The sequence below is a fragment of the Papio anubis genome, chromosome 7 (genome assembly GCF_008728515.1).
Source record: "Papio anubis isolate 15944 chromosome 7, Panubis1.0, whole genome shotgun sequence".
Classification (NCBI taxonomy): domain Eukaryota; kingdom Metazoa; phylum Chordata; class Mammalia; order Primates; family Cercopithecidae; genus Papio; species Papio anubis.
Window position 1 is genome coordinate 35,881,353 of NC_044982.1, and position 143,563 is coordinate 36,024,915.

At 45.2% G+C, this 143,563-nt stretch overlaps 2 protein-coding genes across 5 annotated transcripts; one reads left to right on the top strand and one right to left on the bottom strand.

Annotated features, from left to right (window-relative positions):
• Positions 1 to 20,372: 20,372 nt before the first annotated feature.
• LOC103886348 lies at positions 20,373 to 26,897 on the bottom strand. Of its 4 annotated transcripts, none has more exons than XM_031668030.1 (3): positions 26,819 to 26,897; positions 25,811 to 26,024; positions 20,373 to 21,054 (listed from the first exon to the last, which is right to left on the bottom strand). In XM_031668030.1, exons 1-3 carry the CDS (start codon positions 26,866 to 26,868, stop codon positions 21,028 to 21,030), a joined length of 291 nt encoding a protein of 96 aa, XP_031523890.1. In that variant the 5' UTR covers positions 26,869 to 26,897; the 3' UTR covers positions 20,373 to 21,027. The 4 variants fall into 4 exon arrangements, 2 of the variants coding, with proteins under 2 accessions (XP_031523890.1, XP_031523889.1); XR_649892.4 differs by lacking the exon at positions 26,819 to 26,897 and adding an exon at positions 26,390 to 26,465 and having other exon boundaries at positions 20,376 to 21,054; XR_649891.4 differs by lacking the exon at positions 26,819 to 26,897 and adding an exon at positions 26,166 to 26,379 and having other exon boundaries at positions 20,376 to 21,054.
• MAP3K9 (mitogen-activated protein kinase kinase kinase 9) lies at positions 26,612 to 115,596 on the top strand. Its single transcript, XM_003901998.5, has 12 exons — positions 26,612 to 27,333; positions 35,041 to 35,454; positions 76,941 to 77,121; positions 88,013 to 88,161; positions 89,091 to 89,266; positions 95,166 to 95,406; positions 97,579 to 97,701; positions 99,348 to 99,501; positions 101,721 to 101,789; positions 103,255 to 103,367; positions 104,914 to 105,717; positions 107,381 to 115,596. Exons 1-12 carry the CDS (start codon positions 26,934 to 26,936, stop codon positions 107,863 to 107,865), a joined length of 3,309 nt encoding a protein of 1,102 aa, XP_003902047.1. The 5' UTR covers positions 26,612 to 26,933; the 3' UTR covers positions 107,866 to 115,596.
• The last annotated feature ends 27,967 nt before the right edge of the window (positions 115,597 to 143,563 follow it).

The window sequence follows — 143,563 nt, forward strand, 5'->3', positions numbered from 1 at the left end:
TTCAGTGTCCAGGGTTTTTACTGGGATTTCATTAAATAGCCATGATTGATAGAATCACTGGCCCTATGATTAAGCTCGATTTCCCGCCCTTCTCCTTTTCCTTCCATGGAGGTTATGTGATATCACGTGGCTCAAAGCCCCAACCCTGTAATCATATGGTTGGTCTTTCTGGTGTGAACAAACCCTATCCTGTGCCACCTCATTAGCATGAACTCAAGCGTGGTTCAAGGGACCCACCGTGAATAACAAGGCACTCTTATTACTCAGGGAATTCCAAGAATTTAGTCTCTTTCCCAGGAACCAGGAAAAAGACCAGACAAATTCTTTATTACATAACACTATCTAGCAGATTTGTCACAATACTAAAAATTTATACACATAATGCATTTAAAACAGTATGATACAATGATACATAGCAGGTACTTAATAAATGATCATTATTAGCTATTAATATGTGATAGCTCATATTACAAACTATTAAGGAAAGGTTTTTCTTTGTGTAACACCTACAGAGTATTGCATGTAAAAGGACACTTAATAAGGCATTTTGATGATGAAGGAATAACTCTGTTGTATTATAAAATCTCTTTTTACTAAGGATGCCATTTCCATGTGAAATTAGTACCAGGCACTCTTTTCAAAATAAAAACCCATTAGCAGATCTTTTAGTTGTGAGACAGAAGGGATTAAATGGAAAGAGGCCTGTAGTCCCAGCTACTCGGGAGGCTGAGGCAGGAGAATGGCGTAAACCCGGAAGGCGGAGTTTGCAGTGAGCTGAGATCCGGCCACTGCACTCCAGCCTGGGCGACAGAGCGAGACTCTGTCTCATAAATAAATAAATAAAATAGAAAGAGGCCAACATTATTGATTATGTTGATACTGATACATATTAATTTTTTATTTTTAACTCACAGAGTTCAAAGGGGGTTGAAATATATATGTGCATACAAATGGCCTTTTGTGCCATTGGAGATAACTCCAAAAATGTTTGCCCTATTTGCCCTATTATAGGCGTAAGCTCCTACTTTAATATACAGTAATTTCAGTGAACTTAAGAGCTCCCAGTTCTGAATTCTTATTTGAGGAAGCCCATGACCACATTCTTAGTATTTTGAATGCTTAGCTATATCACTAGTGATATTTAATGACATGCAAATTTGTATTAGGGTTCTCCAGAGAAACAGAAGCAATAGGATGGATGTGTGTGTGTGTGCATATGCACGTGTGTGTGGGTGCATGTGTGTGTGTGTATGTGTGTGTGTGTGTGTGTAGAAAGAGATTTATTCTAAAGGAATTGCCTTACCCAATTGTGGAAGCCTGGTAAGTCCAAAATCTGACAGGGGAGGCTAGCTGGCTAGAGACATAGGAAAGGGTTTCAATTCAAGTCCAAAGACAGTCTGCTAGTGAACCAGGAAGAGCTGATGTTTCAGAGGAAGTTTGAAGGCAGTCTGCTGGCAGAGTTCCCTCTTGCTCAGGGGAGGTGAGCCTTTTGTGCTATTCAGGGCTTCAACTGATTCGGCGTGGCCCACCACACCATTTGGAGCAGCCAGCTTTACTCAGAGTCTATTGATTTAAAAAGCAAATCTCATCCAAAACACTCCCACAAAAACATCCCAAATAACTTCTGGCCAAATATCTGGGCACTGTGGTGCAGTCAAGTTGACACAGAAAATAAATCATCACAGAATGATTATCTCTGATCTATGCGCTGAGGTGATATGACATGACTCGAGTGCTTTCAACGGATATAAACAATGATCAGACGAAGCACTCCAAAATACTCTGTGCAACTGTGTTAAGACAGTCAAAGCAGAATCATTTGTTATTTTTTCCTGAGCTCCTGGCTTGAGGAAAGGCCTAGTTCGAAGAGGAATTAGGCATATTAGGATAAACCTCAGCCTAGGACAACTGGGTGTAGCCCGAGGAATACAGATATAACCATGGATGGTGAACCCATGGACAGGACCCAACCAGAAAGATTCCTTGAAAAGGTAAAGAAAGAAGAACGCTCAGAGCCGGAGTTTCATTTTAGGTATTATTTATTCATTTACTTATTTCTTTATTTAGAGACAGAGTCTTGCTCTGGTACCCAGGCTGGAGTGCAGTGCATGATCTCGGCTCACTGCAACCTCCACCTCCCTGATTCAGGCAATTCTTGTGCCTCAGCCTCCCGAGTAGCTGGGACTCCAGGCATGCGCCACCACACCTGGCTAATTTTTATATTTTTAGTAGGGACAGGGTTTCACCATATTGGCCAGGCTGGTCCCAAACTCCTGATAAGTGATCCACCTGCCTCAGCCTCCCAAAGTGCTGGGATTACAGGTGTGAGCCACTGCACCTGGCTTGGAGTTTTACCTATAATTATAACATTCACCAAGCAAAAAAGGAAGAGGGAAGGAATGAGGAGAAATGTGGAAGAGAATGAGAAAATGTCAACAACAGGCTTGTCACGACACAGAGAAACAAGTTTAGATCAAGAACTGGCTTGCTTCATGCAGAAATTATGCTCATTTTACTTAATGGGTTTGCTAGACAAGCTGACTCGTACATTTGCTATTTTCCTCATCTTTTATACGTGCACTTCCATTGTCTTTCAGGTTCAGATGGAAATTTTGCTTCTGTTACATTTTGTTAAATGAACAGGCTTCGGTGAGTTCTATTAAATCAGCTTCATAAATCAGCTTCTCTGTTCCTTAATCATTTATCCTGCTCTTTCCTGGACTCTCTCCCACTTATCTCTTTGCGGCGTGGAGTTATCCATGGCTGAACACAGTGTCCTTGATCAGAGCACGACTGTTCCCTCACATCCTCTCTCCTATCTCTCCTCAGTCCTTTCGCTCCATCCTTCCTTTCCAAAGTCCTCCTGTTAGTGAAACGCATTTGACATCGCTTTCTTCTCAGCTCTGCCCCCAGACAAGACTCTGGGCCAAATCTTATCTAAGCACTTCTAGTGGGTGTCTCTGTATTTGTCGACAAACTTGGCAAACTTCTTCAGGCCAGAGTGACATATGGTGGTGCACTCCTGAACCAGGAAACTCCCACAGAAAGCGTGGTGAAATTGGGGCTCTCAGAGCATCTGGGGGCTGGAATTCAGTGCTAATGGTGAGAAAACTGTTAGGGGGGCCTCAGGCTAAACTTAGACAAACTGTGAAGCTGGCAGAATTTATTTTCAGGCTGACCATTTTTCCTTCTGCCCTTACGAGCCCTCCTGTCCAAGTTTTCAATGTCCACAGAAGCCTCTGGATGTTCTGGTCTCCTTTCCCAGACCTGCCCAATCTGGACAGCCAGTAAGATTCTGTGTCTAGCTCTCTATGTTTACACTTATTCGAATGTACATTTAATTAGTTCTCAGCCAATAACAAAAGGGCAAAATGATTTGAAACAACCCTTCACCAAAGAAGATATAGAGATGGCAAATAAGTACATGAAAAGATGACCAACAACATTAGCCAATAGATGCAGTGGTTCACACCTGTAATCCCAACATTTTGGGAGGCTGAGGTGAGTGGATTGCTTGAGCCCAGGAGTTTGAAACCAGCCTGGGCAACATGTTGAAACCCTGTCTCTACAAAAGATACAAAAAATTAGCTGAGTGTGGTGGCGTGCACCTGCAGTACCAGCTACTCAGGAGGCTGAGGTGGGAGGATCACCTGAGCCCAGGAGGTTGAGTCTGCAGTGAACTGTGATGGCTCCATTTCACTCAAGCCTGGGCAACAGAGCGAGACCTTGTCTCAACAACAACAAAAAATTAGTCATTAGGGCAATGCAAATTAAACCCATAATGAGATACCATTATGTATTCACCAGAGTGGTTAAAATTAAAAACATTGACCAGACCCTGTGATGTAAAGCAACTGGAAGTCACACACAATGCTGATGGGAGTGCAAAATGGTACAGCCACTTTGGAAAACAGTTTTGACAGTTTCTTTAAAAGGGAAACGTACATGTGCTATGTAACCCAGCCATTTCATTTCTAGGTATTTACTCAAGAGAAATGAAAGTATATCTCCACACAAGAGACTTGTATACAAACGTTCATTGCAGTTTCATTGGCAGTAGCCCCAGAACTGTAAACAACCTCTGTTAGTTTGCTCAGGTGCCACAACAAAATGCCACAGAGTCTGTGGCTTAAACAACAGGAACATATATTTTCACAGTTCTGGAGGTCAGAAAGTCCAACATCAAGGTTCTGATCAGGTTCTGGCTCTGGTGAGGGCCCTCTTCCTGGCTTGCAGATGGCCACTTTGTCTTCATGTGGCCTTTCCTCTGAGTGTGCTCCAGGGATAAAAGGAGAGCAGGAGGAAGAAGGAGACGGGGAGTGGAAGGAGAAAGGGAAACTAGGCCTGAGAAACCTTGCAGCTTCCACCAGGGCTCTCATAGCATGCTCCTGCAGCACCAGGCTACTGAATGACATCAGCTGAGAGGAAGCGCTGACAGCTAGCACTGAGGCCCCAGTCCTGTTAGTGACATCATCTTAGATCATCCTGCTCCAGTTAATTCACCAGATGACTTCAAACTTATGAGTAACTCCAGGTGAGACCAGCAGAAGAACTGCCCAGGTAAGCACAGCCCTGACTGCAGGATCATGAACAAATAAATGGTTGTTGTTTTAAGTGGCTGAGTTCTGGAGGGGCTTGTTAGGTAGTCATAGATAACTGCAACACTCACCTAAGTGTGTGAAATCTAAGGCATTTATGAAATCTAAGGCAGTTCCCAGTAAGCACCTAAGAACCCATTTCTGATGTTTTCACCACCTTGCCCTGTAATAATGGGCAAATCACTTACCATCTGCACCGCAATCATTTTGCTCTTCAAACAGGAATGTTACCATGTATTTCAAAGGGGTGTGTTGGAAAAATTATTTTTGTAGGATGTTTCTCTATGCAGTTGAGTGGGAGTCAAGAGTCTGGAAACATATTTAGTAAGTGGGTCTATTTTGATAGCTCTGGCTAATAAGGTTTCTCTGTTGAGACTGTCCTTAAATACACAATGTCAGGCTGTTCTCCAGCAGTCTTCAGACTACCGATTACTGCCTCTTCTCTCTTGTCCATCCCAGTTCGTCTTCTTCTCTCCCAGTGCTCCTGTCATCTTTGGCACAGGACAGCTGGGATTGCTGCTGCAGCCTTGCCTTGGCCTTTATCCTTTTCATTTGGGAAATCCTATGTCTTATTTCTTTTTCTCCTAGTGCAGTGCTCTACAGGTATGATGAATGAGGAAACTATTAAACTGCTGATTCTTTGGTAGAAAGGCCCAAACAAGGTAAAACAAGGTCAAAAAATTAACTTTCATTAGAGAGAGAAACCGCCCTTTGAAAGAGGTTAGAGGTTCTGACACTGCTGAAGGCAGCGTCTAGGATGTGTACAGCAAAAGATCTTGAGGGCAGATTTCGTTTTGCAAGAATTGTCCGAGTTGGCTCTTTAGCTATGCAAAGTTAAAGCAAGTGGTGGCCCATCTTCCTGGACGAATGAAGCAAACAGGGCCAGTTTCATGGCTAAGGTTTGGTCTAATCCCTGGTATGCAACTGACTTAAAAAGAGGTTGGAGAAACATGTTTTGGGGCCCAAGGACCCTACTTAAATGAAAGGGGCCTAATACCCAGGCTACATCTCTCAAGGTTTAACATTATTTGATACTTTCAATGCCTAAGATGATCCCAACCAAGTCCAGCAGGCAGAAAGGGACATCAAGGCTCCCCAAGGGGCAACTTAACTTGTTGACAAGAGTTAACTGGAATGGCAATTCGTCTGAACACCGGCACTAAGGTTATCATATTGGAAAGGCTGGAATGGGCAGAGTGTTAGGCTGGAAACCTTTCCTGGCCTAGTTACCTAGCACTTTTTGAATGAGCTTTGGAAACAATACCTGTGTATGAGTGTGAGACACTGATGAAATTTTTTTTAAATTTTTTGAGACAGGGTCTCACTCTGCCACCCTGCCTGGAGTGCAGTGGTGGGATCTCGGCTCACTGTAGCCTCTGCCTCCCGGGTTCAAGCAATTCTCATGCCTCAGCCTCCCGAATAGCTGGGATAGGTGTGCACCACCATGCCTGGCTACTTTTTGTATTTTTCGTAGAGACAGGGTTTTGCCATGTTAGCCAGACTGGTCTTGAACTCCTGGCCTCAAGTGATCCACGCGCCTCGGCCTCCCAAAAGTGCTGGGATTACAGGCGTGAGCCATGACATTTGGCCTGATGAAACTTTAGAAGCTGAGGCCTGTATAGGTGTGGTAAGACTATTATAATGCCTAGGGGCTAAAACTCTGGCGTAATGTAACAGTGGGGGAGAGACAACCTCATTCTCCATCTCTCATTTCCTGACTCTTTTCTCTCTGATGAATAATATTTAGTTAATATTTGGATGTGCACTAAATTGTGTTATTTGGATTCTCTATCCCTAGTGATATATAATCTGCATAATTTATAGATCTTGACTAGTAGTGGAAACGAATACTGAAAGTTTCTGTATCTAGATTCTTTGTCAAACATTTATTGTTCAAAGAAACACTGATATATGTAGATAAATAAAATTCTTATAATGAAGACATTTTGAAATAATATTTAGGCAAATGCTCTTGTGAAAGGAGGCATGGAATGGTGGAAAGAACTCTGATTTAGTGGTACTAAGACCTGAATTCTGGTCCTAGATCTGCTATTAGTTAGCTGTATTACTGGCCTATTATTTATGATTCTATGAGTATTACTTTGGGGGGCAACTTCTATGATATTAGGAAGATATTTTCACAAGGGACCTGTGTTGACTAGAAATACATAATGCTCATTAAGAAAATTTATAATGTAATCCCAGCTACTCGGGAGGCTGAGGCAGGAGAATTACTTGAACCCAGGAGCCAGAGGTTGCAGTGAGCTGAGATCATGCCACAGGCACTCCAGCCTGGGTGACCGAGTGAGATTCAGCCTAACAAAAAAAAAAAAGAAGAAAGAAGGAAAGAAGGAAAGAAGGAAGGAAGGAAGGAAGGAAGGAAGGAAGGAAGGAAGGAAGGAAGGAAGGAAGGAAGGAAGGAAGGAAAGAAGGAAGGAAGGAAGGAAGGAGAAAATTTATAACAAAAAATACAGGCCTCTTTATTTTTATTTTTTAAAAACAGGGATGGGGTCTTATTATGTTGCCAGGCTGGTCTCAAACGCCTGGCCTCAAGCAATCCTCCTCCCTCGGTCTCCCAAAATGCTGGGACTATAGGCATGACCCACTTGGCTCTAGCCTGTCTCTTTAATCACCACTTTTGTCTTGCTTTGGAATCTGATTCCTGATTTTATTTTATATTTTGCTTTGGAAATGAGCAATAGGTAGCTTGGCAGAAGAGCGAACAGGTGTGGAGGGAGCTAACAGAGGTTTTGTTGAAACCACAGACTTGCTTTCCTGAAATAAGCATCAGCCTTCATCCAAATGCCTTGTGTAGATTTCCATAAATAAAAACCTGATGGTAAATATAGATTCATTAAAGGGTCTTAAAATAGGAGCTAGGCTGGTCTGTAGGCTTGGGCAGGGGACACAACATAACTTTCCTCTTCTACCTTTTTCTTCTTTTTCTTTACTCATTCATGAGCTTTTATCTGAAAAAGCAGAGAGCAGATGTGCCCGAACTCTTTGGTTACAAATACTTGATTAGCTAATTTGGCTCAAAAGATATTTATTTTGTAAGAGATGAAAATCCAGGGTGGCTACAGATTTAAAGGAACAACTGAATAACTGAATCCAGGGGCCAGGCACCGCGATCTCAGCAGGGCTGAAGCTTTTCTATGTGGTGCTGCCGTGGCATGGCCCAGCTCCAGCTACCTTCTGAATTTGTCTCAGCTCAAAGTACAAAGTCCCCAGAAAGCAATTCTGTTGCCCAGTTTAGGACATAAGTCCACCCTGTCTATGCTCAGTAGAGGGGTCATGTGATTAAAGTCTCACCAGAAGAACATGGAAGCGGCTGAGGCAGCTCCCCAAAAGTGTGTGTGAGTGAGGTTTAGTGGCTATTACCAGAGGAGGAGGGCTGATGGGAAAACACCATGGTGTCCAAGGCTCTAGAACTTCTCAGAAAGAGCTGTGAGTGGCAGCTATGTCAGATGCCCCCAAAATGCTCTCAGGGCACAAGTGGGTAATTTTAGGAGCATTGAGAGCCAGTTGGCCAGAAGGCTGACATCCAGTGGCTGGTTTGTATTCTAAAGATTGCAGCCAATGTTTTTTCTGCTTCTTCTTACAAGCTTGTAAACAGCTGGCATTCAATGCTATTCATTGACTGATGGAACGAGTAAATGAATGATGACACAGCTATTACATGGGCCAAGGGAGTCTTCCGCTCTATATTAGCCTAAGCAGAATTAGTTTAGGAACTGTTTAATGGTGATTGAAACCCACCAGAGCTATCTTTAGCAAAAGCTGGCCCTTGGTGGGATACTGTTTACAGCAGGCAGGGACAGATGGGAACCAAGGCCTGAATGACAGGGAACCTCTTGCTTTCATTCCTCTCTGAATGTCTACATGCTTTCTCTGGATACAGTTTGGTTTTTTTTTTGTTTGTTTTTTTTGATGGAGTTTTGCTCTTGTTGCCCAGGGTGGTGTGCAGTGGCATGATCTCAGCTCACTGAAACCTCCACCTCCCAGGGTTCAAGAGCTTCTCCTGCCTCAGCCTCCTGAGTAGCTGGGATCATGCCCAGCTAATTTTTTGTGTTTTTAGTAGAGATGGGGTTTCACCATGTTGGCCAGGCTGGTCTCGAACTCCTGACCTCAGGTAATCCACCCGCCTCGGCCTTCCAAAGTGGTGGGATTACAGGCATGGGCCACCGCACCTGGCCCAATTTGGTATTTTTTAATTTTCAGTCCACCTAGTCAGAAAATAGCTTTCTAAGCCTCCAGTATTTGTATTTCCTCTGCTCAAGAGCCCAGAGTGACTAAGACTGAGCCGCCTTCCCCATTCCCATTCCTGGGGTCTGCACCTGGCTCAATCAACCAAAATGGCACCACTGTTATCATGTGGATTTGGCTATAGGATCAGTTCTTGGGAAAAAAGGGAGATTCAGGCAAACGACCCAATTGGTATCTCTGACAAAGCCAAATAATAACTTACTACTTGCTTACATTTGCATAGTACTTTGAGAATACTTGCTATCCACGATCTCGTTTGATTACTGGCACAACCTTATGAGGTAGGCAAAACAGGTATTAATATTCTTACCTCAGATCTACTTTATTTCACCTTGCTGTGGGTCTGTTTTTAAAACAGGGCTGGGCATGGTGGCTCACGCCTGTAATCCCAGCACTTTGGGAGGCTGAGGTGGGCAAATCACGAGGTCAAGAGATCGAGACCATCCTGGCCAACATGATGAAACCCGTCTCTACTAAATATACAAAAATTAGCTGGGTGTGGTGGCATGTGCCTGTAGTCTCAGCTACTCAGGAGGCTGAGGCAGGAGAATCGCTTGAACCTGGGAGGCAGAGGTTGCAGTGAGTCGAGATTGTGCCACTGTACTCCAGCCTGGTGACAGAGCAACACTCTGTCTCAAAAAAAAAAAAAAGAAGTTATCTCTTCTATTTGCCTTTACATTTATTGAGGGCATAGATTATATCCTTTTCACCTTTGCACTTAGATCTCTAGTATCTAGCTCTGGGCTCTGTACATGATGGGCATTTAATTGATATTTCTTTTTTTTTTTTTTGAGACGGAGTCTCACTCTGTTGCCCAGGCTGGTGTGCAGTGGCGCAATCTTGGCTCACTGCAACCTCCACCTCCCAGGTTCAAGCAATTCTCCCGCCTCAGCCTCCCTTAGTTGATATTTCTTAAATTGAATTTCTGTTTTCCAGATGAGAAAACTGAGGTCTGGGCTGGGCGAGGTGGCTCACGCCTGTAATCCCAACACTTTGGGAGGCCGAGAAGGGAGGATCACTTGAGCCCAGGACTTTGAGACCAGCCTGGGAAACATGTGTGAGACCTTGTGTCTACTAAAAAAGAAAAATAGCTTGGCGTAGTGGTGCATGCCTGTAGTCCCAGCTACTTAGGAGGCTAAGCCAAGAGGATACCTTGAGCCTGGGAGATTGAGGCTGCAGTGATCTGTGATCATGCCACTGTACTCCAGCCTGGATGACAGAGAGAATAGGAAGGAAGGAAGGAAGGAAGGAAGGAAGGAAGGAAGGAAGGAAGGAAGGAAGGAAGGAAAGAAGGAAGGAAGGAAGGAAAGAAACCTCAGGTCCAGAATGCTGAGTGGCTTGCTTTGGGACACACAACTGCAGGGACAAGAACCTAATGATCTGCAGCCAGTTATCATCCCTCTATGTATCCCAGTGGATGATTTATAACAACACAGATAAGCCTGTGGACCCCCAGTTATATGGTGGCTTAGACTAGGTTCCCACCTGAGAGGTCTCCAGCAGCTCAGAAAGCCCATGCTGTAAGACAAAGCGCCCAGGCTCTGAGGTTAGAAGCCTGAAGTCTGGTGGCCTCCAGGAAAACAATCTCAGCCCTCCAAGAAGGGTCCTTGCCGGAGGAGTTGGACAAGCACATAAGGAAGACAGGTTATTAAAACCTGAGTTTTCTTTCTTTCTTTTTTTTTTTTTTTGAGACAGAGTCCCCCTCTGCCGCCCAGGCTGGAGTACAGTGGCATGATCTCAGCTCACTGCAAGCTCCGCCTCCTGGGTTTACGCCATTCTCCTGCCTCAGTCTCCTGAGTAGCTGGGACTACAGGCACCCACCACCGTGTCCGGCTAGTTTTTTTGTATTTTTTAAGTAGAGACGGGGTTTCACCGTGTTAGCCAGGATGGTCTCGATCTCCTGACCTCATGATCCGCCCGTCTCGGCCTCCCAAAGTGCTGGGATTACAGTCTTGAGCCACTGCGCCCGGCCAAAACCTGAGTTTTCTCAGGAGTTGACTCAACTCTCTTAGCTGCCTGACATTTGAGTTTGATGGGAGAGAAAGGAGAAAGCAGCTGAGGTAGATACTGCCTTTGTGAGAAGCTCCCCACCACCTGGCAGAAGGCAGTCAGGGACAGCTGCAAGCTAGAGCTTATGGTCTCTGAAGTGGGCAAGATCGTACAGTTCCACCACTTACAAAGTGACCTGGACAAGCCACTTTGGCTGTGTTCATTCTCCCAGAGTTGTGTGAGGGTTAAATGAGAAAAATCTAAGTCATATGTCATTACGTAAGGATTATCATCTCTTTTCATTCAAGGTAGCAAAATCAAGAATTGTGCCAGGCAACGATGAAGAAGGCAAAGTCCCTTTCCTCAAAGACTAATGGTCAAGGGAGGGGAGCAAATGGCAGAGTAAAGTGGTGAGGGTTCTAAGTGTGCGTCGATCCTGTGGGAGCCCACAGAGGAAGCATCCCCTATATCCTCAGGATAGTCAGGAAAGGCTCCCAAGAGTGTGGAACTTTAGAGCTAGGCTTTTTTTTTTAGGTGGTGTCTCACTGTGTCACCCAGGCTGGAGTGCAGTGGCATGATCTCAGCTCACTGCAGTCTTGACCTCCTAGGCTCAAGCAATCCTCCCACCTCAGCCTCCCAAGTAGTTGGGACCCCAGGTGTGCACCACCATGCCCAGATAATTTTCTCTTTTTTTTTTTTTCTGTAGAGCTGAGGTTTTGCCATGTTACCTATGCTGGTCTCGAACTCGCTGGGCTCAAGTGATTCACTTGCCTTGGCCTCCCAAAGTGCAGGGATTACAGGCATGAGCCACTGTGCCTGGTCCGAGCTAGGTCTTAAAGGATAGATAAGACTTTATCAGGCAGGAGAAGCTGTGTTTGTAGGAAATGGTGGGATTGTGACAGGGTGACTTTAAGGACATGGAATTACAATATGGCCAAGGGTGACAGAACTATTGTCAGATGCCGTCGGACTCCTTGTATTTACGCTGCAGAGGCCACACTTGGCAGGCTGATTTCAGGGGCATCAACCAAGAAGTCTCCAGGAAATCACAGGCTTTCAAGATTTTTCTTCCCTTGCTTGCTGGCAGTGGCTGTTCCTCTGTTCGTCTCCATTTCTTCAGAGCTGGAAGAGATCTGAGAATGATCTGGTGCAATCCTCTGCACCATGGTTGGTATGGATGGGTAGCCCCATGTTATAAACGAGGCAAACGTGGCGGAGAGAAGCTGCAGCCATCCTTGGGGACATGGCCCCTGGGACTGCTTCTCCTGGAATTCAAGATGCTTCTTTTCTTTCCTCCCTTTTAAGTTTCAAATCTCTATTTCAGGCAATACTTGATATATTACGTATTTATAATTCAAGTTTTCAGACTTTTCTTAGCAGCAGGTTATAAAAAGGAGAGAAGCAGAAGCTGAGACAGGGAGGAAGCAAACAGAATGGGGCAGAGGTGGGAGTGGGAGGCTGAAGGCTTCCAGGAAGATAAGCTTCCTCGACTGTTAGTGGATTCCGCATCTGCGGCAATTCTACCCTCATCCAAACCAGAGGCTTTGGGACTGCTGAGAACCAGGACCACCTATTTTCACAGCAAATGACTGGAAGGAACCCAGGTGTCGCATGTTGAGGGTTTATCAGAATAAATGGCTGTTATTTTCTTTTCCTCTTCCCTTTCCTTCTCACCTACCCGTATTAATGATCTAGTGTTACAGCCGCAGTGACAGCAGGGAGACAGGAGTGAGCGGGGAGTATGGGGCAGAGGGGAAGAAAGAGAAACAGGCCATACGCAGACCAGACCCACAGGCAGCTCCTGAGCTACCCAGATCGCTTCTCCTGTACAAGAAGAGCTGCGGGCCCGAGGGAAGGGAAGAGGGGGTCCCTGTTGGAGTAACTGGAGTGGCAGGAGGCGAGTGGGTCGAGGGAGGGTTATTAATAGGCACTAGAACACATATTTACAACTGGTGGCTTAAATCAAGGGCAGCACATTCACAACTAGCTTCCCACAAAGACATCTGAAGTGTGCAAAGCGCGCTCCCTGAGCCCAGTCCACCCAGGGGCGCGGCCCGCCTTCGTAGGGACAAGGTCTCTGGTGCTGGCCTGAGCGGCTGCGGGAGTTCCCTCCTGGGAGAGCGCCGCGAAACCGAGGGCATCCTTCCCTTTGAGAGCAGGGGGCGGAGGAGGGGAGGAGGGGAGGAGAGAAGAAGGGAAGAAGGAAGGGGGTAGGGAAGGAGGCGGGGAGGGAGAGACGGAGGAAGAGAGGGTGGGAAGAAGGAAGGTGAGAGAGAGGGCGAAAAGGGGAGAGGGGGGCGAACCAGAGAGATGTAGGGAGAGAGGGGAGAGGAGAGGGACTGGGCAGGGGAGGGGAGAGCGAGGGGAGAGAGAAAGAGAGAACGCGAGGAGGTCTGGGAGAAGAGAGAGGAGAGCGAGAGAGAGCGGGGGGAGAGGGGGAGGGAGAGAGAGAGACGGGGGAGAGCGAGACAGAGCGAGGGGAGACAGGGGGAGAGGGGAGAGCGAGAGAGTGAGGGGAGAGGGGGAGTGAGCGAGGGGAGAGGGGAAGAGAGAGACAGAGAAAGGGGGGGAAGCAAGAGAGTGGGAGGAAAGCGAGAGAGAGCGAGGGGAGAGACGGGGGAGGGGCAGAGCGAGCGTGAGCGCGGCGAGGGGAGAGAGAGAGGCGCGCGCGCTGGTTGCACCAGCGAACCCCTGAGCTCCGCCAGCGCTATTCCCCCTCCCGCTGCCAGCCCTGCGTCCACGTGGGGAAACTGTCCCTCCTATACCGGGAAGAAACGACTCACCGCCTTCCAGAGGCGCAGAAGCTGAGCGCGGGACGCCACGGCCTGGAATCGGCGAGTGACCGCAGCTCCGACCCCTCGGTGGGAGGCCGGCCCGAGCGTGGGAGCCGAGCCCAGGGCCCTTTCTCCGCACTGGCTGAGGACCTAGCCCGTCCTGGGCCCCTCCTCCCCGGGCGGAGAGAACGTCAGCGCCGGGGATCCTGATGCGGGGGCGCGGGGGCGCCGACCCAGAGCCCGCCCGGTGCCAGTGTTGGGGGGGCAGAAGGGGAGGGGCGGGGCGCAAGGGGCAGAGAGGGCCCGGCGTCCCAGCTGGGATGGAGTTACCAGAAAGGGGTTCGAGGCAGCCTAACCCTCCGCGCTGAGTCCCGGAAGGCAGCCTCTGTGGCTCCGTGCATTTTGCATGAAGATAGGCTGCTCCAGGCGGCGTGAGGGGTCGGGGGAAGGTCCTCCTGTGGGTAAACTGAGCAGAGAGCCGAGAATGGATTCTGGCTCCGACACACGCCACCCCTGCTTGCTTAGTGGCTCTGCACCCCACTTTTTATATAAAGTGGTTATTCAAAGTACCTAGCACATAGGTTTTTGGTGAAGATTGAATGGGAAGGGCAGGTGAAGTCCTTGGCACAGGCCCAGCACACCGACCGATGGACCCAAGAATGTCAATTATTTCTGCTGTTATTCCCTCCAACCCCAGCTGTCCTTTCACAGAAGCAAGGTGGTAGACACCAGAGGAGCCGGTGCGAAAGTTTGGCTTGTTTTAATAGAAAACCCACACTCTCTGAGAAAGTGGATTCTGAGTGGGAAAAGCTTTGGAGTCAGGAGCAGGAACCCCTGTGGTCTTGGGCTTCTGTTGCTTAGTACTGTTCCTTAGTACTTAGCTACATTGAATAACCACCCTGGGCTTCCGTTTCCTTATTAGTGAAATTGGCTACAAAGGTCCCAACCAGGTAGTACCATCCCTTCTGCCTTTATTGAGGGCTCGCTATGTTCTAGGCGCTGCTCTTAGAGCTGCCTCTGGATTATCTCAGTTAATCTCTAAGCTAGTTTAGGAAGTAGTTAGGATTATTTAAAATCTCCGTTTTGCACTTGAAGAAACTGAGACTTAACAGAGAGGCTAAGTAAATTGTCCTAGACCACACAGTGAGTCACAGCAGAACTGGAGAGAACTGAGATTCAACTCAGGCAACCTGGTTCCAGAGTCTGTATATATATATTTTTTAATAGACAAGGTCTTACTCCATCTCCCAGGCTGAAGTGCAGTGGCGCAGTGTTGCCATAGCTCACTGTAACCTTGAATTCTTGGTCGCTGGGACCACAGGTGTGCACCACTATATCTGGCAAAGTTTTTAATTTTTATAGAGACAGGGAGGGACTCACTTTGTGGCCCAGGTTGGTCTTGAACTTCTGTCCTCAAGAGATCCTCCTGCTTTGGCCTACCAAAGCATTGGGATTATAGGCATGAGTCACTGAGCCTGGCCTCAGAGTCTGTATGTACTCTTAGTCAGTATACCGGCACCTGTCTGTAAAAGTGTTTTCTGAACTCTAAAATATTATATAAATGTTGGCTGTGATTACAGTGAGTGGTACAGCTGGTAGGTCGGTGGGTTCGTCTTCGCATACTAATGGAGGGTATATCTATCAGTGCCTAACCTACTACCTAGTACTCAATAAGCTCTCAGTCACTCTGCCATCCCTTGCCCACATCCCAAGAAGGAGTGTATCCATGCAAAAGAATGGCAATTCCATCACGTACAGAGCAGGGGAAGAGGGCAGACTATAAAATACTGAGGAGATAGATCATGAAGCTGCAAGCAATTGCACCTGACATCAACAAAACCCAAGGAAGCAAAGATAGAAAGGCTTCGGATTGGAATGTCCCCTACTTTTCATAAAACACAAAGCACGGGAGAGTTTCCCTGATGTTCCACCGGCCCAACAGGCTGCTCTCTGGGGCTCCCACTGACTTCACAAAGGGTTCCACCCAGTAACCCAGAGAACAGGCAAGTGTCTTAGAGGTCTCATCAGTGTCAGGAGACTCGTGTTTGTGAGCAAAAGATTCACAGCCTTCAACTAGGAAAGGCAGAGCCATTTAAAATGTCTCATTGAGTAGAAATCTGGAAAACCACATGTTAAAGTAGAAAGTATTTTATCATTTGAGTCTTAATGTTTTCTACTCATTATTGCGCCCTTAGTCATTTTATAGAGTTAAGGTTCTCAGGGACTAGACTGTTGTCGTCTAACAGTTCTTGAAATAACTCCAGACGACGTAATCAACTGCCCACTTGACATCTCCACTTGGGTATAGAACAGTGATCTCAAACTTATCATGTCTAACATTAAACTGCTGAGATTTGCCCCAAACCAGCTTTTCCCACATTCTCCATAAATGGCAATGCTAGCTTTCCAGTCGCTCAAACCAAAAACTTTGATGTCATCCTTGACTCCTCTCTTTCTTTTGTTCCCTTTCTGATTCATCAGCAAACCTGGTTGGTCTAGCCTCAAAATGTATTTCTAAATTCTGACTACTTTTCACCATACCCATTGTCACCTCCCTTTTCTAATTTGCTGTTATCCCGTGACAGGCTTATTGAATAGCCCCTTCCTTCTCACAGTCCCCGCACTTGATTTCTGAAGCCTGTTGCAAACCCAGTAGCCAGAGTGATCTTGTTGAAAAGGCAGACCACACCACTCCTCTGCTCATTAAAATCATCAGTGTGGCAGGGCATGGTAGCTCACATGTGTAATCCCAGTACTTTGGGAGGCCACGGCAGGAGAATTGCTTGAGCCCAAGAGTTCGAGACAGTTTGGGCAACATAGTGAGACCTTGTCTCTACGAAAAACAAAACAAAACAACAACAAAAATTAGCTGGGTGTGATGGCACATGCATGTAGTCCCAGCTACTCAGGAGGCCGAGGTGGGAGAATCGCTTGAGCCCAGCAGGTTGAGGCTGTAATGGGCCGAGATCACACCATTGCACTCCAGTCTGGGCAACAAAGTGAGACCCTGTCTCAGAAAAAAACAAAAAACAAAAACAAACCTCTTCAATAGGCTGTCTCATTTAAAGTAAAACCAAAGTCCTCCTTTGACCTGAAGGACCCCATGTGAATAGGACACCCTACCTCTTGTAGCTCTTACCACCCTTGAGTTTGCTATCTTTTCGTGAATACACAGGCATTTTCCTGTCTTAGGGCTTTGCACTACAGTGCAGTTTGCCTGAATGCTCTTCCCCTGTATCTGTATGGCTGGTTTCCTAAATTCTTTCAGGTGTCTTTATTCAAAAGTCACCTTGTTGGCCGGGTGCCATGGCTAACCCCTGTAATCCCAGCACTTTGGGAGGCCGAGGTAGGTGGATCACCTGAGGTTAGGAGTTCGAGACCAGCCTGGCCAACAAGGTGAAACCCCGTCTCTACTAAAAATACAAAAATTAGCTGGGCATGGTTGCACACGCCTGTAGTCTCAGCTACTTGGGAGGTTGAGGAAGGAAAATCACTTGAACTGGGAGGTGGAGGTTGCAGTGAGCTGAGATCGTGCCGCTGCACTCCAGCCTGGGCCACAGAGTGAGACTCCATCTCAAAAAAAAAAAAAAAAAAAGTCACCAGTTACCTTGTCAATGAGTTTTTCTCTGGCCACTCCAAAAAGTAGCCCCTCCTAACGTTTCACATGCCCCCTTCCCTTTCTTTTCTTCTTTGCATTTACCCCTCTCTAATCTGATATTATGTGTTTAATTGCTTGCTTTGTTTCCCCTATTAGAACATGAGCTTTATGAAGGGAAGAGATGAAGGGATTTTTGCAGGAAGGGATTTTTGTTTGCTTTGTTCACTATTTTATCTCTAGTGCCTTGAATGGTGTCTGACACGTGGTAGACACATGTATAAATATTTGCTGAATAAACGAATGAGTAGAATAAAAGACGAAGGACCCCAAATTAGCGCAGACCTTTCAGCAAGTCACTTATCCTCTCTACACTTCAGTTTCTTTGAATGTGAAATTGAGTTTTGCATTAAGACAGCTCCCAGTTTCCCTCCAGCTATGTGCAGACATCTGTGAGTTAACTTGAAAAGCTGGGACCTTGAAAAGGGTCTGAAGATTTGGGTTCAAGGCCCAGTAACATCACTTGCCTGAGTCTTAGTTTCCACACAAACAAATTGAAAGGGCTCCACCCAGCGACCGCGAAGGGTAGTCTAGCTCTTAAACTAGAAAAAGCGTAATTAAAAAAGGTAGGCGCCATACCCCTCAATACCACACGGCGGCGCAATGGTCCACCTTTGTCTCTAAGAGGGCAATGCTGTGCCAAGTCCTGTACGAAACAGCCCCCACTACCGTGCAATGTATTATTCAGACAACTGTGACGGTTGCTCATTCCTCAGCTCTTATTGGTTTGTTCAAATAACAAAAATATTTAAATTGTTACTGTTTTAGATAAGAAGGCACAAATTTGAGCTCAGTCTTGCCAACGTGATTTAAAGACCAAGGTTTGCCGGGCGCAGTGGCTCAGGCCTGTAATCCCAGCACTTTGGGAGGCCAAGGCGGGCAGATCACCTGAGGTCAAGAGTTCGAGACCAGCCTGGCCAACATGGTGAAACCCCATCTCTACTAAAAATAGAAAAATTAGCCGGGTGTGGTGGAGGGCGCCTGTAATCCCAGCTACTTGGGAGGCTGAGGCAGGAGAATCGCTCGAACCTGGGAGGCGGAGGTTGCAGTGAGCCGAGATGGTGCCACTGCACTCCAGCCTGGATGACAGTGTGAGCCTCCGTCTCAATACATACATACCTACATACATACATACCAAAACGTTTGAAAAGCTAAAGAAGTCTAAATCCGTGTCAGGTGAGGGGTGCCACAGCCATGCTCACTTAGTCCACATATCTGTCTGCACATAACCAAGAATTTCTCTCCATGAGGTAGGAGGGGTGGGGAATAAAGAAACTGTTTGGATTCCAAGACCTTTTGTTTGCTTGGAAGAAGCTGTTAAAGCCTCTAGCAAATAGAGGACTGTGAACCTAAGTAAGCCCTTAACAGGAGTCATTGTCATTGTTACTTATTAATAGTGTCATCCTCAGCTTCTGTTTTCCTTCCTCCACCATCTCTCCAACTAACAATAAAGATTTTAGTTTGAATTTTGTATTTAAAAAGATAAAAATGATTTCGTAGTTCTTTATTACAATTACACAAATATCACATGGTTATTTTTGTTGTAGGAAAAATAAAGAAAAGTAAAATGAAGTTTGGAAACGTGTACAGTAATGATGTGGAAATCACAGTTGGGCCATCTGTCCCTGCCCCAATCTCTTGTTGAATTGTAATCCCCAATGCGGGAGGTGGGGCCTGGTGGGAGGCAATTGGATCATGGGGGCGGATTTTTCATGAATGGTTTAGCACCATCCCCTTGGTGCAGTCTTCAGGATAGTGAGTTCTCATGAGATCCGATTGTTTAAAAGTGTGTGGCACCTCCCCTGTCAACTCTCTCTTGTTCCTGCTTTCGCCATGTGACGTGCCTGCTCCTCATTGCTTTCTGCCAGGATTGGAAGCTTCCCGAGGACTCCCCTAAAATCAGATGCTGCTATGCTTCCTGTAAAACCTGTAGAATTGTGAGCCAATTAAACCTCTTTCCTTTATAAATTACCTTTTCTCAGGTATTTCTTTTTTTTTTTTTCTTTTTGAGACAGAATCTTGGTCTGTTACCCAGGCTATTTCGGCTCACTGCAACCTCTGCCTCCCGGGTTCAAACGATTCTCCTGCCTCAGCTTCCCCAGTAGCTGGGACTACAGGCATGCACCACCTCACCTGACTAATTTTTGTATTTTTAGTAGAGATGGGGTTTCACCATGTTGGCCAGGCTGGTCTCGAACTCCTGAACTCATGTTATCCACCCGCCTTGGCCTCCCAAAGTGCCGGGATTATAGGCATGAGCCACCTATTATCTGGCCAGGTATTTCTTCATAGCAATGCAAGAACAGCCTGACACAGAAGGCACTAAAAATGACCCATGCTCCACCACTTAGCTCAGAAATAGCTGTTAAGATTTTTATATTATCCACCCAACACTTTCGCAATTATATTTTATAAGGATTTTTTTACTACTCTTTCATTTATCATTATACTGTACACATTTCCACATCATTAAAATTTTTCATAATTATCAACAATAGCATACTGTTTTTTTAATAACCTGTTTAAAATTGACAAAAAGTGTATATATTTATAGCATACAACATGACGTTTTGACATATGTATACACTGTGGAGTGGTGAAATCAAGCTAATTACCAGATGCTTTGCCTCACATACTTATCGTTTTGTGTGGTGAGAACACTTAAAATCTACTATCTTAGCAATTTCACAGTATAAAATATATTGTTATTAACTATATTCACCACGGTGTATAATAGATCTCTTGAACTTATTCCTTTTTTCTAACTGGTAACCATCATTTCCTCTCTTTTTCTATGGGTTCAACTTTTTTTTTTTTTTTTGAGATAGAGTCTTGCTGTCGCCCAGGCTGGAGTGCAGTGGCGCAGTCTCGGCTCACTGCAAGCTCCGCCTCCTGGGTTCACGCCATTCTCCTGCCTCAGCCTCCCGAGCAACTGGGACTACAGGCACCTACCACCACGCGCAGCTAATTTTTTTGTATTTTTAGTAGAGATGGGGTTTCACCGTGTTAGCCAGGATGGTCTCGATCTCCTGACCTCGTGATCCGCCCGCCCCGGCCTCCCAAAGTGCTAGGATTACAGGCGTGAGCCACTGCGCCTGGCAGAGTTCAACTTTTTTAGATTCCACAAGATCTATTCCATAAGAGAGTGAGAGTTCATGTGATATTTGTCCTTCTCTGTCTAACATACTATTCTAATTGAAAATCAGAATATTTTAATGGTAGAAAATACTAAATAGTACAGGACAAAGAAAAAAAAATCACTCTGGTGATAATTGCTGTTCACCTTTTGATATATTTCTTTCAATAATATTAATGCATATATATTTTTTCATAAGATTAGGAATATATTACATATATAGTTCTCTTAATTTTTCAAATTTATTTAAAAATTATTTGAAAATTACAACAGATTTCTTTTTTTTTCTACTTAACAAGATTATTTTCCCAGTCGTTCCATGTTCTTCAAAAACATCAATGATAGGAATAATTTTCTCTTTCCTGAAATCTCTCTTCTTGTGATTAGAGCTGTTTGAGGTCCTGGACGGAAAGGCTTGGATGAAGTCCTTGCAGACTCAGCATGGTTGTAAGCAGATAATTTCAGAGGGATGTCCCATGGGCTCACTCTGCAACCAGGCTGGATGAAGCAGAAATGATTTGACCTTCACGCCTTAATTAAAGGCTCTGATCATTGTTAAAATGCAACTTGCTCTCCAGAGATGCAACATTCTAAACAGCCCCCCATAGTTTATTGCTTTTCTGAACTGAGGTTTTCCTAAGAGATAGAAGAAAAGAGGAAAGATTTCTTACCTTTTTAGCGGTTCAAGCTGCATTAACTCATAATTCCTCAGAGAAGAATTAAATACTATCAATTGTAATAACATTTACAATGTATTAAGCACTTATTATTATGTATTAGGCACTGCCAGGAGGACCTCTTACTTCATCTAACCCTCACAGCAACCCCATTTTACACAATCTCATGTTACCAACAATGAAACAGAGGCTCAGAGAGGTGAAAGGCCTCCCACACTCGTGACAAGTTGATTAAGAATTCAAACCCGGGTCTGACTCCAAAGGTCTGTTCCATCAGCCCTGCCACACATCTGCCCAAACCATTTGCTTAAAATCATGTTTAATGCAAATAGAGTTTATGAATCAGAAACTAGGGCTTCTTTCCTGAAATGGTATAACACGAGAGGTGAAAGTGGTGGGCTGGCTTTTTTAGAAAAGGTAAAAAGGGCCAGGCACAGTGGCTCAAACCTGTAATCCCAGCATTTGAAGAGATGGAGGCAGGAGGATCCCTTGAGGCGAGGCCAAGAGTTTGAAGCCAGCCTGGGCAACACAGTGAGTCCTTATCTCTACCAAAAATTAACAAAATTAGCCAGGCGTGGTGGCATGCACCCGCAGACCCAGCTACTCAGGATGCTGAGGCAGGAGGACCCACTGAGTCCAGGAGTCTGAGGCTGCCATGTGATCAGCCAGCTACGATCGTGCCACTGCTCTCCAGCCCGGGTGACACAGTGAGACCTTGTTTCTCAAAAAAAAAAAAAAAAAAAAAACACAAAGGTAAAAGTCTGCTTGAGGGATTTTTTTTTTTGCATCAAAGTACTAATTTTAAATATTTCCCAAAAGAATCAAGGAAAGGGTGACATTCATTAACTAAGTCACAGTTTAGGCTCAAATAATAACAGTAACTACATGCTAGATTATGTGTTAAGCACATAACATATATAAGGTAGGTACAATTATTCTTATTTCCAGGTGAGAGATCTGGGGCACAGCAGGGTTAACTTGCCTAATGGTGTGCAGTAAGCATAGATTCAAATTCAGTCAGAAGCCAAGACCCCAAATTCTTCATTAGTCTGTGAAACCTGCCCTCCTTTCCTGCCTTCTTTCTTCCCTTCCCTCCTTTGCTTCCTTCCTTTTCTCCCCTCCCTGCTTCCTTCCTGTTTATCTCTTTTTTGTCCTTTCTTTCGTTCCCCTCCTGTCTTCCCTCCTTCCTTCACGCCTTCCTCTCCTCTCCTATCTGTTCTTTTTTTTTGAGACAGGGTCTCGCTTTGTCACCCAGGCTGGAGTGCAGTGGAGCAATCTCGGCTCACCACAGCCTCAACATCTCTGCTCAAGCGATCCTCCCATCTCAGCCTCCCAAAAGCTAGGACCACAGGCACCACCATGCCTGGCTAATTTTTCTATTTTGTAGAGATGGGGTTTCACCATGTTGCCCAGGCTGATCTTGAACTCCTCAGCTCAAGTGATCCACCCACCTCAGCCTCCCAGAGGCCTCTGTTCCTTTTTCCTTCCTTCCTTCTGTCTCTTTCCTTTAGGGAAAACCCTGGGTTCAATTTCCAATCAAGAGGCCTGGGTGTAATTAAAGAGTGTTTCTGGGGGGTAATAGGCAGGTGAAAGAAGGAAAAAAAAATATGTTGACTATTTGTTGGGTGTGAGCAGCATGCTAAGAGCTTCTGCATGTCCTGTCTCATTTAATCCTATAAACATCCATTATAACCAGAGATTATTACTACACCTACTTAAAAATGAGGAAACTGAGGTTCAAACAGGTGTCTTGCCCAAAGTCACAGCATTTTTAAAGGACAAAGCCAGGAGAAACTATGATCTATTGACTTAAGTCTAATGTCAACTTGCATCACTGATGGCTATTTTCTCCCTTCCTTATGCTATGCTTTTCAGCATGGTAGAGAAAATGTTTCTTTTTGGGGGTGACATCTGTCAACCTCCTCCTCAAAAACTTCCTCGTGGTAAAATCTTGGTAATTCCACCTCATTTTCAAAGTCTTTTACAATCTGCCCTTCTTTTATTTCAGCAATTTTATTTCCCCATCACTCCCTTTTCACATTCTCTCCTCTTCTCTGGCTGAAATTTCTATTATTGCTACCCACTACATTAATTTCTATTTCCACATCTTTTATTCTCTAGTAATCAAATTGTATGTATCTTTCAATGTCCAACTTAAGCATCTCCTTATCCATTCTAGTCCTCAGAGAAGGCAATATTTGATCACCCCAGAGTCCTACTCAAAACCTTTCAGTGATAATCTTTTACACGCTGAACAAAACCAAGGCTTCTTCGCCTCGGATTCAAGTCAGCCATCCAGTTGCAAATAAGTACTGAGACTCAATTATGTGCTAAGTACTCTCTAGGTGCTGGGAGAGCTGTGGAGAACCAGACAGACTGGTTCCTGCCCTTATGGTGAATGCACTAGACATTAAATAATTACAAATAATCAATTACATAATTACTAGTGTGAATCAAGTAATTACAGGGCCCTTTACAATCAGGTCTCAACCTATCTTTTCAGAGTTCTTTCTCATCCTTCTATTCCATCCAAATGGTCCTTCTATTCCATCCAAACGGTCCCCCTCTCCATGCTTTCCTACCTCTGTTGCTGTGCCTATTCCCACCCTTCTTTCCTGAACACACTTTTCCCTGCTCCACCCCAGTCCCCTCCAGGACCAGTTCTGCTTCTGCTTCTTCCATGCAACCCTGCCAGACAAGTTTAGTCTGAAAGATCTACCCTCATTTGAATTCCTAGCACTTATCCATTCAACAAATATTAACTGAATGACTTGTTGAAATGTTTGATGAATTACTCTTTATGAGATTCTAAATATACACTATGGTATTAAAGGTTTAAGTTGTGCAGGGAATTAGAGTTTTCCTATTGAGAAGGATCAATGATTTTTCTCCTCTCTTCCCCTCTTCCCAGGGAGTGGGAAGCAATCCATGAAACTAAATAATAGAACATACAAAATTATGGAGAAGTAAAATGACAACAAAGTTACCCAATTACTCATCATCCGACTACTTAGAGACCCACCACTGACATTTTTCTCTTTTTAGTACTTTTTTTTCCTGTTTCTGTTTTGCTGTGTGTCTACAGTTTGTAAAACTCTTTTTCCCTCCAGTTAAAAAAAAAAAAAAATTTTTTTGAGACAGGGTCTTGCTTTGTCACCTAGATTGGAGTGCGGTATAGCAAACACTACAGCCTTGACCTCCTAGGCTCAAGCAATCTTCTTGCCTCAGCCTCTCAAATAGCTGGGACTACAGGTTCGCACCACCATGCCTGGCAAATTTTAAAATTTTTTGTAGAGATAGGGGTCTCACCATGTTGCTCAGGCTGGTCTCCTTCCTGGGCTCAAGTGACCCTCCTGCCTCAGCCTCCCAAACTGCTGAGATTTCAGGTGCAAGCCACCATACCCAGCCCCAAGTTAAAATTTTATCAAGACAATTATTTTATGGCCTTTAAAAAAACACAAAATACCTCCGCCCCCACTCCCTTGCTCTCTTCCGCTTGAGGGTGGAATGGTTTTGTCTAAAACAAAACTTAGAGAATTTACTCAGACTCATCCATATCTTTTCCAGTTCGTGGATCCTATGTATAAGAACCTGAGCATTGTTTTAGGGTCTTTACTTAAACAGAAATTCTTTCTCAAGACCTACTCTGGATGCTTTTTAGAACAAGCCTCATGTCTCTTCTTCAAGACCTTAAATGTGTGCTATATACAGTGTAGTCATATTGATGAGCAAACCGCAGAATGTCCAAACTATGAGGACATATGGTATCTTCCAGTTCACTCCCCTCACTTTAAGAGTACAGTGTTAGGACACCTGCCCAAAGTCATGTAGCTGCCTAGTTATCTTTCCAAATTGTCCCACTGTCTTTAGTTTGTGTAATAATAAACCCAAACTAAAATGCAACAAAAGCACTCACCCTTGCTAAATAAATAATGTCTATTCCTACCACTGAAGGGGAAAAGGTAACAAAGCTTGGTAGAGATTGGGCTAGATCTGCACTGGCTTATTTAGAAATTTCAGAGGACTAGGTGAGGTGGTTAAGGCCTGTAATCCTAGCACTTCAGGAGGCCGAGGCAGGTGGATGACTTGAGCCCAGAGTTCAAGAAGAGCCTGGGTGACACAGTGAGATCTTCTCTCTACAAAAAAATAAACAAAATTAGCCAAGCGTGGTGGCACATGCCTGTACTCCCAGCTACTCGGGAGGGTGAGGTGGGTGGATTGCTTGATCCTGGGATACTGAGGCTGCACTGAGCCAAGATTGCGCCACTGCACTCCCGCCTGGGCAACAAACTGAGACCCTGTCTAAAAAAAAAAAAAGAAAGAAAGAAAGATCAGAGAACCTTTCTTACTGGAAGTCAACGTTGCCATGATAGGATTAAAGCAAGAAAAAACATTATGGGCCTCCTATCTCGTTCTTAATGTTCAAAATGCAGGGTATAGCAAAAGCATATAGGAAGAGGTCGTCCTGACTCATGAACTCAACATCACTTTCTGCGTTTATTCTGCTTTGGTTCTTCTTAATCTGACCTCTGTAGACTTCACCACAATCCAAGGTGTAATTCCAACAGGCAAAAGAAACCTAAGGATTGTCGAACAGTTGGCTCCCTTCAGACAGACCAAGCCCAATTCATCCCAGCCCCAGGTTGAAGCCCAGTAAGGTGGTCTCTTGCCTTTCTGAATTCTGAAAAAAGAGTGGTATTGGAATCTCTTCTTACCGGAACCCAGGAGAGGGCGAGCTGTGGTGCAGTCTTCCTAAAGGGGAGAACCGTAGTTTTCAGAGTTCTTCTAATGAACATCTCAATGGGCCTAAAAGGCTTCAACAGCAGATGAAAGGTTTCGGGGTGAGAGTGGGCGTGGGCGAAGCTGATCCCTTTAGGTTGGACTAAGGCAGAGCCAGATCCAAGAGGGAGAATCCAACTGTAAAATGATCTGGGGAAGAAAGAACTCTGTTGGGGGTGCAGCCGGATGAAGAACACCGGTGCTGCTCAGTGCAGCCCCTACCCATCCATGGCAAACAAAGGAAGCGGCCTCCTTTCCAGCCTTTTAGTTTGAACGAAGGCTCAGTATTACCTTTTAGGATCCACCCTTCCCTCCTAACGCACCCAATGAGGCCAGCGCCTCTTCCTGCCGGGAGGAGCTGAACGCTCCCAGGAAACGGACAAGTGCCGCGGGCCAATGGTGGGAGCTGCGGCGGGGCAGTGGGCGGGAGGAGTGGGTCCACCTGGGTTTGAGAACCAGAGAGCCCACAAAGGGGGAGGGCACGATGCGACGGCGGCGCAGTGGGTAAGAGGAACCTGCGAGGCTGCCAGCTAGGCTATCCCAACTACGGCGGAGGAACCGGGGACTGGGCGGCCGCAGCCAATGGGAAGGCGGCGGGCGCGGGGCGGGGCGGGCGTGGGGCGGGGCCCCCTTGGGTCCGCAGGGTTGGGGCGGAGCCAGGCCTGCGTCAGGTGGTCCCGGCGAGCGGGCGGTGCGGGGGGCGGGGCACGGCACGGCGCGGAGAGGAGAGCTGCGGCCGGCGGGCGGCGGCGGCGGCACCGGCTGCGCGAGCAGGTACCGGCGGCGGAGGTGACGAGGCCGCCCCCGGGGGGCGAGCGGGCAGGCGGGGATTTGGCCCGCTGCGCCCCTAGGCTGCGCGGAGCGCTCGCGCTCGGCGCTCTTCTAGTACCGCGGCAACAGCGCCGGCGAGCCGGCTCTCCCAGCCCCGCCAGCCCGGGCCCTACCTGCGGCCGCCGTCGTGGGGGGGGGTCCTCCCAGCTCTGCGGAGGCGCATGAACAATAGGCGGCGGCGGCTCCTGCGGGCAGCGGCGGCCCCGCACCCTATGGATCGGCCGCTCCATGGAGCCCTCCAGAGCGCTTCTCGGCTGCCTAGCGAGCGCCGCCGCTGCCGCCCCGCCGGGGGAGGATGGAGCCGGGGCCGGGGCCGAGGAGGAGGAGGAGGAGGAGGAGGAGGCGGCGGCGGGCCCCGGAGAGCTGGGCTGCGACGCGCCGCTGCCCTACTGGACGGCCGTGTTCGAGTACGAGGCGGCGGGCGAGGACGAGCTGACTCTGCGGCTGGGCGACGTGGTGGAGGTGCTGTCCAAGGACTCGCAGGTGTCCGGCGACGAGGGCTGGTGGACCGGGCAGCTGAACCAGCGGGTGGGCATCTTCCCCAGCAACTACGTGACCCCGCGCAGCGCCTTCTCCAGCCGCTGCCAGCCCGGCGGCGAGGACCCCAGCTGCTACCCGCCCATTCAGTGTAAGGCGAAGGCGGGGCCCAGGAGCCGAGCGGGGAAGGGGAATGACAGAGGCCTGGGGGGCGGTCGGGGAACGGGGGAGCCCTGCGCGAGGGCCAGGATGAAGGCGGGGGGATGGGGAGGAAGATTGACCTGGGTGTGGGTGGCGCGCGCTTGGGCTGCCCGGGCTTCGCTTGGTGCGCTGGATAAGCTCGAGACGCCGCAGGCCCTGCCCGCACTTCAGGCGCTTGAGCTTCTTCACCTTCATTTGGCCACCTCAGCAGTGGCTCCCAAATTCCTTATCCTGAAGTCCCAGCCTGAGAATTTGCCCGTTTCCCACTCCCTTCCTCCCTTACCGCGCCCAGCCCCCCGCCCGCATTCCCAATCTGGAAGTGTTTAGGGCAAGCTGGTGGTTAGTGTCCAAACCTTAGTCCCCAAATCAGGGACCTTGCCACCACCTCTTCTAACGCCTGTCCCCACCTCTTAACAACATTTGCTTTCAAAGAGATGGGGGTGTCTCCTCAGGGCTGGGCTGGCTCACAAGTCCCGGAAGCATGTGTGAACTCAAGCATGTGCCTGTAAAATGTCGGGTTGATTTCTTGGATCCTAATCGTTATATCTCAAAAGTTCTACCTTTAGGAGTCTCACTGATTAACGTGCTAAGAGGGATGTGTGTGTTGGGAGTGGGAGTGGGACAAGTGATGATTAGAGAGGAAAAAGTATGTTGTTGCCCCATGGGAGATCAGGATTGCAAGGTACAGTGGCTGAATCCCAGCCCTTTGACAGTGAGGCTGTTTGGGAAATACATTTTCTTCTTTCTTCTCACCCTAGATCCTTGCCTATATTTGGAACTGGTCAAATCTCACGGGGACCATGCTCAGGGGTCCCTCCCAGGGCCTTTCTCCCAGTGTCCTGGTTTCCGTCAATTTTCCAGGAGCCCCATATTTCATACCCTATAATGAAATCTTCTTTGTTTTTTCAAGGGAGTTAAATTGCCATCAGAATCCCTTAATCATATTAGTTTGTTTCAGAAAAAACACTTAAATATCTCTTTAGTGCAGTTTACACTATTTTGTATTTGAGAGTTTCCATAATCTCTTATCTGTTAAAAAGATATTGTTAATATGTATTAATTACTGTTTATTCCTTATTTTGTATACTTTCATCTTAGTTGATTTTTAAAACGTCATTAGCAAGGACCAACTTTAAATATTTAGTTTTGAAATTTCCTTTGTGACAGTTACGTTTCTGGCTCTGTAACTTATTTTTTACCCCCACATTGTGTTACTTTAATCTTGAGGGTTTTTGTTTTTGTTTTTGTTTTTGAGATAGAGTGTCTCTGTCTCCCAGGCTGGAGTGCAGTGGCGCAATCTCAGCTCACTGCAACCTCTGCCTCCCGGGTTCAAGCAATTCTCCTGCCTCAGTCTCCTGAGTAGCTGGGATTACAGGTGCCCGCACCATGCCTGGCTAATTTTTGCATTTTTAGTAGAGATGAGGTTCACCATATTGGCCAAACTGGTCTCGAACTGCTCGAACTGCTGACCTCAAGTGATCCGCATGCCTCGGCCTCCCAAAGTGTTAGATTACAGGCGTGAGCCACCGTGTCTGGTCTATCTTAAGATGTTTTTTAAAAACTAGCACGTAATATCAAAGTCATAGCCTCTTCACTTGTTTTTCTGCTCTTCCTTTTCTGTTGGTGTTTTGACTATCAAATTGATGTTCAAATCTTTAGGTTCCCCCTCTCCCTCTCATTCAGTTTAAAACTTCATTTTTCTTCATTTTAATTTTTAAAATGCTTGGAGGTAGCAAATTACTTTAAATTGTTTCCAGATACTACATCTTTTTGGGACTAGTTTGGTAGGCTTAAGGCTAAGCATCCTGGCATAGTGTTTTGAAAGTGTTGAAAATGAACTTGGGCATATATTGGAAGAAATATGAATAGCCTGGCATGTTAGAAAACATAGTGTCATTTTAAACATAAGTCAGATTTTGATTCTGTGGGTGAAGTTTTGTGATTTTGTTTTCAGGGACAGCTAATGTCAGAGTAGAAGAGCTAGATGAGGTTCATGATCAGGAACTCAGTTTCTTTAATATCTTGTGCTCTGGCTGCTGGAGCAGTCAAGAGTCAGTATGACTTAGGCTGAAAAACTGTCCACAGAGCCAGGCATGACAGCAATGTGCTACTTCTTCATTAGGTGACCAGGACTTATCTTCATTATCATACAATTTACTGTGGATAGAGTAGATTCCTAAATCTGGAACCCAGATGTTGAGACAGTAGGAAGTAATTTGTTCTAATGGAAAGAATTGACTCGAAGAATATGGCATTTGTAAGACCTGGCACATTCTTTTATTTGGCCTCACTGGGAGTTCTGATCTTGACTGGAATTAATTTTTGATAATTCAGAAAATTTAGTTTCAGTCAAAAACTAATCATTGAGTACCTAGTGAATGATAGATACTGTACATTGTGTTAAGTACCAGGACATAAAGAAGTGATAAGATCAGAAAGTGCTTTTAAGTTACATGAGGGAGATTAACGATCTAAATATAAAACTTCAGTGGTGTCTTGGTAAAGATGCAGTGCCTTGGTTCATCAGAGGGTGAACATGGGCTGTTACTGACAGGTGCATCTCTCATCTGTGTGCTCTACCAGATCAGTTCGTGTCACTTGGAAAGTGAAGACAATTGACAAACCTTGTCTCCAAAGACTTGGAATGAAATTGAGCCACTGACACCTCATCACCAGAGTTACCCTTTTGAACTTCCCCTCTAAGGATGTGTTGTGACGTTGCATTCTGGACCATGAATAGAAGATGTTAAGTCAAGCAATAGTGTTTAGTTTTAGTTTCATATTATTGTTTCTTAAGTGAAAATTTAGCTTCAAACTTTATTTAAAAGCTTTTTTTGTTTTTTTAATTTTTAGAGACAGGGTTTTACTCTCTCGCCTAGGCTGAAGTGCAGTGGCGTAATCATAGCTCACTGCAACCTTGAACTCCTGGGCTCGAGGGATCCTCCCACCCCAGCCTCCTAAAGAAGCTGGGACCAGAGGCGCATGCCACCATACCCGGCCAATTATTTTTATTTACGTTTTAATAGAGATGAGCTTTTGCTTTGTTGCCCAGGCTAGTTTCGAACTCTTGGCTTCAATCATTCCTCCCACCTCAGCCTTCCAAAGTGTTAGGATTACAGGTGTAAACCACTGTATCTGGCCTCAAACTTTATTCAAAACAGAAGGGGAAAATTACTAAATATCATGACAAAGAAAACATATAAAAATGTTATTATAAGTCATTTTACATTCTTATAGTGCTTTAATCCTCTCCATTGTAGGTACTTGTTAGCGTTTAGCTGCCTATGGATGACAAATATAAATAACCCACGAGCTCACCCATTTTCTTTATTTTAGTGAAAGATGAAAAGTGTACAGTTCCAAACTCACTATCTTGGGAGGTGCAATCCTCCCAAGAGAAATATGAAAGTTTCTCTTACAAGAGAGTTGTTTCAGTTTTCAAACAGGGCATACATTAAGGTTATTAGTTTATACTTTTTATTATCTACATCCACTAGAAATAGAAGGACATACTTTCAGATGTACCTAAGATTTTTAAGTGAGTGAAGTATATACCATTCACTTACTCAAAACCCACCAAAATGTGCCTAAACATTCAGTTTCCAAGCATATGATTGAGAGGGAATAACATCTTGACTTTAAAAATGGAAGAACTAAGGATTTATTCCTGATATTCTTGGAAATATCCTTCTACAGAAACTGAAAAATGTACTGAATGCAGCTTGACCTGATTCTTACTTAAAACCAGGTCTTGACTGGAGCAGGGAAGGGAAGGAGAGCCCCACATACTCTGCTGCACCTGGAGGTCTAGTTCCTTCGTTCCTATCCAACGGGACTGAGCAGGGAAGGAAAAAGATGGTCCTTCCTCCCCTCGTTCTTCCTGGGTTCTGTCTTTTATCAGTTTGAAAGCTGTGTTCTGTACTTTTCTTGGAGTCAGGTCATAATATTTTTTTAACTAAATAACAAGAACCTGGGATTTTTATGTTCTACCCAAAGAGAGGTTATTGCTTTCCCTTCCCTGCAGAGGTTTTTAGAGGAGCTGTCCTTTCAGCACCCTAGTACTGAATCATATCTTTTAAACCTCCTTGCATTTATTTTTTCAATCCCTCCTGCGTTTAAATAAATATTTAACACCTACTGTGTGTTTACAACTGTGCTTAAGACTGGAGGAAAGAAGGGAGGGTACAAGAGAAAGTACAATAGTTAAAATTCCTTAAGGAGAATTCAGATACTCAGTTGAGGAAATAAGAAAACAGATACAAATTTGTTAAATAATCACACATCTTTTCATATGTGTAAAAGCTGCTAGAAAAACATGAATGTTCCTTCCCTTCATGACCAGGAAGACCAACCTGTATTTCTCCAAGAGGGTTTCTAATCTTTCTTTATAACATAGGCATATTTTCCTCATTCATAGAGATGACATCAGGCACAAATTAGTAATCAGTCAGGATTCATTTTGGGGCACAGAAATGCTCAAGCTATTTTAAGCAAGAAAGAGATTTAGCACAGGAAATTCGGTGCTTGCAGAATTGTTGGAAGGGCTGAGAGAAGAGGCTCTCAGCTGGACCTGTGTGAACAACTCCCAGAACATAGCAGAACTGGCCCACCAGGTCAGCTGCTACCTCTCTAATTGGGAACATACAGAATCAGGAGCTGCCATTGAAGCTGTTGGCTTCAAAAACACCCTGTTGTGTCTGCAGCCCAGAGATTTGGCAACGACTTGGCTACAAAACATTCCTCTCCACATCTACAGACTTAGTGATTGGACACAACATGCTGTTGCAAAAAATCCCCGCAGCAAGATGGTCTTCATCTCACTTCTGTCTTTCAAATCTTGTGCATCTAATTGGCAGAACTTAATTTGCATTCAGAACTTTAGCTGTAAAGGAGTCTGGGAAATGTAGTTTTTAGCTTCCTAGCCTCTGTAGTATTGAAATTTATGCTAGAAGGATTTTGGAATGGATACCGATTGCTAGTCTACAGTATTCTTCCATGACATTCATTCTTCAGGAAGACTGCTGGATAAGGTGATAACCTCTTTAAACAGTTGGAATTTTGGGGTCAGGATGGGCCATACTTTTTGTATATCTAAAGACTATCCACCTAACTTATCCACCTAAGAGTTTCCTTTGTGCAGACTGCCAGTTGCATTACAAAATACAAATGAATATTAGCCCCAGATGGGATAGAGGTGCTATAATTAAGCAAGAACAGATTTTTTAGCACCACCAGCATCTGAGTGGAGAACGGAGGCGTTACAGGGCTGGCTGAGTAAGGAAGGGAGTAGTCAGCAGTGGCAGTTCCTCTTTTGGTCTTGCCAGAAGTTCAGAAATGTATCTTTGTTTTCTTAGGTTTTTTTTTAGTAAAGTATGATTATTTTCTGTATTTGTTTCAGAAGGTCCAGTTCAGTTTTTTTTTTTTTTTAGATCTGAATTTGGTTTATTTCCTATTGAGATAGTGTGTTAGTCCATTCTTGCATTGCTTTGAAGGAATACCTGAGGCTGGGTAATTTATAAAGAAAAAAGGTTTTATTGGCTCATGGTTCTGCAACCTGTATGGGAAGCATGGCACCAGCATCTGCTTGGCTCTGGTGAGGCCTCAGGGAGCTTTTTTTCATGGTGGAAGGTGAAGTGGGAGCAGGCATGTCACATGGTGGGAGCCAGGAGCAAGAGAGAAAAACCGGGGAGGTGCCACACTCTTTTAAACAACCAGATCTTGTGTGAATTCGAGCAAAAACTCACTCATTACTATGCCAAGCCATTCATGGGGGATCAGCCCTCATGACCCAAATATTCCCACCAGGCCCCACCACCAGCACTGGGGATTCCATTTCGACATGAAAATCAGAGGGGGCAAATATCCAAACCATATCAAGTAGATTTTTTTTTTCCATTTTATTTCAAGGATCTGTTGGTCACCTACAAAATGTTTGGCATGGTAAGTGCAGTGGTGAATAGAGCAGGCAGAATCTCTGCCCTCGTGGGTCTCATAATCTGGCCTGGACAATGGGCATTGAACAGGTAATTAAGTAATTATAACTTTGGTGCCTCTTGTGGAATGGAAACTGCCATGGAAGTGTTTGATAGGGGTCTGACTTCATTTGGTCTTGGGGATGGAGAAATTCCACTATGAAACGGATATTTAAGACCTGAGGTATGAGTATGAATCAGCCAGGTAAAGACAAAAGAAAAGAGAAGATACAGAACAGGGTTTCATGCAAAAAACAAAACATACTTTGCTCATATAGCACTTAGCACCATATGTAGCTCGATTTATAATCACTGGCAGCTATTATTATCTACCCATGAAAGCCTTTCCACACACAACGAAATATATAATCAAGTACCTTAGGTTCAAACTCTGGATTTGGGAAGGAGAATGATTGGTTGGGATACTGGGTGGGATACTGGGACCATCAGGGCTTGAACTGAGGCACAGATGACTGCTGGAATAAGATATCTCTTATGAGGCTCCTTTCCCATGTTTCAGTCACCAGGTCCAGGTAGAACCCAAGTTCTGAAAGTCTCTCAAATTGACTGCGTACTCCCCATATTCCCTGCTGCTGAGGTTAGACCTCAGAGCTGCAAGGCCTCCTTAGAGGGTCCTTTTGCTGTTGGGTCTCTGTCTTCCAGGTTAGTTTCCAGCGGCTGCCACAGTTGGTTTCCTTTCTAAATTACAGGTCTAACAACATTCCTTTTCTGAAAGATATATGACTCCTCTTGTTTACAATGTGAAGTTCAAGCCCCTCAGAATGGCTTTAAAGACATTTCCTGGCCTGGTTACCCTCAACAAGGCTTTGAGCCTTGTCTCCAGTCCTGATGCACATGACCCGGGCACAGCAGACTCCTTGGAGATCCTAATATACCGTATACTTCCTACTCCATGTTCTTGGCTCCTGTCCTTCCCTCTGCCTGATTGTCCTTCCCTACCCTGATTTCCTTCATTGCCTGAGATCTCTCTCACTCACTCTTTAGGGCCCATTTCAAATGTTGCCTTCCCTGAGAATCCTTTCCCCACTCACCTTAGTGCTGTGTGCTGCTGTGGGAGCTAGTGATTTTCCTAAGCCTCTAATCATACTTCTGCAGGAGCTCTTCTCATTCTATGGTTTGGTTGTTGGGTGTCTGCCTTGGCACTGATTTGGGTGCTTCTCACCACTGAGCACACAGTAAAGCTGAGTAAGTCTCAAAGAAAGGATCTTGGCCAGGTGCAGTGGTTCATGCCTGTAATCCCAGCAATTTGGGAGGCCGAGGCGGGAGGATTGCATTCGAGACCAGCCTGGGCAATATGGCAAAACCCCATCTCTATATTTAAATGTATTTTAAAAGAAGAAAGAACGGAAAAAAGGACCTCCCCCATATTCCCTTTAGTTACAATAGTTGATTTTGGTACAGGATTCTGCATGATTTTCCAGGTGGGAATTTTTTCATGAATATTTATAGAATGCCTACCGTGTGCTGACTGTCACTAAGGAAAATGCAAAGGAAAATAGATTAATTGCAGCTCCTGCCCTTATGGAATTTGCTTTATAATGGGGAGACAGAAAGGCCCAGTAAACAGACAACTTGCCGTGTTTACCCATCCAGGTAAATGAAAGGTTAAATACGATGTTTTCAAGATGTTTTTGACTTGCTTCTTTTTTTCTTCCCTTTCTCAGTGTTAGAAATTGATTTTGCGGAGCTAACCTTGGAAGAGATTATTGGCATCGGGGGCTTTGGCAAGGTCTATCGTGCTTTCTGGATAGGGGATGAGGTTGCTGTGAAAGCAGCTCGCCATGACCCCGATGAGGACATCAGCCAGACTATAGAGAATGTTCGCCAAGAGGCCAAACTCTTCACCATGCTGAAGCACCCCAACATCATTGCCCTAAGAGGGGTATGTCTGAAGGAGCCCAACCTCTGCTTGGTCATGGAGTTTGCTCGTGGAGGACCTTTGAATAGAGTGTTATCTGGGAAAAGGATTCCCCCAGACATCCTGGTGAACTGGGCTGTGCAGATTGCCAGAGGGATGAACTACTTACATGATGAGGCAATTGTTCCCATCATCCACCGCGACCTTAAGTCCAGCAACAGTGAGTATGAAGAGATGGGGCTGGAGGGGCTCAGAGCAGTTGCAGATGCACTCCATGATGTCAGTAGGAGTGACCTCCTAATGGAACCTTAGAGGACAGTGAAACTCCTTGCTTAAACACATTCCATCCTTGAATGGAGATGTAGGAGGTGAGATGAGTGCCGAGAAAGATTGGTTTAGAAAGAGAGGAAAGAGGCGCCTGAGGAGTTTGGGATAATTTTGAGCTTTTTTTTTTTTTAGCAGTCAAGAGTGGCCTTGCCTACTATTTTTCCACATATCAGAATGTGTAATTCTGACAATGCTGTGCACAAAACTTGTGGGAAGTGTGAATATTATCACTAAAGGCGTTTTCCTTTTTGTGGAACAAGAGGTAGAGCAAGCCTTTATTATCTGTTTGAATGTTTACCTAAACACCTCAACTTGAAGTACCCATCCCAGAAGGGACTATAAGAAGAGAATCCTATTGTTTAAACTGAGCTGATTCAGGTGGCGATGTCCATCTGGAGAGCATGACTTGCTGGTACTATTACCGACCTCCTGGTAGCCCAAGGGTGGTATTAATTAAATGCCATGATAACCTAGTATTTAATAGCAGGGAACTGAGAAGCAACTGTTTATTGAACATCCAGAATCCATAAACTGGATTTAAAGCAAGTGTTAAATATTAAATGGTGAGTTGGTAGAAGCTCCAGTCCTTCACATTGGCTGACTCAGCAGGGTTAGGAATACACTGCTTTTCTGTGGTAGTTTGTGCTCTCTCTCGACTAAACTGGGTGGTAAAGAGGACACAATTGCATAATGGTATGTACTTAAAATCACTTGGAGCATCCTGTCCCAGAGAGGAGGGCATTTGAGTAGAAGGACTTTGGGGGTAGCATGGGCCCACAGGGACTTCACTCTCTGTATCCTTCAGCTTTGAGCCTAGAAATCCTTCAGACTTTGTTTTGTTCCAGGCTGTTCCAGATGTGGTTTATTTTTCTGTTGATGCTGTTGTGAATCTGTGTACTTTAAAAACTACATTTTAAGGCCGGGCGCGGTGGCTCACGCCTGTAATCCCGGCACTTTGGGAGGCCGAGGCGGGCAGATCACGAGGTCAGAGATCGAGACCATCCTGGCTAACATGGTGAAACCCCATCTCCACTAAAAATACAAAAAATTAGCCAGGCGTGGTGGTGGGCACCTGTAGTCCCAGCTACTTGGGAGGCTGAGGAGAATGGCGTGAACCCAGGAGGCGGAGCCTGCAGTGAGCCAAGATTGCACCACTGCATTCCAGCCTGGATGACAGAGTGAGACTGTCTCAAAAAAACAAAACAAAACAAAACAAAAACAAAAACAAAAAAACACTACATTTTGAAATTATGTAAGTAGTGGCGGGGCGCAGTGGCTCACATCTGTAATCCCAGCACTTTGGGAAGCTGAGGCAAGAGGATTGCTTGAGCCCAGGAATTTGAGACCAGCCTGGGCAACATAGTGAGACCTCAGCTCTTAAAAAAAAATTATGTAAGTAGTAAGTGTCTGTTGTAGAAAATTAGAAAGTGCAGCTAAAAAGAAGAGGAAGTTAACCTATAATGTTTCCCTTCTGAGAGAAGAACTATTACATTTGGCATATCCTTCTCGACATTTTTAAAGCGTATCTGGTTTATATATATGCAAATATACATTTATCTTTTCTACCTGTATTCTTTCCCCCCTTAATAATAGAAAAATTCCTTCTTGTAAGGATATGGAACATTAGATATGTGTTTAGATATGATGCATGTGAAGTATTTAAGTTACATAAAAAATCAGGTTTCTCTTTTTCCCTTTGCCATTTTCCTGTCTCTTTATCATATGATGATTTTCATCTCCCCCTGCCCCCCTGACTCAAATTCTCTTCTTTAAATAAATTAAAACTTTTGATGACCTCTTTTCAAAGTAATTTCTACCTAGAGATTGCTTTAAGTGATGGGGTAAAAAGCAGATGTATTGCTGGAAAATGTGAAAATGTGATGGAGAAGCTGAATTTTGTTTATTTTACTTTTTCTAATATTTTTATCATGTTGAGAGAACTAGGCAAAGTACTGTAATGTTACATAATTGCGCCCATTTAGAAAGTTGGGCTAGGATAACAAAGTTGTAAAAGTTAATAGTTTACTTGATGAAATTTTGAATTTGAGTGTAATTTTAAGCTCTGCGTACACGTTTTTACCTCTTAAGAGATTTGTATTTAGGAATGGAGGCTCTTATGCAGGAAAAGTTACCCTGTTAAGGTTCTGCTGTTTGTAGGAGAGGGCAAGAGACCTGAGTGTCATTCTATTATTCAGGAGACAAAACTCTGGTCCTTTCTTTTTCCTTACGTGGGTTTTAGGATTGCCACGGGGGAGCCATCAGGATTGCAGGAGTTGTATAATACTTAAACATTCGGCAGTATTTTAAAGGACCTTCTCAATATAGTTGATGCCCAGTAATGTTTCTGGTCCACTGGACTGCATGGTTGGTGCTGATGTTGATGTCAGTTGTAAATCTTACATGTGTGTTGGGGTAGCACTTTGACATTTGTCTGTGGGTGGATGTTTGCCAAGGATTGTGTACATCTAATATGAGCCTTGATGATACCACCGTTCTTATTCCATTGCAATGTGTGCATGACTTGAAAATGATTGTATTTTATTTTTATTTTATTTATTTATTTATTTTAGAGACAGGGTCTCACTCTGTCGCCCAGGCTGGAGTGCAGTGGTGCGATCTCAGCTTTGCTGCAACCTCCACCTCCCGGGTTCAAGTAATTCCCCTGCCTCAGCCTCCTGAGTAGCTGGGATTACAGGCGCCCACCACCCCAACCAGCTAATTTTTGTATTTTTAGTAGAGACAGGGTTTTGCCATGTTGGTCAGGCTGGTCTGGAACTCCTGACCTCAGGTGATCCGCCTGCCTCAGTCTCCCAAAATTCTGGGATTACAGGCGTGAGCCACTGTGCCCAGCCTTTTTTTTTTTTAATTATTATTTTTAAAATAGAGACAAGGGTCTTGCTCTGTGGCCCAGGCTGAAAATTATCTTAGAAGTGCTATGCCACTTCTTTGCCCATTGCCTCCAGCTCGGGAGCCATAACTTTGTATTTCGTAGACTTGGGAACACTGGCTTGTTTTCCTTGCTTTGTTAAGATTTCTGGAGAATTGGATTTTGGTCATTGTCATGGGAGGGCAAAATACTAGGAATTATATGTGTTAGTTGACTTTGACCATTAGAGAAAAGAGTATGTATACATGGGAGCTGTCTTTGTGGGAAAGAGAAAGCAGTTGATGACAAACGCCTAGCTGTTAGAAAGATTCAGCAAAAAGTGACTTATTAAAATGTTTTATTATCCTGGTCATCTGCTTTAAAAAGTCATTTGCCATTTTTTGGCAGTGAAACACGTATGGCATATAGTATCCTATGTTGATAAAGAATCTGCATTGAGTTTAGATTGACCGTACATAACCTGAAAAGCCAAACAGAATAACAGTGGCTGAACAAGGTCTACATTTACTTGTCTTTGAAAAGAAGTCTGGAGGATTTTAGGGCAGCTCCGTATTGTCGTCTGGGACCCAGGCTCCTATTTTTTACTCCCTCATCCCAGTACTTGGCTTCCATCCTCATTGTCACCCTGTAGTCCAGATGGCTGCTGGAGTGCCAGTTATGAGGTCCAGGTCACAGGCCTGAAGGAGGAGAGGAAGCAGAAGTACAGAAAAGGTGCCCCATGTGGCTGAGTTGGCTCCTATTAATTTCCCAGAAGTCCAGCATGCCGTATGTGCTTGCGTTAATTGGCCTGACTGTGGTAGCCTGGCCATCGCTAACTGCAGAGGAGACCAGGGAGATGGAGTCTTTTATGCTGGGTGTCAGTGAGCCCAGCTGAGAATCAGGGTCCGTTACCAAGGAAGAGCATTGCCACTGAGGAATTGGCAGCTAGCAGTCTTACCATGGAATCTTAATGCAGGACACGTATTGGTATGAACTATTACCTCAGATGGCTAGCATCACACAGCCAAACAAGTTTAGCCAGGCCCTGGGACGTGTGGCTCAGACCCCTGGCTTAACTACTGGTTTGTACTACTTTACCACATTACATCATTAACTTAAGCATCACACCCTAAAACTACTTGTAAAAAGCCTCTGGCTATAAAAATGGATTTATGTGTCTCTGCTCCATCAGACTGGGGAAAAACAGTTATGTGATTGTTAGCAAACACTTGTTGAAAGATGGTCTTAAATGGAAAGGTTGTCCTTTTGGGGGCAGGTAGATGGACTTCAGGATTTTGTATAGTAAATGGCTTGGCATAATGGCATTTGGTGGAAGAGCAGTTTAATAGTGGCCATTAAAAGTTAAAGTTAAAGTGGCCAGGTGTGGTGGCTCATGCCTGTAATCCCAGCACTTTGGGAGGTTGAGGGAGGAGGATCACCCGAGGTCAGGAGTTCAAGACCAGACTGGCCAACATGGTGAAACCCCGTCTCTACTAAAATACAAAAATTAGCCGGGTGTGGTGGTGGGCACCTGTAATCCCAGCTATTGGGAGACTGAGGCAGAATCACTTGAACCCAGGAGGCGGAGGTTGCAGTGAGCCGAGATTGCACCACTGCACTCCAGTCTGGGTGACAGAGCCAGACTCTGTCTCAAAAAAAAAAAAAAGAAAAAAAGAAAAAAGTTAAATAAGTAAAAATACGAATATTCAAGTAATATGAAAAAGCTTTGCAAACTAAAAACGTTGAAGGTAGTCTCATTATTTTCCTATTCATATTAAATAATTTCTTTCCTTCTCTTAGAAAATATAGAAAATGGCTGGGCACAGTGGCTTAAGCCTGTAATCCCAGCACTTTGGGAGGCCGAGGTGGGCGGATCTCTTGAGCCTAGGAGTTTGAGACCAGCCTAGGCAACGTAGTGAAATCCCATCTCTGCAAAAAATACAATAAAATCTAGGTGGGTGTGGTGGTGCATGCCTGTGGACCCAACTACTTGGGAGGCTGAGGTGGGAGGATCGCTTAAGCCCGGAAAGTTGAGGCTGCAGTGAGCAGTGATTGTAACATTGCACTCCAACCTGGGCGACAGAGTGAGACTCTGTCTCAAAATAAATAAATAAATAAAAGAAAAAGAGAGGCCGGGTGTGGTGGCTCACGCCTATAATCCCAGCATTTTGGGAGGCTGAGGTGGGTGGATCACGAGGTCAGGAGTTCGAGACCAGCCTGGCCAACATAGTGAAACCCCATCTCTACTAAAAACAAAAAAATTAGCTGAACATGGTGGCATGCGCCTATAGTCCCAGCTACTTGGGAAGCTAGGCAGGAGAATCGCTTGAACCCGGGACGTGGAGGTTGTGGGAGCCAAGATCGAGCCACTGCACTCCAGCCTGGGCAACAGAGCAAGACCCCATTTCAAAAAAAAAAAGAAGAGGCCAGTCACAGTGGCTCACTCTTGTAATCCCAGCACTTTGGGAGGCCGAGACAGGTGGATCATGAGGTCAGGAGATCCTGGCTAACACAGTGAAACCCCATCTCTACTAAAAATATAAAAAAATTAGCCAGGCCTGGTGGCACATGCCTGTAGTCCCAGCTACTGGGGAGGCTGAAGCAGGAGAATCGTTTGAGCCCAGGAGGCAGAAGCTGCAGTGAGCCGAGATCACGCCACTGCACTCCAGCCTGGGTGACAGAGTGAGACATCTCAGAAAAAAAGAAAAGGAAAAGAAAACAGAAAAACACAGGTAGAAACGCTGTGTGTTTTTCCAGTTTTTTTGTGCATTTTTGCGTGTTTATTTTAACCCCTAGATAATATCCTAACAAAAATATTGCTTGTAGCATGCGTTTCTCTTCCCCCTGTCAGTGTATTGTCAGCCTGTGGCCCTAATCACTACACTATTGCCTGCACACTCCTGTTGGACAGCTGGGGTATTTCATTGTTGTTCTGTGTGGCCTAGTGCTTTAGTTTCATATAATTGAGAATAATGTCATTCTGCTCACAAGGCCACAGCATCCACATTGCATTAATGTTTGATTTATCCCCTGCCTGTACCTTTTTTGGGTTTCAACCAACTCATTCTTAACTTTATAGCTGAAAGAGCAGAGGTGAGTGGTGAACTGTATTTGGGTTGGGACTAGGCACACCTGCCTTCCTCTTTTCAGATGTCAGCTTAAATGCTTATGAGATCTTTGCTGCCTTTTCTTCTTCTAGAGGCACTTTCTTCTTTAGCCAAGCTGGTCTCCCCTTTCGCCCTTGCTGGCAGGGGTGCCCTCGCCTCGTCTCTCTGCCTATCCAACGTCTCTGCAGTTTTCTGTGCTCAGCTCAAACCTGACTGCTTCTGGTAACCCATCACATATACTTGCTATAGTCAGTGCTAAGTCATCATTTGATAAATGTGTATTACCTGGTAATTCGTAGAAGAATTCATGACAAAAGACTAGAACCCCTGGTCTAATGGCTGGGAGTTCAACTGCCACCCAGCCAGGGTGAGTCAGTCTAAAGCGCTGGTAGGCATTCACAGGCCATAACAAAACAAAACACCGTGCTGGCCTGCAGGCCAACCTGCCGAGTTATACAACCTGGCCTCTTTTTGTTGGCTAAGATTTCAGGAGCATCCCTTACATCTCCAAATAGGTTTTGTGTCTTTAGCTCCCATCATAGTTCCAGGTGCATAGTAGGGTCCTCAATAAATGTACAGATAAAAGGAATGAATGAATGAATGAATGAATAAAATATCACATGAACTGGTTTACTCATGGGATCCCAAAGCGTAAACATTCCCTTTCTCTTATCTGTGGATGTCGTTCAGACCTCACTTGTGTGGAATTATTTATTTATTTATTTTATTTTTTATTTAGTAGAGATGGTCTCGCCATGTTGCCCAGCCTGGTCTTGAACTCCTGGGCTCAAGCAATCTACCTGCCTTGGTCTCCCAAAATGTTGGGATTACAGGTGTGAGCCACCAGCCCCAGCCACATGGGATTTGCTTTTCATCCTCATTAGAATCCCCTGGCCCTTGATCCATCCTAATTGTCTGAGCCCAACCACCTGTTTTGGATGCTGGAGTGTGGTGGTGTGATAGTGCATTCGTTATTAATCCCAAATGCCTCTGCCTCCTCCCCTCTTCACACTTTTCCTGATCACCAGCCCCGGCTAACTCACCGGCCCATGTCTCCACTGTAGCCAGTTGCCGGCTGCTAGAAGCTGCTGGAGCAGACCACTGCCTGGTGCTGTCGGGTCCACTCCCAGTCTGTTCTGTCCAGCCTCAGTACTCCCTTTGTTCCCAACTTGGGGACTGCCTGTCATGCCCCTCATAGTGCCTGTTCCAATTTTGTTGAGTTGTTGGATTGGCTGCTCCTCTTGTAACTGGAGGTCCATGTAGCATCTCCCCCTCCCAATTCTGTTCACTTGACTTTGTCCTCATCTCCAGCCTTCTCTTGGAGTTCACAAGGTCAGGAAGCTGAAGACATACTTTCACCAGTGTGAGGAAGACAGAGCTTTTGTCTTCCCCTTGGCCTCAGCTCAGCAGGCTCAAACATTCTAAGCCCTGGAGTATACCTGGACCACACACTGGCCAAAGCTCCTGACTGCTTTTCCTGTGTAGGATTTCTCATGGCTGGTGAGTTTGCTGGCTGCCAGATGTGTGGCACCCTGTGACCCGCTGGATCCCAGTCTCTAGTGTCCTTGTCCTGCACGCGTGGTAGAGCCCATTCTGCCTGATGGAGGAAGCAGCTAAGGCTTAGGCACCCTGGCCAGGGATGATGTGGCATTAGACTTGCCTCTAAAAAGGATGAGGAGTGGCCGTAAAAGCAGTTTTTTCCTACAGGAGAATGAAATAGGCAATAAAACATTCCCAGAGTGGACCTGGAAAGTGGTGAAGTATCAGCTGGAAAACCCAAGTCTTGGTCCTTTTTGAGAGGTAGGTAAGTAAATGACTTTTTGTATGCTTCATGGAGGCCTCTCCAAATGAAATACTTCTGGCATTACCTGGCTCAGGTACTTCTGAATTTCTCTCCCTGTTTTTTCCCTTAGTCAGGTCCTTTGGTGGTTTTTGCTACGTGTTTCTTAACAGGGAGTTGGAGGATGATGGATGTGTTTTGAGGATTTTCCCAGGCAAAAGTATACCCAGGCAAAAGTGTACAAGCGCTCAAAGAATTGGATTTATCTTTTGGTTGCAGGAGGCTATGCCAGAGGTTAGCTAGCAGCCACCTGGCATGTCTCAGAGCATCCTGTTCAGTTGATGGGTAGCATTTCCCATGAATACAGAGACATGTTCTGCAAACCAAAATAAATACGTAAGTGAATAAAGCTGAAATGAAGCAAATAACCAGCCGGGGAGCAGGACTCAGCAGAAGAAACCAGTGAGGCCAGAGATCTGACTTGCAAGTCTGGTTGCATCTCGGCTTCTTGAACGTGGTTTGGGAACCTTGCCTTTCCCTTTTGTCCTGTGCCTTTGTGGCCATCTCCTGCGCAAAGTTGGTTTTCTTTTATGGGCCAGTCTAAGTGCCTGGTGTTAAGAATTCAGCAGCAAACAAAAACATTCACGGGCCCTCCCCTCCAGGAGCTCACTGTGGAGGTAGGGAGAAGGACCTTGATCAAAATAAAGTTGCACAACATGTGAAGTCAAGACTGTGGTGAGTACCATGAGCATGGCGGATAACGGGACATGCCTCAAGAGGAGTGCTGGAGAATTCTCTGAGGAAGTTTTGTTTTCGATGTGATCTGAGAGAGTGAAGAGTGGAGACAAAGTGGAAAGGGAAGGTGGGGCATGGAGGTTCCAGGCAGGGAGGCCAGCAGGCCCAGTGCCCTGTACAGTGTGGCCTCCTGGGAGGCGAATTGCACGCTTGGATTCTCTTGCCTCCGTCCTTTCCTGTGGTTGGTGGAGAAGGATTCTTAAGGGGAGTGGATCTCTTTGTGGGCCACATGCCTTCATTTCCCAGTGGTTGCTCTAGAGTCCTGCCTGCCTCTTCCTATTTCATCACCATGAAGGTTCTCTGCAGCTTACTCAGTGGGGCAGGAAGTAGCTCAGGACACCGGGCAACTGTTTTGTTTTTTGTGTGTGTGTGTGAGACGCAGTCTCACTCTGTTGCCAGGCTGGAGTGCAGTTGCATAATCCTGGCTCACTGCAACCTCCGCCTCCCAGGTTCAAGCAGTTCTCCTGCCTCAGCCTCCTGAGTAGCTGAGATTACAGGCACGTGCCACCACGCCCGGCTAATTTCTGTATTTTTAGTAGAGATGGGGTTTCACCATGTTGGCCAGAATGGTCTCGATATTTTGACCTTGTGATCCACCCACCTTGGCCTCCCAAGGTGCTGAGATTACAGGTGTGAGCCACCCCGCCCGGCAACTTTTAAGCTCTCATAATGCTGTGCTGGATTTGGAGCAGAAGCTTGTGCTGTATGAAGGGTCTTAAGTTGGAGTTTCTGGACTATGAGCTTCTAGTTGCAGAAAACAGCCTTGGTGAGGGGTTGAGTTCAGGGCAAGAAAGGCTTCGAAAGGCCTGTGGGTTCTGATTTCCAGATGAATATTTAGTCTCTTCGTCTTTGATCTGTTTCCTCTGATTCGAGCCACTGTTGCCTTGATAGTAAATAATAAATTTTATTGTGTCTTCCCTTCCCCACATCCCTTCCCAAGCAAACCTGGTAAGAGCTAGGTATTGACCACAGTTTGCAGGTGGCCTGTGGCACTGTCATTGCTCAGGTTCAAGATTTGTCCTTCAGGATCTCTAAGGAGATGAGAGAAGAGCCTGCCTATCTTTGCTTTCCTCCGCATCTCTTGGAAAATTTTCCGTTCTTTAACCTGGTTCTTCACCTCGTTTTAATGAGGTAGCTCAGGGTCACTGATGGATGGCACACAAAGCAGTGATGTCAGTGGTCTGGTTGAGTCAGGAGAAAAATGAGCTTCCGTCCCATGTCCAGGGAGTCCAGGTCCTTACTGTGGAGTCTCCTTCAAGACCCCTGACAGCCTCCTTTAGAACCGCACTTTGTTCCTCTTATAACGTAAAGATTAACATAGGGCCAGGGAGCCACCTGGAATCTATGCAAAATGTGGATACATTCATTTTGGAGGGAAAAGGTCAGGGCTCTTATTGTTGTAAGAGTCAGTGAAGGTTATGAATCAGTATCATTACAGAGAACTTAAAGTGGGCATCTGTGTAAGAGGTGTTCTGGTGCAGTGGAAGGAACATGGGCCCCAGGGCTGTCCTTGACACTAACTGGCCGGGTGGCCTTGGGCACATCTGTGATCTCTCTGGACCTCAGATTCTTCATCTGGAAGATGAGAGGTTTGGACAAGTGGCCTCTGAGGTCCCGCCCAGGACTTTAAAGCGTGAATGTCTGTGTGTTTGGGAATGTTAGTGACTACACAGTTTGTCTGCCTCTGTGTGTCAGGCTACAGTGTGCTCAGGTTCCCCATTTCGGGGCTTGTTCTGACTGGTGCTGAATCTCCTGAAACGGAATCTTTGCTGAGTGGTTTAGTGGAGAAAACAGTTGACAGGAGCTCACAAGTGCTCCCCTTCCCCCACTGCTGCTCAGGGCATGACAGATGGCCTTGCTGAGAGAAGATGCTCTGGTCACATGAACCATCCTGGGGATTCACAATAATCCAAGGACAGCTTTCCTGCTAGAAGCGGGACACAGTTAGTCGCCCGCTACTCTGTCCTTGGAGCTAAGCAAGGGGCATCCTGCTGTCTCAGAGCTTTGCTGCTGCTTTGATTTATACTTGCTTCCTGCTCACTTTTTTGAAACAACATAGGGCTTCTCCAGGTGGGGCTCAGGGTCACTTAGGCAACTTTAATTGTGCCTCATATATCCCACTCACCAGCATAGTAACAGGAAGACATGTCCCCTCTGTGGTCCACTATACTGTAAAAGTGAGACATATAAATTAGACATATTAAAAGCTGTGGATTGCATGTCCCTTTCCTTCCTAACTTCCCTAAACTTTTTGCTGTCTGTAGGAAACTTGAAGGTTTTGATCTGAGAAGAAAGCATTTTCCCCTTAAGATTGGTTTTGGGAACCACTGTGGTCTAATGGAAGAAACACTGGCTTAGGAGTTAGATAGACTTGGATTTAAGCTACTTCTTGAGCACTTGACATTGGGCACGTGGCTAACCTCTTGGAGTTGCAGGAAGTCTCGTCTGTAAAATATGAACAACACAGAAATGAGCAATACTGTTTTAAGATGATATGAGCTATTATGTGTCAGTATCTCACAGGCACTGGATTCAGTAAATGGCACTGTGCTTTTTTTCCTTTCTAAGGAGTAGGAGAAACTTCTTTCCATTCCTTGTTATTTTAGTTGCACACAGGATATGGCTGAATTTCCCTTTCTAAAGTGCTGCATGAGGATTTTAGGCAGCCCCGAGTAGCCCTCTCCTAAGCCAGCCAGGCATAGTTTCCCACGGAAACAGGCAGATTTAATTCTGCTGAAGCCCCTGAAAGGGACTGAGCCCCACCAGCCCCTTCTAACTGCGCAAAAGCCTCTTGTGGAAACGGCCCATGCGTCTTGCACCCTCTAAACTCAACCTTAACTCAAAGTGCTCGGTCCTCTGAAAAATGCTGCCTTGTCCTGTCTGTTACAGCCTTTGGCTTGATTGAATGGGACAGCTGGCCAGTTTTATGGCTCTGCTGGACTCTCAGTTGATAATTAAAATGCTTTTGCCCCAGGAGGAAGGCAATATATTTCTTTCCCTCCCTTCTCTGCTGCATTAGTCTGCTTTTTTTCACATCCTCTCCTGGCCTCCCTATGTCAACTTAGCTTTCTTTTTACACAGTGTCATTTAAGACTTTGGCGTATTCAGGGTGGATTGAAGAGATTTTGAGTTTTGTGGTCTTGTTTTAGAAGGTAAATGGAGCATGTTTGGCCCTTTTTCATCTCTGTATAAGAGCTTTGTTTCTACAGCTGCTGTCTAAATCTGGTTGTGTCCAGCACTTAGTAGGTCCTCAAGAAATGTTTATAGTTTTGATAATAACAGATTCCAGCACTGTCTTTCCCATACATACCTCCTTCCCGTGTAGACATTCTCCAAATAACACCATACCTCTTCTCCTTTGGAGCCCTCATTTAGGATGTGAACCCTCTCTTCTTTTGGAGATGAGGCCATGTGAACTGTGGGTGAAACTGGATTTGAGTCCTACCTGGCTCTGTCACTTGCTAGCTAAGGACCTTGAGCAAATGACATACCCTCTGTGGCTTAGCTTTTGCAGATATAAAGCGGGAATAATTATAATACCACCGATCTCATTTTACGGGGTAGAAGTGAGGATTAAATAAGATCATCTAGGTGAAGTTCTTAGGAGTGCCTGGCACATCATAAGCACCCAATATATTGACCATTTTAATTATAATTCCATCTGCTACCCTTATTCCCTTAGTATTTAGATCACAATTGGTGATTATATTTTTGGGTGGTATCTTTTGTCTTGTACTTGCATTTTCATTGTTTGAGTCGTAATCTTTCCAGTTGTACTGTAGAATTTAAAAAATTCAAAATGTAATGGATACACATGGGTAAAAATAGGACAAAACAAAAATACAAAGAAAAGTCTGTCTCCAGAAAAAGAGAGAGAAAAAAGAAGAGTCTGTCTCCTTCCCACCCTAAACCCTAAGTTTACTTCTTAGAGGCAAATGTAATTAAGTGTTTTTTGTCTCTGATAACTTTTTTCTATGAAAACATGGAAATCCCAATAGAATTCTTGACAGCAGAGGTGTTGCTGTTTTTCTTTCCTTCGTCTTGCCTTGCTCCCCCTGTCTCCCTCTCCCCTCGCATCGTGCCTAGTATAGGACGTCGCATGTAGCAGCCCAGGTGTTCGATGGCAGTTCCAATGTGGCCAACCAAAAAAATCTTGTTTTTTTTTTTTGGTCCCTAGTTCCTTTCTGGATGGACTCAAACCCTTTTACTGAATGAGCTTTGTTTGTTCTCTTCAAGCTTTTGCTTTTATATATCTATTTCATAAACTTTTCAGGGGCTTGGGACCCTAGAGGAAGGTGTTCCTTGGAGTAGTTTGTAAAGTCAGAAGCCCAATGTGTGTCTCTGGAATTGCCCAGCTGTGATGGTACTGATTGTCCATCATCCCTTGAAGCAGGTTTGGGAGTGGGGCCCATTGCAGCAGGGGGGCATCAGGATGCTGGCAGTGACTAATCTTTTTTTTTTTTCTTGAGACAGAGTCTTGTACTGTCACCTGAGCTGGTGTGCAGTGGTGCCATCTTGACTCGCTGCAACCTCCGCCTCTGAGGTTTTCAAGTGATTCTCCTGCCTCAGTCTCCTGAGTAGCTAGGATTACAGGTGCCCGCCACCATGCCCAGCTAGTTTTTTGTATTTTTAGTACAGACGGGGTTTCACTCTGTTGGCCAGGCTGGTCTCGAACTCCTGACCTTGTGATCCTCCCGTCTTGGCCTCCCAAAGTGCTAGGATTACAGGTGTGAGCCACTGCACCCGGCCAGTGACTGATCTTATAGTTAAGACCTTTCTCTGCAAATGCTTGTGACTGCAGGCTGATGTGTGCTGATGAGGCAATGTAACAGGAAAAAGTATCATTGAAAAGGGAAAAAAAAAAAAAGAGTTATGCTAGATTCCAGTGTGCAGATACAACTGTTTTCATCTTTATATTTGGCTTTTCTATATACCTCATTTCCTTCTGCCATTTAAGTCACGGTGTACATGCCATCTGGACACTTAAAAATTTTTTTTTGTGGCCGGGCGCGGTGGCTCAAGCCTGTAATCCCAGCACTTTGGGAGGCCGAGACGGGCGGATCACAAGGTCAGGAGATCAAGACCATCCTGGCTAACACGGTGAAACCCCGTCTCTACTAAAAAAATACAAAAACCTAGCCGGGCGAGGTGGCGGGCGCCTGTAGTCCCAGCTACTCGGGAGGCTGAGGCAGGAGAACGGCGTAAACCCGGGAGGCGGAGCTTGCAGTGAGCTGAGATCTGGCCACTGCACTCCAGCCTGGGCGATAGAGCGAGACTCCGTCTCAAAAAAAAAAAAAAAAAAAATTTTTTTTTGTTTGTTTCTGCATTCTGTTAACCTTCAGGGTCCTAGAGGAAGGAGGATACCTTAATCAGGGAGTACCAAGAAAAACCAAAAAACTAAAATAAAAACAATAAATAAGAGGAAGGAGGAAAGGACTGTGGTTAGGGAAAATAGCGATAGTTTTTGGATTCTGGTCATTCTTGACTTTCTTTTTTGCTTATTGATATGATTAGAGCTTACAGGAGCCTTACAGTTGTGACCCAGAGAAGCTGGGGGACTTGCCCAAGGTCATCCTCATACTCATGACAGTGTTCCTTCTTTTAGCCCTACAGTGGGACTCTGTTACTCTGCCAGGCTTTCCAGCTAGGACCAAAGTATTTTGGACAATAGTGGAAAGAGGATCTGCTGTACCCCATTGAAGGAACCAGGGGGACAACTTGCTTATACGGTCCCAAGGTCAAAGTTAGGAGTGAAGTCAGTGTTTTTCCTGGTTACTAACATGAACTCGGTCATTTTCTTTGGTATGTTATGTAGAAGGATAACAGTGTTCAGTATTCTGCTAGGTGGTACAATTTTTAGGAAGAAAAGAATAATGAAAGCATTTTTTATTTCTTAAGCAGTGGACTCCTGGCTCCCTGTGCTTAGAGATAGGAATCCCTGCTTAGAGATAGATGGGAATCCTGGAGTAGATTGTTAATAATCTCCCTGCAGTTGGCACAGTTGTGTGATAGAGAGTTGTTTTCCTCTCTCCCCTGCCTTAGAAGACCTGCCCGTACTAAGTATTTGGATTAAATTAATAATAAAATAGCTTGCTTTGCCCAAATGCACAGCTGCTAGTGACAAGGAGAGATGCCACATCACATCCCATGGATGGCAATGGAAAATCAACAAAGGACTTAAAATTTTCCCACATAAACTTAAGATGATTTAAGATTATTAGTGTAACCTGACATTATTTGATACTCTCCTTGGCTTATTATTCATGGTGACAGTAATACGTGGCCCTCATGTCCTTCATCCCCCAGATAGTCCTAGAGGTAGGAGAAAGAGTATGGTAGGCTCCTCTTACCTGCCGTTTCACTCGCCCTGTTTTTAGTTACTCGTAGTCAGCTGTGAGCCAGAAATGTTACATGGAACATTCTAGAAATAATGATTCATAAATTTTAAATTGCACACCATTCTGAGTAGCGTGATGACGTCTCATGCCTTCCCACCCCATCCTGCCTGGGATGTGAATCACACCCTGTCCAGCATGTCCACGCTGGGCATACTATGTGCCCATCCACATGGTCTGTCCTGACATCCAACCATTGACGTTGTCACAACACAATGATCCAGGGTTGTCCAAAGCAGACGATCCTCTGACTACACATCAGAAGGTCGGAAGTACCAAACACTGTGTCACTGTGTCACAATGCCTGTATCATCTACCTCACTTCACCTCATCACATACGCATTTTTTCATCTCATAACCTCACAAGAAGGGCGAATACAGTACAACAAGGAAAGGAAAACAAGTCAGGAAAAACACTGACTTCACCCCAAACTTTGACCTTGAAAGTTTTGACTCTTTGAGAGTTTCAGAGAGAGAGAGAGAAACCACATTAATAAAGCTTTTCTTAATAGTTGTTCTATTTTATTGTTAGTGTTAATCTCTTACTGTGCCTAATTTATAAATTAAACTTTATCATAGATATGAATGTATAGGAAAAAACAGTATATACGTATTCTGTCCATGGATTAGGGCATCCACTGGGGACCCTGGAATGTGTCCCCTGAAGATAAGGAGGAACTACTGTAATCATGCTTTGTATTTGGTCCTTTAGAATTTTATTTGAAATAGTATCTACCTGAGGTGCTCCAGGAAGAGGTGGTAGTATCCCCATTTTATAACAGAGGAAGCTGAGGCTCAGGGATGTTTAACAATGTCTTGCCCAAGAACACATAGCTAGAGAATGATAGGGCCTGGACTCAAATACCAGGCTCTTGAATGCTTGCATGGTTTTCTTTCTGCTCTGCTCGTTGGGAACAGACTGCAATAGGAGATCCTCCTCTAGCACCTTGTTCTGCAGGACAGACGCTGTGACTCACCAGAGGGTGCAGCAGGGCTAGACCTGGACATTAAACCTGGTCTTGGGGCCTTTGTGGGGTAGATCATCCCCACATTTGGAACTACAGGTAGGGGATCCTTCACCTCTCCAACCCAGGGCCTCTGGCACCTCCAAACCTAGTGGAACTAAAATGCACAAGACCTGAGACCTCATTTCTCTTTTCCCCAGGGCCCCTCTGAAAGCACAATTTGAACCTCAGCCATCCTTCTGTAGCCTCAGCTTTGCTGCTGCTGCTTTTTTTTTTTTTTTTTTGGAAAAAAAAAATCTCACTCTATCACCCAGGCTGGAGTACAGTGGCCTCTACCTCCCGGGTTCAAGCAATTCTCCTGCCTCAGCCTCCTGAGTAGCTGGGATTACTGGCGCCTGCCACCTCACCTGGCTATTTTTTGTATTTTCAGTAGAGATGGGGTTTTACCATATTGGCCAGGCTGGTCTTGAACTCCAGACCTCAAGTGATCTGCCCACCTCGGACTCCCAAAGTGCTGGGTTTACAGGCGTGAGCCACCGTGCCCGGCTTCAGCTTTGCTTCTTGTTAGTGTTTGTCCTGAACCAAAATTGTGCTTGCATACAGCTCCCCAGAAGTTGGGCCATCACAGAAGCTTCCACGTTATTGGGCTCTTGTTCTTACTTGTGTTTGTGTTGTGGTTTTTTATTTTATTTTATTTTATTTACTTTATTATTTTTTCTTTTGAGACGGAGGTTTGCTCTTGTTTCCCAGGCTGGAGTGCAGTGGCGCGATCTCGGCTCTCTGCAGCCTCCACCTCCCGGGTTCAAGTGATTCTCCTGCCTCAGCCTCCCAAGTACCTGGGATTACAGGCATGCACCACCATGCCTGGCTAATTTTGTATTTTTAGTGGAGACGCAATTTCACCATGTTGGTCAGGCTGGTCTTAAACTCCTGACTTCAGGTTATCTGCCTGCCTCAGCCTCCCAAAGTGCTGGGATTACAGGCGTGAGCCACCGTGCCTGGCCGTGGTTTTGTTTTTGTTTAAACAAAAGAAGTATATATAGATTTCAGATACATTCACAGATGATTGTTTATGGAATTTTAAAAAATTTAACTAGAAAAGTAATATAAACATTCAAAAAGGGTTTAGACTAACATCTGTTAATTGCAGAGCCCTGTGTGGTTATTCACATGCCACGTCTTTCAGTTCTGTGTAGTCTGGGAGGTGAATGGGCCCTTCTGGGGAGTTTCTTTGCAGCTGATTTTATGGCCAAATGGACCATGCGTGAGCAAGAGGGCAGCTCTATTCCTCATGGAGGAGTGCTGAGCAGGCTTTGTGGTGCCCACTTAACACTTTTAGATGAATATTATGAAAGACAAATGTGACTTCACTGTTCATTCCTTGATGCTCCAATTTGGATTGATTGCTGGTGGAATAACACCTGGACTGTCAATGCGCGACACCTCCTGGCTATATCCTTCTCCCACCTCACAAAGAGAATTTTGACTTAGCTGCTCCTGAACTTTAGAACTTTGTGGTGGGAGGAAGGGGAGGGGAGAAAGAGTAGAATCCTTCAGGCGCTCTTTTGAGAGGAATTTTGAGCAGGAAATGAGGGAGCTTCTTTGTGTAAGGACAGTGGATGGAATTAAAAAGGGGTATTTGAGGAAGTGTTGCTGTGGATCATATACATCCTTTGGATGCTCAAGAAAGATAAGAGTCAGACTAATTTGAGTTTACTTTAGGATGCTGTCTTCCTTCCCACCTTACCCTTATTTGGGCACAGTACTGTCCTGGGATTCTAACATGTGAGTCTGTGGCTTTATATGCTTGACTCTAGTTGCATGGACCATGAATCTGGCAAATTTTAGGTTTCTTACAAGCATTTTGGTGCTTGATTTGATGTGTAGTATATTGGTGGAAAGACTGGATAATGACCGTCCAGGAAGAGTAAAAGTGACCCCACTCAGGAAAAAGAAGATATTCTAAGACTTTTCCTCACATGGGCGTTCACTGAAGGCAGGGAATAAGGCATTTGAGCATTTTCCCAGCAGTTTCTGGGTGTGCCTGTTATGCCCACCTTCCAGGTAACAGGGAAGGAAGGAAAGGACCAGCTTTCACCTGGAAACTGAGGTATAACATCTTGAGAATTTGTATGGTTTTGAATTTTCCCTACCATGGTGAGATCCTCAACTCTGTCTCATGGGGAACGGGATTGTAGAGTAATTTTCGGAGATAGACTAGGAAGATGCTAGGAAGTCTCATCTTCCCCATCCAATGGACATGGAGGTGGGAGGAAGGAATTACAAAAGCATCCATATCATAGACTGCAAGACAGTGAGTCAGAGCAAAGCTAGTCTTGGCCTGAGGAGGTACTTGAGGTTGGTTCCTCCCTGCTCTTACATGGAGAGGTTAAAAAGTGATTCATCGGACACTTTAATTGGTGTTTCATAGCTTTCCAGGGCTATTAAGGACTTGTGGTTCAAAATGGCAACTCCCAGTGTTTTGAGCCTTTGTGGTTGGGACTTCCTTGCCTGCAGGGTGATGGGATGAAGGTGGTATCTGTGGTGGGTTGTACCACTTCCTCCTCTGCCCTCAAATCCTTTCTCCTCTGTGATGCCTGGGGTGAAGTCCAGGTCTCAGAGCCTGGAATGTTTTCTTTGTGTGTAGATTATGATTCTCAACCAATTTGGGTAGTTTTATTACCCAAAATGTCCTCATAAGAAAATGATGTGCCTGCTATTGTATACATGCTGTAGGAAATATGAACAATTTAGTATATGCATAACATAGAGGTCACTTCCACTGCATTCTTTCCATCCTTAAGAGTCATACTATGTAAAGACATCCCAAACAACCAGAACAGTGTGATGCAGTAGGGGACTGCGTGTCAAGATACATCAGATGGAGTCTGGAGAAGGGAGAATTCCCTGGGAGGCCTCGCTGGAACAATTAGGCTTTAAAGAATGGGTAGGAGTCGAGAGTTGGTAATAGGGCAGGTAGGCCGTAGCTATGACCTCCCAGGGAAGGCAGCCTGCCCCAGCTCAGACAGAACCAAGTGTTCATTGATGCTGCATCCCATCACCTGGGTTCTTTAGGCAATTCCCAGACCTGGAATGTTGACTAGGAAAGCCATGCTCCCAAGAAGTTGAGTCTTGCATGTAGAAACAGCTCCTCTTTCTAAGTGGCCAGAGAGCCTAGGCTGGTACAGTTGTGGGCTCTGAATTAGGCAGACCTGGCTTTGGGCAAAGTCCTCGACCCTGAACCATTTTCCTCCTCTGTAAAATGGAGATAATTCTAGTATTTCCTCATGGTATTGTAATGAGGATTAAATGAAGTTATGTGTGTAAGCCCTTAGCATAATGCCTGGCACGAAGTAAATGCTCAGTAAAAGATAGTTTTTCCTTTTTAAAAAATTCAAGAGCAGCAGCAGATATGAGACTAGACTCACAGTGTGTCACCTCCTGTTTCCATTACTATTTCTTCAGAGCAAACCACCCCAAACAAGAACCTTTTTATTAAGCTCATGGAGACTTGGGTCGGGAATTTGGAAAGAGCTCATTAGGGATGGCTTATCAATGTCTGGGTCCTCACCTGGGAAGACTCGAAGGCTGGGGGAAGCTGCAGATGGAGCAGGAACCATCTGAAGGTTGTTCACCCACATGCTCGGTGTCTGAGCTGGGAGGAGCTGGAGGCCAGGACTGCTGATGGGGGTGCCCATGTGCAATCCATCCATGAGCATGACTCTCTTAGGGCTCTTGGCCTTACGTGGTGGCTCAAAGCTACAGGCCCAAGTGTTCCAGTGAACATGGGGAAACTGTAGCATCTTTTCTGATCTAGCTTGGAAGTCAGGCATTGTCATTTCTTCTGCATTCTGTTAGTTAAAGTGAGTCTCAAGACCACCCAGCTTCAAGTAGAGAGGACATAGACCCACTTCTCAATGGGAAAAGTGTCAAGATCACACTGGGGAAAAGCACAAAGGATGGGAGATGATGGACCACTTTGAAAATGCAACCTTCCATGCCTGCCAAGGGAACTCTGCTAGCAGAGCTTGGGGATACAAGGCCCTGGAGAGCCTGTGCGGCAGCTGCATCCCATGGCCACATGCCAAGAAAGAACTGCTTTCTGTTGACAAAACCGTCAAGCATCTGATAGGCTTCCTCTTTTTTGGTTATTTTTATCTGGTACGTAGCTGGGTTCTTCAGAGGCTTGACGGAGATCTGGCAGCTCTTCTCAGTCAGTTTGAGCTGGTACGATGGGAAAATTCAGGGCAGGCAGGTGTTTAAGGAGATGTTCTTTAGTAAGGAAAGTGGCTGCACAAAAGCCTCTGGCTTTCTGTTTCCTGCTGGTGATCTCTGTCTGGATGAGGTGAGGAACCGAGTCCCAGCTGTGTTTTCCGGGCTTAATTTGCACAAGATGGCAAGGGCTGTAGGTGTCCAAGTTGACGCCTTTTGAAGCAGTTATATTTTAGGATGTTAGAGAGAGCTAGGTGTCCTGCAGACGTATGTGGGAGGTTTGGTCAGGGAGACAGTGCTTATTCTTCTGTTTTAATCATGAGAATCTTTCACTCAGCAGCATGGGAGATGTGGGAAGTGGGTACGGCCTCCAAGAAAGAGATGAAAATGAAGTTCCCATAGAAAATTGGAGCTGGTTAAAGGAGTCATTTTTCAAGGCTGATGAATTGTGCTGTGCCTACAGGAGGCCTATAAATATATTAGTTCCCTATCATGTCTCCTTCTATCCTCCAGCCCAACAAGGCAGCAGAAATCCACACCTCATGTTGTTAAGTCATGTGGCAGGCACGGATGTGGGCACATTACGGGGAAGGTTGGTGCTTTGGGTTGTTTCTCAAGTGCTGGTCCACAGGAATACATCTGATTTTTTCCCTTGTTCCCCAGGAAACATATTCACGTTATGGCCAGCCAGAGTTGTTTGGGAGTGGCTTGGAACCCTGGACACCCTCCAGGTTCAGACTATCACCCTAGTATCCCAATCCTGTTAACTAACCAGCCTGTCTGAAAACTTTGCATAAGGCCCGGGTGCCTGTCTGAAGGATCAAGACATTAGCCAGCCCCAGAAAGCTCATCTATCCATTCTGTCTTCTCTGACGTCATTCCTAGCTTGTGCCATTCCCTGAGTTCCTCGCTGCAGGTCCTTGACTGACATTGTAAAGTGTATTGCACTGAAATCCGGGGGCTTGCCAGAGATGTCCCAGATGAATGCAGGACTGAGCCACATTGGCAAAGAGTGGCTGTTCTCAGCATGCCAGAACTATGGAACTGCATCTATCTGGTCTAGTCAGTAGCAGTCAATAATATATGAGTTGGTGGCTATAACTGAAAATGAAGGAACCCTGTTTCTAAGTGCTTGGGGCTGCAGAAGAGTGGGAAACTTCAGTTCCTGTTGGAAGGGAAGAGTGGGTGGGTGAATGTTAGCCTAGAGGTAGGAGGAGTGGGACTGCTAAACCCCCCTGAACTCACTAAATGCTAGTGTATTCCTGTAAGATTGGTGACATACAGGGACTTGGCTAGATCAAATAAGTGATGTGACGCCAGAGAGATTTCTTAGGACTCATGGACCACTCTTTCTCCATGTATGTGAAATTAATTTCTCTGACTGTCCCATCCTTCCCACCCCCAGTACTTGAGTTTGTCGTTCACCATTGTCCCCTGGACAATTATAATAGGTTGTTTACTGTGCCTCACTGCCAGTCTGTTGCTTTTTCAGTTGAATTTGTCTCACTGCAACCATAGTTGTTTTGCTGAAATTCAAACCTTGTCACAACACTTTTCTGCTTAAAAACTACTTGTGACTCCAGGGTCATTTCCAAGCTCCTTGGCAGGGTCTGCAGTCTTCCAGTCCTGCCCAAGCCCTTCACTGCAGTTCCTTCTTCTCCCTTTCCTCCTCATGAAAGTTCTGCTCCAGCTACAAGGGACTATTTCTTAGATATGTCAAGGCCCCTCAGCCCTCTTGGACCTGGACTCATGTTATTCCCTCTGCTGGGAGTGGCTTTCTCCTGATTCTCCCCCTGGACCAAACCCTCTCCTCTCGTTACAGCACGGAGAGCAGCTGTTTATTCTGTGAGCCCCTTCTAAGGAACCCCTTCCTCTGTACATGCTTGTTTCAGGCATCCTCCGTGTTAGGTGTTCAAACAAGATGGGTGGACGGGGTAGCGTAAGGCATCATCAAGAGCATGAGAGCAGCCAGTGGTCCCCACTTTACCACTTGCTGGCTGGGTAGCTCAGGGGAATATCCTGACTTCTCAGCCACAGCTTCTTCATCTGTAAATAGAGATTAAAACAGTACATATGTTTTCATATAAGATACTGCATGTAAAATGCTTAGCACGGTGCCTGCCATGTGGTAAGTGCTCAGTAAATGCTAGCAATGATGATGACAATGTTATAGGTGTAGACTTACGGCCAGTATGAGATGTGAGAATGAGAGAAGTGCAGTGGCTCATGCCTGTAATCCCTGCACTTTGGGAGGCCAAGGACAGTGGATCACCTGAGGTCAGGGGTTCGAGACCAGCCTGGCCAATGTGGCGAAACCCCGTCTCTGCTAAAAACACAAAAATTAGCCGGGTGTGGTGGCGCATGCCTGTAATCCCAGCTACTCAGGAGGCTGAAGCATGAGAATTGCTTGAACCCAGGAGGCAGAGTTGCAGTGGGCAGAGATCGTGCTGTTGCACTCCAACCTGGGTGACAAAGGGGGACTCCATCTCAAAAAAAAAAAAAAAAAGATAGCTGGGCGTGGTGGGTGTGTGCCTGTGGTTTAGGCTACTTGGGAGGCTGAGGTGGGAGGATTGCTTGAGCCCAAAGTAGCAGGGGCCAGAGGTTGCAGTGAGCTGAGATTACACCACTGCACTCCAGCCTGGGTGACAGAGTGATACCTTGTCTCAAAACAACAACAGCAACAAACAACAACAGCAACAAACAACAAAAAATAAAAGGGAGAGAGAGAAGTTCCATCCTAGTTTCCTTTATAGGATCATCTATTCATCCCTCTCTTTTCCTCTCCTTTTTTCTGTGTAGGTAACTTCTGACCTTTTCTAATAACCACAACGGTTGGTATCTTTTACCAGTTTCTGCCAAAGTAGGTAGATTGTCAGGCATGCATGTTGACTGGGAGGAATCTTGATTTTTTTGGAGCAAAATCTTGGATTCTTTCCTGGTTATAATTCTGGTCTTGGATGTTGGTTATGTCTTAGAGGCTTTAGCCCTTTCCACCCATGGTGCTGGTGTCTCTTCCCAGAGAACTGGGTGGACACTGCATTAGTCAGGGTGGGGCCTCATGGTCCTGATATATCTTTTCATAGCCAAGGGTCTAGTGTCTCAAGAGTTGACTTGCCAGGGTGTGTAACCCTCTGGTGACCAGTGGTCCTTATGCTTTAGGACTCCATCCAGTCAGTATCCCCTGACTACTCTTAATAGCATCAGACTGGTCTGATGGGGAAGACTTTCTGAACCCTGGGCTGTGATGGAGCAAGAAGACCCTCCTTCTGTAAAATAACCATTCCCTCTGCTTTCGAATATGTCAGGAGGGTCCTTCCTGGGATGAATGAGCAGGGAGTAATGCTTCTCCCTTGGCTGGCTGGTTGCTGGTGAACAGTGCAGCTGGGTTCCAGAGTTTTTGAAGTAGACACTTATTCTTTGCCTTTCTGATATATGAGTCTCAGCCTTTCTTACCACTGTCTAAGAGTGCTTTCTGCTGCTCTGGGGATGGGTCATTGGATAGGGCACACAGTTTAGAAAGGAAAAAAGATAAGTGGATGGTGATTTGATATGGATGAGGGCAGGGACTGGAGATTCCCCTGAGAAATGGCTACGCCTTTGAGGTGGGCATTGGTCGAAGCAACAGGGCCCTAGAGATGGGTAGAAAGTGAAAGATATTGGCCGGGCATGGTGGCTCACACCTGTAATCCCAGCACTTTGGGAGGCCGAGGCAGGTGGATCACCCGAGGTTAGGAGTTCGAGACCAGCCTGGCCAACAAGGTGAAACCCTGTCTCTACTAAAAGCAGAAAAAGTAGCAGGCGCCTGAATCCCAGCTACTTGGGAGGCAGAGGCAGGAGAATTGTTTGAACCCAGGAGGCAGAGGTTGCAGTGAGCCGAGATCAAGCCATTTTACTCAAACCTGGGGGACAACGAGAGCGAGACTTGTCTCCAAAAAAAAAAAAAAAAAAGCGAGAGATCTTTTAGTTCAGGGTGTTTCATAGTTTTTATAGCCTAGTGTATTAAGGGCTGATGGGAGAGGATTATATATATATATATATATATGGATTCTCGCTCTTTCGCCCAGGCTGGAGTTCAGTGGCATGGTCTCGGCTCACTGCAAGCTCCACATCTCGGATTCACGTCATTCTCCTGCCTCAGCCTCCTGAGTAGCTGGGACTATAGGCGCCCACCGCCACACCCGGCTAATTTTTTGTATTTTTAGTAGAGACGAGGTTTCACCGTGTTAGCCAGGATGGTCTTGATCTTCTGACCTTGTGGTCCACCCACCTCGGCCTCCCAAAGCGCTGGGATTACAGGCGTGAGCCACTGCGCCTGGCCAAGGAGAGGATTTTGAAAAAATCAAAGTGGAGGTTCTAGCTTGAGAATGCTTTATTTGGGGCCCTAGTGAACAGCTATATGGGACCTACCTGCTACTGCTAGCACCAAATATAAATCTATTTTGAGGGTGAATCTCTAACGGAGAGAGCAGAGCTTTAAGAGCGTAAGGATTCCTCAGCTTACAAGGGATGTAAAGGACCTCTTCAAGGAGAACTACAAACCACTGCTCAGTGAAATAAAAGAGGACACAAACAAATGGAAGAACATACCATGCTCATGGATAGGGAGAATCAATATCGTGAAAATGGCCATACTGCCCAAGGTAATTTATAGAATCAATGCCATCCCCATCAAGCTACTAATGAGTTTCTTCACAGAATTGGAAAAAAACTGCTTTAAAGTTCATATGGAACGAAAAAAGAGCCCGCATTGCCAAGACAATCCTAAGTCAAAAGAACAAAGCTGGAGGCATCACACTACCTGACTTCAAACTATACTACAAGGCTACAGTAACCAAAACAGCATGATACTGGTACCAAAACAGAGATATAGACCAATGGAACAGAACAGAGTCCTCAGAAATAATACCACACATCTACAGCCATCTGATCTTTGACAAACCTGAGAAAAACAAGAAATGGGGAAAGGATTCCCTATTTAATAAATGGTGCTGGGAAAACTGGCTAGCCATAAGTAGAAAGCTGAAACTGGATCCTTTCCTTACTCCTTATACGAAAATTAATTCAAGATGGATTAGAGACTTAAATGTTAGACCTAATACCATAAAAACCCTAGAAGAAAACCTAGGTAATACCATTCAGGACATAGGTATGGGCAGGGACTTTATGTCTAAAACACCAAAAGCAATGGCAACAAAAGCCCAAATTGACAAATGGGATCTAATTAAAGAGCTTCTGCACAGCAAAAGAAACTACCATCAGAGTGAACAGGCAACCTACAGAATGGGAGAAAATTTTTGCAATCTACTCATCTGACAAAAGGCTAATATCCAGAACCTACAAAGAACTCAAACAAATTTACAAGAAAAAAGCAAACAACCCCATCAAAAAGTGGGCAAGGGATATGAATAGACATTTCTCAAAAGAAGACATGCATACAGCCAAAAGACACGTGAAAAAATGCTCGTCATCACTGGCCATCAGAGAAATGCAAATCAAAACCACAATGAGATACCATCTCACACCAGTTAGAATGGCAATCATTAAAAAGTCAGGAAACAACAGGTGCTGGAGAGGATGTGGAGAAATAGGAACACTTTTACACTGTTGGTGGGATTGTAAACTAGTTCAACCATTATGGAAAACAGTATAGCGATTCCTCAAGGATCTAGAACTAGAAGTACCATATGACCCAGCCATCCCATTACTGGGTATAAAGCCAAAGGATTATGAATCATGCTGCTATAAAGATACATGCACACGTATGTTCATTGCGGAACTATTCACAATAGCAAAGACTTGGAATCAACCCAAATGTCCATCAGTGACAGACTGGATTAAGAAAATGTGGCACATATACACCATGGAATACTATGCAGCCATAAAAAAGGATGAGTTTGTGTCCTTTGTAGGGACACGGATGCAGCTGGAAACCATTCTCAGCAAACTATCGCAAGAACAGAAAACCAAATACCGCATGTTCTCACTCATAGGTGGGAACTGAACAATGAGATCACTTGGACTCGGGAAGGGGAACATCACACACCGGGGCCTATTATGGGGAGTGGGGAGCGGGGAGGGATTGCATTGGGAGTTATACCTGATGTAAATGACGAGTTGATGGGTGCTGATGAGTTGATGGGTGCAGCACACCAATATGGCACAAGTGTACATATGTAACAAACCTGCACGTTATGCACATGTACCCTAGAACTTAAAGTATAATAAAAAAAAAAAAAAGAGCATAAGGATTCCTTTATTAGTTTTTTTCTCACACTTGTGAACATTTAAGTTTTTGGTTCCTAGCTCTCCCGCTGACCTTCATTATAGTTTATCTGGATATACCATGTAGAGGATGAGGGGTGGTATTGAGTTTGCAGGGTCCAGCCTGTACTACTCAAAGCAAAACTCAAAACTTCTGAAATGGTTGCAGACCTAGTGTAGGAGGGTTTCTTCTCCTGCCCATCAACAGCCTCCCCACAAGCCACAAGCTAATATACTGTCTCGGCCATAGTGCTTTTAGCACATATTTGTCCTAACTTATGCCTGGGAGATGCTGCCTGCCAGTAAGCTTTTGCCATCACACCTTGCCAAGCTGTTAGAGTTTGATCCTGTCTGTGAGCTTCCCAGATATTTATTTTATTTATTTATTTATTTATTTTGAGACGGAGTCTCGCTCTGTCACCGAGGCTGTAGTGTAATGGTGCATTCTTGGCTCACTGCAACCTCCGCCTCCCAGGTTCAAGCGAGTCTCCTGCCTCAGCCTCCCGAGAAGCTAGGATTACAGGCACCCGCCATCATGCTCAGCTAATTTTTGTATTTTTAGTAGAGATAGGGTTTCACCATTTTGGTCAGGCTGGTCTCCAACTCCTGACCTCAGGCGATCCACCCGCCTCCCAAAGTTTTGGAATTACAGGCTTGAGCCACCACACCCGGCCCCAAATATTTACTCTTAACTTCTTAAGCACTCTCATTTAAATATAAAAGCCTGGTTCCCTTCCCTAGAAGGATATAAGACTCAGATGAAATAAGACTCAGGTGGTTTGGTTTTAGTCCAGGCCCTCCTGGCTTCTACTGGAAAGGGCAGTGGTCTTAGAGGTAGAATTAGGTTTGACTGCTAGCTTTGGTGGCTTCTCTGCCAGTTCTCTTCTGTTCTAAACACAGGTTTCTCTCCTTGTCCCTGCCAGTGAGAAGTAGCCATCAGTTTGATAGTGCTGTGTAGAGACCCACTCCTAGTGCTAGGCTCTGTGTTCAGTAGTGTTAAGGGCATTGGTCCATTCAGGATGTCAGATTCAGCAAGGTTATGCCCAATGGATTTGTGAGACTGTCCCCAGGCAAAGAAAAGTAAGTTGTGGATCATACAGTGTGGCCTATGAGAGACTGGCATTGTAGAGATGTATCTTCTCAACATTTGATCCCCAAATGGAGGGGCAGCAGGGTATAGTGGAAGGAGCATAGGCCTAGAATCCAGAGCAGGATTCAAATCTTGACTCTTTCGCTTCCTAGATGTGGAAAAGTTACTTGTCCTTTGAGTCCCAGCTTCCTCAACTATAAAATGAGGATGCTACCCAACTTGCGGGATTGCCATGAAAACTGCATGAGGTAACGTGGATGTGAAGTGTCTAGTATTGTATGTACCTGGGACATAGTAGGTATGCAAAAAAATACTAGCTGCTATTATTATTATTAAATTATTTATGAAAGTAACAAACATACGTGTCTATCGTAGATGATTTTGACAATGATGAAAGTGAAGAAAAGTGTTTTCACTTATATACTAATGTTTTATTATAATATAGTTACATATGTTAAGCTGCCTACTATATATTTTTTTTTTTTGGGACGGAGTCACTCTGTCGCCAGGCTGGAGTGCAGTGGCGCGATCTTGGCTCACTGCAACCTCCGCCTCCTGGATTCAAGCGATTCTCTTCCTCAGCTTCCCTAGTAGCTGGGACTACAGACGCCCGCCACCATGCCCAGCTAATTTTTATATTTTTGGTAGAGATGGGGTTTCACCATGTTAGCCAGGATGGTCTTGATCTCTTGACCTCATGATCCATCTGCCTCAGCCTCCCAAAGTGCTGGGATGACAGGCGTGAGCCACCACGCCTGGCCTGTCTTTTTGATATAAATTTTTTTGTTGTTGTTTGTTTTTGAGACGGAGTCTTTCTCTGTCACCCAGGCGAGAGCACAGTGGCGCAATCTTGGCTCACTGCAGAGGCAACTTCTGCCTCTCGGGTTCTAACGATTCTCCTGCCTCAGCCTCCTGAGTAGCTGGGATTACAGGTGCTCACCACCACACCTGGCTAATTTTTGTATTTTTAGTAGAGATGGGGTTTCACCATGTTGGCCAGGCTGGTCTGGAACTCACCTCAGGTGATCCATCCACCTCAGCCTCCCAAAGTGCTGAGACTATAGGCGTGAGCCACCACGCCCGGCCTGATGTAAAATTCTGGAAGTGACATGTGTACATAATCTAGTTTAAAAAGCTGAAATATATTACAAGTCTTGTATTAAATAACGAAGTTCTCCTGCTTTATTCTTTCTCACTCACTATCTCTTCCTCCTGGCTGGTGCTCTTCTTGAGGGGAGATATTGGTTTAATTTATACAGTATTTGAACACCTGGTGCCTATTAGCACAGTGCCTGATACTTACGGGCTTTCAGTACATGTGGGTTGTTATATTGTTTTTGAAAAGTTTAAGTCGGTACTTAGTATAGAACACAGATTTCAGGTTGATTAATTTTACGGCAGTTTGGAGAGGCTATCCAAAGCTTTCATGATATCATACTGAGGCTCTGTTGACTGGGATCTTGGTTTTGGTTTAGATTTGCAATTTTAATCTGTCTGTGTCTGTTTTGCTATAGTAATGAGCAAGATATTTTGTAGGAGTTGAACTTTGTATTAATTCAGTTAGGTTAGCTATGAGAAATAGACACTTAAAGTACAGTAGCTGAAACAAGTGTCTCTCTTCTATGTAAAAGTTTGGCAGGAGATGGCCTGTGATTGGCAAGACATCTCTGTTTCATGAGCCTTACCTCCTCGTTCACAGCTCTGCCAACTCTTGGGGCATGTTCGTGTCCTCATGGTCCAAGATGGTAGTTAGACTTCCAGCTATCACATTCATTTTCCAGGTAGCACAGTGTAGAAAGGGATGAAGAACAACGTCCAAAGATCTAGAGCTGGAATCTTTTAAGACAGGTTACAGAAAGCACCTACAATGACACTTTTTCGTCACCTGGCTACATCTTGGAACAAGGAGCTGGAAAATGTAGTGAATGTTCTGAGTGGCCTGGTGCCCATGTTACAGTTGTGGGTTCCATTACTATGGGAGGAGGGGAGAATAACCACTGAAGGGCGACTAGCAGTCTGGGTCACAGATTTCAGGCTCTTTTCCTATCATTAATCCCTTGTTAGTCCTTCCCTGATGTGCTGCCAGGATTGCTAATGTAGCAATCCCTTTCTGCTGTGTTTTCAGTTTGTTTTCTCTTTCTGCTGCTGACTCTGTCCTTCTGCTTTAACCCTTACTTGGAGATTTCTCTCCCATTCACCCCTTCAGAGCTGGAGGCCTTGAAACACTTGCGTGGATGTGTGATGGAAGCAGATAGGTAATTCCTTCCTTGGGGGCAATGACCTTCTGCTTTCTGCATAATGTGCTTATAGTTGCAGCATTGAGATCAGTGGTTCCCTTGGGAGGGGGTTACTGAAAGGTGTCTTTGAATCTAACAGTGTTTGTATAAAGTGTAAATATTTCTGTTTTTCACATGTGCATGGGTGCTGTTGTGTTGCTAAAATACGAATTCACTTAAAAGCCTTTTCTTAGGGTGTTTAGTATTTTCTTAGTGTTTAATATGGCATTGTGGTCTGGGGTCCTGACTGATTTCATTCAGGCCCGAGCTAAATGAAATGTCCTGGCTCCGCCTCTTCCCATTTGTGGACCAGCCTGCGTGAATTTCAGTCTCCATATCTGAAAGTGGCCATAGTTATACCTATTTTCCAGTATTGATGAGAGGATTAAATAAGATTATAGGTGTAAATCACTTAGCTTAGCATCTGGTATGTGCTAAGGACTCCATAAACATTAGCTGTGGCTATTATTTTCTTCTTAACACACACTAAAAGTACAAATAGCATCATAATGGCTTTTTTTTTTTTTTTTCAGCTGAAAGGACATATTTTGAAAGGTTGGAAATCATTACTGTAGCTTCTCAGGGGACTCCAATATAGCCAGCCCTGGAACAGGTAGCTGGGGACCAGTACCTAACCTGATGTAAGCAGACACCTTTTGGGATGATTTGCATTCATTTATTAATTCCAGAAGAATGTTTATTGAGCACTTATTATTCCTCTTCAGGTTACGGGCATAGAAGGGAGACCACTGTAGTTCGGCCTTACTCTAGCTCAGGAAAAAGTCACTGTAGTGAATGCTTTCTCTCTCTATCAGGGGTGTTTTGGACCCATTCATTTACCTTGGTTTCCTCTTTTATAACAAAAGGGAGTGACTCCTAAGTCCCCAAGGACCCGATTCTCTCCACCTTCCTGTAGTTACTGTGGCAGGGACTTTTGGCCGCCGTGCCTGAGTCCTGGTCGGAAAGCATAGCTTTGCTGGTTGTGCCAGTGGAACCCGGTGCAGCTCTGCTGACGATGTGGAAGCTGCTGGGGCCACCATTGCTGCCGGCATCTCCCTTCCATCTCTAGCCAGCACCACAACTGCCGAGGTCGAGTCAGGGAGTCTAGGTGGTGAATCATTTGCCTTGGTAAGCAAGTCTGGCCTCTCTTGGCCTTGCCTGGAGAGACAGAGCGGGCACAGCACCAGGGGCCAGGAGAAGCTGGGGGATGCACACTGGCCGTGCCCTGGCTGCCTGGTAGTGGTCCATGAGTCAGGCCTCCCATGCAGATCTTGCTGCGTCAGCACAACAGGGAGCCTGCTCTGTGCTGGGTCTGAGATCATCTTCCTTCCTCCACTGGAGGCAACGTGCTGTAGGAAGCAAATGTCTCAAGTGCCACTCAGGCACTCTAATGGCTGGCTGTGTCTAATGAATAGGGCTTTTCTCTGGGGTAGAATCACTTCACCTAACTCCTTTTCCCCCTACGTTTAGCTGTTCTTCAGCTCAGATGGATGGTGGAGCTTGGCTGGCTCCTGGGAAGGACTGGCACAGCTTCCAGGGAGTTATAGACTCCAGGAATGTCAGAGGTAGGGAAATGGGGGCCTGGTGAAGGTCATACAGTGGTGGAGCAAGAACCCAGACACCCTGGGTCTCCATCTGTTGCTTTTTTCTTTCTGCCTTAGTGTAGCTCAGAGACTGTTTTTATTAAGGTAAGAGAGGATGCTGTGACATAGATCTGGAGTTTAAGCCCTGGGCTTTGGCAGTAACAAGCAGGAGTACGTGTATGCCTTTCTCTATTACGCCCTCCCAGGATGGATTTTGCATATCAGGAGAGATGGAAGAACCAAGAGATGGAAAGCTGGAAGCCTTTGAAAGTTTCCTTTGTAGGCTATGCTAGTTTCCTTCTCCCTACCCCAAGAAAACAAAACTGAACGCAAGGTTCTATGCTAGGGTAGCAGATTGAACATGTCAAATGCTACAGCTACCTTTACTCCCTCCTGAAACCCAGTGAAAACCACAGCAAACCCACAAGGTGGATGGGAGAAGAGATGGTAGCTGTTTTGTTCTGGGGGGTGGAAAACTGATGGAGAAGTGGTAATCGACTTAGAACACTTGAGAAAGATAATTCTAAGCTGACAGTAGAGAAAGCAAAAACAAACAAACAAACAAAAAACAGCAATCCCTTTATACCACAGAATCTCCTCCACTTTATGCAGCCATTTGACTGCCTTTTCTTCTTGGAAAGGGTAAAACAAGAGTTACTGGACTGGAGACACCAAGCACAGAAAAAAATAAATAAAACGAAACATACCTCCTACACATCCTTTCTAAGGAACTACTGGAGAGTGCACACCACCAAAGCAGGGGAAGGAATCAGTAAAGAGGGGAGAGGGTTATAGGACACGGGGATTAACACAGGAGGGAGATGAAGGGAACCCCTGAGGACAGCGTACCAGACGTAGAGGATGGGCAGCTTAGATCCGAGCAGCGTGACTCAGGATGTCATCACCAACTTACCTGCAATCATTGTGCCATTGATTTAACTGGAGGACTGACTACCTGGGGAAGCTTGGGGCAGATTGTATCTGCTCTTGGCTGTCTCGCTCATGTGCTGAGGAAGCTCCTGTCGCCCCTCCTTGCCCTGCTGACTGGATAGACTCATTTTATATTAACAGAAGTGTTTTCTTTGCCCAACCCTCAGTGCTAAAGATAGGCCCAAGTGAATTCAGAGATAGAAATTATGAGCCAGGCACAGTGGCTCACGCCTGTAATCCTAGCACTTTGCGAAGCCGAAGCGGGCGGATTACTTGATGTCAGGAGTTCAAGACCAGCCTGGCCAACATGGTGAAACCCATCTCTACTAAAAACACAAAATAAAGTAGCTGGGCATCCTGGTGTGTGCCTGTGATCTCAGCTACACAGGAGGCTGAGGCAGGAGAATTGCTTGAACCTAGGAAGTAGAGGTTGCAGTGAGCCGAGATTGTGCCATTGCACTCCAGTCTGGGCGACAGATTGAGACTGAAAAACAAACAAACAAAGAAAAGAAACAGAAAATACAGAAGAGTCCCACTCTCCCAATTACCTTGACCCCTACCACCAGATGCCCCCACTGTGGTTACCCTCCCTGTTTCTCTTGTGTTTCTAGGACTTGTTCATGATCTTGCCTATCAACTTTCCCAGGAAGAGCTCTTGTAAATTCCATGGGACCGTGACCAGAGACTCTGTTTAGCTTATTCCCTTCGGGAAGGCTTCCTTTAGCAAAGGCAGTATTTTTACTCCCCCGTGGTATTGTGGGGAGAATAGTGTCCCCCGCAACCCTCCACACAAATGATATGTTGAAGTCCTAACCTGTGAAATTTGGAAATACCATCTTTGCAGATGTAGTCAAGTTAAGATGAGGTCATACTGGATTAGGATGGGCCCTAATCCAATGACCGGTGTCCTTATAAGGAGACACAGACAAACAGAGAGGAGAATATTAGGTGAAGATGCAGATAGACACACAGAGAGAAGATGGCCACGTGAAGATGCAGGCAGAGATTGGACTTATGCTGCTGCAAGCCAAGGGATACCAAAAGCTACTGGCAGCTACCAGAAGCTAGAAGGGTCAAAGAAGGATCCTTCCCAAGAACCTTCAAGGGAGATGGCCCTGCTGACACCTTGATTTTGGACTTCTAACCTCCAGAACTGTGAGAGAATAATTTCTGTTGTTTTAAGCCACCCAGTTTGTGTTAATTTGTTATGGCAGCCCTAGGAGGCTACAACACACAGCTTCATTTTTTGTTTGCCACTCACTTTTTCAAAACTAAACATTATCTTATTTAGAGATGTGTACATAACTGGTAAAATCATAAAGAGAAGTAAAGAAATGAATAACAAGTCAAGGTTGTCAGATGTTTGGGGAAAAAGGAAAGGGGGTGGTGGAGAGAGACACATGGAACTTCTAAAGGGACTGGATGAGGTTATGTGGGTTTTCATATTATGTTCTTTAAACCATATATATATTTTTTAATTTTAGAAATGGAGTTTCACTATGTTGCCCAGATTGGAGTGCAGTGGCTGTTCACAGGCACAAACATAGTGCACTACAGACTTGAATTCCTGGGCTCAAGCCATTCTCCTGCCTCAGCCTCCCAAGTAGCTGGGACTACAGGTGTGCTCCACCACTCCCAGCCATACATACATTTGTACATATTACATGTATACATTTTAGTGTACTCTCCTATGTGTATAATACATTTAACAATAAACTTTAAAAAATAAAACAAAACGTAACCCTCAAAACCAAATTAGCTGAGTTACCTCATGTGGGAGAGATGGTGCCGAATCATCTGAACCAAATGCAGGCCTGAGGACGTGAGCCTTGGCACCAAGGGGAGCATTTAGCAGATTGGAGCCCCTTGTACTAATGGAGATGAATAATAAATAAGAAATCTGAAAATGACATAGATCATCAACCAAAGCTAAGTTTACCGTTAGGACCTAATGGGAGAGTCGCCTCAGTGATGCCAAGTTTTGAGAGCCTGGCCTCGGCTGAATGATATTAGGTCAGATTCACAAAGCCCTTTGTGGCAAGACACCTCCCATTTCTCCTGCTGACCTCCTAATGGGATGGCCTTGAGACCATTTTAAGTGGTGTGCATTAAGCAACATTGAATCCCAAAGAAAGTCATTCAACTGCTTTATATAAATGGAGGATCAACATTCATTTTGGGGCTGTTTGTCTATAATTCCTCTCTGACACTTCAAATCTTTCTTCTCAATCAGAGAAGGCAGGCCTTAGGCTCAGCACTTTGACCATATGTGGGTCTGCTACTACACCATTTATTTTCATTTCATTTTATATGTTTGTACAGATTACTCAATGTTAGGAGAATTTTTGGCTTTCCCATTTACAATAATGATATAAAATTTCTTTAAAATTTTTGTTTAATTTTTAATTTTTGTGGGTACATAGTAGGTGTATATATTTTTGGGGTACATGAGATATTTTGATACAGGCATGTGATGCATAATAATCACATCATGGAAAATGGGGTATCCACCCCCTTAAGCGTCTATCCTTTGTGTTACAAGCAGCTCAATTATACTTTTAGTTATTTTTAAATGTACAATTAAGTTAATTTGACTGTAGTCACACTGTTGTGCTATCAAATACTAGGTCTTATTCTATTTTTTGATGCCCATTAACTATTATTTAAATAATAATATTAAGTGGTATATATAGTTGGTGTCCTAATTGGGAAATAATCAAGAATGATGTCTTTGTGTCAGGCACAGTGGCTCACTTCTGTAATTCCAGTGTTTAGGAAGCTGAGGAAGGAAGATCGCTTGAGGCCAGGAGTTCAAGACCAACCAGTCTATATAAAAAATAAAAAAATTAGCTGAGCATGGTGGTGTGCACCTGTAGTCCTTGCTACTCAGAATGCTGAGGTGGAAGAACGCTTGAGCCCAGTAGTTCACAGTGACAGTGAGCTATGATTGCGCCACTGCACTCCATGCTGGGCAACAGAGTGAGACCCTGTCTTGACCTGATGTTCACTTTTGTCACGTTATCTTTCCTTATAGAAGGGGAAAGGCCATTGAGATAAGCTGAGAGTCTTCAGGTTATCTTTCCCTGTGTGTTCCCTACTCCACCTGGCAATAGCTGGGTGTGTTAGTCATTTGTGAACCCCTGGCTGAGGTATTACTCTTTCTCTAGTCTCCTCCCAATGCCCCTCCACCTCCTGTCCCAATACCTGGCAACAATAACATGGGAAAGTGGATAGTTTGAGAAGATGCACAGATATCCCATTGGTCAAGTACATGACCAGCAAGAGATGAGTTCTTTTTTTTTTTTTTTTGAGATTGAGTCTCATTCTGTCACCCAGGCTATAGTACAGTGGTGCAATCTTGGCTCCCTGCAACCTCCGCCTCATGGGATCAAGAAATTCTCCTGCCTCAGCCTCCCAAGTAGCTGGAACTACAAGTTCCAAGTGTATGCCACCCCGCCCAGCTAATTTTTGTATTTTTAGTAGAGACAGGGTTGTGCTGTGTTGGCCAGGCTGGTCTTGAACTGCTGACGTCAGGTGATCCACCCTCTGCCTCCTAAAGTGCTGAGATTACAGGCATGAGCCACCACACCCAGCTGGGATGAGTTCTTTCAAAGAGCCTTGTCCTGTGCTTGGTTCTTAAAGGGGATATGGCATAAGTTCCAGAAGAAAAAGAATGAGGTTTTTGCTTTCTAGGAGTCATACTGTATCACATGCTAGCGGAAATGATGACCCTCATATATATGCAGCAGTCAGAAATGATTAGAAGTGCATATAATGTTAGATTATGTGGTATTTGGATGCTGAAGGAAGAATTCAGGAAAAAGAAGTGCAGGGTAGACTAATCAATGACAGTTTTAGGGATTAGGCAGAGTTGGAGGCAGGGCTTAAAGACACATCGGATTTCTTTCTGGCCTCTGTACAGCATGACACAAAGGTGAAGAATGTGGTTCTGAAGTCAGACAGATCTGGATTTGATTCCCTTCCCTGTCCCTCACCGACTGGGCAACTGGCTTAACCTTTCTGTTTCTGGTTTGAAGTGCAAAAAATGGGGAAAATAATTACGCCTACTTCTGAGGGTTGATTTAAGGATTAACAAAGGCGATGGACATAAACAGCATCGTGCTGCTACATAGTAAGGGACCCATAATGAGTGGCTGTCATTATTAATCAAGCATTCCATTTATCTCTACAGCAAAAACGTATTGCATGGTTATTGTGTGTCAGGGACTGCCAGGCCTTCCATATCAGTCCCTTGAGCACTGAAGCCTATGGTTTCCATTTATGTACAGGATACCTAATTATAATAATAACTATAGTGTTCCAAGTGCCAGGTACTCTGCTAGTTGCTTTATTACTGTATCACCTTTAATCTTTATCCCCATTTTGTAGAAGCAGGAATTGAGGTACAAAGTGTAAGAGATTTGTCCAGGATCACATTAAGAGTGTCAAGCCTAGGAGTTAAATTATCTCCTCTTTTCCTGTTCCATACTGACTCTTGTTACTGTGAATCTAGACCCATTACTTCCAAAACTAAACTTGGCTTCTTCAAATGGGCTTTTTCTCTGAACTTCCCAATCAGGGGCACCACCATTCTTCTGCTTGTCACCCAAACCTGAAAGGCTGGAGATGTCTTCCTTCTCCATCAAGCCCCTACATCTGGTTAATCACTAGGTCTTTAGTTCCAGTGTATCTTTTCCTTTCTGTTCCACTGCCTGGCCAGGCCCCCATTGACTTACGCCTAGACTCGTTAGTTCTTCTCAGTACAGTCACACATCACTTAATGGCAGGGATACATTCTGAGAAATGCATCATTAGGCAATTTCATCATTGTGTAGACATCAGAGTGTACTTATACTACACACCTGGGCTATATGGTGTAGCCCAAACCTGTCCTGCTGTGGCTCAGGACAACTTTTTCCTTTTTTTTTTTTTCTTCAGCTTATCAGCTGTTGTTAGTGTATTTTATGTGTGGCCCAAGACATTTCTTCCAATGTGGCCCAGGCAAGCCAAAAGATTGGACACCCCTGGTGTAGTCTATTGTTTCCAGGCTACAAACCTGTACATGTTACTGTACTGAATATTGTAGACAATTGTAATGCAGTGGTAAGAATTTGTGTATCTAAATGTATCTATAAATAGAAAAGGTACAGTAAAAATGTGATATAAAAATAAAAAATGGTACATCTTTAGAGAACACTCACCATGAATGGAGCTTACAGGACTGGAAGTTGCTCTAAGTGAGTGAATGGTGAGTGAATGTGAAGACCTAGGATATTACTGTACACCACCATAGACTTTATATTAAACACTGTACACTTAGGCTACACTAAATTTATATATAAAACTTTTTTTTAGACGGAGTCTCACTCTGTCACCCAGGCTCGCGTGCAGTGGGTGCAATCATGGCTCACTGCAACCTCCCTCCCAGGTTCAAGCAGTTTTTCTGCCTCAACCTCCTGAGTAGCTGGGAGTACAAGCACGCACCACCACACCCAGCTAATTTTTTGTATTTTTAGTAGAGATGGGTTTTTGCTGTGTTGGCCAGGCTGGTCTTGAACTGTTGACCTCAAGTGATCCTCCTGCCTCAGCCTCCCAAAGTGCTGAGATTGCAGGCCTGAGCCACCGTGCCCAGCTGAAAAATTTTCTTTCTTCAATAATAAATTAATCGTAGCTTACTGTAACTTTTTAACTTTATAAACAAAAATTGTTTACTTCGTAACTCTTTTTTAACAATAGAGCTTAACATAAACACACTGTACAGCTGTACAAAAACATTTCCTTTCTTTTATCCTTATTCTATGAGCTTTTTTCTATTTACTTTTTTTTTTTTTTTTTTTTTTTTGAGAGTGAGAGAGGTCTCACTCTGCCGCTCAAACTGAAGTACAGCGGTATGATATGGCTCTCTGCAGCTTTGACTTCCCAGGCTCAGGTGATCCTCCTACCTCAGCCTCCTGAGTAACTGGGACTACAGGAATGCACCACCACACCTGGCTAATTTTTCAATTTCTTTGTAGAGACAAGGTTTCACTATGTTTTCCAGGCTGCTCTCCAGCTCCTGGGCTCAAACAATCCTCCCACCTTGCCCTCCAAAAGTGCTGGGATTACAGGCATAAGCCACCATGCTTGGCCTACATTTTTTTTTTAAACATACGTTTTTTGTTGTTGTTTTTACATTTTAAACCTTTTTGTTAAAAATTAAGACACAAACACACACTTTAGCTTTGGTCCACACAGGGTCAAGATCATCAATATCACAGTCTTCCATCTCTACATCTTGTTCCACTGGAAGGGGCAAAACACACCTGGAGCTGTTATCTCCTATAATAACAATGCCTTCTTCTGGAATGCTTCCTGAAGAACCTGCCTGATGCTGTTTGACAGTTAACTTTTTTTTTTTTTTTTACACATAAGTAGAAGGAGTGCACTCTAAACTAATGGTAAAAAGTATAGTATGCTGGCCAGGCACAATGGCTCCCACCAGTAATCCCAACACTTTGGGAGGCCGAGGTGGGAGGATCGCTTGAGCCGAGGAGCTTGAGACCAGCCTGGACAATGAAGTGAGACCCCCTTCTCTACAAAAACTAAAATAATGAACTGGGCATGGTGGCACATACCTATAGTCACAGCTACTCAGGAGGCCGAGGTGGGAGAATCACTGGAGTCCAGGAGATCGAGGCTGCAGTGAGCTATGATTGCACCACTGCACACCAGCCTGAGTGACAGAGTGAGACCTTGGGTCCAAAAAAAAAAAAAAAAAAACTAGATACATAAATCAGTAACATAATCGCTTATTAGCATTATCAAGTATTATGTATGGTACATAATTGTATATGCTGTGCTATTATACGACTGGCCGCACAGTAGGTTTGTTTACAGCAGCATCACCACAGACACATGAGAATATGTGGTGCTATGACATTATGACAGCTGCCATCATCACTAGGCGATAGGAAGTTTTTAGCCCTGTTCTTACCTTGTGGTACCACTGTCATGTATTTGGTCTGTCACTGACTGAAACGTCATTTTGTGGTGCATGTCTGTTTTTGCCATTGCCTGACAGGAGAGGTGAGGTTTACACAATGCACTCTCATGGACTTCACCAAAATTTGATAAAACATTCTTACATTTTTCAAGATGTGAAAGCATGACAATTTGTTATTGCCACAGCTGTTTGTCAGTGGTAGAAGTTTACAGTGGGCTTACTGCAGTGGTACAAATATGTAAACTGCTGTGAATATAACCTTTCGCTTCCACTCAGGAAAGTATGTTGGGAGATAACCGCTGTCCACTCTGTTTTTGTTTTAAAGCTTTCCTCTTTAAACAAATGGGGCTGGGACAACTGCATAGCCACATGCAAAAGAGTGAAGTTGGGCCCCTATCTGATATTATATGCAGAAATTCAAAATGGATCAATGACCTAAATGTAAGAGCTGAAACCATAAAACTTTTGGAAGAAAACATAGAATTAAATCTTCATGATCTTGAATTTGTTAATGGTTCTTAGATATTATACCAAAAGTATGTGCAATAAATAAAAAAATAAAGTGGACTTCATCTAAATTAAAAACTTTGGTGTATCAAAAGTATCAAGTAAGTGAGAAGACAGCCAATAGAATGGGAGAAATATTTGCAAGTCATGTATCTGATAAGGGTCTAGTATCAGAATATATGAAGAGCTCTTATAACTCAATAATAAAAAGACAAACCACCCACTTTAAAAATAGACAAAGGATTGAATGGACATTTCTCCAAAGAAGATATGCAAATGGACAACAAGCTCATGAGAAGGTAGATGTTCAATATCATTAGTCATCAGGGAAATGCAAACCCAAACCACAGTGAGTTACCATGTCACATGCACTAGGTTGGCAATAAGAATACCAATATTAAGGAAAATAACAAGTATTCGTGAGGATGTGGAGAATACTTGGAGCCCCCATAGTCTGCTTGTGGAAACGTAAAATGGTCCAGCTGCTGTGCAGAACAATTTGGTGGTTCCTTAAAAAGACAAACATGAATTACCATGTGATCCAGCAAGTATGCTCCTAGGTATATACGCCCCAAATGACAAGTATACAAATATATGTATACACATGTTCATACACACTAGTCACAGCAGCCAGAAAGTGGAAACAACCCATGTGTCTATCAGTGGACAAAAGGAGAAACTGTAGTATGTACCTACAGTGGAATATTATTCTTCCATAAAGAGGAATGAAGTGCTGATACAAGTTATAATGTGGATGGACTTGAAAACATGTTCAGTGAAATAAGCAGGTGTGTCACATATTGTATGATTGAATTTACAGGAAGTGTTCAGAACAGGTAAATCCATAAAGACAAAGGAGATTGGTGGTTCCTTGGGTTTGGGAGGAGGGAGAATGGGGAATAATTGCTTAATGGGTACAGGGTTTCCTTTTGGAGTGGCGAAAATGTTTTGGAACTAGACAGAGGTAGTAGTTGTACAACATTGTGAATGTACTCAATATCACTAAATTGTTCACTTTGAAATGGTTAATTTTATGTTATGTGGATTTCAGCTCAAAAAAAACGTCTACAAAAAATAAAATAAGGCTTTCACAAGCTTTGGTGCTTTAATGATTAGTAGCAATGGGTGCTTGGTAGATACCAGTATTTGAGGACATGATTATTGAGAGTCACTGGCGTGCACCACCATGCCCGGCTAATTTGTTGTATTTTTATTAGAGACGAGGTTTCACCATGTTGGCCAGGCAGGTGTCGAACTCCTAATCTCAGGTGATCCACCCGTCTTGGCCTCCCCAAATGCTGGGATTACATGCGCGAGCCACCATGCCCAGCCAGGAATTTATTTAATTGTGATGTGTGTATCTTAGTTTCTTCATCAGTAAAACTGAGATGGCAATAGTACCTACCTTGTAAGTTGTTGTGAGGATTGGAGATAGTGACTATAAAATGGGTGGTACAAAAATGAATGCACTATAGGTGTTTAAGAAATGATGGCTCTGACCATCAATCTATGGCAGCTAAACGCTGGAGCCCACAGGAGAGGCCAGGAGGATGGCAGAAGAGTTCTGTTCTGTGGTTTTCCTGTGATTAATGCAGACTCTGGTTTCTTCTGTATTCATTTCCTTGCCCAGTATTGATCCTCCAGAAGGTGGAGAATGGAGACCTGAGCAACAAGATTCTGAAGATCACTGATTTTGGCCTGGCTCGGGAATGGCACCGAACCACCAAGATGAGTGCAGCAGGGACGTATGCTTGGATGGCACCCGAAGTCATCCGGGCCTCCATGTTTTCCAAAGGCAGTGACGTGTGGAGGTAAGGTCCAGAGGGCCAGGGACAGCATTTCCCAGGTCCATCTTGGTGGCACACATATTTCAAGACTTGGAGAATTGAGGTTACATAGGATCCCAGGCACCCGAAATAGGTCTAAGTGACCTCCCCACACAGTCATCTATGCCAATTCACATGTTGCCAGGGGACAGTTTCTAATGCTTTCATCTACCAAAAAAAATCCCTCAAGTGCTATACGCAGGCCACTTTTTGCTGGTGATTGCTCCCTAGGAAAGGCCAGTAGATTCCAGGGGCAACATGTACTCCCATCTCTGCCCTGTAAGATGGGAAGGACACTCAGTCCCTCCTGGAGAGCTTCGCGAGGATCAGCCTGGCTTGCTTAGCAACAGTGCTAGGCTTTCATGGCTGTTACTGCTGAACTTGGGGAGAAGATTAACCCAATGTCTTCACGCTAAGCTCCTAAGCCAATGAATATTCTTTGTGCAGTCTCTTTTTTCTTGATGGCCTAAAAATTATCTTTTCCAGTTATCTAGTTAATCTTTTAGTCAAGGCTCTATCTGTTGACATTAATCCAGAAATCGGAAAAAAAAAAAATGGGTCCCAAGTATGTACCCAGAACTGCAGAGCCACAGACTAGAAATGACCAGCCATCCTCCTAGTTAATGTGAGCCCAAAAGGTTGCAAGGAAATAGATCTAAAAATTTTCCCAGCTGAGGAAAGATGAGCAACTACTCAGTCATCATGGCTGTGGGACAGTAGCATCGCCTTGGTATACAAAAGAAAGGACTGTAGTTTATCGTTATATATCAGTCCATGGAGTTATTATCCTGATGTATTATAAAGTGAGCTTCTGTGTGTGTGTGTGTGTGTGTGCGTGCATGTATATTTTAAATAATAGTTTTATTGAGCTATTATTCACATACCATAAAGCTAACCCTTTGTATACTTTAGAGTATAGAAGTTGGCTGGATAGTGGCTAATACCTGTAATCCCAGGACTTTGGGAGGCTAAGGTGGAACGATTTCTTGAGCCCAGGAGTTTGGGACCAGCCGGAGCAGCATAGTGAGACCCCCATCTCTACAAAAAATTGAAAAATTATCCAGGTGTGGTGGCATGCACCTCTAGTCCCAGCTACGTGGGAGGCTGAGATGGAAGGATTACTTAAGGCTGAGAGGTTGAGGCTGCAGTGAGCCGTAATTGCACCACTGCACTTCAGCCTGGGTGAGAGAGTGAGACCCTGTCTCAAGAAGTAAATAAGCATGTAAGTCAATGGTTTTTAGTATATTTAAAAGGTGTTTATGGGTCACCATTGTTATTAGTTTCCTGGGGCTGCTGTAACAAATTACTATTCCTAGTGGCTTAAAGCAACAGAAGTGCATGCTTTTGTAGTTCTGGAGGCCAGAAGCCTGAAAGCGATGTGGGCAGGGCCACACCCTCCAGAGACTCTAGTGGAGATAATGATTCAAATAAGGATTCTGGGTATTAGGACATGGACATACCTTTTCAGGGCCACCATTCAGCCCATTACAACCACTATCTATTTCCAGAACTTTTTTTTTTTTTTTTGAGATGGAGTCTCACTCTGTTGCCCAGGCTGGAGTACAGTGGCATGATCTTGGCCCACTGCCACCTCTGCCTTCTGGGTTCAAGCGATTCTCCTGCCTCAGTCTCCCAGGTAGCTGGGATTATAGGCATGCACCACCACATCCAGCTAATTTTTATATTTTTAGTAGAGATGAGATTTTGCCATGTTGACCAGGCTGGTCTTTAACTCCTGATCTCAAGCAGTCCATCTGTCTTGGCCTCTTAAGGTGCTGGGATTATAGGCGAGCAATTTCCATGCCCGGCCAATTTCCAGAACATTTTTACCACCCAAAAAAGAAGCCCCATATCTATTATCAGTCCTTCCCTAATCCTTCCTCCTTCTACTCCCTAGCAAACACTAATTTACTTTCTGTCTTTATGAATTTGCCTATTCTGGATATTTCACATAAATGGAATCATACCATATGTGGTCTTTTGTGACTAGGCTTCTTTCATTTAGCATGTTTTCAGTGTTCATCCGTGTTGTAATACAAAATTAGCCACGTGTGGTGGCGTGTGCCTATAATCCCAGCTACTCAGGAGGCTGAGGCAGTCTTGAACCCCGGGGGGCAGGAGTTGCAGTGAGCTGGGATCATGCCACTGCACTCCAGCCTGGGAAACAAGAGCGAAACTCCATCTCAAAAAAATATATATATATATTCATCCATGTTGTAACTTATATCAGAATTTCATTCCTTTTTAAGGCGTAATAATATTCCATTGTATGGATAGACCACATTTGTTTATCCATTCATCAGTTGATGGGCATTTGGGTTGTTTTTGCTTTTTGGCTGTTATGAATAATGCTGCTATGGACACTTGTGTACAACACAAGCTTTTGTCTAAACATAAGTTTTTTGTATAAACGTCAGTTTTCTTGGGTCTATTCCTAGGAGTGAAATTGCTGAATCATATAGCAGTTCTATGTTTAACTTTTTGAGGAACCACCAAACTTTTTCATCATAGCTATACCATTTTGTTATATTCCCTTTAGCAATGTATGAATAATGTTACAATTTCACCACATCTTTTCAATACTTGTTATTGTCTTTTTTTAAAAAAAAGTTATGTCCATCCTTGTGGATATGAAATAGTATTTTATCATAATTTTGATTTGCATTTCACTAAATGACTTGTGATGTTGAGTATCTTTTCATGTACTTATTGGCCAATTATATCTCTGAACCTGAAGAAATATCTGTTCAAATCCTTTGCCCATTAAAAAATTAGAGTATTTGTTTTTTTATTGTTGAGCTAAAAGAGTCCTTTCTATTGTCAGATATATGATTAGCAAATTTTTTTTCCATTCTGTAGATTGTTTTTCCACTTTCTTAAGGCTGTTCTTTGCAACAGTGTTTTTAATTTTGATAATGTCTAGTTTATTTTGTCATCTGTGGATTGTGCTTTTGATGTCATATCTAAAAAACATTGCCTAGTTCAAAGTCATGAAGACTTACACACCTGTATTTTTTTCTAAGAGTTTTATAATCTTAGCTCTTACTTTTATGTCTCTGATCCATTTTGACTTAATTTTTGTATGTGGTGTGAGGTAGGGGTCCAACTTTATTATTTTTCATGTGGCTATTCAGTTATCCAGGCCCCATTTATTGGAAAGACTATTTTTTTCCCATCAAATTATTTGTCTGGTCACTTTTATCAATTTACCAGAAATATAAAGGTTTATTTCTAGATTCTCGGTTCTACTCCATTAATCTGTGTCTGTCCTTATGCCAATACCACCCTTTCTTAATTAGTATGACTTTGTGGTCAGTTTTGAAATTAGGAAATGTGATTCCAATTTTGTTCTTCTTTTTGAAGATTGTTTTGGCCATTCTGAGTCCTTTGCATTTAATGAATCTTAGGATAATTTTGTTAATTTCTATAAAATAGATAGCTGGGATTTTGATACAAATTGCATCAAATCTGTAGCTTTGTGGACTATTGACATCTTCCCCCCTCCGCCCCCGAGACAGGGTCTCTATTGCTTGAGCTGGAGCGCAGTGGTGTAATCATGGCTCACCATAGCCTTGACCTCCTGGGCTCAGGTGATCCTCCTGCCTCAGCTTCCTAAGTAGCTGGAGCTACAGGCATGCTCCCCCCTTTTATTTTTATTTTTATTTGTAGAGACAGGGTTTTGCCATGTTGCCCAGGCTAGTCTTGAACTCCTCAGCTCAAGCTGTTCACCTGCCTTGGTCTCCCAAAGTGCTGGGATTAGAGGGGTGAGCTACTGTGCCTGGCCCTATTGACATCTTAATAAGTCATACAATTCATGATCATGGGATATCTTTCCATTTATTTAGACCTCCTTTAACTTCTTTCAGTGATGTTTTGTAGTATCTGTATATTGAACCTTATTTTACCGTGCATTAATTACAGGGTGAAGTAGCTAATGAGAAGAAATGAGTTTAACTTTCCTTAAAATATCTGACCTGATCTCATTAAGTTGAGTTGTATGCTGATATTCAACTGTTTTTGATATATAAAATCAGCAATTTCATGTTTCAGTTTAACACTTTCATTGCTTGACCGTATGCTAATGAGATAAATTAATACATTAATTAAGCTAAGCTGCTGTTACAAAGAGGCCTGCAGATATGGAGGCTTAAATAGGATAGAAGCATATTCTCTTTCAAAAACTAGTCTAGATAGCCCACACTAGCAGGGCAAGTGTGCCCCATGAGATCTTTTAGGAACCTAGGTTCTTTTAGATTCCCTCAGTGCATTGAGCTTGACCGAATGGTTAAATTGGGTGACTGTTACATGTGTATTACAGTTTTCATAAAAGGGGAAGGAGAACTTACTCATGGCAAGCACAGTTTATCTTTAATTTGGAGACCATCCAGAAGTTGAACACATCTCTGCACATCCCATTGCCTACACTTGGTTATGTTGGCACACCTGGCTCCAAGGGAGGCAGAAAAATATATGTTCTAGCTAGACAACTGTGTGCCCCACTATGGAAGACAGGAAGGGTGGATTTGAGGGGACAAGCAGCCGCTTTTCACACTCAACTTTCTCTTGCCTTTTTTAATGGAAAACCGTGACTTCTCAGTAGCATGATTGTTTTCTACCTCCAATATTCCCACTATGTTTCTTTTCCCAGCCTAACCCTGAAATTGCTCAGGTTTTATTGTCGCACACTCCAGAGGTTTCTGCTGGTGATGATTTGGACAGAGTTGTGTCATGTATCCAAGCACCTTCCCAGTGGGAAGGGAAAGCACAAATGCCTCATGTAGAGTCTTCTCAGGATGACAGAAATGGTAGACAGGGAAGGACAAGGCTATTGCAGAACTTTTTTCTCCACCGAAAGAACAAGGGCAGGACCTTTCAACTTTTACCCTAAGTATTCTTGTTCTAAGACTAACCTCTAGGTCTTGTCCTATAACCATGATCCTAAAAGCAAGCTTGAAGGAAGAGCCTCTGGTGAGAGGAATCTGATGAAATTATTCTAATCTCTAGAGGAAATTGCTTGGAGGTAAACCTCAAATCAGAAGTACTTTGGATGGTGTGTCTTGGATATTGTCACATGGTCTGCCAGCAGGTCTCTAGTTGCTCTAGTCTAGACTTGTTCCCAGGACTTAGACCTCCTGACCCGGTTTGGTTGATGATTGTGTTTTGAAAACATAATTCACCCTGCTCCATTTCAGCTGTCTTAGCTTCTATGCTGCAGGATTTCCTTCAAGGCACAATTTATAACCCATTAAATGGGCCTTTCATTCCTCCTTCCTCAAGCCTACCCATCTAAGTAGCTCCAAATGGTCTCTCACCTTTAGCAGAGGAAAATGTGTGCCCACTGCTATACATACAGCAATGCTTGTACACTGGTGACAGTTGTTACCACCTACAAATGCTTAAGGGCTAGGCTCTGTGGTAAATGTTATACATCTTTTATAGTCTTCACAAGAATCCCCCAAAGTAGGGATCATTATTTCCGTTTTATAGATGAGGTAACTGGACTCAGACAATTGAAGTCACATGCCTAAGTTCACCCAGGTGGCAGACATAAAGCTATGATTAGAACTAGATATGTGTGTAGTGACAATCTGTGCTGGTAGTTATGCCACCATCTGTACAGTCTTGTTCCTGCACTTAAGGCAGCCTCTTCTGAATGATCAGCCCACTGTGCCTAGGGCCCAGCAGGGTGTCCCAGAGAAGGCCAGGGCATACCTAGGAACTTAGTACAAAGCTGTTTCCCAAACTGACTTGTAACTCACTGACTCATTCAAGAAGTGTTTGTGGAATGCTTGCCCTGTGCCAGGTACTGGCTGAGTCTGAGTGCCCCTGAGTCTGAGTGCCCCACACCTCGCTCCTCCTGGAACTCATCCAAAGCTGGGGGCCTCTGTGCCTCTGCTATTCCAGGTGCCCAGGGCCAACTGGTTTGTCTTTCTGCTCTTTGAGTGTGCTTCTAAAGTTCTCCTGCAAATGTTGTGATGGAGGGTGAGATGATAAAGGGCTGGATCCTTAACTGTGTAAGTTCCCCAGTCTGCTTGGATTGGGAACTGCCTCAAGAAAGCTATTGCTGAAATTGTTGCCTTTCTTTGCACTATGTGGGTAGAGCAGTGGTTACAGTCAGAGGGCGTCGTCCCACAAGGCCTTCTTGCCTGTTGGATGTGGGATGAGGTGGAGGCATTTTCTTAATCATTTTAAATTTTAAAAATTACAATAGTGGCCAGGCATGGTGGGTCATGCCTGTAATCCCAGCACTTTGGGAGGCTGAGGCGGGCGGATCACGAGGTCAGGAGATCGAGACCATCCTGGCTAATGTGGTGAAACCCGGTCTGTACTAAAAATACAGAAAATTAGCCGGGCGTGGTGGTGGGTGCCTGTAGTCCCAGCTACTCAGGAGACTGAGGCAGGAGAATGGCGTGAACCGGAAGGTGGAGCTTGCAGTGAGCCGAGAAAGCGCCACTGCACTCCAGCCTGGGCGACAGAGCGAGACTCTGTCTCAAAATTACAATAGTAAAACGTTTTCTATAGAAAAAATTTAAAAATATGGATAAATAAGAAAAGACAGGAAAAGAAAATCACCGTGAACCCACTTATAGAGATAATGTGTATTGATGTTTGGGTGTGTTTACTCCTATTCATGTGCTCTTGGGCCTATCCCTAGTGGGATCTTTCTGTTTTGTAAGTTGCTTTTTGAATGTAATATAGCATGAACATATAATCACATTAATAAATATGTTGTTATGTCAATAAGTTTATCAATGTATATATTACATATATGTTAATATATCATCGTTTTGAATGAGGGTTCAGTTAAGAAGAAGAGTTATATGCTACTTTCAATTTACAAAGTGCTTTCACATATATTAGTACAATTATCTTTGTCAAAGATTATTTAATAGTCAGTATGGTTCCTAGAATGTGGAATCACAGATAATTACCAAGTGCAAGACATTCCCCAGCCCACCTCATTCAAGGGAGACTGGTCACTTCCTTTCAGAGCATGGACCCTGACCTGACAGTGGCGAGATGGTGCAGGTTACTACAAAATAGAGCTCTGGCCCAGCACAGGCATGGAGTTACTGTGCCTTTTGTCAAGAAAGGTGGCTGTCCACTTTTCCTCACTTTGAAAAAACATCAAACACCCCTCCTCCACCTCTGATCCTAGGAAATGGTTGAAGGGATTACCAAGCCTCGGGAGGTGATTAATTGTTGACTAAGAGTAAATTTTCTGAGGGTTGAGTTAGGCAGTGAGGACTTTTGGGAAATTACTGGCAGCACTGTGGGAGCTGGTGGGTCTGTGTTGCAGGGAGGCACTCGGAGGCAGTGACTTAGCTGAATGAGTTCTTCAAGGCTGCTTGCAAATGGTCTTCAAAGGACTTCTTGACCTTTTAACCTTGGGAGGGCAACTAAGTTGGCTAAACCTGAGGTAAATCACATCCACTTCTACTGCCCACCTCTCCCTGGAGCTCAGATCCATGTAAACTTGTATTTCTCTTGAATTTCTCCAGTCTTTTTTCCTGCCAACAGAATACCAAGTCTTCATTTATATCACCCACCTTCCATTGTAAAAATAAAGAGGGACATTGGCAGAGGAAAACTAGTGTAGTCAGCTGCAGAAAGGCTTCTTCTCTGAATGCCAGTGTCCCTCAGCAAAGCTCTCACCAACACTGTAGCTCTACATAAGCCTCCTCAGACACATTCTCATTTCAGGCCCTTTTGGAGAAACCACAGGTCTACTAGCCATAGATGGTAATTTCTGGATGAGGGTTAGTTGCTATTGTTAGTGATTCCTTATAATTCTTCTGTAGGGTCGGTATTGCTGTCTTTGTTATAGGGATGAGGAAATTAGGTTTGGAGAGGCGACCTTGCTTCTAATGGCACATAGCTGTTAAGTGATAAAACAGGCATTTGACCTGAGTCTGTCTAAATCTTTCTCTGGTAGCATTCTGCCTACTTGGGCAGTAGTTCTAACATTCCTTTTAGCTGTAGAACCTCTGAAGTGGGATAGAATGCAGACAAACAAAGAAACAAGCCCAGAGCTGCCCTGGCTGGAGCTAACGGGGCCAGTCCCAGTCCCATTAACCCCCCCCGACTCCCCCCCCCCCCACTTGCTTCCAGAAGGTCTGAGACACCTTCACAGGACACTTAGAGCTCAGTGTGAAAACTGTCACAGAAGGGATGCAGGGACACAAACAGAACATGAAACACTCTGTGATCTTTCCAGGTAGTTAGGGCCCAGATACCACTGTCTTTGCCTGGTTGGGAGAAAGGGGTTCTGTGGTACCTTTGGTTTTTATTCTCCAGGATGGAAGTGGGCATTAATTCCAAGAGCAAGCAATGGAGGATAACAGTGGCTTTGACCTAGGAATCTGGTTGGCAGTGCTGAGAGTTCCTGGAGGTCACCTGGTAGAAGCTCCCCAGCATGACCACTACCTGGATAAGTCACATGAAAGGTTTGTCAGGAAGTGTAATAGTGCAATTCTTAATGATGTTTGGGTTTTCCTCTAGAGGACCCAGGGCAGCCTGCAGGACTGTCTGACCATGCGCTCACTCCCATACCCACACACCCACTCACTCACACATCTATGAGTGCTTCCTGTGTACCAGAGCTTGGGCTAGGTCCTGAGAATGCAAAGATTAAAAACAATTTTCCCTGGTCTTTAGGAGCCCATAGGCTAGCAGACAAACAACTACAATGCATGGCAGCCCAAACAGACTGAGTAACATCTGGGGATGTCGGGAAGACATCGTAAAGTGTCCAACGCTATTCCCATAAGCCTCCAAACTAAAATCCATCTCCTGTCTAGACAAGTCAAGACCAACTGGCTACCAGGTGTTTTGGTTTTTCCTGGTAAGATGCATAAAGAAAATGATAGTATTTGAAGTCCTCACTGGGGTAAAGCCATCATCTGATGAATGAATAAATGGTGGGACATTTGAGTTGGATCTTGAAAGATGATTAGAGTTTACCAAGCAGAGAAATGGTAGAAGGTATTCTAGGGGGAAGAAATTGACAATTGGTCTGGGCCCACCATGATGTACTTACTCTGTGTATGCCCTTGGTAAAACGCTCCTAAACATGTCTAAAACTTGCTTTCCTTATGTGCAAAATGTTGATAATACCTATCAGAATTGTAGAGATTCACAGTGATGTTTGTAAAGTGTCTTCGCGGTCTTCACATATAAAGTTTCGTGATAAATAGCTACTGGATTTATTATTATTATTATTATTGATTATTTTGAAACAGAGTCTCACTCTGTCGCCCAGGCTAGAGTGCAGTGGTGTGATCTTGGCTTACTGCAACGTTCGCCTCCTAGATTCAAGTGACCATCCTACCTCAGCCTCCCAAGTAGCTGGGATTACAGGCGTGCACCACCACCACACCTGGCTAACTTTTGTATTTTTAGTGGAGATGGAGTTCCGCCATGTTGGCCAGGCTGGTCTTGAACTCCTGACCTCAAGTGATCTGCCTGCTTTGGCCTCCCAAAGGCTGAATTGACAGTCTGAGATTACAGACGTGAGCCACCACGCCTGTCCTGTTATTATTGTTTAAATGAATATGACCTTTGTTACTGGTTGCAAGACTTATTGTTGAGTTTGGTGTTGAAAACATAAGGAGAGCCATTCTTCTAACTATTCATAGCCTTGTGGTTTCTCGTCCTGACTTATTCCTGGAAGGACTGAGTGCTGTGTGATTGTGTCTGGTTCTGATCGTGAATTCACAGAATAATTCTTCTATTAAGCTTTGTAGTCCACATTCACTGACTCATCGGACATGAGAAAAGAAGTTCTTTATGTGGAGTTGAAAGATAGGGAGGGCACACTGAAGTTCTCGCAGCTGATGCGCTGCTCTGTTCTACCGATGTGGTCTACCCTTGTGAAACTTTTCTCTTTGAATTAGACAAAGATCTCCATTAAGAACCCACTCACACTGATCTGGGGACAGAAATCTATTCAACCTAGTGGGCATTTAAAGAAATCTTTTATAGGAACAAAATCTGCTTTGAGTGGTTAGCGCTCTGCTTTTTTGTAAAGCTAAAAAAAAAAATCTGTTAATCCTAGCACTTTGGGGAAAAAAATGTATCTGTGACAAAAGCTGAAGTTTTCTTAAAACAGAAAAAAAAATTATACTTGGGAGGCTGCCTCTTCTCCCAGTTTATTTCTTTAATAATAATGATAACAGGCCAGATGCGGTGGCTCATGCCTATAATCTCAGCACTTTGAGAGGCTGAGGCGGGAGGATCACAGGAGGTCAGGAGTTTCAGAGACCAGCCTGGCCAATGTGGTAAAACCCTGAATCTACAAAAAATACAAAAATTAGCCAGGCATGGTGGCGCACGCCTGTAATCCCAGCTACTCAGGAGGTGGAGGCAGGAGAATCTCTTGAACCCAGGAAATGGAGGTTGCAGTGAGCCGAGATTGCACCACTGCACTCCAGCCTCAGCGACAGAGCGAAACTCCATCTTAAAAACAAAACAAAACAATAATGATAACGAAAGAGCTATGGCCATTGGGCACTTATTTAAACACTATAGTAGCTCATTTAATTCAACATTAGCCTTGCCAGACTGATAGTGTTATTTGTGCTTTACAGATGAGGAATTAGAGGCTTAAAGAGGTGTAGTGCCTTGCCCAAGGTCATATAGCTAAGGAATTATGGAAGAAAACTTGAAAACCAAGCAAGTATACTTGACTGCGGAGATTTTGCTTTTAGCTAGTAGGCTTTATGGTTTCCCTTTTATATCACATTAGTATTTCTGTTTCATTAGTCTCACTATGTGTTGGGGAGAATGTGGGATGCTCAGAAAAGACTCATGAGCTATTGCAGTGAAGTTGTACCTGAAGTTTATTACATGGCTTCTGTCTTCTTCCTCTCCTTAGCTACGGGGTGCTACTTTGGGAGTTGCTGACTGGTGAGGTGCCGTTTCGAGGCATTGATGGCTTAGCGGTCGCTTATGGAGTGGCCATGAACAAACTCGCCCTTCCTATTCCTTCTACATGCCCAGAGCCTTTTGCCAAACTCATGGAAGGTAAGTAAACCCTGGCCTGAACCAAACTGGAGACACTTTGCCTCTTATAAGCACTGGGTAGAGTTTGGCCAATTCTATGAGATCAGTTACTGAAAGAGGAGATAAAGTTTCAGTCACCTAAGGAGGAATCCTATGGGCGACTGGAAAGGCTTCTTCAAGATGACGTCCACACCCTGCTGCAAGGAGGTCACATCTCCAGGGACTGTAGAAGTGAAATTAGTAACAAAAGCCTGCTATCCAGTATTTAGCATATTATTATGTAATGCAAAATCAGAAAGTACAGTAACTTTTATGTCAGGACCTCTGAATACCTTAAGAGATGTGAAGAATATCTTCAGAGAAAGAACTCTAAAAGTCATCTAGTCAAACCCCATAATTTTGTAACTAAGGAATCTAAAGCTAAGCGAAGTTGAGTAGATAGGTGGCCGCCCCATTAGGGAGTGGCTGAGCTGGGATTAGATAGAATTCACTTTCCCTGACTCCCACTAGAATGCTTTTCATCCTCGCCGCCTCATCATCCTATTGTGGGTGGGGGAAGGCTAATTCATTTATTTATGGGAAACTGAAGCCCAGGGCATCATTCCCCATTTGTCTATTCTTGAATCAGGTAGTAACATGGTAAGTTGTGTTGTGGTGGTGCTTTGCATAAGAAAACTCTTTGGGCTCACTTTTCTTACCCTTAATTAGCAGCCAGAATGGAATGAGTACAGAACTGCTGCGTTTCATTTCCGTTTTCACTCATTATGGTTGTAATGTTGGGTAGTTTGCTTCACTTCCTGAGCCTTATTTGAGGTTACCTAAATTCTAATCTCTGTTTCTGGAAGAAGTAAGAGGTAGTTTTCTGGGAAGTGAGGCCATGTAATAGCCTGAGTCTTATATGTTTGCCTCTGACCATTCATGCTGTCTGAGTATTCACATGTTCTATTCAGACTGCTGGAATCCTGATCCCCACTCACGACCATCTTTCACGAATATCCTGGACCAGCTAACCACCATAGAGGAGTCTGGTTTCTTTGAAATGCCCAAGGACTCCTTCCACTGCCTGCAGGATGACTGGAAACATGAGATTCAGGAGATGTTTGACCAACTCAGGGCCAAAGAGAAGGTAAAAAAAAAAAAAAAAAAAAAAAAAAAGAAAAGAAAAAAGATATGCATTGAATTAGTAGACCTCACCCACTGGGACCTCTGGACCAAGTCTGACTGACCACCTTGATTCTAGCATGCCCACCTTCCTGCTTGGTATCTACTTAATTATCCAAACCAGAGAAGAATGCAGTTGGGCAATTGCCAGTGGGATGTCTCACCCTGTCAGCTGGAAATATGAGAGGTTCTGGAAATGTTTCTTGATTCTACAATAGACTTCTAGAGGGAGGTTAACTTGATATAGGGATACTTCAACCTTGAGGATAGTTATCAGAACATCCTTCCAGTGTCTTTTGACATCAGAATCAGAAATAGAATATGGGCTAAAAATACCATAGGTCTGAAATTGTGTGGCATTTTTTGTGTTTTTATGAAAAGTATTTTAAGCCTAAACCAACCAGGGAGTTCAGAGACTCCTAGTCTACCAGAGATCTGCCTTTTTGTTTGGTGGCCATTCCCTAAATGGCCCTTTCTGTTCCCCCTTTCTGGACCCCTTGCTGTGTCCCTAGCAGTCAGTGTACACACACAGGTGAAACCAGTTACATGCAGTTATTTTGCTTATATAGGGGCAGGACTAAATCTAAGGGATGTAGCTAGGAGCAAGAGGGAAGTCTTTATAGATTTTGTTAATTTATTTTTTATTTTCTCACTCTGCACCATGGGAATTTGGGAAGTTAATAGCCACATGATAATAATGATAGCTAAAATTGTTTATGGCTTTATGGTTTCCCACTTTTTCCACTAAAAAATTTGATGAGACCTTTTTGTCTGTTTTATCCAGGAGTCCTATGGCTCCTGCCATCAGTGTGTAGGCCAGGTGTTACTATTGTTTCCATCTCAGAGCTTAGGGTCAGCAACTTGCCTGAAGTAACAGAGTTAGTAAGTGGGAAAGCAGAATCTTGAATGTGGGTCTTCTGATTCCAAAAACCTGTATTCTTTGTAATATTATATTAGTCTGTTCTCATGCTGCTAATAAAGACATACCCAAGACTGGTTAATTTATAAAGGAAAGAGGTTTAATCAACTCACAGTTCCACAGGGCTGGAGAGGCCTCAGGAAACTTACAATCATGGTGGCAAACAGGTCCTTCTTCACATGGTGGCAGGAAGAATAAGTGCCCAGCAAAGAGAGAAGCCCCTTATAAAACCATCAGATCTCGTGAGAACTAACTCATTATCACAAGAACAGGATAGGGGAACCATCCACATGATTCAATTATCTCCGCCTGGTCCCTCCCATGACCCATGGGGATTATGGAAACTACAATTCAAGATGAGATTTAGGTGAGGATACAGCCAAACCTTATCAATGTCATTTTTGTTCTACACAAATGACTTACAAATAATTTCTGGAGCTGATCTGAAGATATTAAACTCTTTTTATGGAACATAGCAATTCTGAACATACTACTGTTTGCCAAGTCAATGAGCATTCTCTAGAAGAATGGAGTGAGCTTACAGTGACTCTTTAGGGACCCTGGTGGGTGGACCTGCACTGACTGTTGAGCAGAGTGATTACAAAAGACTGTTCCTCTCCCTAAATACTGTTCCAGCTAGAAGAATCCCAAGAGTTGCTGGCCCTTTTTTTTCTTATTGCTGCATCACTGACCCTTGGCCCTTGGTTACTTTCTTTTAATTGATGAAATTATAAGGGTACCAACCAGTCAGAAAAATGAAGGTTGGATTTTGTCAGTAAGTAGTTACTAGGAAATCAAACTCATTCTTATGATAGCTAACATTTGTAGAGCATGTGCTATGTGCCATATTCATGAATTATCGTATTTAATGAGATAATAATTGTCTGTGTCAATGATGTCAGTGCTGTTAACTCCATATTGCATGTGATGCCCATATTAACTTGTTCAAGGCCACACAGTTAATTGTGGTGAAGCTGGGACCTGAATAGGCAGTTTGTTCCAGAGTTCTTTCTCTTAGCCACCATGCTATGATGTCTCTCTGTTATAAGGCTTGTTGTTTGGTAAGTGAGAGTAAGATGTGCTTTCTCTCTGGAGAGATTCTTCTTAACTCATTCTGTTGTGGAAGATGTGATTTGCAAACTGTGCAACACAAATAGGCGATACACAAGTAGGAGATTCAACATGTTTAAGGGTCCTCCAGGTGAATAGTGTCATAGGTGTATATTCCCCAAATATCCTGATTTACCCTATAATTCAGGTAATTCCTCAAGTTGGATCAACCTACCGCTTCTAAGTATTATTGTGAGAATGCATTGGTGTCATCTGGGGTTTGTGTTCCGTTAAAGAGAGAGGCTTAGAGCCAAACCATCCCTTAGACAAGAGCATGGAGGAGACGAGGACTTAGGAAGCTTGAAATTAGCTTTGACTTTTAAACTTTTACACTTAACAGCAAAATCAACCAATCAGGAGTATTTTTTCGGCATCTTCCATAAATTTTTCTTCTCTTGGTAATGAAAACAAAATCACAGGACAGAGAAACAAAGGATTTGGAGGGTGCACAGCAATTAGTTTGAGGTTTATTTCATCAAGGAAGTAGTAGTTCAAGTTCAAGTTCAACTCTCAAGAACTTGTGATAAATCTATGTTCCCATAAAGGATTTCATTCATAAAATTGCACTCTATCTCCTATTATCATTTCTCTTCATTCATTTATTGACTCAGTAGTTATTCAACCACTGAGCACCTACCACATGCTAGACACTTTTCAGTGTGCTAATTCTTTTGTCATTTCTTTTCTATTCCTTTTTTGTTGTTGTTGTTTTGAGACAAAGTCTTGCTCTGTCACCCAGGCTGGAGTGCAGTGGCATGATCTCGGCTCACTGCAACCTCTGCCTCCCAGGTTCAAGCAATTCTCCGCCTCAGTCTCCCAAGTAGCTGGGATTACAGGTACACGTCACCATGCCCAGCTGATTTTTGTGTTTTTAGTAGACAGGGTTTCACTACGATGGCCAGGCTGGTCTCAAATTCCCAATCTCAGGTGATCCACCCGCCTTGGCCTCCCAAAGTGCTGGGGTTACAGGCCTCCCAAAGTGCTGGGATCACTTTTATGGCTATGTTGACATTCTCCTGGGGATGGAAGACAAGCTGAATGAAGAGTTTGTAGCATCAGAATATGATATTCATTTCTTGATCTCTTTCCTCTCTTCTACTGTTTACCTCCTGCTCAGCTTCCCCAGCATGGGTTCACATGCCTTTTTTCTAGCTCTGGGTTCTCTTTCTACACTATTTTGTTTTAATCCAGAATGGTTACTTATAGTGAGTATTTCATTGAGAAATTAGGTTTCGACCACAGAAGTGTTGCTGTGGCTCCTTTATTGAAGAAATATCCTGCTTTTTCAGACATGGCTCTTTCCAGGTTCCACCCCACACTCCACTTTAATGCAAGGCCCAGGGTAACCAGCATTAACAGTTTAAATTGTAGGTTTAAAATTTTTGTAGACATGTTTTGTTTTCTTTCCTGTTTTCTCTCCTGTTTCCTGATTCGATATCCCCTCCCCTCTTTCCAGAAATTCAGTGCTGGGCTCACTTCTGAACTCATGAGGAAGGAGAAAAGGGAGGTAGGGAAGAGGTTCTGCCATCTGATGTGGCTCCCGCCGCTGTTCTCAGCGCAGGACAAAAGGGACCGTTCTTGGGTCACAAGATGAAATTCCAAATGGGACTTTGTCCCAGTTTCACCCTCCAGCTTTCTGGCTTCAGCTCTCCCCCTAGCAGTGTGACTGACTGTCCTTCAAACTTGCAGGGGCACAGCCTGCTCTGCGGTGGCATCTCCTGTGCTCATTGAACAGTTCATTTCAGTGGAGTGTGTAGAGCAGCAGCCAAATTTGGTTCTAGAGCAAGTACCTGAAAAAGACCTCAGGAAATGTTCTCTTTTTTCCTTGCTATGCTTTCATGATTCTTCCAGAGCAAATCATTGTCCTTTAAGATAAGGGGAAAGTTGAAACCACATACCTCAGTGGATTCATTCCTCAAGTGAACATAAAGATTCAGATGACATGCCTCACATAGCTTTTGAGCAGCCACCCTGGAAATATATTTTTATTTGATTGTTAGGTGTTACCTGGAGGATGATTTATGTACCGTGGACACATTTTAAGCTGGATTAAGTTGGCTCTGGTTTAAAAAACATCTTTTTGTTTGTTTTTTGTGTTATTATTTTAAATTATACTTTAAGTTCTGGGGTACATGTGCAGAATGTGCAGTTTTGTTACATAGGTATACATGTGCCATGTGGTTAACTGCACCCATCAACCCGTCGCCTACATTAGGTATTTTTCCTAATGCTCTTCCTCCCTTAGCCCCCAACCGCCCACAGGGTGTGTGACGTTCACCTCCCTGTATCCATGTGTTCTCATTGTTCAACTCCCACTTAGAGTGAGAACATGTGGTGTTTGGTTTTCTGTTATTGTGTTAGTTTGCTGAGAAGGGTAGTTTCCAGCTTCATCCATGTCCCTACAAAGGACATGAACTCATCCTTTTTTATAGCTGCATAGTATCATGGTGTATATGTGCCACATTTTCTTTATCCAGTCTATCATTGATGGACATTTGGGTTGGTTCCAAGTCTTTGCTATTGTGAATAGTGCCACAATAAACATACGTGTGCACGTGTCTTTATAGTAGAATGATTTATAATCCTTTGGGTATATACCCAGTAATGGGATGGCTGGGTCAAATGGTATTTCTGGTTCTAGATCCTTGAAGAATTGCCACACTGTCTTCCACAATGGTTGAACTAATTTATACTCCCACCAACAGTGTAAAAGCTTTCCTATTTCTCCACATCCTCTCCAGCATCTGTTGTTTTCTGACTTTTTACTGATCACCATTCTAACTGACATGAGATAGTATCTCATTGTGGTTTTGACTTGCAATTCTCTAGTGGCCAGTGATGATGAGCTTTCTTTCATATGTTTGTTGGCTGCATAAATGTCTTCTTTTGAGAAGTGTCTGTTCACATCCTTCACCCACTTTTTGATGGGGTTTGTTTTTTTCATGTAAATTTGTTTAAGTTCTTTGTAGATTCTGGATATTAGCCCTTTGTCAGATGGATGGATTGCAAAGTTTTCTCCCATTCTGTAGGTTGCCTCTTTACTCTGATGATAGTTTCTTTTGCTGTGCAGAAGCTCTGTAGTTTAATTAGAGCCCATTTGTCAATTTTGGCTTTTGTTGCCATTGCGTTTGGTGAAAAAACATCTTTTATATAATAGAAAAAATTTGGCTGGGCGCAGTGGCTCACGCCTGTAATCCTAGCACTTTGAGAGGCTGAGGCAGATGGATCACTTGATGCCAGGAGGGGAAGGGGACCAACATGGTAAAACCTAATCTCTACTAAAAATACAAAAAAATTAGCTAGGTTTGGTGGCGCATGCCTATAATCCCAGCTACTCTGGTGACTGAGACATGAAAATCACTTGAACCAGGGATGCAGAGGTTGCAGTGGGCTGAGATCGTACCACTGCACTCCAGCCTGGGTGACAGAATGAGATTCTGTCTCAAAATATAGAACGTAAAGTAGAACCAAGTCTGTAAATAAATACATGATTATATTTTCTAGTCAAACCTATATATATATATATAATCTCAGGCAATTTTAATGAAGAAGAAAGGAGCAACTAGAACTCTTAGCCCCCATCTCTAGGGCTTGGCCTGTGGCTTTAGCTTCTCTGGCTGTCCCCTCAGTATGGCTGTTCTGAGCCTTCCTTTCCCCACCATTCAAGGTGGTCTGATGTTCATTTACCAGCTATCTAATCCTCTCTCTTCACTGAGCATCATAGGAGAACTCTCCAGGTCACCATGAGCCCTCTGAGGGCTCTCAGGCCTCACCCCAGAGCCCCTCTGCACTGAGCACCCCAGTCTTTTCTCTGATGGTTCTGCTCTTCCTGCAGGAACTTCGCACATGGGAGGAGGAGCTGACACGGGCTGCGCTGCAGCAGAAGAACCAGGAGGAACTGCTGCGGCGTCGGGAGCAGGAGCTGGCGGAGCGGGAGATTGACATCCTGGAACGGGAGCTCAACATCATCATCCACCAGCTGTGCCAGGAGAAGCCCCGAGTGAAGAAACGCAAGGGCAAGTTCAGGAAGAGCCGGCTGAAGCTCAAGGATGGCAACCGCATCAGCCTCCCTTCCGGTCAGTGGCCGGGGACCGACTGGGAAGTGGGAGCAGGGCAAGCAGCTGGTGTGGCAGAGGGTTTATGGGAGCCGGGGACTGAGCTTGGAAACATGACACCCTGGGGCTCAAACTCCAGCCTGTTTGAAATGGGCCATTCTGTTCAGTGGAAAGACTGGCATGCTGAAAATCTACCCGACTCCAGGGAAATTGTTGCACGTGAGTGAACACAGAATATGAAGTAAGGACAACCTGGCAAGGTCCAGGCTGCTAGAAGCCTGGTGGCTCACAGGGGCACATCTCACTTTAGGCAAACCTGGAGAAGGAAGCATGAAGTTGGGGGAAAACATTCCAGGGTGTGCATATGTGAGGCATGAGAAGTTTTGGCTCTGCAAAATAACTTGTCTCAAGGTTTCTTTTTTTTTGTTTTTTGAGACAGAGTTTTGCTTTTGTTGCCCAGGCTGGAGTGCAGTGGTGTGATCTCGGCTCACTGCAACCTCCACCTCCCCGGTTCAAGTGATTCTCCTGCCCCAGGCTCGTGACTGGCTGGGATTACAGGCGCGTGCCACCACGCCCGGCTGATTTTTGTATTTCACCACGTTGGCCAGGCTGGTCTCAAACTCGTGACCTCAAGTGATCCAGCCACCTTGGCCTCCTAAAGTGCTGGGATTACAGGTGTGAGCCACCACACCTGGCTGAGGTTTCTTTAATTAGTCCTCTGAGTACAGTTGAGATTAGGTTTAATGTATGGTAATTTACCTGATAAGATTTACATGTGACCTTTCAGACAGATACATCAGTTGAATAGAGGTGCATTTGTTGTACTTCAGCCTTGGGGAAAATATAAAGAAATATGAAACTATGAATTAGAATCTTTGTGGTGTATAATATATCCATGGAGGGAGCTGAATGCTAAAATGTGTGTTGATGTAGATAAAGGTATTCACTGTGTTCTAAGTTTATAAGGCCCTAGAAAGCAGGCTTATTAGAAGTGTAAGGAACAGGCCGGGCACAATGGCTCACACCTATAATCCCAGCACTTTGGGAGGCCGAGGCTGGTGGATCACCCAAGGCCAGGAGTTTGAGACCAGCCTGACTAACATGGAGATACCCTGTCTCTACTAAAAGTATAAAATTAGCCAGGCATGGTGGTGCATGCCTGTAATCCCAGCTACTCAGGAGGCTGAGGCAGGAGAATTGCTTGAACCCAGGAGGTGGAGGTTGTGGTGAGCTGAGATTGCGCCCTTACATTCCAGCCTGGGCAACAAGAGTGAAACTCCGTCTCAAAAAAAAAGTATAAGGAACAAAGAAAGAATGGTCTAATAGGGGCAGGAGTAGATGATGTTAAGCACTAGAATGGTGGCTTGATTAAGTACAGAAAAGGGAACTCAGCAAGCCATGTTTCCTTGCTGCACATTTGTTTTTCCTTTTCAGACAGCATGGAGTCTTTAAGCACCCCTTGAGCATCTAGCATGTGCCAGCATATTGTTGCATGCTGGGATGCAGATAGAAAAGCTGTAGTTCCCACCTGCAGGGAGATCACAGTCTAATGGGGAGACATAGGTGCAAGCAAGCAGCTGTTTATTATACCTCTTTGATAGATGAGGAGACTGAAACTGAGAAATTCAGTGCTGTAAGTTTTACATTCTTTATGCTGTACTGTAACTTCCTTTGGAATGTGTCCGAATTGGAGCCATTTGCTCCCTCTCCCTCACTGCCCTAGGTTCCCACAAGGGCTAGTCGTTGAAACCCTGCTCTGCCTGCAGTTAGTGAGAAGAATCAGTGTCCCTGCTTCAGTCCCTGAGAAAAAAGGACCAAATCTATCTGGTAATAGATTATGTGAAACCAATAATTTTAAGTTAAATTTCCTAGAATAATCAACAATATCTCATGAGCTAAACAGCTATTCTTAATACATAATTGCTCAAACTATATTCGTTATATAGACAACTTTATGAAGCTCACTAATGAAGTTCCTTGCACAGTGAATTTCCCATCTTTTTATACGTTCATCTCCCCATGTCCCTTGGGAAAAAGAGATGATTCTAAAAGAGAACATTTCCCAGGTGAACAAAGAGCTTTTCAGGAAACTGGGGCCTGTCCCTCGAGGATGCTGAGAAATGTCAGATTTCTTATATGAATTTGATTATGGGAAATGTTAATGCATACATGTGTTTGTCTTTCCCCAAGCAGATTTCCAGCACAAGTTCACGGTGCAGGCCTCCCCCACCATGGATAAAAGGAAGAGTCTTATCAACAGCCGCTCAAGTCCTCCTGCAAGCCCCACCATCATTCCTCGTCTTCGAGCCATCCAGTGTGAGACTGTTTCCCAAATTAGCTGGGGCCAGAACACACCAGGGGCACCTGTCCCCTGCTCTGTCCAGCCACCGACTGGTCCAGGCTTGCTCCATCCATAACTTCTGCCACCTCTCCTCGACAATGTGTATATACATGCACATATGTACGCAAACCCTTAGCCCTCTCCCTTGTCTCTCTCCATTAACCTTACTACTGCCCCCTCTACCTTTTAGTCACATATCAGCAAAGGGGTTCGTGGTACTAATGGGATCTTTAGTGGTTCGCAAAGCAATTTGAAAACTGGTGTGTGATGTAGATACAGGTTACTACCTGGCCTGAGAACCTCACACACTCTTTGCCATATTTGGGGCATTGTTGCTTTTCTTTCGTCCACGCGTCCCAAGGAAGGGTTTTTTTTCAAAGTATAGGTCCTAAGGAAACTTGCCATATACTTTATAATAAGCCAAATCTGGACTGGTTTTATCTTTGCTGCAGTATTTGCTTAAAAAAATATACTCACACGTACATATAAGTGTGTGTGTGAATATACACCTATATGTGAATGAATTAGTTTCCCTGATTTAAAGACAGAGAGATTTTATTTAAAAATCCAAGATTTCGGCCAGGCGTGGTGACTCATGTCTGTAATCCCAGCACTTTGGGAGGCGGAAGCAGGCAGATCATGAGGTCAGGAGATGGAGACCATCCTGACCAACATGCTGAAACCCCACCTCTACTAAAAATACAAAAAAAAAAAAATAGCTGGGTGTGGTGGCACCCGCCTGTAGTCCCAGCTACTCGGGAGGCTGAGGCAGGAGAATCGCTTGAACCTGGGAGGCAGAGGTTGCAGTGAGCCAAGATTGCACCACTGCATTCCAGCATGGGTAAGACTTCATCTAAAAAAAAAAAGAAAAAAAAAAAAGAAAGATTTCTAGCTTGAAAAATGAAGTGAAATCAGTGGGTTTCTTTTTTCACGTGGCTGCAGTTGGCTGGCACTAATAGCAGCTTCCATATACTCCATATTTTGCCTCAGCCCCTTCAACAACTTGTTTTTTGGTAACTAGTTCACTTCGCTCATTTATGATATAAACACAATCCCTGGGGCATTTGGGTCTCAACCCTTGCTCCGAGGTATTCATGTCAGAAAAATATTCCTACTCTCTTATCTGTCTTTCTCTAGGCCTGTTCCTTCCCCCTCTCCTACTCCTGACTTCCTTTTCCATAACCTTGAACTCCTCATTTTCTTCCTTTCCAGCCCTTTCTTTTCAAGATTTCTGCATTTCCATGCCTTCTTTACCCCTTGTCTTTTTTTCCCCCTCACCTGCCTCCTTATTTGCTCACTACCCAATCCCACCCAACAAAACAAGTTAAGTCAGATCTGTTTGGAACTCTGATGTCTGGCTGGCCTGAGCTCTAGCTTTACATTGGATTTGTGAAAATTGAAGAAGTGTTTCCATGTTTAGTACTTTGAGAGAGCTAAATGATTGGTGGCTGAGAACTCTATTACTTTCCTGGAAGGGTCCACTTGGGCACAGAGTTTTTGATAAGGTCTAACTTCCTTGCAGCTCCAAATGTATGTGTGTGTGTCTGGCGGTATAGAGGCTAGTTTGGGGGAGCCCTGTCTGTGCATGTTCTAGATCCTGTCCAACCCTTGTTATTCACAGTGACACCAGGTGAAAGCAGCAAAACTTGGGGCAGGAGCTCAGTCGTCCCAAAGGAGGAAGGGGAGGAGGAGGAGAAGAGGGCCCCAAAGAAGAAGGGGCGGACGTGGGGGCCAGGGACGCTTGGTCAGAAGGAACTTGCCTCGGGAGATGAAGGGTAAGTGCCAGATGACATGAAATTCTTTCTCACTTGAAGATGGATGCACCATTTAAACATGGGATATGAAATACCTTTTTTTCTCTGTCGTGTGTTTGATTGCTTTCTGAGAAATTGCAAGCTTCTTGATCTTTACAACAGTTTTTCGACCTCCATGTTCCTGGAACCTCCTAGGACAGACATGGAAAACTTTTTCCATAAAGAGCCAGATAATACATATTTTAGTGATTCCTATGGCTCTTGAGCTCCACTGTTGGAACATAGAAGCTGCCAGAGACCATGGACGACATGTAAATGAGCGAACGTGACTGTGTTCCAGTAAAACCTTATAAAAGCAAGTGGCAGGCAGGGTTTAACCCACCAGTTATAGTTTGCCAACCCCTGAAGGCGTTCTTCTCAGAGTAGCAAGTAGCCCAAGCATTAACCAAATGGAAAAAGTTCTGCCAGACTGTTCTGCTTATACCTGGCTCTTCATCCTTAAAGCATTCATGCAGAGGAAAGAGAAGAAAGAGCAGAGGTTAACAGGACTCTGTTGCCTAGAGGTTCATCCTGAAGCAGGGGCAGGCAGAATAACCCAGCCCTGGTAGTGCAGTTTTATACAACTCCGGGGCCACTAGAACTTCTTTCACATCTCACCCCATAGCCATGCTGCCATGTATGATGGCCTCCTCTGGGCAGGGCACAAGGGGGCTGAGAGCCTTGAGTGTGCTTGTATTCTTACTCATGGGCTTGAGGCCTGGGATTCAAATTCTCCCCTGAGCCTAGGTTCTTCCCAGGCCAGGCACTCACAGTGTAGTAGTGAAGATCTTTGACTTTGGCACCAAACTACCTGGGCACGAACCCTGGCACCACCACACCTAGCTGTGTAACCTTATGTTTTCTCATTTATAAATGGGATCAGGCTTACAAGTGCCCTGAACCTGCAAATGGCCTTGGTAATCCTTTAAATACTAAGACTCCATGTCCAAAATCTATGATTTTCCCATGTCAGATCTGAGCTGAAGGTAAAAATCACAGTTTGATTCATAAAGGATTGACTCTCTGAGGCTAGCCTTTGGAAATCACCAGATACCTTTGAGCAGAAAGTTTAGATATGTAGCGCAAACTACCTCAGCTAGGTAAGAATCCAGCGATAGAATCCTTGGGGGATGGCAGATTCTTCTACTAAGTTTTGTAGGGGCGAGAGCTCTCCAGTTTGTCCTTTGAGCTCTCAGCTAGAGTAGGGTTGAACTGGTACTGAGAAACTCAGTCATCCTGAGTCTCTTGATATTTCTTGCCATTAATGTGATTCCAGATAGAGTTTACCAGACTGGCTATGGATTTTAGTAATTCCTATGGTTCTGCTTCATTTAAAGAATTTTTTTTTGGTCTTTTTTTTTGAGACGTGGAGTCTTGCTCTCTCTGTGCCGCAGGCTGGAGGTGCAGTGGCGCCGATCTCGCTCACTGCAAGCCCGCCTCGGTTCACGCCGGCCCTCCTGCTCCTCAGCTCTCCCCGGTAGCTGGGACTCACAGGCCCACCACCTCGCCCTCCGGCCACTTTCTCTTTGTATTTTAGTGAGACGGGCTCACCCTGTTAGCCAGGATGGTCTCGGGATCTCCTGACTCCTCGTGATCCGCCTGCCTCGCCTCCTGCTGGGATTAGGCTTGAGCCATCACTCGGGCCAACTTTGGGATTTTCTTCTTCCTCTCAAACTTTTGAAGGAATTAAAAAATACATGACAATTTTTTCATGATTCTCAGTTCCTATTGAAGGAATAAAAGTATATTCTATCCAGGCTTGAGTGAAGACCTCTTTAATGTCAGAAATTTTGAGAACTTCTATGTGATAATATTTCTGGGTTTAGTACCTTTTAACCAAAGAAAACGTGATGAACAAAAGCCATTTTGAATTCAGTAATGTTAAGTGAGTTTTGCATCCTCATCCTTTTAAAAAATAATACGTATTTGTCCAAAACATGCATACCTCTCTATAGACTGCTTGGGTATCTATGGATTCACAGGCCCCCTGCAACTGTGCTGCAGGTGCCCAGGGATCTTTGTCCTGGGCCTGTGGTGGCTTAAACAGGATCATCTTGTTAAGATTCTTTCATGGTGTGGGCTTTGCGGCTGCACAGTGGGAAGGCAGCTGGCGATGTAGTGTGAGTCCATCTTTGATGTGGGAGAGGCTGAGCTGGATGTGCCCTCCATTGCCTGCTACTGATTCTCTTTATTCATTGAAGATCCCCTCAGAGACGTGAGAAAGCTAATGGTTTAAGTACCCCGTCAGAATCTCCACATTTCCACTTGGGGTGAGTCTCATCTTCACCCTTTCACCAACTGTCCTGGTAACAATGTCCCTTCCATTTCCTTGTTCTCACAGCATACCCCATAGAATCAAGCCTCATTATTGCCAGGGCTGAACTGACTTTTTTGTTTTTGTTTTAAGCAGTACCATTGTGCACCTTGGGAAAATTCCTGTGTTGATCTAATTTTACCATATTCTTCACTCCACTGATCACTCCAATTAGGATACTCCTGCTTGATTTTAGAGAGGCTTAGATATGTGGCTATTTATCCTTTGGTCTTCAGCACTGGTTTTGACTTTACTAGTCTGGATTTTCCTGGATCCAGAGCTGGAAGTAATGTTACGAGAGTCTCAGTTGGAAGCCCCAGGCTGTGGGTTTGGCAGCAGGCTTATCTCTGTCTCTGTATTTTGGTTGAAACCAGTGGTGGTTGGGATGTACTTTAATTTGCTGGTATTTCTGATAGCACTTGAAACAGAATTCTGAAAAGGGAAAAAGTTGATCCTCTGTCTCTCTCAAGATGGCTGGGACTTTGGGGAAAGTGGTCTTTAGTTTAATGATTCTTTCTAGCCTTAAACAAAAAAAAAAAAACAAAAAAAAACAAAAGAGCAACTCTGGTCATAATCCCAATATTTCCAGGGCAACCATATCCCACAGATTCCTCAGTCCTCCCTTTTGCTCTCCTCTAGGGAAAAGACCAGTGCTTCTAGGCCTCTGGTTCCCCCCTCCCACAAAGTGGTTGGCGGGGTGCCCAGGCTATATCCTCGGAGAGTTTCTGGCTTTCCATATGAGCTGATTACAGGGATTTGAAAGCGAGCCCCTGTCCTCTGTCTCTCCACCCCCAGACAAACCGAGGGCTCTGCTTCAGCACTGTGCTCTACCCACATAGGTCTGTCCCACAGTGCACTGGGTTGGTGCAGCTTTGTTGGTTGATCTTTCCTTTTGAAAAGGGGATGGCTTTGAAAGTTGCCTAAGCATGCCATAAAGCGTGGAAAGAGCCTGAGAAACGCTGTGTGTGGAGTAGCCTGATCCACCTCTGCTAGCTCGGCTGCCCGGTGCTTGCCTGGCTTCGCAGGTCTTTGCATCACAGTAACTGTAATGCCATGAATGTGTTGTGTCCAGTGTCTGCTTTGAGTGCTTCTCTCTTAAGATGGGCTCAGGCAAGACCCCCGCCAGCAGGGCCATCCTTATTCTTTCTGTCTGCTTGCCAGCCTGCCCACTAGTTCTTTCTACAGTTCCACAGCAGCATGTGAGGGGGGTGGGTCATGTCATTGCCCTTTTCTTCCCTGGAGCATGTGCATTTCTGTTTGTGAAGCAGGTGGGCTTGGTAAGGGTCATTGCCTGTATGTACTCCAAGGCTCTTTGGTAGAATGAAGCAGGCAGGGAGAGACATCTCCATAGCCCCATGGAGCTGAGGGTGGAGTAAGGAAGGTAACCAGTTCTGACAGTTTCCTCTTTTCGTCTGATTCAGCCTCAAGTCCCTGGTAGATGGATATAAGCAGTGGTCGTCCAGTGCCCCCAACCTGGTGAAGGGCCCGAGGAGTAGCCCGGCCCTGCCAGGGTTCACCAGCCTTATGGAGATGGGTAAGCATAGCTCCTGTCTTGGCTCTCTCCCTGCTCCCTTGGGGCATTCTTGCCGAAGCTTCTAGGACTGTTTAAGGACCCCTATCACTGCTTCATGGAGGCCATCTCCCCTTCTACTCAACTCCTGCCCCCCACTCTATCCCTTCTTAGTTTGCTCCACTCCCATTTCATTGAGTCTCCCCAAATTATCATTTCATCCTGCTGTTGCCATGGAGCCTGCCCTTGAAATTCTATCCCAAGGGACCAGTCATAGTCTTCTTAGGGCAGTGCAGATGGGTGAGGCATTATATCATTCATTTACCTTATCTGGATCTAGTTCCCCAGTGTGGCGAGTCCACAAAGTGGGAGATGGCAGTAAGGACACTGCAGCCCTCCTCCCAGGAAGCTTTTCCCATGTTACCCTGTAATGACTGAATGGGGAGGTGCTTCTCCACACTGTCTCTCAGATAATGCTGTCTCTGTAGATGTCCAGGGTCGTAATACATCAGTCAACAGAGTAGATTGGCTGTCCTACACTAGGGATTCCAATCCTTAGCGGGAGACTGATCCTAAGACAAGTTGCTAGGCCATTGTCCTAGAAATCCAGAGGCCCTTTTAATTTTAAGGTACAAAAACATTGGGAATGTTTTTGTTCTAGAATGTTCAGTGTTCTAGAAACTCATACTGCACTTTGTGTTAAGGGGCCGTTATTAGTCAGGGTTCTCCAGAGGGAGAGAACCAATAGGAACCAAAAGGAAGCTTATTAGGGAGAATTGGCTCACACAATTACAAAGGCAAAGCCCCATGATAGGCCATCTGCAAGCTGGAGAATGAGAAAAGCCTGTAGTGTGGCTCCCAGGGAAGACAGGAGAGTGGCTCAGTCCCAGTTTGAAAGCCTTAATACCAGGGAAACCAGCAGTGCAGCCCCCAGTCTGAGGCCTGAGAGCCCCCGAAAGGCCTCTGTTATAGGTCTGAGAGTCCAAAGGATGAAGAACCTGGACTCTGATTTCCAAGGGCAAGAGGAGAAAACGTGTCCCTGTCCGGAAGGGAGAAACAGAGAGAGCAAGCTAAGCAAGCTGAGCATCCCCCTTTTTCTGCCTGCTTTGTTCTAGCCTTGCTGGCAGCCAATTGGGTGGTGCCCACCGACATTGAAGGTGGGTCTTCCTCTCCCTGCCCCCGACTCCCATCTCAGTCTCCCCTGGAAACAGCCTCACAGACACCCCCAGCAACTGTGCTTCACCAGCCATGCAAGCATCCCTCAGTCCAGTCAAGTGGATACCCAAGTCACCATCACAGGTCCCTTATGAAAGAAATGGCAAATTAGCGGATCTTTTCTTCTGCTATAAGGAAATGGGCTCTGGAATTGAGAGTAGTTTCCCTGTGTTGGGGGTTGGATAAAGCCCCCTTGGTTCAGTGTTCAATTCCATGTCCTGGTCATCATACCATTTAACCTTTGTGTCCCTGAGACTGAGACAGGAGGCCTGGGTTTAGGGGAAAGGGCCAGATTCTTATTACTGTCACCTCACTTCCATTTCCCTTTTCTCTTCCGCTCTTGTCATCTTCACAGAAGATGAGGACAGTGAAGGCCCAGGGAGTGGAGAGAGTCGCCTACAGCATTCACCCAGCCAGTCCTACCTCTGTATCCCATTCCCTCGTGGAGAGGATGGGGATGGCCCCTCCAGTGATGGAATCCATGAGGAGCCCACCCCAGTCAACTCAGCCACCAGTACCCCTCAGCTGACGCCAACCAACAGCCTCAAGCGGGGCAGTGCTCACCACCGCCGCTGCGAGGTGGCTCTACTCGGCTGTGGGGCTGTTCTGGCAGCCACAGGCCTAGGGTTTGACTTGCTGGAAGCTGGCAAGTGCCAGCTGCTTCCCCTGGAGGAGCCTGAGCCACCAGCTCGGGAGGAGAAGAAAAGACGGGAGGGTCTTTTTCAGAGGTCCAGCCGTCCTCGTCGGAGCACCAGCCCCCCATCCCGAAAGCTCTTCAAGAAGGAAGAGCCCATGCTGTTGCTAGGAGACCCCGCTGCCTCCCTGACACTGCTCTCCCTCTCCTCCATCTCCGAGTGCAACTCCACACGCTCCCTGCTGCGCTCTGACAGCGATGAAATTGTCGTGTATGAGATGCCAGTCAGCCCAGTTGAGGCCCCTCCCCTGACCCCTTGTACCCACAACCCCCTGGTCAATGTCCGAGTGGAGCGCTTCAAACGGGATCCTAACCAATCTTTGACTCCCACCCACGTCACCCTCACCGCCCCCTCGCAGCCCAGCAGTCACCGGCGGACTCCTTCTGATGGGGCCCTTAAGCCAGAGACTCTCCTAGCCAGCAGGAGCCCCTCCAGCAATGGGTTGAGCCCCAGTCCTGGAGCAGGTGAGTCTTCTTCCTCTTTTCTCTTTCCTTTGTGCCTCCTCAGGGAGTGAAGATGTTTGCAGGCCTCATTTTCTCTTTGCACTTCTGGACTTGCGTGAACATCATTCCTCCTCTTAGCCAATCAAGAAATACAGATTTGGTATCAGGGAGGCAGCCAGGGCTGGCTGACTTCTCTCCGACCTGTGCCTCAGGGGTCTTCCCTGAGGATTGAAAGAAGACAGGCAGGTTCTAGGAAGAATCAGAAGACCTGGGACTCCTTTGGAATGTCCGGCCCTGAGTCTTAGGGTAGTTTTCAGGGCACAGGAAGGGAAGGAGTCTGGCTTCTAGTTATTCCCTGAGGAGGAGGATGCATTTTCCAGGAAGGAATCTTGCACTGCACGTGGGAGGGGTATTTTCTGCCACATAGCTGGGATTTTGCCTCTCATTATAGCATTAGTTCACACGCACTCAGAAGGCAGGCTTCCACCCATTCATCACACCCTTCGTCACTCACCCCTGACTCATACTTGCCTCCTCAGGCATGGAGATGAGTCCAGGTAAACTGCTATCCCTGTGCATATGACTGCCCTCAACACCTGACACACCTGGGGGCACACACTCTTTCCTGTCCTGTCTCTTTCCTGTCACCGTCTCTTGCTCCCTGGAAGACCTAAGTCTGACTTGGAAACAGCCTCTAATCCAATAGGGAAAGGGGGGATGGTAATGCCCTTTCAATGAGATTTAAATGTCAACAACAATTGTATTTAAATGTTTGACGTGACCTGCCGTCCCGTTTTTTGTTAGATATGTGACCTATTTGGGAACAGAAACCCTACATTACTCACCTTTGGACTTCTGATACCTAGCTCTGTTCCTGTCACGTGTTTATTACATGAATGAACAGTAAATGAACAGACATGCCCTTAAGTCAGGAGGCAGCAAGCTTTTTTGGTGAAGGGCCAGATAGTAAATATTTTAGGCTTTGTAGGCCGTGCAGTTTGTGTTGTAACTACTCAGCTACGCTGCCGTAGTGGGAAAGCAGACACTGGATGTGGCTGTGTTTCAATAAAATTTTGTCGTATTCCTTTTTTTCTTTTTTTTTTTGAGACAGAGTCTCACTCTGTCACCCAGGCTGGAGTGGAGTGGTGTAATTACAGCTCACTGAAGCCTCCTGGGTTCAAGTGATCCTCTTGCCTCAGCTTCCCAAGTAGCTGGGACTACAGGCATGGACCACCATGCCTGGCTAATTTCCCAAAAAAATTTTGTAGAGATGGGGTTTCATCATGTTGCCCAGCCTGGTCTTGAACTCCTGGGGTTAAGTGATCCTCCTGCCTTGTCCTCCCAAAGTGCTGGGATTATAGGCATGAGCCACTGCACTCCACCTAAAACCTTGTTTATGAACACAGGTGGCTAGCTTGTGTGTCATTTGCCAACATCTGCCTGAAGTTATTTCATTACAGATATGACCCCCATATGTCCTATTATTCTTACCAGATATAGGGATCATGGCCTTCTAGTTCACTACTGTATCCCCAGTGCCTCCCAGTAGGTGCTCCACAAACGTTTGGTGATTCATGTTCTCCTGAGTGCATAGGGATATGGTAGTGTTGTGGGAGAGTAGTGGATATCTAACCCCGAAATATGGCACATCATCTGATGCTTCTCCCTTTGTCTTTTTGACCAGGAATGTTGAAAACCCCCAGTCCCAGCCGAGACCCAGGTGAATTCCCCCGTCTCCCTGACCCCAATGTGGTCTTCCCCCCAACCCCAAGGCGCTGGAACACTCAGCAGGACTCTACCTTGGAGAGACCCAAGACCCTGGAGTTTCTGCCTCGGCCGCGTCCTTCTGCCAACCGGCAACGACTGGACCCTTGGTGGTTTGTGTCCCCCAGCCATGCCCGCAGCACCTCCCCAGCCAACAGCTCTAGCACAGAGACGCCCAGCAACCTGGACTCCTGCTTCGCTAGCAGTAGCAGCACTGTAGAGGAGCGGCCTGGACTTCCAGCCCTGCTCCCCTTCCAGGCGGGGCCACTGCCCCCCACCGAGCGGACGCTCCTGGACCTGGACGCAGAGGGGCAGAGTCAGGACAGCACCGTGCCGCTGTGCAGAGCAGAACTGAACACGCACAGGCCTGCCCCTTATGAGATCCAGCAGGAGTTCTGGTCTTAGCATGACAAGGATTGGGGCGGGCAAGGGGGACAGCTGGCGGAGATGAGGGGAGCCAGGGGGCACAGCCCTTTCTCAGGGTTGGACCCCCTGAGATCCAGCCCTACTTCTTGCACTGATAATGCACTTTGAAGATGGAAGGGGTGGAAACAGGGCCACTTCAGAGGGTCTCCTGCCCTGCAGGGCCTTTCTACCCATGTCCACTGGAAGGGCTGTGACCATCAGCTCTGGCTGTATAGGGGAGGGAGGGGTGCATGCATGTCCCCCACCCTCCACAGTCTTCCTTGCCTTTAGAGTGACCCTGCAGAGTCACTCAGCCAAATCTGTCTGCTGCTCCCTCTCCTCAGCCAATTGGGTGTGCACAGAGCTGTCCTGGGGTCCCTTTGTCAGCCCCGAGTTCAGCTTCCCAAACACCGGTATTGGATATTCTGTGATTGATTTTGCTCCTCCTCCACTGTACCCCAACACCCAGGAATGGGAATCTGGCTTGGTTCGAGATAGGAGCTTTTCTGTGTCCTAAGCCCTTTCATGCTAGCAGGAAGACTGAAAGCAAGGTGGCCCAGTATGGGGTCATAGGGCTTGATAGACCTGGCACTACCTATCTGCACTTCCAGGTGCCCCACCTATTTATTTGAGCCCACAGGTGGAAAGGGGAACTGCCTCAGTGAGAACAGGGGGACGGGGGTGTTAGGAAAAATATAGTAAAGTTGCAGTGAAGAGATTCATGAAGTATGTCCTTGTTCTTTTTGGAAACTCTCAGCAAAGGGCAAACCAGCAACTGTTGAGGGTACCCATCTAGCTACTTGGGGTCAGGACCTCATCAGACCAGGTTCGGATACATCATATGCTCATCCCAGGAATAGTTTCTTGGGGGACTCACTCACTGGTGCCAGTTCTAAGTCAGAAACAAAATTCCACTGTCTGTTCCTTTTGTTGTCTGAACTTTATGTGTTACTCCCTTCGTTTGGTCTTCACTCTAATCCCTGGAGTTTGTGGGCTTTCGGTTATGTTTAGTTAGTAGATATCACCGCAATGCCCTAGAACAGCATATGAAGTAGAATACCATATGGCCACCTAAACACTGGGACTTGGGAATTCACTCTCAACTGGGCCATCCATGTTGTGATGCCCTTGAAGTAAAATGGAGCCAGCAGGAGTACCTTCTGTAAATGCATGTGGCAAAGTGCTATTTATAGGGTGCCCAGGGAGCCCCTGATGTACAATAACCTTTAGGTTCCCCATACTGGCAACTGACCAAGGCCTGTGCACAGGGAGCCCCTCATGCTGGGCTCTGGACCATGAGCGGAGTAGGAAGGATAGCAGAGGCCAACCCTGACCTTTCTGGAAGTTATTTCCTTAACTTGAATGTTGAGCTTCGTCTAAAGCTTTCTCATGTATGTCTTCTCCATGCCACTACTCTGAGGCCTCCTGTGTTATGTGTGAACAGTTGTCTTTATGTGGGAATGGTGACTTGATTGGGAGTAGTCTCGAGGTCATTCCCCTCTTCCCTCGAGACTCTCTGAATGCTGCTCCACTGTCTTTTGTCTTGGAGGTCACTCAGCAGGTTCCTTGCATTTGCTGCCTGGATGTGCAGCTGGCAACAGTGATGAGTTGGTCACTGCTCTTTCTCCATAACTAGGATAGATGTCCTGCCTTGGTGATCACTAAAGGGGTGACCTTGGTTTTCAAGTTGTTCCTTGCTTTGTGATCCCATTAGCACTGTGGTTCAAGGGGCCCACCAAGTCTTGGACAGGAAGGCACTACTGGTTTTGTTGCCCAAGATTTTGTTACTGCTTTTCTTCTGTGTCCTTCTCTTTGTTCGGTGAAGCCAGTATGTAAGATACTGTTTTTGTCCCCATTCCCCCTACTCCTGGGCTAGGAGGAAAAAATGTGAATCTTACCAGCAGTTCCAGGCAACCAAATGATTGTTCTTCATTCTTGATGGGGAGAAGTACATACAAAGTCTGTTCTGACCGGGCGCGGTGGCTCACACCTATAATCCCAGCACTTTGGGAGGCAGAGGCAGGTGGATCACCTGAGGTCAGGAGTTCGAGACCAGTCTGACCAACATGGAGATACCCCGTCTCTACTAAAAATACAAAAAAATTACTGAAGTGTGGTGGTACATGCCTGTAATCCCAGCTACTTGGTAGGCTGAGGCAGGAGAATCACTTGAACCTGGGAGGCAGAGGTTGCAGTGAGCCAAGATTGCGCCATTGCACTCCAGCCTGGGCAACAAAAGCAAAACTCCATCTCAAAAAGAAAGGTCTGTTCTGTGCCTTACTTACCCCGGGCCCTCCATCACCTCAGGCTAAGCCATGAACACATCTGTATATCCTTGGCTTCACTAAATGGCACTCTTATGGCCCTCCAAACCATGCTGCCTGTACACAATGCTCTGTGGTATGAGGCAGAGATTTTTCCTTTGCTCATTTTTAACGTTTGCCATTGTGTTAGGTTGCGGCCATCTTTCTAGATGTAGTGTAACTGATGTAGTGTAAACTGAATGATGGTCACCTGCCATTGAGTGACAGGTTGAATGCCATCCTTACTTGTCCACTGTGGGGAAAGATAAAGGAAGGCTAGGTCTTTGCTGAGGAAATAATTGTACCTGAAAGAAGCCAAAAGCAGGGTTATCTAAAGGTGCTACTGTGAGCATCCATGAAGAAGGAACAGTTACCATCTCTCAACTCCTACACACCTGGTCTCTGATGGGCCCTGACTGCTGCACTCTGTCTGTGGGGCAAGGCTGGAGATGGGCTAAGGATCTGTATAGTAGTGGCAGGTCTCAGTGGCTTTCTCTTCACTCGAGTTCCCTTGTTCTGTGGTCCTGGTCAGGAGCAGGCCCTGAAGCTGTGAATGAAGCCACTTGAATGGCCGTAGCCGGCCCCCCTTTCCCCTGCCTTCCCTTTGCACAAAGACACATTCCTTCTACTCCTGGCAGGTGCTCAACTTCATGGAAGATGATAATAGGAGCAGTTACTGTTCTCTGCCCCTGCTCCTTGGGTTCTTCAGCTCCTTCCGCTGATTCGGATTAGCCCCTGTTGACCCCCTTGGGAATCCAGACTGCTGCCAGGAGGCTGAGTAGACACCTCAGTTATCTGTATGTTATTTCTGAGAGGCTTTGGCGGATCTTCTTCACTTGGCATCCTGTGGCATCCCTAGGGTCTGGTGGTAACAATAATAGCCACGAGGATACCTTACATTTGGACAACTCAGAACAGTGCTAACTTTTCCTCCTGACCTTTGCAAAATGACATCATTTTCCTTGTACATTTGATACACTTGCTAGTAGAGAAGGGGAAATGCTTAAAGATGAAAATTCAAATGAAGAGAAATGAAAAAGTGGCTTGGACTAATTGCTGAGTGAGGCCACCGGGCTCAGAACTGAACAAAATGCAGAATGGCTGCATTCACCATTCTGCTTTTGCTGTGTGGCCATAGGCTTGTCTCTTTAGCCCCTCTCAGATTTCCTTCCTTTAAAAGCAATCATCACATGCTTTCCTCTCAAGGGGGTTGGGTGTATGTATCAGAAGGTCAGTGAAGCACCGTAGCCCCTTGCCAGCTCCTTCATCTCTACAGGATGAATCGCTGAGAGTGTGGCTCTCGTCACCTTTGCTTTGAGGGAACTTGCCTTTTCTTTCGTCCTCTGGCTTCTGGAAGAGGAGTGATTTGGAGGTGGCTGAGCATGACTAATGGGAGCCCCCGTCAGGCCCATGCCCTTCTGCCGCATTTATGTAGCACCTGGTATTGACAAGCATTCTTTCCTAATTCCCCCACTTAACTTGTCGGACGCTGTCTGCCAATGTCATCCTCACCATTTGTGTCTTACAGAGAAGGAAATGGGAGAGGGGGGTTGGTAGCAACATCAGAGTGACAGTTGGTTGTCTCTCATTTCTTGGGGTCATCAGTCTGATTTGTTTAGAGCCTGGAATCATCCCAGTTCCTGGAAGAATCTTTGGAAAAGGGTCCCCTTACCCTTGGGATATGTGTCATGGTCACTAAGCCCCCTTTCCCTCAGGCTGCTGTTGCTCAGGGACACAATGAGATACCCCTAGGACATCTAGACCTGACTTTTCATGAACTCTTTTGCCTCTGTGGTCCTCACATTATAGTCCTGCCTCTCTCCTCCTTCCGTTGTGTGAAGGAGACACCTCCTGAGCAATCCTAACTCATCCAGCTCACTTTCAACAAAGCAAAGAGCAGAGGACACTGAAGACTGGATGGCTGTGAATGGCACACCTTGGGGTTGAAACCATGTTGGCAGGAACCTGGTGATCCAAGCTGCCTACTTCCTGGGTGTGTGAATTTGCACACATCTTTTCCCCTCTCTGGACTTCAGAAGCCTACTGTGAACTGGGGACGATGCTATCTCCTTTCCCTCCTGAAGCCCTTCTAACTTTAAAATGTATGGTCCTGGAACCATGAGTCCTGCACAGAAACTGCAGCCTTGCCAGATCACTTCCCTTGGTACAGAAAAGTGTGCGTGTGTATGAAATATATGTACGGTTTTATGTCAAAAACAGTTGAATGTCAGCTGTTACATATGGTTCACCCTAATGTACCTGCCTCTCTCTTTGGCTTTAGGTCTGAGAATGACTTGTCTTTGTCAAGGTATACTATTGTTAGAAAGACATTACCAAATGCATCTCTTCTTTCGGATCAACATATTCCTAGATTAGGAATTCAAATTAATGAAAATTCACATGTGAAAGGAAAATCCATTGCTATTGCTGGGCTTTTCCCTGGCATTGCTACCTGGGTGGGTGCTCACCACTTCAGGTGCTGATGTTGGGAGGCAGGAGGAGGAAGCTGAAATCCTGTCGATTAAGGCTAATGAACAGGGCTTAGGTGCCTAATTAGTGTGACTCAGCCCGGGACTTCTGGTTAGCTGTGCAGGCCAGGTGAGTCTCTTATGGACTTCCTCTCAGAATGCTATTTCTCATTTTGTCCTGATGAGATATTGGCAGTCATGTACATCCGCTTCCTCATCCATTTCCTGTCTTGGGCCCTGGAAGTACCATGGCCTCCGTAAGCTACCTAGGGAACCCTGGCTTTGCTCTTCAGCATTTTGGGCTCACTCCATGATCAGGAGCCAGTAGGACTGGTCCTCCCTGATTCTTACTGCCTGTGGTTCCCCATCCCCTACAGGGAGCCTGCTTTGGGCCTTGAGCTGGAAAGGGAGAAGAGCCTTGGGAGTTTTTCCACACCACTCTTTGTTAACCCTTGGAAACAGACCCACCTTTGCCCTAACCCATCTTCCTACCTGTCTGGTCTGACCTGCCCTCCTAGTTTTACTAGGCTGATTGGCAGGTGTGGACATTATAGGAGTCTATCGAGATAGGTGTCTAACTAGGTGTCTCAGGATTGGACAGCAGAATACAATTCCAGGGGTGCACAGACAGGCCTCTCCTACCGGGACATGAGGGATAGACGTCTGGGCATTCTGAACCTAGAGGTCAGAGTAGTCACAAGCGGAGCCTTGGGGAGCGAGGGCCCCGGGGACATCATGTTCCTTGCCCTACACTCACTGAAGTCCAACGCCAGGTTTCAGAAGTAGTATGCTGCCCGTTCCTGAGATCCTTCACACCTGGACACCAACCCAGACAAAACCTGACTTAAAATTTTGATACTGTATTCATCGTGGAATTTTTCAGTAACTCTGATTTTTAAAAAATATTGCATTGGAATATGATTTATCTTGATTACTGAGGTTCTTTGTTTTTTGGCGCCCCCTTAAATTTTAACCCAAGGCGAGGGCCTCACTCCACTCTAGACACAGCCCTGCCTGCCCTCTGTGAGGGGGCTTAGGTACCACTGTGAAATAGGTTTTATGTTTTTTTTCTTGCCCTTCCCCTCAACTCCTGAGTGAGGCAGCAGCTCTCTGGGGGGTGCTCCCATTTAAATAGGAGTGTGTAGACTTACAGCAATGAAACATCTAGGAGCTTTTAACTTTGGATCTACACCTGGGTGTGACATTTCCTTGGTGTTCTCTGGCTGCCTTTCTGGCTGTCTGCAGCCCTGAGGGCACTTGTGTGTGTGTATGTTCCCTGGAGAAAGGAGGTGATTACGGCAGAGAGGCTCCTTTAGATTCTCATCTTAAACCTCTTTGGAACATGTTTGAATTCCAGAAGTGAATGAACTTCATTCATTCTCTCCTCCAGATTTCAGAAGGGACTGAAGTGAATGGAGGCTTTTTCACTCCCTGGCATGCCAAGAGCCACGATCCCTAGCTCTGTGCCTGCCCAGTGAGTCTTCAGAATTTGGCCATCACATCCTCTGCTAGTATCATTTCCACCACCCTCCTCATCTTCTGTCGTCTTTATTTCATTCTTATCGTTTATCTCTACCTCCAGTTCAGATGCCATGCTGGCTGTGGCTCTTCATCACTATCAGACTGAGACGTAGATGTATCCCGGCCTGCTTATGAAGACTGATAATACATGATAATTTTTTTCCATGTGGAGGGGCGGTGTTGTCCTAGTGATTCACATATATGTGTAATTTTTGACTCCTTACAATAATTCTGGGATGTGGGTGTTACCCCCATCTAAGGATGTGGAAACCAAGGCTCTGATGACTCTGTAATTTGCCCAGGGTCACACTGCTAGGAAGCAAGTTGCTAATCTGCTGGGTTGCAAAGTCACCTGTCTTTTTCCTCTGAGCACATTTCTAAGCCACTGCTTAGAAGCTCTTGAGATAAAGTTGGCCTAGCTCAGGTCCACCTAGGTTTTGAGATTGCCCTTTGCCCAAGGAGGAGCTGTGTCCTTGGCTCGCCTGTCGTCTGCCTATGACCGGACTTGCACCCTCACAGGTCTCAGCTGACATCCTCAATGCTGCTGGCTGCCTTCCTCTCCCTGTTTCCTCTCCATGACTCCAGGGGTTTGAAGCACACAGGAGCTGGACATGTCAATTCTGTAGCTCTTCTCCCAACATCACTGAAGGCCATGAGCCTCTCTCCTCTGTTTCCAGCCCGCAGGTGCCCTGTTGCTGGTCTTCATTCCAGCTTCTCCTCACTTTTGTCAGTCTCTGAAGCTTGGAAGCCTTACTATAGCTTGTGTCTCCTCCCTGGGCACTTGAGGTCAGGCTTTTGCCTCTTTGTCGCATTGAGCCACATGCCCTTGATACCCAGTTGTAGCAAAGAAGGGAGGTGATGAACTTGCTTACTTTCTTCTCTGATGTCCCTCCCTACGCATCCTGCACATTCACCCACAACCACTCCCCACCGAAACCCAGATATGTTATAGTCTAAGGCTTTTAGAGGATTAAAGAAAGGAGTTGGAGGTGGGTTTTACTTAGTTCACAGAAAAGCTGTCTTTGGGATTTTTCCTCCCCCTTAGGGCTTTTAAGTCTAGGTGAAGTGAAAGTTCACGTATGTGTTTGTTTGGTTCCTCTGTAATTAGCTACTAGTTTTTATCCCTAGACCTTCTCTGCTCCAATGTCTTGTCCATGTGTCCTGACCCTGTGTCCTTGAATTCCCACTTTGCTTTGGGATTTAAGTTATTGTATGTTGTCAACAATATTTAAAGATGAAAAAGTTCTGAAGGAAACTTATCAGGTTCTTTCCTTTGGCTTTTTTTTTTCTTTCGAGGTACTGTAAATTGTTAACTAGGGATGCCAAGCAGGCTTGGTTCAATGGCTAAACCTCTTACTGTATTACAGTGTAATGCTGATCTCAGCCTGGTCTCAACGCCAGAGCACACAGAGACTTGAATAAAACTGTTATAACGATTACCTCTGGTTTGTTGTGGTTCTTTGTAAACGCATCCTTTCCTGTTTTGTTTTGTTTTTTTGAGACGGAGTCTCGCTCTGTTGCCCAGGTTGGAGTGCAGTGGTGCTATCTCAGCTCACCGCAACCTCCACCTCCCAGGTTCCAGCAGTTATCCTGCCTCAGCCTCTCAAGTAGCTGGGATTACAGGCACCCACCACCACGACCACCTAATTTTTTGTATTTTTAATAGAGGTGGAGTTTCATCATGTTGGCCAGGCTGGTCTTGATCTCCTGACCTCAGGTGATCCACCCGCCTTGGCCTCCCAAAGTGCTGGGATTATAGGCGTGAACCACTGCGCCCAGCCTCTTTTTTCTTTCTAATTAAACTGAATGCTTAAGGAACTGGGCTGTTTCCAGGGAGTTTTCATAGGGAAAAAAATAATTGGAGAAAGATGGAAATGCTGCAGAAAAGAGGAGGTGGGTGAGAAGCCTCTCTGAGAGTCTAAGAGCCTCCAGCAGGATCATGGGGGTCTTTGTGAATGACACTGCCGAACGGTGCAGTCTCTGCTCACAGTTGACTTTCGCATAGCTCGTGGATTTTGGCTTTCAGAGCTGCTTGTGAGTATGGGCTGTCTCCTACTCCCTACCCCTAACCATGCTGACGTTCCTGGTGAAGTTGTGAATGGAGCTAAGAGGACAAACACATGGAGTTGTAGACATGTGAATAAGACTTGCCGGCTGTGGGTCACAGATTCCTTGTGACTCTGATGCTCTTAATGGCACTTGTCAGCTGTGTGACCTTGGCAAGGCACTTAACCTCTCTGGTCCTCTTCTGGAGCAAGCTGATCACAAAGCAGCCTTTGCGCTCTCACTTTCCATGATTTTGTGTTAGGTGGGGATGAGGATAAAAGCAGACAGGATGAATCTTGTTTGAGGCCATGCTTCACTGCTTGAATCCTCTATTTCATCACTCAGCTGCAGGTGGAAAAAATGAGTTCTGAACTTAAATAGTCAGATACCCTCATGCGTGAATATAACCTTTCGTTTCTCCCTGACCTCTTTGCCCTTTTCTCTGACACCTGGGGAGGGGTGACTCTGAGGTGGGGTTGTGTGCTGGATGCTTGGATTGTGAGGGCAAGGCTGACCTTTTGCTGAGCCTTGAAGTTAGTTTGACCAGGATCCAGAAAACCTTTGTAAAGCCAACTGGGCAAAGATGAAAAATTGACCAGTCTCCTTGCTGGTGCCATATGGAAAGGGGCCATACTGTTTTTGTTTTGTTTTGTCGAGACAGAGTCTTGCTGTGTCACCCAGGCTGGAATGCAGTGGTGCGATCTCAGCTCACTGCAACCTCTGCCTCCTGGGTTCAAGTGATTCTCCTGCCTCAGCCTCCCCAGTAGCTGGGACTACAGGCACATGCCACCATGCCCAGCTAATTTAGTATTTTTAGTAGAGATGGAGTTTTGCCATGTTGGCCAGGCTGGTCTCAAACTCCTGATCTCAGGTGATCTCCCCACCTCGGCCTCCCAAAGTGCTGGGATTTCAGACATGAGCTAGGTCACCAGGCCAGGCACCATATACTGTTAATATGTATACAAATTGCTACATGTTTCTGGAAAGCAGCTTGGCCATATGGTATTAAGAACTACAACACAGGCCTGGTCATTCCGTTACTGCTCTATAGTAATAAAAACTAGTTCAATGTGTCAACCGTTGCACTAAGACCTAACCTATGTTATCTCATTTACAATATTTCAACGTCTTTAAGAGTAGGTCCATTATTATCTCCATTTTACATTGAAGAAAGTGAGGGCCAGAGGGTCGAGTAACATGCCCGAGACCACACAACTGGCAAATAGTGGAGCTGTGACTTGTCTGATTCTGGTGTCTGCGTTTGTATCATAAGATTGAGTTGGGGTCGGGTGCGGTGGCTCATGCCTGTAATCCCAGCACTTTGGGAGGCCGAGGCGGGTGAATCACGTGAGGTTTGGAGTTCGAGACCAGCCTGACCAACATGGAGAAACCCCGTTTCTACTAAAATTACGAAATTAGCCGGTGTAATGGCACATGCTTGTAATCTCAGCTACTTGGGAGGCTGAGTGAGGCAGGAGAATCACTTGAACCAGAGGTTGCGGTGAGCCGAGATCGCACTATTGCACTCCAGCCTGAGCAACAAGAGCGAAACTCCTGTCTAAAAAAAAAACAACAAAAAAACCCAAAACAACTGAGTTGAATGCAGATAAAGATTTACAAGTCATCCCACGTTGTTTATAGGATCATTCAAGAGACTACAAATGACCCAAATAAGAATTTGGGTCTTCTTCCACCCTCTTCCTCACCCAACAACATGGAATCTGATACAGTGAGAGCAAGAAGGCTCTCTTCACAAACTAGAAACTGTCTAAATGCCCAACAACAGGGGGTTGCTTAAACTCTGCTTTTCAAGGCATTTATTGAGTACCTTCCTGTGCCAGGTACCAGCTGGACACTAGAGATTTGCAGCTTCTTTAGCCAGGTTCTCAAAGACTATATTGTCTGGTGGGAGAGACCAAAATATGAAGAAATCTGTTTAATATAATGTAATAAGCGCCATGACGGGGTGCTAAAGGAGCACCGTGGGCTGGGTTTAGCCTGAGCTGGGGCTTTACTCCGTGGAGGAGACAGATCCTTAGCTGAGTCCTAAAGAATAAAAGATACCAAGGCAGGAGATGGCGAGATGCTGCCTCTCCTCTCAGGCAGCACAATTCTGTCTCCACCTTTTTTAAAAAAGTAAACCTTGTACTGCCTCACCTTGGGGTCCTAGCGCTAGTTTTATAATGTACCATGTGAGATATTATGTGGCCATTAGATTATTCATGAATAGGTTATTCATGAAGTTAAATTTTTCATGAATAAGAAAATGTGAAAATGCTCATGATAAGCTAAATGATAGGATACAAAAAATTTCAAAAGCAATTTGATCCCCATTATATACAGAAAATATATTTACATTTAAAAAAATACACACCTGACAGGCACAGGAAAAAGACTGGGAGAAAGTCAGTTATCTTCGTGGGGAGGTATCATAGATGGTTTAAAAATGTTCTTTTGGAATTTATTAAACTTTCAAAAAATGAATATATGTTACTTTTCTATTCAGCAAAACAATGGCAAATGAAGTAGTTTGAGGATGCTTTCCCATGCTGACCAGGTTCCTTTGCAGGTGTTCCAGAGGCCACTGGCTTCAAGGTTGTCCCCTGCCCTGAGCAGTATAACAAGGTGATTCCAGAAGCCCTTCTTATGGAAGGCAGAACTAGGGCCAACTTCCTGTTCCCCCTCACCCCTTTCTTCATCCCTTCCTTCCAGTGGAGAGATGGTGCTGGAATGGTGAGCACATGCAGACTGCTAGCAGAATCCAGTGAGGGCACATGAACAGAGAACGTTCTAAGAAGGAGGTGCTGTGGGGGTTTCCTAGAGGCACAGCTGGTTAGGGATGTCAGGTCCTGCACAGGCAAACAGCACGTTCCTACAACACAAGTGCACACCCTTCTGTGAAAGGAGCTGCGCCAGGCCTGGGTCCACCACACCCTGTTTATGCGCCTGTGGAATGTGCATCATTCAAGGCTGGGGCTGATATCCTAATCCTCTGAGCCCTTGGTCCCCACCCGATCTAGTCCAACTAGCTCAAGCTGGAGAACATGTTTTGGCATAAGGGGGTGGGGTGGAGATAAGGGTGGGGGTCTGCTGCTCTATCCCCTCCTCCTCTCAGTCATTGGTCACACTGCTGCCATCCAACCAGGGGAGCCTGTTGTGGGGTCTCAGTGGGAGGCACTGGACACTTCTTTGTGATGGAAGGACAATGTGGAGGCTTGAGAAAGATCAGCCCTAGGAAATGTGCTCGTGGAACACAGGTTGGATCATGCCATGCCCAACGTCTGCAGGAAAGGATCCACATTCTTGAGCACAGCCTTAAGGACCCCACCCAATCTGACCCCAGTCTACCTTCCCATCACAATTTCCCTGTCTCCAGTTCTTCCCCATCCCTAAGATTCAACACTTCTCTGCTTCCTGAAACACTTAATTTTCCAGGAATGGAGGCCTTATGCTTGAGAGAGTATTATCCTCTTTATGAACTGTCTTTCTGACTATCTGCCCTGGTGTCTAAGAAGACTGCAACCTGTAAGTGGTCACCAAATTAAGTGGTCAAGCCAAGTGCCGTGGCTCATGCCTGTAATCCCAGCACTTTGGGAGGCAGAGGCTGGTGGATCACCTGAGGTCAGGAGTTCGAGACCATCCTGGCAAATGTGGTGAAACCCTGTCTCTACTAAAAATACACACACACAAAAATTAGCCAGGTGTGATGGCTTGTGACTGTAGTCCCAGCTACTCGAGAGGCTTAGGCAGAAGAATTGCTTGAACCCGGGAGGCAGAGGTTGCAGTGAGCCAAGATGGCACAACTGCACGGCAGCCTGGGTGATATAGTGAGATTCTGTCTAAAAAAAAATAAATAAGTGGTCAAATGTGAGGGAAGGAGACAAGGCAAGATGGGAAAGAGAAGAAAGGAATAGAGATCACATTTCATCCTCCAGAAGATGACAGTCTCCCTGGTGAGACTGAACATGCTAGGATGCAGTGGAGAAGCGTACCAAGAACCACGGGACACCTGCAGATGGAGAGACGTCCTGAGGGCCATGGCTAGTGTGGAGTGGCCCGATAAAGTAGCATCAGTTCCCACCTAGTTCTGTGCTTTACCCAACCTGAAAAGAAAAGATTCATCCCTCTGATCCTCTGACAAATGGTTTTCAAGGGCCTACTCTGGTCCCAGTTGCAATGTAACTGGCAAATTCCAGTTCTGTGTGGGAGCAGACAGGTCAACGAGTGAGGCACTCTCATGACAGTAAGATGCAGTGGGGGATGGCGCTGTATGGAAAGGCATTCCCCATCTAAAAGCATGTCCTTAGCTAATGCTCAAACACATCATCTCTGTGTTTTAAAACCCCTGAGGGTGAATGGGACAGAAAATGACGGCCACTTTTTTGATTTTGCCATCTAGTGGGGAAAATCAGCTTACCCAGCAATTAAGGCAGTATGATCATCTATATTTCAATATCTATCTGTCTGTCTATGTCTATCTCTGTCTTTATATCTACATTTCCTATATGGAGAGACAGAGAGAGATAGGCACAAATAGGCAGACAAGAGGTGAGAAGTGATGTCCAAGTTGAGACCTGGAAAATGAAGAAGACTTAAATAGTCCTGGGAGGTGGTGTTAATGGAGAAGCCAGGTGTTGGGGGCAGCTGGGTGAAGGGGATTTTATCCTCTGCCAGCTCACTTACCTTAAATTCCTTATCTCACGGGAGCACTTGTTGTTGCAGCCTTTTCTTTGTGATAAGCACTAGTGTTAGGCAGTAACTGGTAGGCAAAAAAAGATGAATTTTTACATAGGTGGGAGATGAAGTGGGTGCTTCCAGCTGGGTCCTGCCTGTGCTATTTAGTTTGCCCTAGGGTGAGGAAAAATATGTGTAAACACTCATAGGTCGGAATTGAACAATGAGAACACTTGGACACAGGAAGAGGAACATCACACCACAGGGCCTGTCATGGGGTGGAGGCAGGGTGCTGAAGGATAGCATTAGGAGCTATACCTAATGTAAATGACGAGTTAATGGGTGCAGCACACCGACATGGCACATGTATACATATGTAACAAACCTGCACGTTGTGCACATGTACCCTAGAACTTAAAGTATAATAATTTTAAAAAATGCATTCAAAGTCCAAGATAGAACAGCAGGTTTTAGCATAACAGTACCAAAAGTTCATGGATGTGGTTTCAGATTCTTCATTCCAACTAACTTTTAAGGAGCCATAACTTGTGGAGTTTTGGAATGGTATCAAAGAAGAATACCCACAATGATCTTCAAAGGCTATTAAAATACTCATTACTTTTCCAAGTATGTGTCTGTGTGAGGCCAGATTTTCTTCATATGTTTCAACTAAAACAAGATATTGGAACAGATTGAACACAGAAGCAGATATGAAACTTTAGGTGTCTTTTAAGTCAGACATTAAAGAGATGTGCAAAAATGTAAAATAATGCCACTCTTCCTAAATTTGTTTTTGTTTTGGAAAATACAGATTTTTTCATTAAAATTTCATAAAAAATTCATTAAAATTTTTCATTAAAATTTCATTAAAAATAACGTAAACGTTATTTACTTTAAACATTTATTATTGTTATTTTAAAATGGATCAATAAATGTTTTCCAAAATTTTACAGTTTCATTTTTCTTTTTTTCTTTTTAGAGATGGAGTCTTGCTCTGTCGCCCAGACTGGAGTGTAATGGCACAATATCAGCTCACTGCAACTTCTGCCTCCCAGTTCCAGCGATTCTCCTGCCTCAGTCTGCCAAGTAGCTGGGATCACAGGTGCCTGCCACCGCGCCTGGCTAATTTTTGTAATTTTAGTAGAGACAGGGATTCACCATGTTGGCCAGGTTGGTCTCAAACTCCTGACCTCAAGTGAACCGCCCACCTTGGCCTCCCAAAGTGTTGGGAGTACAGCGTCAGCCACCATGCCCAACCAGTTTCATTTTTGAATAGGATAACTGTGATAGATATAACACATACTCAGGTGCTCTTTGGGGTCTTCAATCTTTTTTTTTTTTTTTTTAATACGTTTTTAAAGGGTACTGGAACATTTGAAACACCACCAGATGGCGCTGATGAGAATAACGAACAGCTTTTGTGTGCGCCTGAGAGAAAGGGAGAGAGGGGAGAAGAGAAAGGGAGAGAGGGAAAATATAAAAGTGGGATGATAGTAGTGAGTTTTATGATATGAAATTTCCTAATAGCAGTGGTATTTGTAGTCGCTATAGGAAAAAAGTGACAGGCCTGGGAACCTAATCAATAGGTTTCTGCAATCTAAATTAGATGAGCAGATTTATGCCAAATAATATGTTGGGCCTTTTTTTTCCTTTTCTTTTCTTTTCTTTTTTAACTTCCTCTAACAAAAGCTAAGCACATTCCTTGGAGGAGTTCCGTGCAGCCTCAGAAACTCAGCAGATTAAACTGAAAGGGTTCAGTCTTTTCCATTTTGTGTTGCTAATAACATAACATGAATCTCTGAGACTTAAAAGTGAAATTTAGGCAGAGTCATTCCAGGAAAGAGTGCACTATAGAAACCTCACAGCCTGCAGCTTAGCCTCATGGGTTCTTGGAAGCCTTAAGTGGGGGGGAGGAAGTTGGAGTGGAGGCTGCTGAGCTGGGGACGGGAGAGGCTACCTCTGAGATAGAGTTAGCTGGGTCTCTGGGTGACAAAATTGGATAAACGGCAGAGCTTTGTGTGAGGAACTATAAACAGGCATGGGAAAACTTGGAGCCAAATTTATTTTTCTTTCAAGGGCTGTCGGAAATAGCTGACAAAGGCTAGAATTCCTTTCCAGAGCAGAAATTTTTGTTTTGTTTTGTTTTGTTTTTTTTGAGACAGAGTCTCGCTCTGTCGCCCAGGCTGGAGTGCAGTGGTGCGATCTCAGCTCACTGCAAGCTCCACCTCCCGGGTTCACACCATTCTCCTGCCTCAGCCTCCCGAGTAGCTGGGACTACAGGCGCCCGCCACCACACCCGGCTAATTTTTTTGTATTTTTAGTAGAGACGGGATTTCACCGTATTAGCCAGGATGGTCTCGATCTCCTGAACTCATGATCTGCCCGCCTCCGTCTTCCAAAGTGCTGGGATTACAGGCGTGAGCCACCGCGCCCGGGCTTAGAGCTGAAGTTTTTATTGGAAATGCTCTTTTAAGGGCCACTAATAAGAAGAAAAGCAAGAGTCTGACCTGAAGGCTGGCTTCGTAAGTGGGTTCATGAGCTGCTGAAGAAGTGGGTGCAGTGGGGTATCAACCCTCCCTCCCCTGCAGGCTGGGGGAGTACTCACACATTCACAAACACTTCTGGGGAACCCACTATCTCTGTGCTACGCACTATGCAAGTTGCTGGAGCTACAGCGGAGACTGAAATAGACATGGTCCCTACCCTTAAGAGGACTTGTTTGACAAAACAAAGTCAATACTGAAGAAATCTAAACATTTTCATGGCAATGCCCCCACCCCCCACCCTGCCCCACAATTGAGTTTTGAAATGTTTTCCTAGTCCACTTGGCTTGTTCTCCAGTGAAATATAATCAGCGCAACTGGCCAAGTCTAATGGCAGGTTTTCCACATGAAGATGAGAGTCAGTATGATACTGAAAGGGGCTCAGAAGGGCGGGGGTGCTGCTTCACCTTGACTGCCCTTTCTTCTTTCCTTTCCCCCTTCCTGCCCTTCTTCTTCCTACAAATACATATTGAGCATCTAAGTGGTACGTGTTGAGACAATAAAGTTGGACAAGACATACTTCGTCTCTAGCCCAGAATGTGGAGCTTACATGTATGTAAATGACAATAAGAAGAGAATTGCAAATTGTGGTTAGAGGTATGAAGACCATAGCGGATGGGAACCAATTTGAGATAAAGATGGTCAGATAAAGTCACTACAAGAAAGTGATTTAAAGGCAGGATTTCTCAACTTTGGCACTACTGACATTTTGGGTCAGACAATTCTTTGCGGTAGGGGACTATTCTGTGCATTGCAGAATGTCCAACAGCATCCCTGGCCTCTGCCCACTGGATGCCAGTGGCACCCCCTAACTTCCATTTATGACAACCAAAAATATCTCCCACCATTGCCAAATGTCTCTTAAAGGGCAAAATTGCTGCCTTTTGAGAACCGCTAATTTAATCTGAGACTTAAAAAATGAGGAGCCCATCCAGCGAGGATTGCACTGAGGGTCTTGTAGGCCACAGTAAAGAATTTGGGGTTTATTCTAAGTAGAAGGCAATCAACATTTTCCACTGGGGTGTCATTATCTACTGTGAATTTTGAAGAGATCATTCATGCCGAGGAATGGAGGATGGATTAACTGGAGTTATAGAGAAAGTCACAGCAATCATAGGTGGCTGTTGCAATTGTCCACCCAAACCCAAGAAATGATGGTGGCCTCAGTTGGGTGTTGATACTGGAGATGGGGAGAAGATTTATGTTCAGCATTTTCAATGTTTCAACATTTCCAAGAACATCCAGGTCTTGCCGATGGATTTGATGTGGAGATTGCATCCCCAAGAATACCCCCCCCCACCGTGTTCTCTTTGCTCACTGAGTTCATGGTGCTCTGTCCCCCATGATTCTGGTTGATGGTGAGTATCTCTTAAGCAATGATTTCTGCTCATAAACCTGGAAAGGTAGAGAAAGCAGCACTGATTAATGAATGAAGGCCAATCATGGCTAGAATCTGATACTTCACTTCCAACTTTCAAAGATACTGATGATGCAAAATCCTCTCAGTATCCCCAATGCAGTTGAGGAATCTTGTGTTCCTCAGTAGGGATTAATGGAGGCATAGTTATCTGGAAGCTCAGAGTGGGAATAAGCAAAGCTGTTGGTTTTCATGACACTTGGCCATGGGCCTGTTGACAGAAGCTGGAGGGTAACTGACAGGCATTTGGGATTTGGGGACTGAGGCTCTTTGGCGAAAAGCAGTGTTCCCAGGAAAGTGGGTGAGCAGCAGGGACAAACTCTTAACAACATATTAGAGGCACAAGTAAGGCCTGTTTGTGAGTTTGTTTTTAATTGCATAGAACATGGTTGCCAGGATTTTAAATTGTAGTGCTCTAAGCATGTAATTAAGCGAGAAGGCTTAGTTGGCACTAGTTGTGATCCCAAGTTGTTGATGCAGCTTATGATAATGATCTTCTGATATTAAAATTCAGAAGCTGAGTGTGTGTGTATACCTAGTCCTATTTGTATGTTTTTCCTCTGGGCCTCCAAGCTCCAGGTAAAAATAATCAGGCTCCTTAAGTGTGTTTTTTGTTGTTGGTGTGAAAATCCCTGTCTAGGTCTCGGTCTGGCCTGTGGCAATGAGGTTCAGGTGAAGAGGTTTCTGGATCTGAAACAAAGGTCGATCATCTCAGCCCAGTCATGAGCCATCCCAGTCACTAGAATGCTCCATGCAATCTCTTCTTCTGCCTAAAATCACAGAATTTTAGAGCTGGGTGTGAACTAAGCAATTATCTTCTCATTTTCTATATGAGAAATCTGAGGGCTGGAGTCGTGAACTGACTTCCTCAAAGCCACTCAGCTGATGCATGGCATCAGGAAATAACCAGGGGCCAGGTGCAGTGGCTCACATCTGTAATCCCAGCACTTTGGGAAGCCGAGGCAGGTGGATCATCTGAGGTCAGGAGTTCGAGACCAGCCTGGCCAACATGGTGAAACCCCATCTCTACTAAAAATACAAAATTAGCCAGGCGTGGTGGTGGGCACCTGTAATCCCAGCTACTTGGGAGACTGAGGCAGGAGAATCACTTGAACCCATGAGGCGGAGATTGATGCCACACTGTACCACTGCACTCCAGCCTGGATGACAAGAGTAAAACTCTGTCTCAAAAAAAAAAAAGAAATAATCAGGCCTGGAATCCAGCACAGAGTCCCTTCTGGTGTAACCCCGAGGTGCCTCACTGAGCTCCAGAGCATTCCCTCTCACCCTCCCTCCCCTACCTCCTTCCACATAAATTTGCACCCTCTTTGAAATCAGTGGCTTGTTTTCCCAGGTCTTTCTGCCGGAAGGGTGATGGCGACCCTGCTGCAGAGGTTTCATGGAGAGAGAAGGGGAACATCACAGCTCAGTAACCAAAATGCAGTGTGAAATGGTAGGAGACAGTTCACTCTTCAAGTCATCAGGGAGCCATTTCACCTTGGCAAAGGCAGCTTACTTAGTGGACCGTAATGGCCTGGAAGAGTTCCTGCCCCTCCCTGAAGTGAGCAATTTCCTCTCTTCAGCTCTGTCTGCACTGGCCCATTACATCCTAAACACACGGTGCATTTACCTAGCAATTATCTGGAGTGGGAGCCAGCCCTTTCAAGAGGTCCTCTTTGATCCTTCCTAGGAATATCCTGGGAGGTGGGTGGGCAGATGGAGGGCCTCTTGCTGGAGGAGGGAAAGTAAGGCACTCAGAGGGTTCCGAGAGTGTACCGGAGTCAGGACTGGGTCTCTGGGACCCCCGGCCACCTAACCCCTGCCCCTGCCTTCTGCCTGCTTGGACTTCGCTGTTGCCCTGGCAGGTAGAGGACTTTAAAGAATCCCAGCTTGCTCCTCCCCAGGCCAAGGAAGGAGGTGGTTCTTATTAGAGGTGGATAAAGGTAAAGTGCCTGAGGATCTTAGGGATAGAAAAGCTTTTGTGCTCATTCAAGGTCCTGCATATCTTGGATGCCCAACTTTCATATGTTCTGTCCTGCCTGCTTATAAGTTCATGTACTTATTGAAATTTATATTCTGATTTTTGGTTCCGAAGATAGAGACATTACACTTATTTGGAAATGGAATTCTTTACCCTGCTCCCTGGTATCCAGTGTTGGACCACACAAAACCCTCTCTAGAAAGAACAGAATCAACTCAATCACACCAGCCTGTCATCTAGTGAGCCTGCAATGGGGCTGAGCAAGGGCTTGGGAACCAGTTCTCAGTTTGAATCTCAGCTCCCAGCACCATAATTAAGGGTGTTTTCTAACTTCAATTCCCATGGCTCCTCCCTGCACTCCTGTTTCAGAGCACTGGCCTCCAGGTTCTCCTTCCAATATTTGGTGCTTGCCTTGGGACCTTTGCACATGTGCTTCCTTTTCTCTGGAATGCTCTTCCCTCTGAGAGCCACAAGCCTATCCCCTTCCCTTCTTCAGACCCTTGCTCAGTGCCATTGAAGGGGCGTCATTTGTCTGGGGTAATATCCGAGCTCTGTTGTCTCACACCAGGGAAATCAAGGACACAGATGTACAAGAAGTGAGTTTAAGAGCGGACATTCAATAGGAAAAGAAAGAAAAGAGAATAATTCTCTCTTCTGCAGAGAGAGAAAGAAGGGCTCCTAAGTGGGTTTTCTGGTTCTGTGGTGAAATGCACAGGGTTTTATAGGCGAGCTTGAGGAGGTGGCGTCTGATTTACATAGGGCCTGCGAGATTGGTAGGACCAGGTGCACTATTTGCATAGCACACAAAGAAGCTGGCCATCCCACCCTAATCTTTTATTGTATAGATGGAGTCTCTACCTGACTGGCATGGGTTGCCTGCCTTTCTACTGCACATGTGGTGACAAAGAAAAGAGAAGAGGGAACCTCCTTGTTGAACACACCTGGCCCCAGGTAGCCTTTTCCTATCGGCACAGCTGCCGGCATTTACCTGTGCAAGCTTCGAGCTTGCTTATTTATGTCTGCAGATCGATTTTACAGGTGGTTCTTTGTTAGAAAAGAAATGATTTTGGGGCTGCTTTTTGTTGAAAGGGAAGCCTTACGGAGGACTCTCTTACCCTCACCAACTGCCTAAATAATTTCTTTTTAGCTTCTTTATCACCATCATGTGGAGGCTTTCCATGATCACTCTCTCTAAAACTGCAACTCTCCCCTCCCTCTCTCCATCATCTCCCTTGTTTTATGTCTCTCAATAACACTTCTCTCCCTCTGGCATTTCATATAATTGACTTGTACTTTTTGTTGATTGTTTGCTCCAACTACAATGAAAGCTCCATGAGGGCAGGGATTTTTGTTGCCTTTATTCATTGCCATATCCCCACAGTCCAGAACGGAATCCGGCCCCTTGGTAGGAGCTTAACAAATATAAATGAATACATAAATTTGAGCAAGTAACCTACCAAGCTCATGTCCTGTCTCTCTTAAAAGGATGACATGAGAATTAAATACGACAATTGCTGTAGGGAAAAATAATTGCCAACATATATTGAGAGCTTATTCAGTGCCAGCTTTTAAATGTGCTAAATGCTTTACATAAATCACCTTATTTAGTCCCCACAAAAATCCTAGGAGGCGAGTATTCTTTTAACCTTCATTTTACAGGTGAGGAAACAGGCTTAGAAAAGTTGAGTCACCTATTCAAGGTCACACAAAATTCAGATCCGTATTTGTTTGAGCTCAGAACCAGTACTCTTTTTTTCTTTTCTTTTCTTTATTAAGTTTTGGGGCACATGTGCAAGATGTGCAGGTTTGTTACATAGGTAAACGTGTGCCATGGTGGTTTGCTGCATCTATCAACCCAACACCTGGGTACTAAGCCCCGCATGCATTAGCTATTTATCCTGATGGTCTCCTTCCCCCACCGCCCCCAACAGGCCCCAGTGTGCGTTGCGGAACCAGTACTATTGACCCCGACAATATATGGCCAGGGCCTTGTGTATAACCATAGCTTGACTAGTGCTAATTCTCTTCTCCAAAGCACACAGTACAGCAGACCTGAACTGTCTGTCTGGCCTCTTCTTTTGGGAGCCTGTTCCTTCTACTGAAACCTGACATCTTGGAAGCATCCCCTGGTCTCAGGAGGCAGTGTGGTGTGGCAATGAGATGGCAAGTTTATTGACTGGGTGACCTAGGTTCTGACACCTGCTTTGCTCCCAACTTACTGTGTGATCTTGGGCAATTGCTTCCCCTCCGTGGGCTGGGTTCTGATGGTATAATGAGCACTGAGGTCCCTCCCAGCTTGAACAGTGCTGGGACAATTGGAGGACTCCACAAGGGTGCGTGGTGTATGACTCATCTCAGAGGATCCTGCCCCCCGGCTGTGGCCTTGGCCCAGATCTGCTCATGAATGTAGTCTCTCCTACTTTGATGATTGCTGGGCTTTCCCCTCCCACACCTCTTGAGCTTGAATTTCAGGTTGCTGGATTTGAGTGGGAGGTTGGAGGAAGTAACCATCTAGTGATTTTCTAATCCCTTCTCTAGGGGAAAGACCAAGAGAAAGAAAGGAAGGCACGAGAGGCATTCCCACCCAGCATGGCACAGAGTCACAGCAGGAAATACAGTTCTCTCTGGGGAGCCCAGCACCCTGCAAACCTCAGGGACAGCTATAGCAAAGGACATCTACCCAACAGCCTCTTTCTCATTCCCCAGACCTGCCTTCTGCCAAAAGCGTCCCAAGGATCCCCTTCTTTGCTGACCCTAAAACTGTCTCACTTGAATTTCAAGTTCTTTTGTTGTTGTTGTTTGTTTGAGACAGGGTCTCCCTCTGTCACCCAGGCTGGAGTGCAGTGCCGTAATCACAGTTCACTGAAGCCTCGACCTCCCAGGCTCAATTGATTTCCCCACTTCAGCCTCCTGAGTAGCTGGGACTACAGGCACGTGCCACCACTCCCGGCTAATTTTGGTATTTTTTTGTAGAGAAGGAGTTTCAACATGTTGCCCAGGCTGGTCTCAAACTTCTGGGCACACCTCGGCCTCTCAAAGTGTTGGTACTACTGGTATGAGCCACCATGCCAGACCGAGTCTCAGGTTCTAAATTGAGAAATCATTTTTCCTCCTTGTGAAATAAGGATGAATAAGCCAAGTTAGCCAATGGCTTGAGTTGTTTTCCTCAATTCATTTATTCATTCATCCATTCATTCAACATTTATGTTCTAGAATCTTTGCCAGAAACTGAAAGAGGAAATTAATTGGGTCCTGGCAAACTTAAATTGGGTAATTGGTAATTTGAGGAGAATTTAATAAAGGGACTATTTTCAAAGGGGAGGGCAGAGTGCAGGAAAACAAGGGGTAGTGCCGTCTCCTGGAGCCAGTAACATCAGGAAGATATTATCAAGCCTGGGCCGAGGGGATAAAGGGAGAGACAATTCCCGGAAGAAAAAATGAGTCAGGTGGAGAGGGCCATGGGGCAGAAGCTGTGCTTTGGTTGAAGGGCTCATCTAGCCGGTGAAATGATGACCTTGACCTGGACTTCACCCTCTTCTCTGCAGTGGCTGAATTCCATTTATGTATTTACTACAGATCAGCCTCCTGGGGCTCACAGGAGGACAGAGAAGGGTAGGGAGGGGATATGGAAGAAAAAACAGATGATTTCTAGCACAGAAACCAGACAGTTTTTGTCCCCAAGGAGCCTGCATACAGTGGGGGAGCAGCAGGGCAAAGCTGAATTATGGTGTGATAAACGCTTTAATAAAGATACGAACAAAGTATAAGAGGAGCGCAGGTGTTAGGAAATGAGCTGTCAGGGTGGGGTTAATGTGCCTGAAGGTGAGGGAGACAGTTGATTCCAGGGAAGAAGATCCACAGGAATTGGTTCTCAAAGGTTGATTAGGTTTCTTCGAGGAGGTAATGTGTAAACTGAGATTTGCAATAGCAACAGAAATTAGCCGGGAGGAGTCCAAACATGGTGAAAAATGTGTAAAAGCTGGAGGTTGAAAGAGAGTATAGAACTCTTTGGGAAACTGTAAGTGAAGAATAAAGAGTGTAAGTTGTGTCGGGGATGGGCAGGAGATGAAGTGGAGTAGAGAAGAAGGACCCAGGGATGAAGAATTATTTTGCCCGACTAAGGAATTTGAAAATGTGTCTAAGGCCAATGGTAAGTTTTTAAAAGGTTTTCATCAGAGGAGTGGTAGCATTGTGTTTATGTTTTAGAAAATCACTTTGATTGAAGGGAAAAGAGTGGGTAAAAGGCAGATGGATTAGAAAGAATATTGTTTTTGTAATCTAAATGAGAGATGACAGCAGCCCAAAGTAAACTGGTAGAAGAGGGGATAGAAAGAGGTATTAAGAAGTCACACTGGATGGGATTTGGGGATTGAATATAGGAGTTAGGTTCTGGGGAGATGGTGATATGGTTCACTGAGATAAGGAGCTTAAGAGAAGGAACAATGTGTGTGTGTGTGTGTGTATGTGTGTGTATTGAGGAGGAGAGTGAATCATGGTGGAGAAGATGGAGGGGATTGATAAATGATCCAGTTTAGAGCATACTGAAGGGATGATACCAGGGGGATAACCAAATAGACCTGTTAGTGCTTTTTTTTTTTTTTTTTTTGAGATGGGGTCTCACTATGTTGCCCAGTGTGGAGTCCAGTGACTATTCACAGGCATGATCATAGTGTACTGCAACCTTGACCTCTTGACCTCAAACAATCCTCCCTGCTCGGCCTCCTGAGAAGCTAGGATTACAGGTGCACACCACCATGGCTGGCTGTGTTAGTGCTTTGGACAAGCTGTTCAGAAGAGGTCTGGGTGGAAGCTATGGATTTGAGAACCATCAGCTGCAAACGATGATTGGAGCAATGGAGTCCATGAGATCACTGTGGAAAGAGCTTAGAGTGAGGAGAATAGAACACTATAGAATGCTGACTTTTAAAGGATGGCCGGAGGTAGAGGAATTCACTAAGGGGATGAAGGAGTGGCCTGAGAAGAAGGAAAAAAACTTAGAGAGAGTGGAGTCATAACAGCCAAAGAGAATATTGAGTTCTAAGGGGAAGCAAGAGGAGGAGTAACCTGTCAAAACATTGCTGAGTGGCCCTGTGCACAGGAGTTAGTTAACAGTATGATTAGCCGTTCTCTTTCTGAGTCGTTTAATCAGACAGATAAGAAGTATTTCCTGGGCATCTACAGTATGCTTATTATGAGCTAAATTGCCCTACAAATGTATAGGTTGAAGTCAGAACCTCCTGTACCGCAGAGTGTGACTGTTTGGAGGTTGAACCTTTATCTGTCTGCTTGGGCTGCCATAACACAATACCGCAAACTGGTTGGCCTAAACACCAGAAGTGTATTTTTTTTTTTCTCAGTTCTGGAGACTAGAAGTCCGAGATCAAGGAGTAGCCTTCTGATGAAGGCTCTCTTCCCAGCTTGTAGATGACTGCCTTCTCTCTGTGTCCTCACACAGTGGATGGAGAGTGAGTGATGTCTCTTCTTTATTTTTAGTTTTTAAGACAAGGTCTGGCTCTATCGCCCAGGCTGGAGTGCAGTGGCGCAATCTCAGCTTATTGCAACCTCTGCCTCCTGGGCTCCCACCTCAGCATCCTGACTGGCTGGGACTACATGCATGCAACACCATGCCTGACAAATGTTTGCATTTTTTGTAGAGATGGGGTTTTGCCATGTTGCCCAGGCTGGTCTGGAACTCATGAGTTCAAGCAATCTGCCTGCCTTGGCCTCCCAAAGTGCTGGGATTGCAGGCATGAGCCACTGCGTCCAGCAGATGTCTCTTCTTATAAGGACACTAATCCTATCAGAGAAGGGTTTCACCCTCATGACCTCATCTGACAATAATTAATTCCCAAAGGTCCTATCTCCAAATGCCAGCAACGTATGAATTTCAGTGGGGATACAAACATTCAGTACGTAACATTTCCCAATATTTGTTCTCTGATCTGTGATAACAGAAGGTTCAGCTGGGCACTTTGCCACATAACTAAAGATATTTCTGGGCCAGGTGCAATGGCTCACACCTGTATTCCCAACACTTTGGGAAGCTAGGGTGGGAGGATTTCTTGAGCCCAGGAGTTTGAGACCAGCCTGGGCAATACAGCAAGACTCTGTCTCTACAAAAATAAAAGAAAGAAAAGAAAAAATTAGCCAGGCATGATGATGCACACCTGTAGTTCCAGTTGCTTGGGAGGCTGAAGTAGGATCACTTGAGGTGGGAGGATGGTACTGCGGCACTCCAGCCTGAGTGACAGGTCAAGACTCTGTTTCTTAAAACCAAACAAACAAAAAATATATATCTTTTGTTAGAGCATATTGAAGTGATGGTACTAGGAGGATAACCAAATAGACCTGTTAGTGCTTTTTTTTTTTTAAGCTGGAGTCTCACTGTGTTGCCCAGTCTGGAGTCCAGCAGCTATTCACAGGCATGATCATAGTGTACTGCAACCTTGACCTCCTGACCTCAAACAATCCTATCTGCTCAGCCTCCTGAGAAGCTAGGATTACAGGTGCACACCACCATGGCTGGCTCTGTTAGTGCTTTGAACAAGCTGTTTAGAAGAGGTCTGGGTGGAAGCTATGGAGATATATATATATATATATATATATATTTCCTGGTCTCCTTTGTAGTTGGGTGTGATCATGTGACTAGGCTCTGGCCAATAGAATGTGAGTGGAAGTGATGTGTACAGCACCACAATGGTACCCACATGAGGAAAGAGGCATATTCTCCCCTTTCACCTTTCTTTCCTTCTTGCTTCCTGGAAGGGCAGACATGTGGTGGTGGGAGCTGGAACAGCCATATTGGACCATAGGATGGAAACCTTGTGTTGAGGATGGCAGAACATGAAGCTAGAAAGGGCCTGTACACCAGACACCACATGGGCACTCTATCAGCCGGGACTGATTTTATATGGACTATTACTTGTTTAATCCACTATTATTTTGTTCCTTATAATAACAAGTAAATGGCTATTCTAATATACCTAGGATGGAGCTAAACCATGGTAGAATCTCCGGTTTGTACGGTACACAGTGGGCCCCATCTCACTGTGCTATTATCATGTGCTAGGTATTGTGTTAGGTCTGTGTTATATATTAGAATTATTTTATCTAATTCTCACAATGGCTCTGTAAGGTAGGCATTATTAGCCCTGTGTTAATGTTGAGGAAACTAGGCTTCAGAGAAGTTATGTCATTTACCCAAAGGAGCTCTGTCAGTAGGTGACAGAGTCAGGGGTTGAATCTAGGTCACTGGTTCTTAACCAGAGGCAATTTTGTCCCCCAGGAGACAAGTGGCACTGTTGAGAAATTTTTGGTTGTCACAAGTAGGGGTTGGGAGGGATGCACTCAAGGGTAACAGGAATGCTGCTGAACATCTTAATATGCACAGGACAGGCCTCACAGTGAGGAATTATCTGGCCCCAAATATCAACTGTGCTGAGGCTGAGAACCCTTGAGGACCCTTCTACGAAAAGCTCAGGCTCCTTCCATTACACCAAATTGGGAAATGGAAGTTAGGAAGTTATGAAAAAATGATACAGAATAATGTCATGAAAATAATATTTTAGGAAGCTAAACCTGGAGTGGTGACAAGGGTGAGCTGGAGATGGGAGAAACTGAAGCTAAGAAGACTATTATTGGAAGCCACAGACCAGTCCAGGTGAGAGGCGGGAAAGACCTGGAGGGGTGGATTGTTGAGGTCCATAAAGGGAAGACAAGTTAAGTGCCAGTGGCAAGAACTTGACTGAGAACAGGTAGAGGATGCGAGAGGCAGGGAGAAGTGAAGGCAGACAAGGCAGTGGTGATTTCTCTTCTTCATGTGCATCCTCTCTTCTTCCTCTTCCTCCACTTCCTCCTCCTCCTCCTCTTCCTCCTTTCCCCTCTTCCTCTTCTTCCTCCTTCTCCTCCTCTTCATCCCCTCCTCCTCCACTTCTTCCTCCTTTTGCCCCCTCCCTCTTCCCCCTCTTTTCCCTACAGCCCCCTGCCCCGTTGGCATCTGCTTCTATCTTCCTTCTTGCTGACCCCTTTCTCTAATGGGTGTGCTCTATCTTCCACTGACCCCCAGTTCTAGGCCATGGGTCCCACCCCCATCAAATGTAACATGGAAAAATCTGTTTCCTCAGCTTTGTTCGCTGTGACAAGAAAGAATAAGCTCCCACAGTGACAGCAACAGACTCTGACACATATTTTAAATCTTACTTCTCTTTCCATTTCCTTTAAAACTTTTGGCCTTAAAAACTTTGACCAGTGTGTAGGATTGTTATAGAGACAGACAAGTAGTCCAGGAAAGACCCTCAGGGAATTTCTGACATGAGGGAAGAGGAAGGAAATCCTTTGTCTCACTTTTGTTGTTTCCTTTGGAATGTTTTCCAAAGGACACTGGCCTGTTGACAAGGCATCCCAAGGGCTTTGGGGCTGGCCCTTCCCTTTCCTTGTCCCTGGTTTATGTCTGTCCTGGTAGCCTGGTGCCTGCTTCAGGGCTGGGAACTGGGGTTGCCAGACATGCTCTGAGCTCTGCTGGCAGAAGCACTTGTGTTTGGCCTCTATCTCTGCTTCCCTGACCTTCTCTTCCCCATGTCCTAGGTAGCCCTGTTGAAAGGCCAGTGGCATCTCATGCCTTCAGAAAAATTTAGACAATAAAGAGGCTGCAATGATGAGCTGATTGCTTTCAGGGCTGACAGCTAAAGTCTGTGTCAACACTGAGTCAACCATCCAGAGGGAAGGTGAGCACCTTCAAGCTAATGCTGGGTTCCCAGCTCCTCCCATTGGCTTGTGAGACGTGCTATGTCCATTTCATCTCTTCTCTCCCTTCAGCCTGTGTGCATTCCTCTCCTCTGGGCTGACTGCTCACCTACTCTCATTCTGTTCTTTAGTATTCTGTTCTCTCTCTCATCCCACAACATCTTCAGTGAGAACCAGGCCTTGGAGAACGGAGGGAAGTCCAGGTTCCCCTTTGGCTTCTGGCTCCCAGTGTCCCCTTTCTGTGTTCTTTGCTCGCCCTCTTTCCAGGATCTGCCTTCTCCATGCTTCTCCACCCATCGCATCACCACCTATTCCTAGGAAGGATTTGGATACCAGTCGTGTGAATCTTCAGCAGCCTCATGGCATGATATCTTCGAACACACATGCACTTGGGAACTTAGTAGCTTGGGTTGGAATCTGGGCCCTGTTCCTTACATGCACTTTGAATATGTTAGCAAAAGTCTCCATGGTCAAGCTTCCTCAATCTGTAAATTGGGGCTAACAGTATATATCATGCGATTGTGAGGATTAAATGAGTAATGCATGTAAATACTTTGGACAGTGCCTGGCACATACCTATAAAAATTAGGTATTACTACCATATGAATATAAATGAATGTGCTGTACCTCAATAAGGAGTTCGGTGAGTAGGAGAGGCCCCCTTCCGTGCCATGGCAAGCTCAATCAAGGGCCACCATGGGGTGACCAGGCTGTGGAAATGGCCAGATCAGTGCCTGCTGCCATCAGCATGGCCAGGTGAACGTTGGTGATGACCAGAAAGGGCTGAACCAAATGCTCAAATCAGCACAGTGGGCTTGATACTTTGGGAGCCACTGTGGAGAAGAAGAGCACAGTTGAGATAGGGAATGGAAAGTAGGTTCTGCATAGGCAGGGGTAATGTCATTCCTCCTGTCACGGGGCTGCAGGGTGAGCATCAGGCCAGCCATGCAGGAGAACAGAAAGTGCTCACTGCTGCAGGAGGGGTGTGTGCATGGCCAAATGGAAGACGTATTGCTTCCCTAGGAACCTGCTAGTGGACTGGTAGGAAGGACTGCAGCGTGTGGAGGGCTGACTGCCAATAAAAACCATTTTGTTGTCACCCCCCTCCATATCCTGTGCCCTTGTTCATGTCCTCAATGCAATTCATAGGCTTTTCTTTCCCCTCCCAGGAAAGGTCCCTTGGCAAAGCCTCTGACCACAGCCACACAGGTGTGTGAGTACAGTCTTCTGTGTGTGTTTTCTGCTTTCTCTAAAAGGGAGGAATGGAAAGCTTTTTTTTTTTTTTTTTTTTTTTTTTGGACAGGGTCTTACTCTGTCTCCTAGGCTGGAGTGCAGTGGCATGATCACAGCTCATTGCAGTCTTTGCCTCCTGGCTCAAGCGATCCTCACACCTCAGCCTTGTAAGTAGCTGGCACTAATAGGTACATGACCACCACACCCAGCTAATTTTTTTTTTTTTTTTTTTGCAGAGATAGGTTTTCTCCATGTTGCCCAGGCTAGTTCTGATTTTATAAAAGACACAGTATCATTACCCAGCAGGACGACAGGTGTTAGAGATCCAGGACCTCCTCCTGGTGCTCCCTGACTCAATGGTGGGGCTATCTTCCCAAGGGTGGAGTGGCAGATGGCACATGGTTCCCCCACTCAAGGCTTTGGGGGTACCATTCATCCTGGGGCATCACTCACATCTGCAGTCCTAGGAGTTGCACAGGGTGCAGATTTGCCCAGGGACCCCAGCCTCAACAGGGACTCTGCTTTGGGATCCCTTCCTCCCTGTTCTTGTCTCTCTTTTGTGAAGAGCTGTGGGTGAGGAAAGGTGACCATGGGTACTGAGAGCAATCAAATTGAAATGCAGGGCTAGGAGAGGCCATTGCTTTGGCCAGAGAGAAAATTCATAGCAGAGGGAAGAGCAGGTCCCAAGCTTCCCCATCAGCCCCCAAGTCCCTGGTCTCACCACAAGCTTCAGAGGGCAGGATCCTGCCCTGGAGATGATGCACCAAAAGAGCTACCTCCCCACCAGTTCATTAAGAAGACAAATGCCTGAGCCAAAGCTGCCGAGAACCAATTCCTTAGGATTCTTTTTCTGGCAACTTCCACGGCATTGCCAAGCTAATGGAGGGATCCCAGGGATCTATGTGATGCTGGGAGCAATAGGAAAAGTGGGAGCCCACAAGACGATCTGTCAGGTGTGTGCACCTAGCACAGTGGCCATGCCCAATGTCCTGATAGAGACCTTTGTAGTCCCCTTGGGCTCAGGAAGAACCATAATGCCAAATGACACAGTCATATGAAAGGGCAGGGCTGCAGCTACAGTGACTCAGCAGGAAAGCAGTTAGTTCCCCACAAGGAACTAGCTTGAGGAATATCTGAGGCCAGAGTGGAGTGGTTGGTCTGTTTGCTTTTATACTCTGCAACCCATTTATTGATACAACTGTTGTGTTTTTCAAAGTTAAGTAACATGCTATGCAAAAGTATCCTCAAGCCAAGTCCCCTAGCTCCAGGGGTGATTATCAAAATAGTGTCAGAAATTAATCCTTTTATGTGAGGATGTCGAGGAGGTCCTGGAGTCCAGGGGAAGGGGCCTTGGGTGGTCCAGGGCAGTGCTGTTTACCAGCCTGGAAGAAAAGCAGTTTAATATTTTCAACAACCTATATCGATACACACGTGTTGGCTGAATGTCAGCCCTGCCTGGCCCTCACCTCAAACTGAAGCTTTACTGCACAAGCATTGTGGTACTTACTCTTGCCTGAATATTGAAGAAACCCCATGCCTCATCTCCAAATCCCTCATATGGCTCTTTCTCCAATGTGAGTTTCAGAAGACTCTGAAGTGTGAGAAATCTCTCTGCTTTGACTAGTCTTTTGGGCAAGGCCTCATGTGTCAATAAGGGTGTGTCTCCTTCCTTTCCAGCTCAGTCCCAACTATTTTCTTTCATACAACACGTACTGTCCAGTGGAACTTCTTGCTCTTTCTTTTCACACACACCCTAAGCGTTCATGTCTGTAAGCCTTTGCTCCTGCAGTTTCCTCTACCTGGGTGCCTTTTCCTCTTCTCTCCTTGTGTCCAACTCATGGTCATCCTTTAAGGCCTTTGCAAATACCACCTTTTCCATGAAAGTCTCCAACTATTCCTCTCTTCAGAAATGATGTCTCTCTGTCCTGTGACATCTTAAAACAATTTTTTAAAACTTCAGTATGGCACTTTAGAATTTTGTTGTCATCATTACTGACATCATCAACATCATCATCATTTGGTTGGATTCACTGAGAATCTACTATGTGCCATAAAATATTCCATGGTCTACAGTCTCATTTGCTTTTCTGTCTTGTAAAAATAATTATGTATGTATGTATGCATGTTTTCTTCCTTTCTAGCGTACAGTAATAAAGCAAATGGAATTTGGAATCCGATTTGGATTTGGACCCGAGTTCCATTATTTGGTTGTAGGACTTTAGGCAAATTACTCAGGCTTCCTAAGCTTCAGTTTTCTTGTTGGTAAAACAACGATAGTAACATTTACCTCATAAGGGGTAATTGTATTACATCAAATAATAATAATTGCCAGCATTTGTTCAGTGCATATTATATGCTGGGCAATACTCCAAGTACCAATTCTGTATTATTTAATAATTTAAATCCTCACAGTAACCCTATGAAATAACTAATAGTACCCTTACTGTACAGAGGGAGAATCTAAGGCAAAGAAGCCAGTCAGTGGAAAGCTGGAATAAGAACTTTGACTTTAGAATCCTCACTTTTATTTTATTTTATTTTATTTATTTATTTTTACACTGAGTCTCACTCTATTGCATAGGCTGGAGTGCAGTGGTGCTACCTCGGCTCACTGCAACCTCTGCCTCCCGGGTTCAAGCAATTCTCGTGCCTCAGCCTCCCGAGTACCTGGGACTACAGGTGCCCACCACCATGCGTGGCTAATTTTTATGGAGACGGGGTTTCACCATTTGGCCAAGCTGGTCTCAAACTCCTGACCTCAAGTGATCCGCCCACCTCGGCCTCTCAAAGTGCTGTGATTACAGGCGTGAGCCACTGCGCCTGGCCAGAATCCTCCCTTTTAATCGTTACCAACAACTGCCTCTGTAGGGTGGATGATAGCTGGCCTGGGCTGGATATTGTCTGGACAGTACGTAGCCCAGTATCTGGCATGTATTTAAAAACTGGCAGCTGTAATTCTTATTCCCATTCTTATCACTCAGGGCTGGGATCTATCCTGTGCATCTCTTGTTTCTCCACAGCACCTCATAACACTAAGATCTTGCATTTGTTTACCATTTTCCATGTGCCAGGGATTGTGCTAAGCCTCTAGCCCTAGCAAATGAATAAATGAGTGATTGAATAGATGAATGAATGAAAAGATTAGACAAAAGCTCTTGAACAGTAGGCAAAGAACATCTGAAAAGAGGATTCAATTCATCCCTTCCAGTTTACTCGCCAGGAAAGAGGATGATGGGGTGGAGGAGAGGCCTCCCAGGGATCTGAATAACTCCCAGTATTCATCAGTATTTTCATTAACGACTTGAAAGACGGAGTGCAGAGTATGCTAATCAAATTGGTGAAGCCTGCGAGGCAGAATAGAAGCTGAGCACTTATGAGGGAAGCTGGAGCTTGCAGGCAGTGTACTTGACAAATTGAAGAAATAAACAGAGTCAATAAACAGAGCTTCAGAAGCTGCAGACTTCAAGTGGCTCCAAAGGATCAGCTGTCTCTAATGGATTTGCCCAGAGGATCTTTGACCCTCTTTTCGTTGGTCTTCACCTGGCTTGACTGCATCTTTGGAGCAAGCCTGCCTGAGGGGTACACAGTTTCCTTGATGAGGGGACTTATTTGGGCCTGGAAGCCTGATGGACAAAGTCCCCACTCCAAAAGCTAAGCTGTCCCCGCACTTCTTCCTGGCCTATGCCTTGCTCACCTTACCCATCTGCCTGGCTGTGTCTCCATGGAGGGAAGGGGCTGGCTCCACCTGCTCCCCAAAAAAATCAAGACTCAGTGAAAACATAAACTTACCCCATGTTGCCTGATCCCTACCCACCAAAATGGTGCTGCCCTTCTCTACTTCCCATACATTCCTGTTGTCAACTTCTTTTCCCATTTGAGGCTGCCCTGGAGGTGATTCTGACCTTGGCTTTTCTTGGGAAAATGTACTGGTGTGAAAGGAGGGGAAATGAGACAGTGCGATCTGCTGGGGAAACTCCACCTCTGCCCTGCCAACCTCTAGGAAGAAGACAAAGTCTAAGTGGTTTGGCAGTTACAGGAATGTGCGGGCATTAGAGTCCCAGCTTCATCCTTCTTAAGTTATGTGGTGTTAGGTAAGTTTTTTTAACTTCTCTGAGTCAAGCTCTTTTGGTTACAAACAATTGAAAGACACTTGGTTTATCTTTTTTTTTTTTTTTTTTTTTTTTTTTGAGACGGAGTCTCGTTCTGTCACCCAAGCTGGAGTGCAGTGGCTCAATCTCAGCTCACTGTAGCCTCTGCCTCCTGGGTTCAAGCAATTATCTTGCCTCAGCCTCCCGAGTAGCTGGGGCTACAGGTGTACACCGTCATGTCTGGCTAATTTTTAGTATTTTTTGTAGAGTTGGAGTTTCACCATATTGGCCAGGATGGTCTTGATCTCCTGACCTTGTGATCCACCCATCTCAGCCTCCCAAAGTGCTGGGATTACAGGTGTGAGCCACCTCAACTGGCCTTCTTTCTTGATTGGCCTCAGGGTGCCTAGGACCAGACACTGACATTCCAGTCCACCTTTATGAAAAGCCTAAGAGGGAGGACAAATATCTCTGTATCCAAATCCACATTTCTGGGAAAAGGAAACTGACTGGCCCCACTAGAATCAGGTTTCTACATTGGCCCAGTCAGTCAGGGCTGGCCTGAGGAGTGGAGGGTGGTATTGCTGGGTATCCACAGGCCAGCAAGGGCCCATCTTTGTGGGTAAGTGAAAAGTTCTCAGAGAAAAGGAAATCACCCAATTTAGGTGTTCAGTGCAGTCTCTGAGCCTCAATTTTCACTTGTGGAAAATGGGGAAATATTACATGTCTCGTAAGAATTGAATAAAATATTCTATGTAAAATGCTTAGCATAGTGGCTGATACATAGTAAGGGCTGCCAGTTGAACAATTGCTCTTTATTCAAGATAAACCTCACTGGAGTTGGCAGGAAGATCCCTGAGGTAGTGTGGGCTTGGGAGGGGAAGGGTAGTGCAGAAGGCACAGGCTGGAGTGATATGAGTATGGGGAATGCATCTCCATTCATTTGTCTACTGGGGGAGACAGGGTTATAAACCATTGGAGGTGTGGACATGCAAATGTTGTTCCTTCAGGAGGCCTGACTCCTAATTCCCAGCTGGAGAACAGGCCAGTGCTACTATGTCGTGGGTTTCAGCACCCAAACCATCCTTTCATTTATTCTTTCATTTAACAGATATTAATTGAATACCTAGTATGTGCCAACCTACTGGTTGCTGGAGATACAGCATATTTGCATTCTAGTAGGAGAGAAAGACAATAAATAAAGATAAACAAGTAAAATATATGTTACTGGCAAGTGCTAAGGAGAAGGCATAAAGTGGGAAGAGGTATGTGACATGTCAGCCAGGTAAGTGAATGTTAACATTTTAAATGGGGTGGCCAGGAAGAGCCTTCCTAAGAAGGTATCTTTTGATTAAAGACCTTGAAAGAAGTGATGGATCTAGTCATGTTGTCTGGGGGTAGAAGTTGGGGTGGGGGAAGATAATTTCAGATAATGGGAACAGCCAGTGCAAAGGCCCTGAGGTGGGAGCCTGCTTGGCACCATTAAGGAATCACAGAGAGGCCAGTTATCGCTGAAGCAGATGGAGAGGCAGATCAGAGTATTATAGGACCCAATGATGTTGGACCCTGTAGTTCACAGTAAAGTACTTTAGCTTTTACTGTGAGTGAGGGAGAAGCCATGGGAGGGTTTTAAGCAGAGGAGTGACATGATCTGAATCAGGTTTTCAGGATCGTTCCGGAATAGAGTGCAGGCATCAAGAACAGAAGTAGAGAGTCCAGTTCGAGGGTGATGCTAGGGGAGCTAGAGTTATGTCTTGGAGTGGGGTGGTAGTAGGAGTGGTAGAAGTAATTAGATTCTAGATATATTTTGAAGGTAGAACTGACAGAATTTGCTCAACTACTGCTTTGGCCTGCTACCAATGACATCAGCTCCGATTCCAGGCCCCCAGGGTGTAAGTTGGTACACGATCCTTCATCCTGCCACCCAATCCTTCTAAAACATGTCTGTCAAACACGCTCAGAGGTCACCCCCATTTCCATGGAGACCTGAGGTTTAGAGGACTCCATGGGGTCACAGCCGTGGCTACTGGAGTCAGGAAGCTCTGACACTCTGAAACTCTCAAGAAGCATGAGGGATTTTTGACGGTGGCTGCAGCTCTCTTTCAATTTAGTGATCTGACAGTGGTCCCCGAAAGTCACATCTTCTTTCCCTTTTTAGTTTTGGGATGCCAATTTAGGGGTCCCAGGATTGAATTGTCAACCGAGGAACAAGTTGCCAACCTAGAAGGGCATGGAAGAACCAAGAACCATTAAGAAGTACTGAACTTGGAGTCCCTCCAAAATCGGTTTGTGTCCCAGCCCTGTCACCATGGGCCTTAGTCTCTTTAAAGGGGGTCCAATTAGCTTATTTCAAGCTCTAAAGGTCTGTGAAGTTTGGGCAAGAAAAATGTTTTGTTGGTCAGGTGCAGTGGCTCATGCCTGTAATCCCAGCACTTTGGGAGGCCGAGGTGGGCAGATCACCTGAAGTCAGGAGTTCAAGACCAGCCTGGCCAACATGGCAAAACCTCATTTTTACTAAAACTGCAAAAATTAGCCAGGCATGGTGGTACATGCCTGTAATCCCAGCTACTTGGGAGATTGAGGCAGGAGAATCACTTGAACCTGGGAAGCATAGGTTGCAGTGAGCCAAGATCGTGCCATCGCACTCCAGCCTGGGCAATAGAGAGAGATTCCATCTCAAAA

Bases quoted from the DNA above. Each gene is read 5' to 3' on its own strand.
- LOC103886348 (XM_031668029.1), bottom strand. From the start codon at position 26,868: ATGCGCCTCCGCAGAGCTGGGAGGACCCCCCCCCACGACGGCGGCCGC. The intron at 26,025-26,818 runs GTAGGGCCCGGG...TTTCTTCCCCAG, and splicing joins CCCCACGACGGCGGCCGCAG to ATCATTTTACAGTTGGATTC. The intron at 20,917-25,810 runs GTAAGAAGAGAT...TGCTTCATCCAG, and splicing joins TCGCCCTCTCCTGGGTTCCG to CCTGGTTGCAGAGTGAGCCC.
- MAP3K9 (XM_003901998.5), top strand. From the start codon at position 26,934: ATGGAGCCCTCCAGAGCGCTTCTCGGCTGCCTAGCGAGCGCCGCCGCT. The intron at 95,407-97,578 runs GTCAGTGGCCGG...TTCCCCAAGCAG, and splicing joins CCGCATCAGCCTCCCTTCCG to ATTTCCAGCACAAGTTCACG. The intron at 101,790-103,254 runs GTGAGTCTCATC...CGTCTGATTCAG, and splicing joins TCTCCACATTTCCACTTGGG to CCTCAAGTCCCTGGTAGATG.